Source organism: Mytilus trossulus, chromosome 9 (genome assembly GCF_036588685.1).
Source record: "Mytilus trossulus isolate FHL-02 chromosome 9, PNRI_Mtr1.1.1.hap1, whole genome shotgun sequence".
Lineage (NCBI taxonomy): Eukaryota > Metazoa > Mollusca > Bivalvia > Mytilida > Mytilidae > Mytilus > Mytilus trossulus.
In genome coordinates this window covers 37,169,232-37,313,410 of record NC_086381.1, presented here as the reverse complement: position 1 = coordinate 37,313,410, position 144,179 = coordinate 37,169,232, and the positions used below count along the sequence as shown (strand labels likewise).

General features: G+C 32.5%; 5 protein-coding genes across 6 annotated transcripts in view; 3 read left to right on the top strand and 2 right to left on the bottom strand.

Moving 5' to 3' along the window:
* Window positions 1-1,492, top strand: part of LOC134684591 (uncharacterized) — an 11,756-nt gene extending 10,264 nt beyond the window's left edge. Inside the window, exons 5-6 of the mRNA XM_063543888.1 lie at window positions 504-601; window positions 1,402-1,492. Of these exons, the coding sequence (XP_063399958.1) occupies window positions 504-601; window positions 1,402-1,472 (169 nt within the window). The 3' untranslated portion in view covers window positions 1,473-1,492. The remainder of the gene's footprint in view (window positions 1-503; window positions 602-1,401) is intronic.
* Window positions 1,493-24,196: 22,704 nt separating this feature from the next.
* On the top strand, window positions 24,197-72,410 carry LOC134685667 (uncharacterized). Of its 2 annotated transcripts, none has more exons than XM_063545627.1 (7): window positions 24,197-24,367; window positions 48,799-48,896; window positions 61,383-61,472; window positions 62,939-63,103; window positions 67,968-68,057; window positions 68,892-69,110; window positions 71,149-72,410. In XM_063545627.1, the coding sequence occupies exons 2-6, from the start codon at window positions 48,802-48,804 to the stop codon at window positions 69,085-69,087; spliced, it is 636 nt and encodes a 211-aa protein (XP_063401697.1). In that variant the 5' UTR covers window positions 24,197-24,367; window positions 48,799-48,801; the 3' UTR covers window positions 69,088-69,110; window positions 71,149-72,410. The 2 variants fall into 2 exon arrangements, with proteins under 2 accessions (XP_063401697.1, XP_063401696.1); XM_063545626.1 differs by lacking the exon at window positions 24,197-24,367 and adding an exon at window positions 42,478-42,596.
* Window positions 72,411-76,461: 4,051 nt separating this feature from the next.
* Window positions 76,462-92,294, bottom strand: LOC134685666 (atrial natriuretic peptide receptor 1-like). Its single transcript, XM_063545625.1, has 7 exons — window positions 92,153-92,294; window positions 90,447-90,570; window positions 82,643-82,711; window positions 80,524-80,698; window positions 78,571-78,669; window positions 77,828-77,913; window positions 76,462-77,296 (listed from the first exon to the last, which is right to left on the bottom strand). The coding sequence occupies exons 1-7, from the start codon at window positions 92,257-92,259 to the stop codon at window positions 77,204-77,206; spliced, it is 753 nt and encodes a 250-aa protein (XP_063401695.1). The 5' UTR covers window positions 92,260-92,294; the 3' UTR covers window positions 76,462-77,203.
* A 4,521-nt stretch (window positions 92,295-96,815) lies between these two features.
* LOC134684590 (atrial natriuretic peptide receptor 1-like) lies at window positions 96,816-128,451 on the bottom strand. The gene is made up of 14 exons (XM_063543887.1): window positions 128,322-128,451; window positions 114,593-114,712; window positions 112,216-112,506; window positions 109,744-110,048; window positions 109,111-109,252; window positions 108,179-108,270; window positions 106,437-106,581; window positions 104,304-104,382; window positions 102,171-102,273; window positions 101,533-101,598; window positions 99,110-99,187; window positions 98,460-98,564; window positions 97,315-97,386; window positions 96,816-96,989 (listed from the first exon to the last, which is right to left on the bottom strand). The coding sequence occupies exons 1-14, from the start codon at window positions 128,449-128,451 to the stop codon at window positions 96,816-96,818; spliced, it is 1,902 nt and encodes a 633-aa protein (XP_063399957.1).
* An 11,379-nt stretch (window positions 128,452-139,830) lies between these two features.
* LOC134683862 (proto-oncogene Mas-like) lies at window positions 139,831-141,191 on the top strand. Its single transcript, XM_063543170.1, has one exon. The coding sequence runs from the start codon at window positions 139,873-139,875 to the stop codon at window positions 140,986-140,988; it is 1,116 nt and encodes a 371-aa protein (XP_063399240.1). The 5' UTR covers window positions 139,831-139,872; the 3' UTR covers window positions 140,989-141,191.
* Window positions 141,192-144,179: the final 2,988 nt, after the last annotated feature.

Here is a 144,179-nt window from a genome sequence, read left to right as displayed (position 1 = left end):
GATCGATGGCACTTCATACATGGTCATGAACCATGAACTACCATTTAGTGTGTCGGTAGTTGACATTGTGATGTCGCTAGCACTTTACTATAAAAAAAAAAAAAAAAAAAGATGTGGTATGATTGTCAATGAGACAACTATTCACAAAAGACCAAAATGACACAGAAAATAACAACAAACCCCCTGCCCCTCTATATCTAGACATATGGAACGAACAAACACATAGCAATTCGTACAGTAATTGCTCAGTTTGAACTAATTTCGAGTCCGATGTTACAATAGGTAACAGACGAAACGTTTTCCGTCAGTTCCAATAATTTAAAGATCCTCCTACATGTCCTATGTAATCTTATCTGTATATCTTCGTTAAAATTTTGTAGTTGGATAGTTGTCTAATTAGCGACCATTCAACATTTTACAACAATTTGCGTCATTAATTTAATCTATGTATAGTATTACGACCATGTATAAAATAAATGTAAGCAGTATGAATTTTCTTTTAGTTTAAGCAATAGAAACAGGCGCAATCCAACGATAGGCCCTGATTTGGGATATGGTAATCGATGGCATGCTGGATACACTGTAGCCCATTTACAACAATGTAAGTGTTATAATGTAGATAAGATGCGTGCGCAGAAAAGAACACAGGTACATGGAAACAAAATGAAAGCTAGACTCAAAATATTGATATTGAATCTAGAGCGCATTACAATTTGATATATATGCTGTACTTCGGATGAGGTTTCAAATACTTTTATAAGCGCTGCTTCAAAATATAAAAGAATGTATCATTATGACTATCATAAGAAACCACGTTGTTTTAGGGTCAGGGATTTAATCTTTAAACAGAACCAAATAAAGCAAACTAGTCATGTTGTTTTGGAAATCGAGAATGCTTGGAGCATAAAATATTTCCCATAATGGGTAGAGAACTTTATTGTTGTAGTGTTTTGGTTATAACCAATGTCGTGACGTCGATTGAAATGTACACCAAAGACGGTTGTTGTCATGTCATTTCAAAGATCGGAAATTAAAATCGTTTTGTTGTTTTGGAATACATTTGTAAATTTACCTAAAGTTAATTATTATAGAGCATGATTTCTCTTATTTTTTTCAATAACCATTAAATTAATATTATTTTTGGTTCATTGCGTAAATAATAACCATAATTACCCTTTACTTTCTGAATGAGTTTGTATTAGGGTTTCTTTGATTCTATGACACGCCTTTCTAATAAAAATAGTTATAGATGCGTATGCACGACAATTTTTCTACGTGTATATCCCGTTCAATTATGTAGTTCTAAAACACAAATGTACATCTAAAGAGTGTATTTTAGCTCCTTGTTGAGTGCTGTGATAAATATGTCTATGTCTTTTCATTATTGACACTTTTTTTCAGTAAAACATCAATTAACAGGACCTAATTCTCCAGGCAAAAGATCTATGGCAATTTACGGATGGAAAGAATAGACAGATGTCCTCATTAAACGAATTAACATTTTTATGTTTTTGAGTTTCATTCATTGCAAAACAAAGGTTTTAATGTCCGTGCTATTGGTTTCATCACAACATCAATAGATTTAATAAAAATTGAAATGCAACTTTTTTCGAAGGTATATATGACAGCTATTCTGAAAGGGAACAAAGTTCAAAAGGAAAGTGCACATTTTTTCTAACGTTATAGTTATTTCAATTTTGACATTAGAATTGATTTCACTAGTATCAGAATAAGTCATATTTTTGAAAAAGGCATTTTCATCGGAAGAAGGAACGGATAAGTATGACCATGTGTGAAACAAGAGACTCTCGGTATGATAAAAAAAATATCCTCTAGGAATATAAGCTATGATAGACAAGCAGAATTTGCGTTGCTCTGTTATTCCGGTTCTTGAAGTTGTAAAGGGCAAATAATTTTCACAACCGGTACATTTATTAATAATATATTTTATGATTAATGATTAGCCAGGTATATTTAAGGAATTTTGGTAATTCTATGAGAGATGCACAAATAAAGGCAACAGTAGTATACCGCTGTTAGAAAAGTATAAATCGATTGAGAAAAAAACAAATCTATATTGTCAAATACAGTATATTGTATAAAATAAACAAGTAACTTACGAATGATACCTATGTAAAAATGAGCGCGTACGTGTGCGCAGCCAGTAAGAAAGGTACAATGGGTGTGATTTTACTAGATTAATTCTGATAATATCACAATAGACTTACTGTCTTGTTTGTGTTCAGTAGCGAATTAAAAAAACTTTCCCCTTTTGTTCCAGTATATATGGCAAATATCATGCTTTGTCATTGGAATCTCTATAGCTACTAAATGTGTTCAGTAAAATTTAAAAATAATTACAGGATGTACTTCATATTGTAAGTAAAAAAATGTATTTGAATGTATCGTTTCATTGCATTAATTTCTACAGGAAATATAGCGGATATAAGATGAAAATCTGCATTTGTTCACATTGCAAGATCAATCTTTTCTTGTTATAACCGCTAAAAATCTTTTTTGAGACAAAAGTGTGGCATTGCTATTGGTTATTTTCAAACAAAACATTTCGCCCATTGTAGCATTTGACAAAATAGAGCAAATAGTTAGGCCAACGGACACAACATTCACTCAATCAGCTTCATCAGGAAAATGAACAAAACCAGATTCATACATATCATATAATAAAAAAGGGTCATTGCACACTATAAGCATATTCGAAATGGAAACAAAAATAAATTTAAATGATAAACGGATGCATGAATCAATACGGCTATGTAACTTAAATCAGATAAGTATGTACATAAAATTGTGTTCTAACAAAAGAACAATATGTAATTTGGCATAGCTGTCAAATATCATAGACACTAAAAGTTAACCATCCAAAGTCAGTAACTACCGAGGTTAGATTTTTTAGACACACCCAGTTTTTGACCTTCAATTAATAAAAGCAATGACGGCAATAACGATTAAAACATACCTAGAGGCCAATTATAAGCTATAAGAATCTTATAAATAAAAGGATTAATATATATTGTATATCTATAAAATTTTTAAGCTTTGCTGAATGTTCATCGTTTTTTAAAACCACACCACCAAGACATTTTTACTTTACAATATGTTGCTGATGAAGTAAGCAATCATATGGTAATAATTAGAAGATTATTTCAACTAAACTAAAGTTAATGTAGATTGAGGTTAAATGGTATGGATGCCAATTAAACAATTAGCCACCATAGAAAAAATGACTTGACTGTAAATAAGTACAAGCTACCTAACGTTTTTTATCAAACTTATAAAATGTATAAAACTTCAAATATTGTACTTGATAATATTATATTCCAATTTCTTGAAAAATTATTTTGCACATAATATCAATACGTCCTTTTTTCCATGTGAAGTCAAAGGTAGAAGAACCGAACTTCAAGGAAAATTAAATCGGAGATAAGTCTAATTAAATTGCAAAATCAAAAGCTCAAACAAATCAAACGAATGGAAAACATGAGTGTGATATTCAGCATAGCAACAATTTAATAGAACAGTTCATCATAGATTGTGAAATAATAAAACACCACTGAAAATTTACGTTAAAGATCAGGGAAAACATATTTTAGGTCACGTACTATCCTAATCATAAAAAATAGATTATGCAACTACTTATGCAACTGCTTTTGAGTCCAATACCGTATCCTTATAATAAATGTTTGATGTTAATGCTACTTTGTGATTGTTTGTGACAGGAAGCGGAAATAAACATAATTATTACTATAATGACCCGATGTCCTTGACATTAAAAATCAATATCCAAGGATGTCGTAAATTATATTATCAGGAATTAATATTGTATGAACCAAGTCAATGATGGTCATAAACGAAGAAGTTGTAATAAGTGGTCAGAATCTCGTAACAGAATATCATACATTACATGGCATACATTACAATAATAAAATAAAGTTCTTACAATTTATCAATCGAATACCAAGTGTGGGAAAAGAACAGCAATTATAATCATGTATAACCCCGCCACATACACCATACTTCATTTAAGAGCCATCAGTGGCTGTCGTAGGTGCCTGTGCCATAATTTTTCGTTAATTGTATTGTAATAAATCATGATCTTCTTATTCGTTTGCCTTGCTTCACATGTTGTCATGCAATTGGTTTCTATAGCTAGTACTAGCTATAGTTAAGAGTATAGAGTATTGGTTAATGCTCATTGTTGAAGGCTGGACGGTGAAATAAGTTGCTCAAATGTACATCATTTTGACTTCCACGTCGCCTTATTTTATTTATATAAAATTGTATAAGCATTGTAATTATTAATAATTTGTGACGTGTAGTATGTTTGTTTATGCATGGACAGGTTAGTAAATTCAGATGTCAGTAATTCACGGATGTTTAAAACTCGGAAACATAGTAGTAATACGCACACGTAATAAAAAAAAACTGGGGTAGTTGTATAAACTACTTTTAACAAGTGTGAGAATGGTAACATTGACGGGAAAAGCATGTCCTGCCGGAAGGATTAAAGAGGGTATTGAAAACATCATCTTCTTAGCAAAATTTATGAATGTTTCTGCAATAAAGTTTATCGGCAGGTTGTTTTTATTTATATGGGCAACAATTGAACAGCAATCACAGTAAAGATTCGTCTTACTTACATTTGATTAATAAATTTTAAAAGCAATAACTTTTGCCTTAATATCATTTTTGCTCTAAAAATCTAATATTTTACTGCGGAAATTTACTCAAATGAAATGACCTGAAATAGATCTAACACAGCAAACACTTCCTTTTTTAGATTTGTATATGTCAATGTCACACTGAAAGCTATTTATACAAATTTATAACAAATAAAAGCAACAGTAGTATATACCGTTGTTCAATAGGCACACATAAATTAAGCGAAAATAAGTGACAAGAGGGACGAAAGATACCAAAGGGACAGTCAAACTCGTAAATCTAAAACAAACTGACAACGCCATGGCTAAAAATGAAAAAGACAAACAGAAAAAACAATAGTACACATGACACAACATAGAAAACTAAAGAATAAACAACACGAACCCCACCAAAAATTAGGGGTGATCTCAGGTGCTCCGGAAGGGTAAGCAGATCCTGCTCCACATGCGGCACCAAAGAGACGGATTTTCGAGCCTGATTATTAATTTTCCCCATTTTGGACCTTTGAGATATGCTTATTCCACGAATTAATATTCGCCCACGTTCATTGGATCGAAATAGTCCATAATTTGTTATAATAATCTCCATACTACAAATACTTGTTAACATGGTTAAAAATATAACGGATATTTTACAAACTTATAAACGAATATCGTTACACTTATTAATGTAAAATAACAAAAATATCGAAGTCGAAGAAATACATGAATCGGAAGTCGCCAAAAGCTCAAACACATCAAACGAATTAAAAACAACTGTCATATTCCTTACTTGGTACTTGCATTACTTTACTGGAGTTAATTTATTTTCATGGGTACCAAATTTCGTGAACAGAGGAAAACTAACATGTTCGTGAATATTTAATTTTGTGTTTCAAAGACAAAGGAGTAGGGGCTATAATAGCCTAAAATAACCCCAGATTTACAAGATTATAAAAATTCTGACAGAGCAGATTTTTCTACATAAATTATTAGAATATGAGTTAACGATTTAAAAAAAATCTTTTTATCTAACAAAAAAAGGTTCGATGACGTCACAATGGTAGCATATGACGTCATAATTTGGAAAATAGGCAAAAATACAGAAATGTGCATGTTTTTTTCCAAATTTTGACCAGCGCAACATGCTTGCAGCAACTAACTTTGTTGGGTTGATGTTTAGACGAGTTGTATATACAACTCGTCTAAACATCAACCCAACAATGTTAGATCTGTAAATTTGCTTTCGCAACTTGTTTGTTCTTCCCTCGCCGGGATTCGAACACATGCTACTGAGATATCGTGACACCAAATCACCTGCACTGCAGCCCTCCCGCTAGACCACACGACCACCTAGGCTTCACAAAATAAAGCTTCGGTGGCCATGTGTTACCCTTCCTCGTCAGTTTTTATCTAGCGACGTGCTACAGTACATGATATATAAGGCATGGAGATGTTTCTGTTACAGATCAGCTAAATTATCTATAGTAATGGATCCTACAAATTTATGCACGATACAGTCACAGAAAATAATTTAATTTATAAGTACGTCTGAGTCAGTGAAAACTCTACAACAGATTCATCCATCGGATCACCAGCAATGATGGTGATGCATATATATATATATATATATATATGTAAATGACAAAGTATTGCCAATCACCCAAAATTATCCAAAATCTTTCCCGATCCTCCTGTCGTAGCTTTTCGGAGACCAGCAAGTCTAAAATACTTATTTGTAAAAGTTGCCGTCTCCTCTAATAAAAGCTGTTCAACTACAGGATGGTGCAAGTCGTGTGGTAACAAACGATGTCTGACTTGCCAACAAATAGTGAATACTCAAACATTTACTTGCCACTCCACTGGGTCTGTGTACACAATATTTTGTAATGTAACTTGCAAAACCCAGAATGTTGTATACATTCTTCAGTGTCGATGTGGCATGCAGTATGTTGGCGAGACAGAACAGCCATTCAACAAACGCATGAATGGTCATCGTAGCGACTACACATGCAAGCCCGACCTCCCCGTAAGTCGTCATTTAAGATCACATGGGCACGCCCAAGCTGATCTTAAAAAACTTACCATCACTATCATAGATCACAACGAGGATTGGTCAAAGGCCGACAGACTTGCTCGGGAAAGTTTTTGGATAAGAAAGCTGAGTACAGTTTCCCCAGAGGGCATTAATGAAAAAACATAGAAGAGTCACTCATTTTTCCTACCATCACTAATTTCCTGTCATCACTTGTGGCCAGTTACTACGGCTTCCGTACTGGACCCTTACACTTTTCAGGAATTTTTGAATTATATAAGTTTTGATTACAATTGGCAAGGATGTGTAAGTACGCAGCCACGTTCTATTACTTAACCTTAGTAAACATTTATTACTCAATTTTCTTATCATCTAATTACTATATTTTTTAGATGTTTAAATACGCAGTCTCTTATGCAACTGCCCTACCGTTGTCATATTTTAAATATCATACCAGTTTAGATCGGTCAGGACTGTTTATTGGGACTGTATTTCCACGCAGTTGTTTAACATCTCAACTGTCAACACCTTTGGGAATTTAGAGTTGTGCCAGTTCACATCGTAAATAACTTTTTTTATTTTTGGCATATTTTTGTAGTCTTTGCGGTGTGTTTGAAAATTTGAAAATTGTTCCAGCGTTCGCTTAAATTGTATAAATCAAGATTTTGATAGAGTCTTAATTTGAATTGACATGATTCATTTTTCATCGTGCAATTACCGAAGAAGGATATCTGTTATCCGAAATATCTAACATATTGTTCGTTTTATTGTGTTTTTGGTGATGTTGTATTCTTTTAGACTTGTTATATATATATATGTATATATATATAAACGAGACTAAATTGAAAACTACGTTCAAACCTAAGATTGCGTTGGATAAAAACCGCAATTTTTATACGTGTGCATGTCAAACAAATTTCGTTGTAGAAGGGTATAAAAGCAGCACAAACAACATTTTCCAAAAGACCAAAAAAGTGAAAAAGTATATTTAAACAAAACGCATTTGACTAACAGGTCGAACAACTGATGTTCTTTAACCCTGCTGACTGCCATTGACGATTGCCAAATAAAATTGATCACAAGATGTAGCAAAATGGATCTGAATATAAATTTAATACGTCACAGAAAACAAAAATTGTTAACTTGTGGCTACGATGTTGTGCCACAAACATTAGGTGTCAATATGTCTGTAGTACACCAGATCTAGATTTCGACAATATATGTCTCTTCAGTGATGTTAGGGATCGAAACGGTATTTGGAAGGCCATATAATTTACTCTCAATTTAAGATTGACTCTTGAATTTTAAGAGACAATATAGGATGAACGGATCATATAAACCGGAGGGAAAATATGATACATGCCCAAACAAAAAATATAAACGAGTCTAAATTGAAAACTACGTTCAAACCTAAGATTGCGTTGGATAAAAACCGCAATTTTTATACGTGTGCATGTCAAACAAATTTCGTTGTAGAAGGGTCTAAAAACAGCACAAACAACATTTTCCAAAAGACCAAAAAAGTGAAAAAGTATATTTAAACAAAACGCATTTGACTTACAGGTCGAACAACTGATGTTATATAATGACTGAATAAATAGTCAACGATCAATCTTACAGGGCGAAGGATCGTGTAATATGATTCTGTACACTACAAAATATAATATATAACAAGGCAAAAAGGGTACAACATCACCATTAAATAGCTATAAAATGAACAAATATTAGATATTTCGGAAAACAGATATCCTTCTTAAATAATAGCACGATGTCAAATGAATCATGTCAATACATTCAAACTGAGAAACATTTTCTAAATCTTGAATTTATACAATTTAAGCGAATACCACAGACGCTGATACAATTTTAAAATTTCCATATACGGCGCAAAGATTACAAAGATATGCCAATAGTTATTTTCGATGTGAACTGGCACAACTCTTAATTTCAAAAGGTTGTGACAGTTTAGATGTTACAACTGCATTGAGGGCAGTCCTCAAACAAAAAAATCAAAAATGTCCTAACCGATCCAAGTTGGTATAATGTTTCAAATTTGACAACGGTAGGGCAAATGCAACAGAAACCACATATTTAAGCCCTTCAAACGAATAGCAATCTTTCAACATTGCTTTTCCCCATAACATTTCCTTTGGAATTTGTTTTTTAATTATGCAATATTTAAATAGTGTACAAGTGTAAAGTTCACTACATGCTAAACAGGTTTAATTTCAAATATAGATATATTAAAGCTGTATAATAATTATATTTGATGAGTTTAACTCCGCCATTATTTTGGTTGCTAGGCAACAGAATAAATGAGCTACACACAACATTCAATTATTTGTAGAAGGTCTATAATATAGACTTACAATATGACAATTTAAATGAAAGGGGTGGGTCTATATTTATACGTAATATTACAAATATTTCCAACTTTGTATTGTTGCTGAGCAGTTACGATTCCTTCATTAGTATAGATACCAGATTGGTGTGGTTGTTAGTTTGTATTAAGTTTAAGTTTGTTCAGTTTTCAATGTATTTCAATCTTAATTGTCATATATATTTCAACTTATATTATGTGTGATTAAAACAAAAAAAACATAGCATAATAGAACTGACACGCATATATAATTATGACAAACAAATTAATTAATGCATTTAATAGTTATTAATGTAAATATGAGCCTACAACCCTTGGCATTATTGACTGCTCTATAAAGGATAGATTCCTTTATAATGCAGTCATTAGAACAACGGGTACTAAAGGTAATTTTAACTTGTTTTAATGTTGATGGGCAGAGTATAAATTTCATTTGAACATCGTCATTTGGGTAATTAAAATTGTCAATACAATTCACCTCACTCTTTTGTTAATAAAGCTAGTCTTATGGTGGTGTTTTCATTACAATAACAAAGAAAATGTTTTTCATCCTTAAATTTATAGGACTGATATTGACCTTTTTTATGGGAATTTTGAATGTTTCTCCCCTTTTTTAATCAGTATATTATGATCACTTAATCTTAACATGGTGATATTATTTGTATTTCAGAAATACATTACAATTTAAATATGGTTTTGTTTTATCATTTTATTTTAAAGATTTATATAAAAACAGTTTGATACTGTTGTCCTATTTTGTCAAATTCCTGCTTTTATAAATTTTTCAGAATAATTAATTAGTTTTCCTTTTATTTCAGTTTTTAGAGGTTTTTTTCTGTTAATATTTTTCAAATTTCTAGAAAAAGAATATCATTGAAATACATATGAAAGAATATCGTCTAAGAAATAGCCAATGGTTCAGATGAATTATTTTTATGACTGGAAAAGTTTGTTACTTTATGAAAACATTTTTTTTTTAAGTAAAATTCATCAAAATGTTCTCACTCTGTATTTAGATAGTAATTTTATGATCTAATTCTTGTCATGTTGGCAGAAAGACAAATTGTTTTTCCTAAAGAGCAAAATTATAAAACAATCTTTTTAATCTATATTCAAAACCAAAATGATTAATATGAAGCAGAGAAAATGAAGGATGTTGTTTAATTGACTGATAGTTTGCTTGTGTTCAGTGGCAAACATTCCATGCATTATAAGGTCGATATACTTTATAATTGTTTTTTTTTAGGTTAATCTGATTTTTTGTAAATCTATCTAAAAATAGTATTCATGATGGTTTTTGTATAATTTAAAAATATAATATCAGATAATACATTATCATTCAATTCTGTTTAAATATCATGTTTCAGTGTGGGCAATCCTTTTGGTTTTAATTTGTATTTTATGAATGTCAATGGAATTATTTTGATAGACATTGATTTAATGTCAGACTGGCATTTTTCAATCTTTTACTCCAAAGGCCCTGTTAATTTTCGCAATGTGTAGCATACGTCATTAAGACAATCCAACGGCACAAAAGTAAATGCCAAATACAGGTCAACTTGTGGGCTTCAACATTAAGCAAGACTCTGTATATAAGTCAACCTTAATCGTTAGGAGTCTAGAAAAACATCATACACAAAAGACTATCGATCCACAATGAACATAATCTCTTCTTCTACATGTGAGGATGGTCCAACTTGCCTACCGTTATAGTGTTCACAATTTATTACTTGAACGAATATTCTCTGGGAGAGGTTCTTATAACATTTACGTTTACAACACATACCCTACTCCCAGACTATCAGATAATTTACTTTTATACTATTTATCGAAAAATATAATAATTTAATGCGTTTCTCTCGGTTTTAGTTTGTTATCCCGATTTTGGTTTTTTTGTCCATGGAATTATGAGTTTTGAACAGCGGTATACTACTGTTGTCTTTATTTATAATCATCTCATTTAAAATTAATAATTTTATAAGACTGTATTTAACATTCTAGCTTCTTCAAATGTTCTACATCTGATAAAACTTAACACTAATACTTTATTGATCCTGTGAATAATGGTTAATTTGGTTATTCTTCCATTTTGTTGGGGATTTATGTTCTTGTTTTTGTTTGGCATTACATATTTTTACATATATATAATGGCTACCTTCCTGTAGACGCCTATTTTAGCCCTGTTTTCTGAATTCTGTACCTACTTTTTTCCATCTTCGTGTAAGTTGTAAGCATGTTGGTGCATGTAGCTGGGTTTGTTTTGGTTTTTTTGTTTGTTTTATGAACTAGATAGACAAATGCGTGTTAATCTCAAATCCGTACCTTTACACAAAACTTCAAATATACAAGGTTTATGTCTGTGCACGTCAGATCCGCGTTTCGATAACACTAGTAATCCAATTTTGATCTGAAACAGACATATTGATCTAAACAACTCTCTGAACAATATATCATTAATTCATATTTTAGATTTTCTTTAATCAAGCATTTTCTACATAAGAAAATGTCTGTTCCAATTCTGGAATATGACTGTTGTTATTCATTTGTATGAGGTGTTTAAGCTTTTTATTTTTCCATTTGATTACGGACTCTCCGTTTTGTATTTTGGTTTTTTTTTATTTTACTTTTTGACCCATCTATCAAAAAAATATTTATTACAAACGTTATCTACCAATCAGAAGAGCACATGACTGCAGTGTTAAACAAAAGGCTATCCCCAAAATAAGCGGTGATGAGGTATATTAATTAACTGAATTTACCCATATAAAGTTCAAGTGATAAGTCAGTATGCAATAGCAGATTGGTGTTTTACTCTTTAGAATTCGATTAATCTGACTACACACAATAAGGAAAGAAAAATAACTTAATTTTAAAACTCCACTTTTGTATTCATTATGCACGACATTGCTATATTTAAGGGATGACTGGATTATTTTATCTGTCTATGAAGAAATAACATAAAAATTTTGGTGCACACTGTAGCGGGTTATTTTACAGTGTGCACCACATTTTGTTATGTTATTTCGAATAGACAGAAAAAATATTACAGTCATTTCTTATAATTTAATTCTAAATTCCATTTTAAACTGTAGAAAACCATGAAAAAACGTTACAAGATAACAAGACTAGAATATGTCTGTGGGCTGATAGAAAATTACGTCAGGCAATCAGAAGACGCGTTACATCCAAAATTAAATGATTGTTTAATATACAACGAAATATTGTCTTTCTGACTCCATACTATCGCTCTTATTTTTCTTGTAACTGTGTAAATCATCAGTCATGTTTTTAAAATTTAAAAACAAGTGTTGTTTCGGTTAAATTGATCTATGTGAATTATTTACTAAATGTGAGTACTGAAATCGTCCAACTGCCCCCTAGGAATATGTTACCTATGCAGTAACAATAAGCTCATTAACCTAGCTATGGACGGACTGTATGAATATCTGCATCATTGTTCTCATTAAAATCTCAATTAATAAATATCAAATCTAGCAGTTCCAAGTAACCCAATCCAGTAGTCTCCCTTTTTTGCTACGTATGGGTGTTGCGATAAGAAAATTACTTTTACTGTGGCATATGTTTCGGTGACGCGACCTAAGAAACATTATCAGTCTGATCAAAATGTTTATCATATAATAAGAGAAACAATTTCACTGCAGCAATTACGCATTTCTAAAAACTGAGATGAAGAAAATTGGGATGAATCATTTCTTAAAACTCGCCACCAGTAACCAAATGACAGAGAAGTTCACAGCTGTAGGTCACTGTACAGTCTTCAAGTTTATTAACGGCGGCTTCTTTGGGGCATATTCATATCAAATCTTTAAAGGGGAAAATAGTATTTATAAAATTGAGAATGGAAATATGGGGAATATTTCAAGAGGATAACAACTCAACTAAAGAGCAGACAACAGCCGAAAGTCACCAATGGGTCTTCAACGCGGCGATTAAATCCCTTACTCGGAATTGGTCATCAGCTTACTCCTAAATACAATTGTGGACTAGTTCAATGAAAATAGGTGTCACACTAAACTCCAAAACATATATATGAAATAAAGAAAAACAAATGTATAAGACTAACAAAGACCACAGGCTCCTGACACTTGGTAGAGGCGCAAAAATTCGGAGGATGCAAACATGTTTTGTGAGTGCTAAATCCTCCACCTATATCTCTAGCCAATATAGAATAAAAAAACACACAGCAATACGAACAGTAAAACTCAGTTTGTTTTAAATTTAATATTTCTTCTACTAGTATTAATTGTTATTGCTAAATAAAAATATACAGTAGTCACTATATAGCACTAGTAAGACATCACGAGATTTTATTCAAACTATAGAGTTGTAGTTCTTATACCAGTGTTACACTTTTAATGCAATCAACTAAAGAAGAAGATGAAATAAATCAAATAAATCAAAAGAATTTCAACACACAGTATTAATAAGCATCGTTTACAATCGTTCTGGAATTATTTACTAGATATACCTTAAGTAAGAATAGAATTGACATAACCTGAAATATACTCAGACAAATACGGCATGTGCCTGGGCTTTAAATCGCTAACGGCATGTTTTGGCAATCTTAACTCTTAAAGGGCCAGAATGGTCTAGGCGTACGGTGACCTATAGTTGTTAATGTCTGTGTCATTTTGTTCTTTTGTGGATAGTTGTCTCATTGGCAATCATACCACATCTTCTTTTTTATATTTACTAAATTATATTTTTACCAATTGTGTTCTATTCCTGATTTATATGTAGACGAAACGCGCGTCTGGCGTACTAAATTATAATCCTGGTAAATGTACCTTTGATATCTTTTAACACCACTGGGTCGATGCAACTGCTGGTGAACGTTTCGTCCCCGAGGGTATCACAAGCCCAGCAGTCAACACTTCGGTGGTGACATGAATATCTATAAAGTGGTCATTTTTATAAATTTCCTGTTTACAAAATTTTGATTTAAAAAAACTAAGGATTTTCTTATCCCAGGCATAGATTACCTTAGTAGTATTTGGCATAACCTTTTTGGAATTTTGGATCCTCAATGCTCAACTTTGTACTTGTTTGGCTTTATAAATATTTTGATATGAGCGTCACTAATAAGTCTTATGTAGACGAAACGCGCGTCTGGCGTACTAAATTATAATCCTGGTACTTTTGATAACTTTATACATATTGACTGTGATTGTAATCGAATGTCTTTTTAAAATATCTAACTAAATCTTTCACTTCCATGGCCGTATAATGTTGGAATATTTAATTTTTATTTAGTGGCGGATAAAAATAGTGTATTTACAGGCAACTTTTTGTTGTACATATCGTTGATTTTTAAACTGATGATTTACAAAATATTACTGCATATGTTTCCCCATTTGTTAATTAAGGTTTGCCATATCAGTAATTTAGAAAATAAGTGAGAGATATTAAAGAGACATTCAAAGTCGAGAATGAACTGACAACGCTACAGCATAAAAAAGAAAAAGACAAACAGATAAATAACAGTACACAAAATATGGTTTGGGTTGGTAAAGCTGTCAGAGTATAAGAATATAGGAAGACAATATAAAAATAAAAATTGGAATTGAATAATTTACAGACATCAATCTTTTTTCCACGACTAGTTACCTAGTACGCTGTTATAGAAAATAAATAGAATTTTCGTATATATATATATGTGTGTGTATGCAGGATGGTGCAAGTCATGTGATAACAGACGTTGTCTGACTTGTCAACAATACTAAATGCTCAAACATTTCCTTGCCACTCGACTGGGTCAGTGTACACAATAATTTGCAATGTAACTGGCAAAACCCAGAATGTTGTATACCTCCTTCAGTGTCGATGTGGCATGCAGTATGTTGGCGAGACAGAGCAGCCATTCAACAAACGCATGCATGGTCATCGAAGTGACCACACTTGCAAGCCCGACCTACCCGTAATTCGTCATTTGAGATCACCTGGGCACACACAAGCTGATCTCAAAAAGCTTACCATCACAATCATAGATCACAACGAGGATTGGTCGAAGGTCGACAGAGTCGCTCGGGAAAGATTTTGGATAAGAAAGTTACGGACAGTTTCCCCAGAGGGCATAAATGAAAAAAACATAGAATGAGTTTCTCATTTTGCTGTCATCACTTGTTTCCAGTAACTCCGGCCATAGTACTGGCTTTACAGTTCGATTAATTTTTTTTAAATACCAGTTTAAATTACAAAGCTCCATTCATTCCGGATGGATGTATAAGTACGTAGCCACGTTTAATTATTTTACCTCATTAGATAAAACTTATCTAAAACTAATCATAATTAGACTACTATTCGTTTGGGAGGCTTAAATATGTAGTTTCTATTGCAATTGCCCTACCGTTGTCAAATTTTAAATATTATACCAACTTGGATCGTTTGGTTTTTTTTAGGACTGCCCTCAATGCAGATATAACATCTAAACTGTCACAACCTTTGGAAATTTAGAGCTGTGCCAGTTCACATCGAAAATAACTATTTTCATTTGGCATATCTTTGTTATCTTTGCGCCGTGTTTGTAAATTTTAAAATTGTATCAGCGTCTGTGGTGTTTGCTTAAATTGTATAAATTTTCAAGATTTAGAAAAAGTTTCTCAGTTTGAATATATTTACATGATTTATTTGACATCGTGCTATTATTGAAGAAGGATATCTGTTATTCGAAATATCTAATATTTGTTCATTTTATAGTTATTCGATGGTGATGTTCCCTTTTTGACTTGTTAAATATTATATGTATATATATAACGATATAAAAGCTATACATGTATATGTTCAATACATGATTGAATTCAAAGAAAACATTATTAGTGTTATTGACAAGATTTTATAGGTAACACTGGTATTAATTAATTAAAATGAAGTTCTAATTACAATTGTATATGCCACTGCAAAAGATATTATGCTGTGTAGTACTGGTACAAGTATTATACTTTACAACTGGCCATATACAGACCTCTCAAAGAGTTGTTACAACAAGACAACGGCCAAACAACATAAAAAAAAACCTAGAAAAATGATACGTTTTCCTTGCATTCTGATTTCAAAAATGGAAAAATAGGGGAATCGAGTAGCTATATTCTTAAAATGCATTCCATAATATTTTTCTTTAACATAGAATGTATTACTTTATATAATTAAATTAAGCCTATGTTTGCCATTAAAAAGGTAAACTATATCAAAGGGCAATCTTTACATTTTATATTTGGAAAATTATTATGTGCAAATGTAACTCTGACGTGAGAAATATAGCTAGCGGTCCTGACCTATGTAATGCTGAATATTAATATAAAACCCATGATATATTTTTATAATTTCCCTGATTATATACGTTCACATCATTTTTACAAGAAATAAAGCAGCAAAACATCAAATTCAATTAAGTAATTCACTGAAGTGAAAATAGCAGCTCTCTATTAACATTAAAGAGATTTAAAATGATAAGCCTTGATGAAGAAAATGGAATGTAAATGAGTATATTAAATTTTGAAGGAAGATGTGCAGCTTATTATACGGAAATCATTATCTGTGCACTCATCCATGATAATACTCTTAATTGGTCCATAAATTATTGGGATGATACTGGCAAAAAGCGATGGTTCGTTCAAGATGTTTATTTGATAAACATTTTTTCAGTGATTGTGATAAACAGTTTCTTAGAACTTATAACTTTGTATATTTTTGATTTTTTTTTTGTTAGGTGCACGAGAGTGCGCTAAGGCAAACTGTTGAAAGAGAAACGTCACATTCAATGAAAACATGATAAAGAATAACAGTCTAGTGTTTTATAAAATTTGCTGTAAATACATGAAATAAATTCATTGAATATTTCCCAAATTATTGTCTATTTTCAAGAAGGAACCTTTGGTTCTTATAGGTTAAAGAGAAGATGTGTATTATGTAAATAGGACGGCAACCAAACAACAGAAAAAAAACTCCCACGAACTTATATTTGTACTGTAAGGTGAACACAATCAAAATAAAACTTTCGTATTCACATTCATGTAAAACATATTTAATTGTTTATGTCTCCGTATAAGTTGTACCAAGGGTGCAACATATGAAGCAGGAACTTCTTACTTCAGGAGCAACTGAGTTCACCTGGCCTAATTTTAGAAAGCTGGTTCTCGTCTGACTACTACACTTTGTTCAAACACGTTGTATGAATGAAACGTACGAATACAAGCGAATTCCAGTTAAGTATTTTTGTTAGGTTCATGTTTATGATTCCTTTAGGTTACTTTTTAGCATAAATATTCGTTTTTGTGGCGTTTCTAATTTTCGGTTATGATCTTTTTTATCTTGTCTGTTTTAATGGACTTCTAATTTGATTACCCCCTTGGAATCTTCACTTTTATGAAATATTATTACATACAGTTTCTATTACAGTAAAACCATGATTAAGAGGCTTGTTAGTACGGATTAAAATGATGCATAAAATACGCAGCAATGTCTTGTCTGAATTTGGACTTAAATCCAATTACTTGTTTAAGGAGTTATCTACATATTAAGAAAACATTGAACATTGAAACAATTCTTTGGGTGAACCGTAGTCGACCTCTGTCTAGGGTGAACTGTCTCTCTCCATCCAACGTAACCTCTTTTTCAAGTAGTAATCTAATTTACCCGTCCTTGATATCGCTCAACCCTTATAACAGGAATTGTTTGTTTTATTGCTTTGTTTAATCTTTTCTTGTACTTGATATGAGTTAAACATTTGCTATGGAACTAAGGCAAACACAATTAATCAATCGATCAGTTCATCTCAATTATAAATTCTTTAGGTTTTTTGGTGAGATAGCAGATAACCAAAGCATTTATTTACATTTTATGTTTTTATTATTTTCCAGAAGAAAACTCCTCAATCATTAGAAATGTATTATTGACGACTGATATACCTACTAATGGTATGAAAAAAGGTAAATTTAAATAATGCATGTGACTTTACTTTGCAAACGAATTTGTAGTGACTTTATTGTTATGAAGAAGCTGATGTGACCTTTCAGTACAGACGAAAATATTTTGGCGTTATGATAGAGACAAAAATGGCTTTATGGTATAAACAAACTTTTGTGGCTTGACGGAACAGACGGAGTTGTTGAATTTTTATGGACCAAACATATCTACATGGCTTTATTGTACAGAAGAAGTTGTTTTGGCTTTATTGTACAGATGATGCTGCATTGGCTTTAAGTGGCAGTCAAAGTTGTTGTGCATTTATGATCAAGACGAAGGGATAAAATTTTCCTTTTAGGAGTAATGTTAATAACATCCCAATTTTTCGGAATAGTTAATAACAAAAGTATTAGGATGAGCTTTTATTGTGAAACGTGCAGAGAGTCAATGATGTAAATGTACTGCTGCATCTTTATGACCAAACAAGATTAAAAGGAACAGTCAAAATCATCTTAGCCGAAGTTTTCCTGCGGGAGCTTTAACTCTTTTTTTCTTGAATATTTTAAAAACTTATCATAGGAAAATTTAAGAAAATGTGTGTATTAAATCGTTTCAGTTGTGCACTACTGGTTACTGGACTAAATAAATGATTACTCTCGAGAACTCATAGTCCACAGTCGGTATCGGTTCAGTGCTAGAAGTACAAATAATTCACGAAATATAAATCTGTTGTTGTTTTTTTTCTTCGAAAGTTGATTTCATCAAGCACGCTTAATTACAAAACTTTCAAATGTCACTAAGATTGCCCTGGATTTTGGCGTCAATTCCGGAATGTTGATAGAATTTAAAATAAGGTTTCAAATGTTGATAAGACTAGCCAAATTTTGTAGATTTTATCCTAGATTTCTATGAAACAATAATTTAAACCTCATAAACTCAATTGCTTTATACGTAGCTAAGTGATCTATATTAGGATGAAATTGATTATCCCACTTTTGTCCCACATGATAAGTTCTGATTGTCCCACATTATTTTATAGAGATTGTTCGTTTAATAAACAAGGTAGTTATTGTTTGTTTGGCTTAACAATAGATATAAGAAGATGTGGTATGAGTGCCAAGGAGACAAGTGACAACTCTCTCATCAAAGTCAGAATTTGTAAATTTTAGTCAGGAATCTGATGTACAGTAGTTGTCGTTTTTTTATAGAATTTATACGTGTTTCTCGTATCTCATTTTTGTTTTTATATAGATTAGACCGTTGGTTTTCCCGTTTAAATGGTTTTACACTAGTAATTTTGGTGCACTTTATAGCTTGTTGTTCGGTGTGAGCCAAGGCTCTGTGTTGAAGGCCGTACATTGACCTAAAAGTATACTGGTTTACTTTATTTAAATTGTTATTTGGATGGAGAGTTGACTCATTGGCACTCACACCACATCTTCCTATTTCTATACACTGAACGAATAAATGTGAGCTATGACACATTGCAAATACAAATTCAATAAAATAAAATACGGGCTTTTATGTTAAACATATTCAGAAAAACTAAGTTTAACAAAATGCCGCCAAATAGATTAATCTACACAGGTACATTTTTTAAATGAAAATAATTTTATTGCAAGGTATACAGTATAATAGAGAACGGAAATATTTTTTTACAAAAAGCAACATGTTATGTTCATAGTTCATAAAACAGATGTGAACATTAATAGTCATACCAAACACTTATTAAAGCTGGTATATATTTAAAATAAAGAAGCGAAGTACGTTAAAACGGATGTGGAAGGTGCCTAAAGGACAATCAAATCATTAGACAGCAACAATGAATATTTTAAAGGATTTTAGGCTTTTAGGCTTTTCATTAATATAACTATTTTATTCTACCTCAGGAAGAGATTACCTTAGCTGTTTTTGGCAAAACTTTTAGGAATTTTTAGTCTTCAATGTTGTACTCTATTTGACCTTTTAAACATTTTTTGATTCGGGCGACACTGATGAGTCTTTTTTGGACGAAACGCGTGTCTGGCGTAAACGTAAAATTTTGATCCTTGTATCCATGACGAGCTTATTTAAAGTCACTGTAACTAGTGCGTCAATACTTTGATAAACAAAACATATTGATTAGAAAGGTCAAGGATTTCTTTTTATTTCATAGAGTTTTGTATTTGCTAATTTCTGTTTAACAGTTTTTGATTAATTTTCACTTCTCTGCACCCCAAGTGTCAAGGACTTGCCACTATTCATTAACTATATAACTACTGTCTGTCTCCATGGTAGTTTCTGTATCTTTTGTTAACAAATGAAATTTTCTGTAGGTAACCTCAGTCAATGCAAACAATTTTTAATCAAAGAAATAATTAAAAAACAAAGAATTTCTTTCAAGTCAACTAGTGTACATGTGTTATTGACCGGTTTACTGATCTAACTAATCTGTTAATGACTGGTCTTCTAATCAACCGCTTAAATATATATGTCTGGTTTGCTGATTAAACTTATGTATTTATAAAATTAAGAATGGAATGGCTGGTTTGTTAAATTGATATAATTGTTTATGAATGACTTAACACATCTGTTCATGACTGGTTTATAGATCTAATATAGTTCTTAATAACTGGTTTGCTGATGTAGCACATGTATCAATGATTGCTTTGCTGAGCTAGCACCTGTGTTTATGACTGGTTTGCTGTTATAACATATGTTATGTATTACTGATTGGTTTGCTGATCTAACACATGTGTTTATGACTGGTTTGCTGTTATAACATATGTGTTTATGACTGGTTTGCTGATATAGCACCTGTGTTTATGACTGGTTTGCTGTTATAACATATGTTATGTATTAATGATTGGTTTGCTGATCTAACACATGTGTTTATGACTGGTTTGCTGATCTAACACATGTGTTTATGACTGGTTTGCTGATATAGCACCTGTGTTTATGACTGGTTTGCTGTTATAACATATGTTATGTATTAATGATTGGTTTGCTGATCTAACACATGTGTTTATGACTGGTTTGCTGATATAGCACATGTGTTTATGACTGGTTTGCTGTTATAACATATGTTATGTATTAATGATTGGTTTGCTGATATAACACAGGTGTTTATGACTGGCTTGCTGATATAACACATGTGTTTATGACTGGTTTGCTGATATAACACATGTGTTTATGACTGGTTTGCTGATATAACACATGTGTTTATGACTGGTTTGCTGATATAACACATGTGTTTATGACTGGCTTGCTGATATAACACATGTGTTTATGACTGGTTTGCTGATCTGATACATGTGTTTATAACTGGTTTGCTGATATAACACATGTGTTTATGACTGGTTTGCTGATATTACACATTTGTTTATGATTGGTTTGCTGATATAACACACGTGTTTATACTGGTTTGCTGATATAACACACGTGTTTATGACTGGTTTGCTGATCTGATACATGTGTTTATGACTGGTTTGCTGATATAACACACGTGTTTATGACTGGTTTGCTGATATAACACATGTGTTTATGACTGGTTTGCTGATATAACACATGTGTTTATGACTGGCTTGCTGATATAACACACGTGTTTATGACTGGTTTGCTGATCTGATACATGTGTTTATAACTGGTTTGCTGATATTACACATGTGTTTATGAATGGTTTGCTGATCTGATACATGTGTTTATGACTGGTTTGCTGATCTAACACATGTGTTTATGACTGGTTTGCTGATCTAACACATGTGTTTATGACTGGTTTGCTGATATAGCACCTGTGTTTATGACTGGTTTGCTGTTATAACATATGTTATGTATTAATGATTGGTTTGCTGATCTAACACATGTGTTTATGACTGGTTTGCTGATATAGCACATGTGTTAATAGATATAGGAAGATGTGGTTTGAGTGCCAATGAGACAACTCTCCATCCAAATAACAATTTAAAAATTAAACCCTGTTATAACATATGTTATGTATTAATGATTGGTTTGCTGATATAACACAGGTGTTTATGACTGGCTTGCTGATATAACACATGTGTTTATGACTGGTTTGCTGATATAACACATGTGTTTATGACTGGTTTGCTGATATAACACATGTGTTTATGACTGGTTTGCTGATATAACACATGTGTTTATGACTGGCTTGCTGATATAACACATGTGTTTATGACTGGTTTGCTGATCTGATACATGTGTTTATAACTGGTTTGCTGATATAACATATGTGTTTATGACTGGTTTGCTGATATTACACATTTGTTTATGATTGGTTTGCTGATATAACACACGTGTTTATACTGGTTTGCTGATATAACACACGTGTTTATGACTGGTTTGCTGATCTGATACATGTGTTTATGACTGGTTTGCTGATATAACACACGTGTTTGTGACTGGTTTGCTGATATAACACATGTGTTTATGACTGGTTTGCTGATATAACACATGTGTTTATGACTGGCTTGCTGATATAACACACGTGTTTATGACTGGTTTGCTGATCTGATACATGTGTTTATAACTGGTTTGCTGATATTTCACATGTGTTTATGAATGGTTTGCTGATCTGATACATGTGTTTATGACTGGTTTGCTGATATTACACATTTGTTTATGATTGGTTTGCTGATATAACACACGTGTTTATACTGGTTTGCTGATATAACACACGTGTTTATGACTGGTTTGCTGATCTGATACATGTGTTTATGACTGGTTTGCTGATATAACACACGTGTTTATGACTGGTTTGCTGATATAACACATGTGTTTATGACTGGCTTGCTGATATAACACACGTGTTTATGACTGGTTTGCTGATCTGATACATGTGTTTATGACTGGTTTGCTGATATAACACATGTGTTTATGACTGGCTTGCTGATATAACACATGTGTTTATGACTGGTTTGCTGATCTGATACATGTGTTTATGACTGGTTTGCTGATATAACACACGTGTTTATGACTGGTTTGCTGATATTACACATTTGTTTATGATTGGTTTGCTGATATAACACACGTGTTTATACTGGTTTGCTGATATAACACACGTGTTTATGACTGGTTTGCTGATCTGATACATGTGTTTATGACTGGTTTGCTGATATAACACACGTGTTTGTGACTGGTTTGCTGATATAACACATGTGTTTATGACTGGTTTGCTGATATAACACATGTGTTTATGACTGGCTTGCTGATATAACACACGTGTTTATGACTGGTTTGCTGATCTGATACATGTGTTTATAACTGGTTTGCTGATATTTCACATGTGTTTATGAATGGTTTGCTGATCTGATACATGTGTTTATGACTGGTTTGCTGATATTACACATTTGTTTATGATTGGTTTGCTGATATAACACACGTGTTTATACTGGTTTGCTGATATAACACACGTGTTTATGACTGGTTTGCTGATCTGATACATGTGTTTATGACTGGTTTGCTGATATAACACACGTGTTTATGACTGGTTTGCTGATATAACACATGTGTTTATGACTGGCTTGCTGATATAACACACGTGTTTATGACTGGTTTGCTGATCTGATACATGTGTTTATGACTGGTTTGCTGATATAACACATGTGTTTATGACTGGTTTGCTGATAAAACACATGTGTTTATGACTGTGTATCTCATCTAACACAAGTGTTTGTTACTGGTTTTTTTTTATATAACATGTTTTATGGCTGTTTCTTTATTTATCACAATATGGTGTCAAGTTATAGCCTCTCTGTTCATTTTTTCCTTGCATTTTAAGCTTACATTTATATTAACATATAAATTTATAAATTTATATAAACATACATTTATATTAACATATAAATGGATGGAGAGATGGCTCATTGGCACTCATACCACATCTTCCTATATCTATATATTTTCATTCATTTAATAAAGAGTCTGTAACATCCTCCCACCCTAATGGAGGTAACAGAGATGTTAAGTCAACAATGAAACAATTTCCTCAATAGCCTGAAATGCGTCATATTTCCAAAACGCGCAATCGTCGCATACCTTAATAAAATATGGATTTGAATTTTTATCACGTAAATTAAGGATCAGTAACGCCTTATCTGATTGTAGAATCACTGTATAGGACGTAAAACAATTATTTCTAATTACGTTATTTGAACATGAATGTACAAGTATACTTAACAACTTTCCTATCTTCTAATGTGTCGCTCTGCACACATGCGTAGAACAGAGGTGTATGTTTACCGACTACTTAATTATATTGTCTCCGCACTTTTGCTGTGATATAAAGTAAGCCGACATAAAATAATTTTCTGTGACACGTTTTATTTTCCTGTTATTAGCGATTGATCTCCAAAGGCTGATAGACAAACCTCACAGGTAAGTTCACTACTATTTTCTCTTCAAACTTCTTCCAATAGTTTTCAAGATTATTTTAAGTTAAACTTAAAATTGAAAAAAAATCCATTATTTCAGTTATGGAAATAATATGATTTTACGTTTAACAAATTTTAACAAATCTAACAAGTTTCCTTCTAGATACACACTTTCAGTTTTTTTTTAGTGTAGCAGAATATCTATTTTGTTATTTCAGTAATTTTCAGGAAACGGAATAACAAAATTCATAACATCGTCTTTCTATTTTTATTTAATTTTTTTTATTATTTATTTGTACATTGATTCCAATCCTTTGTATGTCCTTTTATTAAAAATCAGAAACACTTTAGTCGTGGTCAGATTCATATCTTTGTTTTGCTAAACATGCTAAATTGAAAACACTGTTAGAGTTGTTTATCGGGACTTTATATCTTAAGGATTTATTTTTCATGTTAAAGTGTAATTTTTCTTTCTATATGTCCTAATTAAAAGAGCAAATACGAGCAATAAATTGCTCGATGAGTACCAATTCTTCTTGAGTGATCAAAATGATCCAAACTCTAAAAAAATATATTTCTTTCTTTTTACTAATAGAAAAAGATGTTAGATTTGTGCAATTAATCATATGTTGTTTTTGATTTTGTGCTTATTACTATCTATCTAATATCATCAGATATAAGTAGATCCCACAGATTCTGCCTAGAATGATATATGTTCCGGTGATTAAATGATTAACTTCCTTCTTTAATAATAAAGCACACTTTACTTATATTTCGCACGTGTGATTCATGTAAACAATTTAAATCTGCCGCTATCATTAAGGTGGAACCCAAGACATTAACTAAAATTGAATTGGCTCTTTTAATTTTCATAACATTTTGACAAAGTATTTACTTTCACCCTTTGACAAAAATATAAAAATTTCAAAAAATTTGAACCAACCGTTTTATCAGAAAAATTACACTGGTTATGAAGCAGTTTGACAAACACTTATTTTGATCACCGAGACGCTTAATATGCCCTTAAAAACATCTGACGTAATTAAAACTTTTAGCTGATTTTACAGAGTTATCTCCTTGTAGTGTTAGGTACAACCTACTGACGCTTTGTTAAAAATCGTGTTAATCAAACGTAAAAGACGTTTAACAACAAAGCAACCAACACAATAATGAGACAGCATCCCAGTCAATGTGAAGAACACTGAAATGTTCAGCCTTCAATTATGAACAATCGTTCATATTGTACTGATAACCCGAAATTAGTCCAATTCTATAGTTTTGAATTTATTCTATTATCGGATAGAGTAGAACAGGGAAATTAAAGGAGTAGGTCCGGTAAGGACCGATTTTGGCCTCAAAATTTCAGGTTCATCTGACGAAAGATTTTGACCACTTTTTAAACACTTAAGTGGCTATTTAATTTGAATCAATTAGTTTATGTGAAAGATTTTAACTGATTTAGTCATTAAAAACGACCCGATTCAAGCTCAAATATGATAAATACCAAAGTATGCCGAAAAATATCGCTTTTCAGATGGTTTTTTGTCAAAAAATGAAAGTGGCCGCATCCGTGTTCATCCTCAACCTTTATATATTTTATGTCTTATCATAAAATACAACTCACATTTCAATATTAAGGATGAACACGAATGCGGTCACTTTTGTTTCACACGAAAACCGTCTAAAATTTAACTAAAATGCTAGAATTGTGAAGATTTCAGTAATTTAGCATGACTTAATGGTTCTTGTACCCGATATGTGCGCATTGTATTGTCAAAAACAGCCCAAATGTATGTACAACAAATGTAGCAGAAGGTCCGAGAACACAATTAATTCGTAATGCATTTCTTTTAGAACATAAATGAAAATTAAAAAAAAAACCACCTGCGCTTTCTCAATGAAACTTTTACAGTGTGTTGTACTACTTTTGGGACAACTTATATCAAAATTATAGAAAACCTCATCGCCTCTAACTAAAAATATGGACAATTTTGTGTTTAGGGTGTCTTGAAGTCTTTTGACAGCTTCCGAAGTGCTAATTTTTAACCTTTTTCAGCTGGACCAAATCACTACTTTCTTGTAAAATTCTGGACCCAAATTTTTTTACAGTGTAATTTCACCCCCCCCCCCCCCCCCCCTACTTACAATTTGAGGCATTAAACATGGAGAAATAAATTTGGAATGGGTATAAAAATTATTGGCAAGTAACCCACTGTTAACACTAGGGACTATATTCGTGAACAACGAAAATCGAACAACGAAAATCGAACAACGAAAATCAAGGGATGACAATTGTGGTCTCGGACCAGAAGCATTCTATTGTCCAATAAATAACTAAAAGTTTACATTTTAACAATTTTGTAAAACTGCTATATTTTGGGGCCAAAAAGGGGTCTTACTGGACCTACTCTTTTGCAAATCGTTAAAAACTACGAATGAAAAATTCTACGGTCCTTACTAAGGACATGTTCTATAATATCTCGCGATCCTTAATTAGAATAATAAAAAGGTAGAAGATACATGTACCATGCGGTAATCCAACAATATAATCAAAGCATGACAAAAACCAAAGCTCATAGATAAAGACAAAAGGCAAGGAAAACAAGCTATTCCTATTCCGCTAGAGGAGTGTTATACGACAAGGAAAAATCCGGTGTTTCGCGTTTGTGATAAAATATTAACGAGAAACAGATCAGGGGATTGAGAAAAAGACAACAGAAACACATCTGTGATCATTGGAGCACAACTATTTCGTCATGGTCAGCTAGAGTATCTTTATTCTCACTAACATATAAACTCGTTCAGTTGGATAGGAAATAATTAAAGCCTATATAGTGGAAGATATACATATTTATCATTTTGTCGTCTTAATTGTGTAAATGTATCCCTTTCTCATTTAATATCATCAACATCTATGTTTATTTATACAGGGAAAACACACAATAATATTTTTAGATAACAAACCTTGGATTCTAGTGTTTTCAAGAGACTTCCACTTGATTCAAATATCTGTCTGTAGTACGATAGTACTTTGGTCTATTATCAACAAAACGAATAGTACTTCTTGCTGTACTATCAAATTAGATAAAGACATATCATTAAAGATTAAGTTGAATATGTCCGAAAGGCCAGTCACTCAGACTCTGTATTTAAAAATTTAGATATTCTCATCTTGTAAGTAATTAGCACTTCATAATATATGAAACAGGTTTACGTGAATTCTGTATACATTCGTATGCATGGCAAAGGAGAATAATGCGTTAATAATAATATACAGATACAATTAAAAAAAAAAATTTAACCAATTAAAACAAATAATGGTACTGACTATACTTTGTTAAATTATGACTGTTGATTGTTATAAATGTTTTGCAATGATTTTGTTCACAATAGTGGTTTTCACTATCCTTAATGTTTTATAATTATTCATTTAAAGAATTCCATATACATATCAAACATTTGGTTGAAAGTCTTTTACGCATTGATTAGACTTGGGTATATCTTTTACATTGTTAACAACGCTCAATAGCAAAATTCGATCTCGTATCAACATAACGGACGTTGCCTCCTTACATCCTTCGCTTGTTGTTCTGATTTTTCATTGATGTTTTCATCACAGATCCTTCGCTTGTGTAAAAACTCTTCAAACATTCATAGAACCTGCATTTGATGCCATTATTCCTTCCTTTCTCTTCCTGGATATTTTTTTTTACAGTATACTAAAAACGTTTAAGTTTTTAGACCCGGATATATCTGTCGTGTGTCTTCCTTATAGAAATTGTTCAATACAATTTGTACATGTAAATAAATTAGTTATTTGTCTAGTATTTGATTGCAAGTATCAATAAAACTTTTCAATATTTCCTACACACGTTGAGTCAATAACGATACAAATGACAAAATTCAGTCAAGACACAGGGAAACATTGAGTCTTTTTTTAAATCTTGCTCGAGCCAGTGTCTGAATGAGAAGGAAACAAATCCATGTCATGACCAATTTATGAAAACGATTTACACTGTAAGTGTAGTAGTTATTGTTTTAAATGGCTTTAGGATATCGTTTTTCTACAGATGACAATCGTTTTAATTATAATATCTTTATATTGGAAGGTTAAACCATCGTCTTGTATTAAATTTACAGATTTATCAGAGAGCTCACTAGATCAAGGTTTTCAAACAACGTGTGACATGATTAGAACATCTTATTTTAGCAAATTTTCAAAATTTTAAAGTTTTCAGGCTATTTTTTCAATGGTCATCAGATGATTTCGACATCCGGGGTTGATTAAATCTGTCATATCGTTATTGACAGTTAATTCAGCGCAAATGTCCATAGTATTTGAGGCGCAAATGTCCTATCGTTTTACAGGTAAAAAGCGCAAACGTCCTGTGCCGGTGTCCTATAGCCATTCTTCCCCCATGCCAAAATTTCCGGGGGGAAATACTGGATCGATCCAAAATTTCCCCCCGGAAAAATTGGCATGATCCCACTTTTCCCCCTCAGCGTTATAAGGGGAAAACTAGGATCAGGCCAATTTTTCCCCCGTAAGTAGCATGATAAGCTAAATTTTCCGCCTTGGAATATAACGTCGGCGACGTCACGATAAGATTTTTTAAATGATAGTTACTTTTTTTTCAGCTTATAGTTACCAAAGCTTCATCGTGTGAATATACATTTGATATGTATTTATATGTGTTTTTCTATGTTGTGATGTTATGCTATTGTTTCAGAAAAAGGAAGAAGGTTTTGTACCATTAAAACGGTTAACCCCGCTGCTAATGTTTGCACCTGTCCTAAGTCAGAAATCTTATGAACAGTAGTTGTCGTTTGTTTATGTAATTTATACGTGTTTCTCGTTTCTCATATTTTTTATATAACTTAGACAGTTGGTTTTCCCGTTTGAATGGTTTTACACTAGTAATTTTGGGGCCCTTTATAGCTTGTTGTTCGGTGTGAGCCAAGACTCCGTGTTGGAGGCCTTTTATGGTTTACTTTTATAAATTGGTTTTTGGATGGAGAGTTGTCTCATTGTCACTCATATCACATCTTCCTATATCTATATACATGTTATATATTTATTCACACGAAGCACATTCTGATCACATCCATTCTCTTTCGTGGACCCTTGGTATCATTCAAATAAACACACTTACTTTAACCACTTCTGGTCAGTCAGTAGTTTTTTCCTTGCATGCGGACATATAGACAGTCATTTAAAAATGTAAACAGACTAGGGACACATAGAAAAACTGTTGAACAGAAAGATAGACTTGTTGACTCATAGACAGACTAATAAACCTGTAGACAGATTTGTGTAAATGTAAATGAACAACAAATTTGTATATTTATAAATGAATCTAATTCTAACACTGTTCGGTTTAATTTCCAGACTCTATATAAACATAGTGAAATCTATGATGGGGGAAAGATTGGCATGGGGGAAAAGTTACAATATGTATACGTATTGTCAACTTTCCACAGGGGAAGAATAACAATGATCCAAAATTTCCCCGGGGGAAAGATTGGCTCATGCCAGTCTTTCCCCCGGGGGAAAAACTAGCATGGGGGAAGAATGACTATATATCACCGGTATAAATAATATGACATGTGGCAATGAGATGTCTGCTTTTAGATTTTTGGAATTATCCACTGTAACCATGGAAACAGCAAAAATGTCAAAAGTTTCGAAAAATATTTAAACGATTCCAAACTGAAATGGTAACTTGCACGTGATTTTTTTTTCAATTTGATTTTAGATGTTCAAAATGGCCAGGTTTATGATTGTCCCTAGGGGAATATTAATAACTTTTTGATTAAAAGTATTACTGTAAGTAAAAAAAAAACCATATGGTTTATCATTAAATGATATGAGCAAATAAGCCCTTATACGGATAAATAAGCTTGTCCAATACTGAAAACGTTCCACTGCTGATATAAATTAAGATTTAATATTATTCTTCGAACAGGGCCGATGCGGAAAAAAACAGGGACAATACAGTAAAAAGCGCGGGGAGGGGGGGGGGGGGTGTACGGGACGTTCACTTCGGTTTTTAAATTTCTGATTATCATTTATAAATAAAAGTGTTATGAACTGGCTGTTTATACATAACACTATACTATTGTTCATACTTCCTTTATACATAAAAATAAATAGTTAATCAGTACAATTTTTACATTTCCAAAAAATTTCCAATAAAATTATTAGAGTGTTTTATGCTGATGTACCCAAATACAGGGTGTCGAACATGGAATTTCATTCAACATCCGAAACATAAGATAACAAATGACACTTTCATGTTACATCAACACGATAACGTTTCTGTAGGCATTTGTGAATTTTTGATATCGTCGTCTGTCTTTTAGCGATCATTGTCCTTTCTGTAATTTATGCGTCTCTTTAAAACAAGGAAGATGCATTTTATTTTTGTTTACTTCTCTAAATTGTTGTTTCATTGATGTTTATAATCCACATCTACTTTTATTCATGTTTATACGTAATTGCTTAAGTGCTGTGGTCTTTATAAGTACATACTTGACGCGTTTAAGGATTATTAAATTGACAACTGGTATTTTTTTATGACTTTCAACTGAACGTTCTGTGAAAGAATTGTAAGTCGTATTCAAATATGTTCTCGTAAAGTATTAAAGTACTTTTGCAGTGTCACCGAATTTTTCACTAACTAACCTGTGTTTCATAAAAAAAAAATGTTTTAACTCACAGACATCTAGTTCAAAAACACACGGATGCACACAATATAAAATGAAATAACAGAAGGAGGATATACCTGCGGCACAGCGGGAGGAAACGAAAACAAAAGTGACGAAGGGGAAGAAACTTGTGCTTGCCCGGATATAACGATAACCAAGAGGAAGAAAATGCCATCTAGTTCACATGAACTTTTTCTTTTAAATGAAAATTAAAACTCTAATACTAGTAACTAAATTGTATTCCTGTACAGAAATACGCTAACTGTCTGGAGCTCCTAGACCTGTTCTGTTAATATACTGTCCATGATTGCAAAATACTTCCTTTATTGCTGTGATTGTATTAATAGAAACCAAAAAAGTATCGTAACCCGGATAACTCAGTCGTAATGTTCCGCTGATCTAAGGATGGCTACATTAACATCGCGTGGAAGGAAATCGTACACGGAGAGGGATTGAATTATTCGAGTTACGTAAATTGGTACATGGTGAACTCTTTGATCTCAATTTGTAATCTGGAGATTATTTGTCACAAAACGTAACGTGTTTTATTTAAAACTGTGTTAGTCTTACACGTTGAATCCGGTTTTTTTTACAGTCTAGAACCACTTAAGACCAGTGTTAATTGCGTTGTATGATATTATTTTCACCTTGACACCATGTAAGACTCATTTTCATTTACATTACATAGAAATAAGTGTACGTGCTCTACCTTAATATAACAACAAGGAAGGCTTTTGTTTTGTTTCCGCGTTCAACTTATTTTCAGAAACAACTAAACGTTTCAACCTTGCGTTTATATTAGTATGAATAAAACAAAATATTGTGTTTACGTCAAAAAAACAACATCACATAACTCAATAAAAAGCTTAAATTTAATATTCAAGGTTTAATAAAAAAAAATCCGTTGTATTATTATTATTATTTAACTCATGATAGGAATTATCCTACTTGCTCCACATGAATTTAACTAGTATGTTATCAGGGAAAGATTCGTTTCCGCGTTCAACTTTGTTTCAGGAACACACTAAATGTTTTAATCTTGCGTAACATAAATTATAGTACTATGAATAAACAAAATGGTGTTTCTGTCAATGAGACAACATTACAGAAACTCAATAAAAGACAAAATTATTTGTCATGCCTTCATTTTTTGTATTTTGTGTAAAAATGTAAATACCAAGATTAAAAGGGCACAGGACTTTTGCGCTTTTTAACCTGTAAAACGATAGGACATTTGCGCTTCAAATACTATGGACATTTGCGCTTTTAATTTTGATTCACCTGTATTGAATTGATCGGACATTTGCGCTTTTTACCTATAGTCGACTACCTGTAATCTTAATGGTAAGTTATCACTACGTGAATAAATTTAACTTATATTTGTCATTAGTTAGTTTACATTTACACAGTCTTGATCATGGATTTTAAAGTTATAGAGACTAGACCTGGTTATGGTTGTTGTTAGAAATTTATTTCCAGCAGCTCTCTTGAAGTGCTGCCGTTTCAATCTGTCCCAAGCCTGATGGAGAAAAAATCAAGCATTAGGACTCTCCAAAGAATACAAGGAAGTGGGAAGGAGAAACTCGATCATTTTTTTAAGATGTGGTCTAAGTACCAATCAGGACAGGTAACAAGAGCAAAATGTGTTCACTCATTGGGCTTCAAATATTAAGCCAAAAACTGACCTGTTATTGTGATGACAGTGCTTGATTTTATTTCTTTTAAAAATGTTTACTTTAAGCTGTACATAAACTTTTAAACACATATCAACAATGTGCTATGGAATGAATTTTAAACTTTTAAAGCCCGGATAAAAGAGGAGGGAAGTCATAGATATATATATATAAAAAAAGCGCAAATGTCCTATGTAAAAAGCGCAAATGTCCATTTTTAAAAAGCGCAAATGTCCTATGTTTTGAAGCGCAAGTGTCCACAAAAAAAAGCGCAAATGTCTTATGAAAAAGCGCAAACGTCCCGTGCCGGACTTTGGTGAAATACTCTTAAAGAAAATGCTGATTTTATGCATTTTCCCATAGGGTCAAAGTAAAACTTTCCCCATCAGTTTCTGTAAATATTGCCTACACATCTTTGCAAAGTCCAAAGTCAAATGTCATATCTGCATATGCCAGTCACTATTTGTGTCGTTTCATTAACTTTAGAGCATTTTGAATTTTTGGACAACCCTTTCTTCATAAAGAAACTTTTATATACAAAATTTATCATTGCTTTGACTACGTCATTGTAACTCTGGTTTAACTGTAACTGGTTGTGGCAATCGTACCGATTCTCCTTATTTTAAATAAATGTACATGGTGATCAAAATATACTTTGAAATTCTCAAATCCTTTTGAAGAGAGACCACGAACACTAAATGTGAACGATTTCATTGACTAAACAGAAATATCCAAAATCACTTCAATCTCTGTATACAATCAACTGAACAGTTGCAAATCAAATTCATTCTGCTATTTTTGATCATTTTTTAATCGTACAATTAATTGTTGTGCACTGTCTTATTCTTAAAGGTACTTAAATGTTTTATGTTCAAGATCTGATTAGCCAAATCAAAGGTTTGATCCATTTAATGTTATTTATTTTATTTATTGTAACCTTTGGGATGGCTTAAAAGACTTGGTAGCAACAGGGTAAATGGAGGTGTTTCCGGAGGCTCTAACAATGCTGTCAGATAAAATATGTGTAGATCTACATCTATTTCATGTGGACATGCCACAGTGTCAATCTCTCAATCATTTCACATGTAAGCTTAGCAAACATAAAATGTTCTAGTATATAAAAGTTTCAAGCAATCAATGAGCATGAGTTTTAAAAGCCTTACTTGTCTGAATAGTGGGATCAAATGTGTCGAAATTGGTGTAGATTTGTATAAAAAAAAACTTCATCGAAGGATAGGCTTATGTAAAGATAATCAATTTGTATCTGAAAGACAAATGATATATTTACTTCTACGATATTGTATTGATTAATCAGTTTTAAAATAAATATTTGAACTCGCCAAAATTTTGGGCAATGTTACCTCAAACTTAATTTGATCATAAGGTCGAAAATACTAAAAAGGTGTATAGAAAATGACAGTACAGAGAAAATAGTTATTCAATCTGTCTTGTTAAGAGATTCATGATATTCATAATTATCAAATCAATGGCTATGATCAACTCAATTATTGATACATGTATTATAGTGGATGAATACTAGTACTCATTTTGACTTTTTCTTTCTATATCACTATAAGTACATAATTTGAGATTTTCTTTACACTAGACAAATGCGCTCTTTTAAAATTTCATGAATCACATCTTCTGGGTAACTTAGGCCGTGTTCACACCAAACGCCGTGTACAGTAAACATGTTTACATTTGGTTTAATGAACTGTACACTAGTTTCACATAAGATTTGTCCACATCTATACACCTTGTTTAGTTACCTGTACATAAGATTTGTTCACACTTGTAAACTATATGTCATTTAAATGTTCATTACGTAGAAACCGAATTCAAACTTTCAAACAACTTTTCTAGCAGTAAAGGAACGACCATTTGACTTTAAAAAAAAAGGGGGGATGGATTTTTCCACAATTTGATTAAAAAAATCGAGTCAAACAGATGATTAGAATGAAAAAAAATTCTGAATCCAAAGTTTCCCCATACATTTTAGTGTTAAATATTGAATTGCCATCCTCGAAATAAATATTAACTTTCGCGCGAGAGAAAAATTCGGACTCAGACCCCCCCCCCCCCCCCCCCCCCCTTTGTTTTTAAAGTAAAGTGGTTGCTCCTTTAAGAAAGTAATTTTGGATGATTTGCAGTAGTTTAAAGATGTCTCGACTTCGCATTAAAAAAGGCTGCATCAGCTTGCTTATAGACAGAGAAAAAGAATAGCGATTTTAAGGATCAGTACATTTCTATCTTTTCTGTTTGTTTGAAATGATATTTTTTCTACAAGTTTTTCTTTGGCAAAAGAAGAGGGTGATATTTTTTTTTTATTTCTAATTGTATTTTAACGGATCTGAGATTCTACACAAACAAGCAAGTAACCTCACCCTTTTTCAGTAATGCATTAATGAGTGAATCGTTGTTTGAATATACCAGTGGCAAATATTTCTGTCAAGTGTGTACGTCAAGTCGATATGGGAAGACCTTTTCTAATAAATTATGTGTTCGGCAAAGATGATGGATGAGTCTTGATAAGGGGCTAATAAGGCTACGTAAAGTGTTTTATAACAAATAAATATATCAAGTTTAGACAAATATTTCTGTAAAGAACTTTATTAATAAGTGTTATAAGTATCAATTTTATATAAAAATCGTTTCTTTTTTACGTATAAATGGAAAAATTACAGTTCGGAATGCCTAGTTTTGTGTACACTGAACCTACACAAGGCCTACATCGACTATCGACTGCATGTAGGCAAAACATGATTTAAACTACATGTAAACATTGAGTTTTATCAATGGGAACGTAATTTTGTTTAGTTTATGTGTGAGTTACACTAACATAACACCGAGTTTAGGTCAATGTGAACACGGCCTCAGATTCCATGATTAGAACAAAAAGCAAAGTTAATAGATTTTATAATATATCATCCGTTCGGTTTGTTTTGTAGTCGGGTTGATGTATTAAAATCTATGCATTTGCATCAATCATTTTGAAAACATGTTGTATTCATATGATAACGACCTAACTGTACAAATGTGTCTTAAACTAACCTTCATTATCACATATTTGTTATGAATACCTTAAGTTTGGCATAATGCAATAACCTCAAAACTGCCCGGGGCAAAAAAGAGTATATTGATAGTGTGCCCGATTCCAAATGACGTGACGTCATTGAGTCCTTATCGACTTTTTAATTGCTTTTGTGATTTGAAAAAAATAAAGATTTACCTGTTATGTTTCATTCAATTGTTATTATTGAACTTTTTTTTCTCTTTTCTGCAAAACTTAAATATGTGATAAAAAGATTATAGCATGTCTTTTCCATATTGGCTCTGGTTTCATCCCTCGACCCGTATGGGCCTTCGGCTAAAGCCTCGAGGCCGATATGGCAGTCTCGGGATGATACAAGGGCCAATGAAAAAAGACATGTTATAATCTATACTTAGATAAACTCTAACCTAAATATCATCGATATTTTTAATGATTCAACTTTATTGATGATGGCGCTTGTTTTCGAGGATGAAAATATCGGGAAATGCGGAAAGGTCTTAAGGGCTGGTTTTATTTTGCGATAAAATTTGTAAACCAAGATGGTCCAAATGTAAAAGAGATATCAATAGTTTTAATTATTTTACCAGAAGTGTAAATAAAATGCATTTTTATCAGTAACAAAAAAAATAGAAAAGAAAAAGGTTTCAACCCCCTCACCTCACCCAGTTGCTAAAATTGATGGTTTTGTAGTTCATTCAAACCAATTTCAAACCTCGGGGAATATTTTAACATTATACGCAACTTTCCGAAACAGAATTTGAAAAATGAGAAAATAGGGGTGCGTGGGTGGGCAAAAACAGGCCTTATCGTACCTTGTCATTTAAGGCATTGCTACACTAAAGTTACACAATATACAGAGAGTGTTCAAAACGTTAACAGCTACTTCTATGTTTTCCAATACAGCATATAACATATAATCATTATTATAGACGAAAAATAATGATATGTAGAAATTATATAATGCCAAAAAAAATGTTTACCTAAAGGTTAACAACTACATCTGTGTGCACTTACATACAAGATCTAACAAGGCAAACAATTGAAATAAAGAATATAAGGTCACGATAAAACTAATTTGTCCTTTATTACTTTAGTTTTCTGTTGTATTGTTTGCACTGGTTGTAATTACATAAGCTGCATTAGTAAGGCTTTTAAACAAATTGCATGCATTTAGTAAGTTCTCGTAGAAGAATATCTCGGTCAATATTTTTATTTACTACGACCTGTTTATCATCGTATGAATGAACACGTTAAAATTCGAAATTAACTTTTAATATGTAATTGCTACAGCTTTAAACATTTATGAGCCCCAATCGATTATTATCTCTTAGTATTACACAAGGTCAGGCAATCTTCGGAATATGTACTGGTTATTTCTTTTTTTCGAGGAAACATGACTACTGTATTAGTTTATTATTTGTTTCGTACTTACTTTAAATATGTGCAAGTACTCTTACATGTTCATGTATATTGAATGCATTTTAAAAAAATATCTTCATTTCTTAATACTAATCTTGATTTGAAACTATTATAATAGGCAAGAAATTAAGAAATTCATATTGTTGTCATCTTTCTGTGGGACTTTTGTACTGCCGTTAACGTCTTTTCGTCACGTCACATACAAGTTATTTTGCCGGGTCTTACAGTGCTATTCCTCATTCATAAAATAATATTAAAAAATAACGATCCAACAAGGAAGTCTCACTCATTATATGGTAACTATACTGAAAACACGCGAGAAATACTAATCAATGATTTCCGAAACAGTTTTCAATGTGGAGGTTACACAAGTTGCAACACGTGCCATTTTTCTTTGCAACCCATGCGCCTTGTTTTTTAAAAGCTTATTCAGCAAATATATCGTGATGTCCAGTGTTTCTGCATGTTATCGCATGGACATGGTTGCATTCCCTTGTCATTTTCAGTCACTCTTGTCGGTCGTAAGTTGTTATACAGGCTCTCATTTTAGATATATGCATATTACGCAACAGCAGATTTATTTTACGCTTGACAATAAAGTTTGATATGTGTTCTCATCTTTTTCAAATAATAATGTGTACTACTCTTTTGGCAGAATTTTTTTAGACAAAAGTTTTTAGCTTATTTTGTGTTCAAGGTGAAAATGAAAGTAGGATACGAAGCTCATGAAGATTGTGTGTTGGCGATGGTTTAACAGCACAATGTTCTTCCCCTTTATTAATGTTCCTTGTACAAATGTAGTCCGCTATTTTTATTTATTCTTGTTTACCAGTACTGTGATGCTCTCTAATGCAAAAACTATGACCGATATTATTGAATTTTATAACCTTAGAAATGGTCTTACCAAACTATGTCATTACTTGCACATGAGGCACAAGTTTACGCAATGCATTCAAATAAACAGTATAAAACTAAATGTTGTAACTTGTATTTTGAACAATTAAGATTCATGACCTGAAATTTGCGAACATAACCAGTTGTAAAATGTTCTATTTGAATTTTAAACACATTCAAATCTAGTGAAATGGAAAAGGTCTCATTTATTGAGAGAAATAATTAAAGAAAATAACAAATAGAAAATGGTTTTCTTCCTGTGACGTTTTTCTATGTAATTTTCAGAACGTAAGAGACATAATTAGTTGTATGTTGAACAAGCACATAACTGAAAATGTATTGGTTAATATATATTAAATTGGATAATATGTCAATTAAAACTCGATTGTGTAAAACTCGGTTGTAAAAGTCATTCAAAACATTATTTGTAAAACATTATTATTCCAAAATTGTATTATTTGGCTTGCGTTGTCATCAAACTTCCTGGAATGTTTTCTTCATGAATATAATTTTCCTGGTGCGATCCCAAGTCTTTGTGTTGAAGACCTTATACTTTGAACTATTTTGGATTACGTTTATAAATTAAGAATTGGATAGAGAGTTGTCTCATTGGCACTCATACCTCATCTGCGTATATCTATATACACATTAGTAAGGCATATGATGGGTTGAAATGAATATCTGTAAATACTGAAGCAGAACTGTTGAATATAGCTGACCTTCGAACACAAACCATAAACGTATATAGACTCAAGAATGGGGGGATATGTCATGAGGAGACAACAACCCGACCAATGAACAGACAGCCTAAGGCTGCCAATGAATTTAACGCAGCGAGAAAATACATGTACCGCACCCGTCGGTGTTTTGAAACTGAATGTCAAACAAGAGTTCGTAATAACTGTTACCTGTAACTGATATCAAACCAGTCGATTGTTGGATATTTTTCACAAGATAAAAAAATAATTAAAATGAACATGACATTTTTTAACCCAATTGAGTTACTAGATATTTATATAGAAGAGAGAAGGGAACTTTATTTTGTAGTATTAAGAAATAGGTGGCAGTGAAGAGATTGGAAAAAGGGTAGGAATTGTGATGAAAGAAAGCGTTTTGAGTGTGTATTCTTCTTTCCAAATTGATCTAGTGATGATCTTCCAGATCTTATAATTGATCTTCAGCTTTCACTTTTTTTAACTGAAAAATAGGGTCACATCCAAACTATCGAAACCACTTCTCAGTTTTTATCTTGTTGAATTGTATATAAAAACGAGAAAATGCATAACGCAATGAACGACTACTGTATCCGGTATATTGGGCTATATCGCTTCTTTAACGATTGGGACCTTATCACATTATTAAAAATGCGAGACCGCCTTTGAAGAAATTACTCAAAATAACGTAGTCCTTGAAAACAAAAAGTACCCGATTTTTGATAAAAGATTGCATGACATAAGTTTGGTTTTTTTTCGTGAAAGATGTTACGCAATCAGAAACGTATTCCCCAATCAAATTTGAAGCAAACGGAAAGCGAAACTTAAACCTAAAAAGGTATATAAGTTGGAAATGAAATGCTTAATGATAACATCGTGCCGAAAAGAATTAATCTAAAAGAATCATTTTCGTGTCCTGAGCGAACAAGAAAGGTTAGATCGTTATCCGTATTGCATGCAAGTTCTAGTTAACAAAAAAGGGACACTTTAAAAGATAACACCAGTCTCTTTATTAATTTAAACATTTTCTATTTTGAGATAGAAAATCAAATGTAAAATGTTTACGGTGCATTTTATATTCAATAGATCAATGACTATTATAGTATACTAATACAATCTACTATGGAAGATTCACTTTATATTTTAAATTGAAAGACGCCATTTTTGGATAACTGTTTTGTTGTGTATTTAACTTGGTCAACTGTTATTAACTCAGCTATTAACCTTAATGCGCATGGCTTAAAAAATAATAGATCATGTTATTAGTACTGAAAATCTGCTGTAGCTAATGGAGGAATGTGACATGTATTACCTTTGACTAATTAAGATTTACTTTGAAACAATTCCGATAACACTACAAATTAAAAACATCAATTTTGGCGCCTTTACGATACCATCAGCAGCAATTAGAAATGTTTCTATGTTTTGTTCATGATCAACACAATTTTTAGTTGATCTATATCAATGGTGTGAAAAATCACACGGTTTCATACTCAGGCTAACGTGTATTAAAATACTTCACTATGCATCATGATTTAACATTTTTAATGGGTGCTTTACGCTTAAACAATCATTTACCAGTGGCGGATCCAGGAATTTTCATAAGGGGACCACCGACTGCTTAAAAGTTGGCCCACTCCAATCATGTATCAGTGAATCCCAAAATATTGAACCAAATATCTCCCTTAAAACTGCCCCTGTTCACGGCCTTTTAATAAACAAAAACATCAGTTTAATTTAATTATTCTTCAATTGATTACTTCGTTATTGGAAGTGTTTTAAAATTTCATGACTTTTCTCTCTCGTGAAACTTCATAACCCGATTTACCTCATTTTTTAAAAATCTAAGCCTTCCATTGCATTTATTTTTACAACAAGAGCGAAATATATACACAATTTGGAGGTACACTGGGATTTAGATTAATTTAGCATGGAATGAACACTTGCTTATTTTCAGCAATACATAAATTGGATTGAGGGTCTGTGTATTCACACTATTTGTAAAACTCTCCTTATTCCTGTGAAGCGTGTGCTTTACATCGAGGCTTGCTATGCTTAACATCGACGCCACAGTACTTCGACCAATCAGGGAATGTTTATTTGGGGCATTCGACCTATTTTAACTCAGATTTTGGCACATTTTAATCGTAACTATAGAAAAATGAAATATTATTAGTACATATAAAATAGAAAGTGATGAATACTTTTAGCTAAAGATGAATTGGATGGGGGGTTCTGTGTATTCACACTATTTGTACAACTCTCCTTACTGATACATATTTTGGAATTTCCGTGGCCTAAATGGTTCGCAAAAATTAATATTTTTAGATACAGTAATTAGAACTCAAAAACTGCATATGAATATCCTACATATTATATGCAGACAGCGTTTATACCTTCAGAGAAACATTAAAAGTTTTTTCGATAAAATATATCTGTAAATTTATATATGGTACATTATATAAGGGTCGCAAAGTGCATTATTTTAAATTCGATTCCTCTCGATTCCGTTCATAAAATTATGAACCTTTCCCTGTTATCAAAAACGTTCAACGCTTGATTTGTATTATAAAAAAATAATGAGATCATGATGTGAGATTGCCAATGACACAACTGTCCAGCAAAGTTCAAATAAAGTAAATGTTAGTAATTTTAGCTAACCTTCAACAATGAGAAAAACCCTTTCCATATTGTCGGCTACGAAACACGGTTTATGACAGGTAAATACACTTTTAATGAAGAAAGGACTGCCCTTTAAGTATCCAAACATCAAGCGTCCGTTTATCACTTCGATGAGCGTCAAATAGAATAAAATGTTTATCGTTAAAGTTATTTTTCCTCTATGTTTTACCGTCAATATGATGTGTTTACGTCATTTATGGCAATGCATTAATAAACTTTTGATTGACACCGTGGGTCTGTGCATCTTTAAAATAATAAGGCCATTGTGTCTGTTATAAACACAACAAACAGTCCGGCCGCTCGGTGAAAATTGCTCAAATAATGAGGAAAGCACCAATTTTTGTATGATGGTAAATCAAAGGGTATATAACCAAGAACTACTATGCAAAGTTTTATGCTTTCCTCATCAAGTGAGAAATTCTACTCTATAACTGCACCAATCGGCCGGACTAATAGAAATTATATTCAACCTGTACTCAACACACTGATACACATTGTGTGGTCAAGAAAGCATTAGCGTCGTATAAAACAAAATACTTTGACCGGGAAATAACGATTGGAATAAGCGTCGTTTATATGGGACACGGTAGAGATCGTAATTTCATAATGTCAAGAACTGTAAATGATAAGTGTTACACATATACGAATGCAACATTTATACGTGTAGGTTTATTATTTAATTTGTCATAAACGGAACAAAATGTGGGTAGTTCCATATCATTCTTTAAGTACTTTCTAGTCGATAAATCTCTAAATGTACCTATATGTTCCACCATTTCTTTGGTTATCTTGTACGTTAGTTATTGGTCGCTATAGTTTCTTGTGAAAGTTGTAAAGTAAAATGACCACTCTCACGATAATTTTGGAAGATAACAAGGCTAATAAGCTATAATGGTCAAAACTTAATCAAATTGTGTTTCCAATAAAACTTTAGAAATAAACAAAATTATTTACTTTCCATGATTATCTGACTGGGATTGTTTATTGTATCCTTCATAAATTTCATAACTTGACATTTATTTGTGTAGATATTTTTGTTATATATTTCTCAATGGTCGAACTGAGATCAAAATGATATTAACAGCTATTATGGTAAGAAAAAACTAATTTAATGTTGTGTATAATGATAATGATAATTAAAATGCAATCACAACCGATTGAAATATTTTCCTTATTTTGATCAATATTACTTATTTTGCAGTGTCCAATTTTAAATTGTATTGTAAACATGACTTTGCCAAAATATCAGTTTTAAGTTTTGCTATGTCATTTCAACAAACAAATAGAAAAAGAGTTACTTTCTTTAAAGAAATGAGTTTCATGCATATGTGTACCTTAGTTGGTGAATGTAATGCGACTTTCATAGCAAGATATTTCCAGGAAAATTATTTCAGACCTAGTTAGATAGCCTTTTAAAGCTGTATGTTACTAATTTAGAAAATATCCATCTAAAAGTTATGTAAAATGCAGCCTATCATCAACATCGGTTTGAAAAGTGCAAGCAAAAAGTTATTACAAGCATCGTTAAACTAGTTTGTACGCAAGCACATCTAGTTCTATTTTTATAATGTCAATCATATTCAATGAATGATAAAAAATGGAAAAGCATAATTTTCAATCCATAAAATTGGTATCATTTTTATTCGAGAGCCATAAAGAGTCTTATTATAGCAAACAGGAATAAGAAATTGTCTAATTAAATGAATATTACTTTACGAATCTCTTGTGTTGGTTTGTTCGCGCTATAACCGATATTACAATTAAATATCTCGGAAAATTTGATATTAATTTCGATAATGTCTTGGTTTGAGGAAATTGCGTCGATTGCTATCTCGAGCACCGGAAGTGGTTTCCACCCCAGTCCCTTGAGCAATCTTAATACAGGTTTAGTTTTTGTTTGTTTATAATTTGTATTGATATCGTTTACAAAGTCAAATACACACTCTAGTCAAATTACATAGAGCTACAAGCAAGAACATAAAAACATGCGTTTTTGCATGAATGTCAAGTTCAGTTCAGTTCAGTTTCTTGTATATTCCTCCATTAAACGTGGAGCACTACCCAAAGGGTATAGTTTGAGCAACTATGTACACCTTAAAACCTCAAGACACTATCGATTGTTTCCTTGAAATAGTTATGACGTCACCTCATTTATGAAAAAGGTATACAATGTATCAAAAGTATGTAGCCTGATAACCAATCAACCAGCTTAAAGATTTATTTTGATATGCATAATTGCATCAGCGTTATATTTTATATGTAAAAACAATCGGTGCATAAGAACTAACTCAATGATAAAGACAACAACTTACAAGAGGGACGACACAAAAATGAATAGCAATAGCTTTCTTTAAAATTCTTTATTAGTTTTTCGTTCCTCACATTATTTTTTCCGTTATCATTGCATGTATTTTAATAAGCTGTCACCAAATCCGGAATTACGAAGCTCGATTAGATATTTTTTAAAGCTGATGAAATCACAGTAGGTTTTTTTTCTGATTTCGCTACTTTGAAGTCAGCAGTAAAGTATTAGAGATAAATGAATAATATGTATAATATAACAGTTCGAAGTCGTACATGATTAATTAACCCTTCCATGACACCTGATATTTCGAAATCATTTATGAATCAATAAAGTTTTGGGGTGGTCTGTTTATTAGGGCCCCGCCTTTAGGCGGGTCGCCCTATAGGGATCAGTCAGTCCGTCCGTCCGTCCGTAACACTTTCCTGTCCGCTCCATATCTAGAGAACTATTATGATTTCATACTTAATACTTAACATGATTATTAACCAACACCAGAGGGTGTGTCATGTTGTATGTACAACTTCCTAGGTCAAAGCTCAAGGTCAAAAACTTTGGTTTCAGTTGACAACCCTGTGTCCTGTGGTGTAGATCGTGTCCGCTCCATATCTAGATAACCATTACGATTTCAAAGTTTATACTTGACATCCATTTTAACAACCACCAGAGGGCGTGTCATGATGTATGTAAAACTTCCTAGGTCAAAGGTCAAGGTCAAAAACTTTGGTTTCCAGTTGACAATCCCGTGTCCTGTGGTGAAGATCGTGTCCGCTCCATATCTAGATAACCGTTATGATTTCAAAGTTTATACTTGACATCAATTTTAACCACCACCATAGGGCGTGTCATGATGTATGTAAAACTTCCTAGGTCAAAAACTTTGGTTTCGAGTTGACAACCCCGTGTCCTGTGTTGAAGATCGTGTCCGCTCCATATCTAGATAACCTTTATGATTTCAAAGTTTATACTTGACATTCATTTTAACCACCACCAGAGGGCGTGTCATAATGTATGTACAACTTCCTAGGTCAAAGGTCAACGTCAAAAAAACTTTGGTTTCAGTTGACAACCCTGTGTCCTGTGGTGAAGATTGTGTCCGCTCTATATCTTGAGAACCGTTATGATTTCAAATATAATACTTGACATCCGTTTTAGCCAACACCTGAGGGCGTGTCATGATATATGTACAACTTCCTAGGTCAAAGGTATGTCTGTCTGTTGGTCTGTCCATCGCTTACAAATTTGATCCACACTATATTTTGAGAGGACAGCTGTTATTATTTCATACTTTATACCTGACAAACATTTTCAACTTAACATATATATAACCAACACCAGAGAATGTGTCATAATGTATGCATCCTAGGTCTAAGGTCAGTCTGTCGGTCTGTCCATCCGTTCGTTGTTCTTAACAAATTGTGTCCGCTATACCTCTCGAAAACCGTTAATATTTCATACTTTATACTTGGTGGGTCATAATATATTGAAGGCATGATTCTAAAAATATGTGACAAATATTAATTGGGCAGTACCTTTAAACATATTGTTCAAACATCAATCCATATATCCAGGAGTCACCTTAGAGTAGTCAACAATGAGTTCACATCACACATGAGACTATGTAATAACTTCAAATAATGCTTCATATCAGATTATCCATACAACTTATTTACCCCACATTATTGACAGCGGGGCCCACAGAGATGGCTCCCATCTCAATGATTTCTAGTTAAAATATATGTGTCTTTATCTATTTTTTTATGTTGGGCTTTATATATCTATCGTTGCATCAGTTATGTTTTGCTTCAATCATGTTCGACTTATTCTCCCTTCTTAACAAACTCGCTGCTTTCACACTCAATCTTCTAACCTTTATATAAAAGCGATATTTCCGTCATAGCTTATTACTATGCGGTATGGGTTTTGTTCATTGCTAAAAATTGTACAGTGACCCATTGCTGTTAACTGCTATGTCATTTGGTATCAGGTTGAGAATTGTCTCACTTAAAATCACACCACATCTTCTAATTTTTAAATGTATATCTATAAAGTAACTTTAAGTTACACGTCCAGTGAAACACACATGGACTCAAAGCACCCATCTCATTGTATACAATGTCAATGACAGATCTTTGATAGATTTTTTAAAATACATTCACAACTTATTTTACTCTGGGCGGTTTAGATCAGAGCTTGACATAATGGCTGTATAAAAACATGTCTTGTAATTCTAAAGACTGTAAATTGACCTCAGACGTCTTTTATATTTTTTTTATCGTTTTGTTGCATTAAATGTTTTTGAATAGATATCTATTGAGAAGCAGTTAAGACAGAAACTGGATATTCTGAAAAGCTTACACAAACATCACCTAGATGTTAAGACAGCTACAAATAATTACTGTCAATAACGGATAGCGACCGCCATTGACAGTAAAACCTCATCTGACCCACTGAACAAGCTCCTGTGATTGTGTTAAATAATAGGCAAGCGGTCAAAAAGTCACACTGAATTTGTTCTTGAAATATCTTCTTTATATTACAGATTTTAATTGTAAAGTTTATGTAATTGTTCCTAAAGTTTTTTAAAGCACAATGAAGCCATTTCCGTACCAAGTCACTTTGACAACTTCTCTCCTTTACAATATTGTTTCAAAAGTCTAAAACTGAAAGTTCAAGAAAAATACAAAACATTTTTTTTTAAAGTGTGTTTTTTTTAATCAAAGAAAAAATAATCTCCAGGAACTGAATTATGTCTATATCAACAAAGAACTGTACATGTTAATCTGTTTTCGAATTTCTATGAATATGAAAAGTTTCTGGGAAATCCTAAATTCCTTCCATTAGTTGGATTAGAATTCGATGTCTGATCAAACATAACAAAAAACTATAACTGTTTTACAAAATATTTCTTAATGGCTCTAACATCATGACAACTATCAAAATACAAACAGCTAAGTAATTTGTAAAATGATAACACCATTAACAATGGAACTTATATTGATTAAGAAAATACGTCTTCTATACAACGTCTTGATTTACACGTTTTAATAAAATTACAATTTGTTTTCACACATCAGACTAAAATATCCCAGTATAAATCTTACTATGTGGAAGTTAATTCTTATTTATTTCGCGTTTGAAAGTGCACAATTAAATCGCTTACTGTTTCAAAAACATAGACCGATATAACAAGTAACACTTGTATGCACACGTTATAAAATTACATGCAATTACATGTAAATAAAAAGTTACTTTTCTAATGGGCTATTAATATTTAAATCTATTGTCACATTAGGTCATTATATTTCAAATAATACTGATGTCGCAACATCCTTGTATAAAGGCAAGTTAAATAATTCTACAATTTCTGCTAGCAGTTTTAAATCCAACCCTATGCATTTGAAACACAGGCACTTGTTTCTGTCAATATGGGGTTTACTATCAATACCAGTATAAAAAAAACACAAGGTAGCTAACGGGAAGTTAATATAACACAGCAATCTGATTGGTCGAATTCATCTGGTTACCTGTTTATTTATATTAGTTACCAGAAACCAGAAAAATGTGACCAATCAGATTGCACAGTTTTATTAACTTCCTAAGTAAACCGGAAGTTTAGTCCTTCCAAATTCAATGGTCTGGAAAAAGGTCAATAATTCTCATCTCAAGTGTGTTATTCTGTTTGAGGGGTATTCTCAAGGTAGGGGAGAGTTGTTTTATTGTAAAGATAAATCAATTACCGAAAGACTGGTGTACTTTTATTCGTGAAAGGGACAAGGGAAAGTAATAAAATATTGGTTGAAGCGAACACATTGAAAATTCCCGTTAGCTACCTTGTGTTTTTTTTATACTGGTATTGATAGTAAACCCCATATTGACAGAAACAAGTGCCTGTGATTTGAAAGCCACATAATAAACAATATGTAGAAACGTTAGCTCTATAGGACATAAGGCAGCAACCATTTGATTTTCGGGGTGTATGTGGGGAGGGGGGGGGGGGGGGGGAGGCTATGGATTTTTTTGGGGAAAAAAGTTTGTATCCAGATTTGAAGAAAAACATAATTTGTTTTTGACCCTGAGAAAAAAAAAATGTTTGTTTCACCCTCATCTTCCACTTTATGTAATGCTAAAATTGAAAGAAAGAATTGTGTGGTCGTCTTTTTGCGAGAAAAAAAAAACACCCTACCCCCCCCCCCCCCCCAACACCTGCCCAGAAAATTAAATGGTTGCTGCCTAAGTCAAATACATCTAGCTTATCTTTCCTCGGGTATGATTAACTGTGGATTGATTAATTTTTGTGGGTACCAATTTTCGTGGTTTAAGTAAAACTTTCATATAAGCAGATATTTGATTTCGTGGTTTTGGCAAAGTCTGCTTACATTCCTTTGGAAAAATTGTTATTCGTTGAACATTTATATTCATGGTTTTCCTGTACCCACGTAATCAACGAAAATTGGTATCCAACGAATATAAATGACTTCACAGTATACGATAATCAAAGTACATGTAGATGTCGTACAATTATCAATATGTTTAAGCCATTATTTAATATACTAGTAGATATTTTTTTTACTAGCCATTGAATATAGTTGAATTGTTTTACATTGTCTGAATGGGGCCTTTAATAGCTGACTATGCGGTATGGACTTTGCTCATTGTTGAAGGACGTACGGTGACCTATAGTTGTTAATGTTTGTGTCATTTTGGTCTTTTGTGGATAGTTGTCTCATTGGCAATCATACCACATCTTCTTTTTTATAAGTTCCAAGTATTAAGCCAGCTTTTGTTGTCTTCTTGAGCCTACATGTAAGTGTTGACCAGACATTCATCAAGGCTACATGCAGCAGTCTCGACAGTAAAATTTTGGGAAGATTAGATTTGTCATGCGATTCAGTTGACCATACATTAAACAAGTACATCTGTACCGGTTCTCTTCAATATTCTCAGTCTTGAAATATGTCGTATTAATTTATTTATTTTTTTCATTTTCAGGAAATGCATCAATGTTTATGGAGGTGTATATATTTAATTATAGTTCTACAATTAATTGAACATTTACGTGCCGACCAGAGGGAAGAGGATGCTCGAAGGTAAACAAATGTTGGATTATTATAATACAATGAGCCTGTCAATTACTTTAAAAGTGCGCAATTACATCGATTACTGTCTCAAAACATAGACAGATGTAACAAGTAATACGTGTATGTACAAGTTATAAAATTACATAGAATAACATGTACATAAAAAGTTACTTTTCTAATGTGCTATTAATATGTAAATCCATTAGGTCATTAGATTAAACATTTACTAAGCTAAAACAAATCTTTCGCCACTCTCTTATAGAAAAAGTTGCCAGGCAAATTTTTACATTTTTTATTTAGGTTTCCAATACAGACTCTTAAGTTATAATTTTGACTATTAAAAAGCTTACCAAATAGCATTCTTGGATTTGAGTTTTGATTGTTTGAATGTAACACACCTACATTTGCAGCTAAAACGGTATGAAATAAGATACTGTCTACAAAGCATTTAAAACTTTCTAAATAAAAAAAAAAAGGTAAATAGAATAGATACATAAATATTATCTTTAAGTGTGATGGGGAAAAAGTAAAATAACCTAAATACCGGATTCCGAGGAAAATTAAAAGCGAGAAGTCCGTGTTCAAATGAAAAAAATGAAAAGCCCAAACACATCAAATGAATGGATTACAATTGTCATATTCCTAACTAGCTGCAGGCATTAATCTTTGTTAAGGTGGGGTGGGCGTATGACATTTGCGCCGATTTTGAAAATTTACGCATTCACGATTTTAACTGCCGTCCTTGACAGCACTATTCCCGATTAAAAATTTGTCAAAAGTCTGATCAAGATCCTGTGAATCGTGGATGGAAATTCAAACTTTAAATAAAATTTGTAAAACTATTAATTTAATCACGATAACAATCGGATATTGTTCAGGAAGCGTCGATATTCAACCGTTTCCAAGCGAATTTATCCGAATAATCCCGTTCTCAATCCGGCGCCCAGTGTTCGTCATCTATTCGTTTGCTATGTTTCAACTTTTATTTTGCCTTTTGCTTAAAGGGCTTTTCCGTTTATAATTTTCCTCGGAGTTCGGTATTTTTGTTCTTTTCTTTTTTTCACAATATCTTACAATTTAAGATCGATCCACAATTACTGTTAGATTCAATTAGAACAGGATGCATATAGTTATTTGCCCTATTGTTCAATCAGATGAAATTCAACATAAAAGGATGAAAATCTCTTTCATTAAACATTTATTGTTCTAGTCTAGTCGTTTCTTGTACTAGTTTATATATTTCAAAAATTAGATACAGTATACGTAGAAGTAATGGTTCCTTTGCAATCAAATCAAACAAAAAATTGCTCATTTAAACTCAGCATTCTTAATAATCTGATGAAATGTAACATCAAATATTTTATATACATCATTTATTCAAATGGAGTTTAAATGATTAAAATGTAATCTTTCTTAACTTAATATTTAGGGCTTTTGCATATACATCATTGCGTTTTTGGCGTACGACTGCTAACTTCATTTAGCATTTATTGCATGGGGATACTATTGCCTTCATGCTATCACAATTAAATTAGTGTCTATAATATTTCATATAAATAGTCCGATTCCAGGACGAAAACGCTTTCCGCATTGTATGAAATTTTACACTTTATTTCCAACTTCCGGTGCTAATCAGCAGATACAGACATCTTAATCGACGTCAAAACGGATAATATTTAATTCCAATTATTCACACATTTTGAACGTGATTATCGATCTAATCATCGTCGAATAATTTCATTGTTTCATGACAAATTCTCACAAACCCATTAGGATTCAAGGAAAGGGCGAACATTCCAGGAAGAATTTATAATACGCGCTTAACTGGAATTGCATGCTTATTTGAGAACGCATGTCTCTGATATGTCTTGACTAAAATTATATATTTATTTGAGAAAGGAGTCTTTATAATTTTGTGAATGTAGACAAATACTCCCTTATGTTTTTATGTCGAATATTATATATAATTACGGTATTTTAAAACGCGATTAAATTTTTCTGCGACAGCATGTAAAACGTTGCATTTTTTTTATATCAATTGTTAAAATTATTAAAAGATTTTTGTAAATTCGGTACATTTATACTGTAACACAAACGAAGAGAAATAAACAGCATTGTAATTGATGCAGCATGAAATACGCTAACATAAGGCTCTATACTTGACGAAATTATATTCAATGCTCAATTCCAATATCCATTTCGATCTGTTTGTTCGTATGTTCGTCCGTCGGTTCGTCGGTTCGTAGCTCCATCTTTATTTAGCTCCGCGTTCGTATTAAGAAAGGAGTTCATATTCAGTCTGAACTTTATAATGTTCAGTTGTATCATGTTAACGATTTTAAATGTCAAATTTATTAAATATTAACCATGAGGATTCTATTAAGTACGACGGGTCTAACGTCAATGAAACTGGAAACATGTAGGTTAATGACCTGATGACACGGATCATCCATCATGTTTGTGACAATCTTAATTTGTTTTGTTTTAATCTTTTTGAATTCAGGCCACTACTTAACTAAAAATTGTATATCTATGGTGCACAGCTATGATTCAATGTTGAAAGTTGAATAAATGTTTGGTCAAAACTTTTATGGAAAAAAACACTTTAAGATTCAAACATTTTTTTCAAATTATTTGTTATGTATCTTTGAAATTTCTTAATTCAATTATAGACAGGAATATTTGCTTTTCATGCAATGTGTTAACACTGTACTAAGGTTGGATTCAAATATTTAATTATGCATTTGATGTATCTTCTATTTCAAGTTCGATGTTATAAATGCGTTCAATATAGAGTAACCAAACTGCTATCATTTAGTAAGGATAGCAGTTGTATAGAGAAACCAAAACCTAAGGGCCATAGTTAGAACTTTTCTTTGATCCTAGGAAGCCTGAAATAAACAAAGAAACAAATCGGCAAGAAGAAAAGCTCAGTTGTTTCCCATAGGAGTTCCAATTGTCTACTGAAAAACTCGTCCCCTCACTAGAAAAAATGTTGTTAATGAACAATATGTAATTTCATAATACCTTTGAATCCCGGTTGTGCTTGACGATAAAATATATTATTTGGAAATAGGTTTATTTTGAGAATTCGGAGGCTCAGAAATATGATGTTGTTAGGAAGGACGCTATGTTATTTGGGTATCCATCACAGAAGATTTAGTTTTCATCTTCGGTAGAAATCACAAAGGAACATAGAACAGATCTATTGTTTTCATGATTTTCAATATGCTATGTGTCGTCCGAGTGCATTTTGGGTTTCCAAGTGAATTCTAAAATAAATATTTTATATCTTTATCAATCAACATTTTATGATGAATGTAGTTACAAACAAACAAAAAACGAGATTGTATGCGGATTTTCTTGCTAGAACACCAACACTATTTTTCATGCGGGAAGAATACATATATGTTGAGATTTAAAAAGAAGCAAAAAATACTAAACGCGATGGAAAATGCTAAACGGAAGATCCTTTTTAACATCAAAGCTTAAACATGTAAACGAATGGAAAACAACTATCAGTACACACTTTACTGATGTAATCTCATTGCAATTTATACCATAAATCTCACTATAATACATAATATTAATACAATAACCAAATATATATTTGCCGACTGCCCAACGTAATCTAGAGGACACCGAATTTATTACAAATAAATAAACATGACATGTGAAATATAACAGCATGTGTGATATAACCATACAGCATAACATACTGAGTTGTAATTAATAATTATAAATCATCAAAATTTCTCCATCCTTAACGATCCCGCCGGCCAGGAAAAACCAACTATGTCGATAGACGGCGTTGGAAACCTGTGTCCAAACCCTAACTTAGTCGAAAGTTAATATGCTCGAAAGACCGTTTCCGGAGTCATACTTGGACAGTATACTTAAAGATATGACATAAAACAAAACAAAAAATGATATAAAGTGAAACATGAAACAATAATACATTGCACAAACATAATAAAAACCCAATTAAGATCTAGATATGAAATATTAATGAGAAACGATATATACAAATATCGTTAAGAAACTTGACTGTATCAGTGTTGGGTAGAGAGTGATTACTCCACGGGATTATTTCCCGCTCATTTATTACATGTACATGTAAACATGTGATAATCACATGATTAATCAGACGGAACGTTAGTACAATAATTTTCCTCTATACTGCGAAACGCGGAAAATTATAAGTACACACTTTACTGATGTAATCTCATTGCAATTTATACCATAAATCTCACTATAATACATAATATTAATACAATAACCAAATATATATTTGCCGACTGCCCAACGTAATCTAGAGATCACAAAGAAAGGGATGAAAAGAGCCCAAATTATAAACCAAGTTTTCTAGATACTGATAATCTCATATCTAAGGAATCAGCAATGTAACCATCTTTGCTAATATCTGATTTCCACCTTCCATGACGTTTAATACATCTCTCATTTACTTCTGACCTGGCTGCTGCAGAAGCACCACCAGAACGTAAAGAATGCAAACCTAGGTTCAAGTCAGGAGCTACAGTCTTTAATCTACGTACAATATTCTCTTTTGTGGCTGTATAGCTTAACTTTTTATTCTTATATATCAACTTAGCTAACCCCTTAGACCTAAAAATCGGTCGAAATATAAAATAATCCGAATTAACATCCAAACTAGCAAGTGAAATGTATCGCTTATACATAACAACTGGACATGCCAAAGTGTTACCCCTAGAAATAAGTATCTCGTTACCTTGTCTGTATTGATCGGTCTTGGACCGGGGCAGAAAAATAGAAATATGATCATCAAAAATCTTAACATCCCTACATGTAATAGAACTTAATTCGTCAAAGCGCAAAAATCCAGCATAGCCTATCAAAATCATAGTCAAATCTCTAACAATAAGCAAGTCATTTTCAAATTCATTAATTTTACAGAGTTCAAGTATTATATCCGAGGTAACAGGGTCTTTCTTTACGACTGGTTTTCCATTTAATCTTTTACATGATTGAGCTAACGAATGAATGTTAGCGTTATTTGTAGGATCAACGTAACCATAAAGCTCATGTACCCACTTTAAAGCATAAATTATCGAATCTAAAGTACAAGGTGATGACTTCTTGTCAATCAATAAAGTTAAAAACAATGAAACATGAATCGGATCTGCTGGTAATTCTTTAAAACCATATCCTTGAGCAAAAGATCTCCAACGATTATAACTAGCAAAGTACTTTTTTGTAGTATTGTCACTTTTAGACTGGATAAGATAAACCGACATCTTTTCTGCTAATTTTCCAAGTTCAACCGAACATCCTACAGTACTCTTCTCTACAATCTCCACAACATGTTGCCTCAGTCCTAAGCCTGAAAATCGCAAATATGGATCATTAGAACATAATATTTAAAGCTATCAACCTAAATTTAAGTGGCCATTTCCCGAAAATGCCGTTTTTACCGGCACCCTTCACTATAACTTTGTCATTTGTAAGATAAATAGCGTCTGAAACAAAACTCTTAAAAATTTCTTGTGCACAAAGTAAAGGCCAAAATGCCGCCGATTTCCATTCTGGTATAACCAAAATACCATTAGCACGCTCATTGCACATTTTGTTTACTGTTTTTGCAATCAAAGAAGGTGGGGGTACCAACCAATTGTTGTCATTTCCCCAATATTGACTAAAACTGTCAACTGCTTCAGTTCCTGGGCACCATATAACTGAATTGAAACGCGAACAATGTGTATTGTAATGAGTGGCAAATCGGTCTATGCTACACGGACCCCAAATATAGTTTAAGAAACTGAATGTTTCATCGTTTAAAGACCAGTCATCGTGATCTGTATAACGACTAAGTTGATCTGCATACACATTCTGAGCCCGAGGGACCCAGCGAGTCTGAATATTAATGTTTTTCTGTTCACAAGATTCTAAAATATTAATCGCAGTTTTTTGTAGTGACAAATTTCTGCTCCCCACCGTCAAAATACGTGCGACATTTTGATTGTCACTGTTGACTCGAACTAATTTGTTCTCCAACAACGAATCTTGAGTATACAAAACTCTCTTGACGCATTCAAGTTCACGCCAAGTTGAACTCTCAAAAGGTTCATTACCTACCCAGTTACCGAATACTTCGGTACAATCATAAGTGGAACAAAAACCACCAAAGCCTACATCTGAGGCATCACAAAACAAATCGACATCAAAATTGTCGTGAAAATTAACTGTGCTTATATTCACACCTTTACTATTCCTTGCTCTGCAAGAAACTCTCCAAAATTCTAACTCATCAATAGCTTCTGGTGTAATTTTTACAGATGCCTCCCAGCTTGCTCTACCGTTAACACAAGCATATAAAAATCTTGTTCTCAATCTCACGAGATCACCAAATACTATTTGCATTGATATGAGTTGACCGACTATGCCCGCTAAAATTCGAGCCTTTAACAAAACTTTACCTCTCCCAATCTCGGAAAGTATATAGTTTACAGTTTTCTCTGCTTTATCTATTCTCTCAGGACTGACGAATATTCTACCAGTTTCAGTATTCCAAATGAAACCTAACCATTTCAATTTTTGGCATGGATCCCAAACACATTTTTCATGTGCAATTAGAAAACCTAGCTTTTGAAGGTGAAATTTTACAAACTGACTACTTTTTTGACAAGATTCAAAATCTTTACCACCTCCCAAACCATCATCTAAAAACATAATAATTTGTTCGCCTTTAGATCTGAAATACTTTACAACTTCCCTGAGAACTTTGGTAAATATGTAACCAGCAGTAGCCAATCCAAATGGCAAGACATTAAAAACGAAATATCTGTTTGCACCATTTATCTCCCATGCAAAACCTAAATATTCTCTGTGCAATTCAACAATCTCAATATGGTGATAAGCACTTTTTAAATCATAGCCATATAGAAAATCATGTTGGTGAAAAATTTCCCTTGCTAACTTTGTGTCTTCATATTTAAATCTAAATTTAAATAAATGAGGATTGATGTGTCTACAATCCAATACCAACCTGGGTTTGCTCGATTTATTAAAAGCAACGGTCAAAGGATTAACTACACAAGGTATATCATTCACTTCTGATATACAACCTTTTGACAGCAAAGTTTCAATTTCTGACTTAACAAAACTTGCGTTATCAAGAGATGATCTGTTATTTCTAATAATTTTATGATCTGGTTCTGTTTTGAAAGGTATCTTATACCCGTTTTGTATAACATCAATTATATGTGTATTACCTGTGATTAATCTCCATTCATCGATAGCATTTTTCAATCTACCTACTGGACTAACCGGTTTTTCCACATAAGTAACAAGATCAACCTTTTGTAAACAATCAATTGTTATTGAAACCTTCTCATTGGCGTTTCTAATTTTGGAATTATTGCAATAAAAATTATCATCTGAGCTACAAAATAAGCTTGAACTATCTAAGTTTGATAAATATAAAGAATTACTTATCTTTTGTTTTCTATCAGGACAATTATCTGCCCAGTGCCCCCTTTTTCCACAATTGAAACACTTTCCAGGCTTGAAAGAATCATCTTTATCTGCATTCCTGGCATAAGGAACTTGTCTGGGTTTGATGCTTTTCTTGGTTTTCTCTGCTTTACTCTTGCGCTCTGCTCTAGACTGAGCTCTTAACATTTTTCTCTCATCTTCGGAGTCTTCTGCTATTGGGTTGGCAACATACTCATTAACCACTTTCCAACCGAGTTGAGAAGAATCTGCAAGTTTAATTAACTTTTGTCTCTCTTGCACAATGTCAATACCTTCTGAAATCCTGGATTTAGCGTTCTGTACGGTCGCTCTGGTCAAATCATGAACTTCTAAGCTTGACTTCGCCTCTTTCAGCTTTGTTAGAACCTTCACAACATACTTGAATTGGTTTTCGTTGCCCTTCCTCTGAAAATTATAGTTATCGGTCAGAGTTTCCTCCATCTTGGCCATTTGAGTCTGCGAAATTTCTTGTTGACTTTCTTGTAAGGTGGTCTGCAAGCTTGTCAGTTTACTGTCCATTATACCGTTTATACTGTTCAATAAATCCTGTTGAGATGTTGATATGGCATTGGAAACTTCTCTCGAAATGGCATTTCTTAAAGGGCTGCTCAACATATCGGTGTCCATCTTGACTGTATCAGTGTTGGGTAGAGAGTGATTACTCCACGGGATTATTTCCCGCTCATTTATTACATGTACATGTAAACATGTGATAATCACATGATTAATCAGACGGAACGTTAGTACAATAATTTTCCTCTATACTGCGAAACGCGGAAAATTATAATTTTCCTGTTATGGTACAGACATTTTTATGTAGAAAATGTATATCAACCCTGGTTGTATATATTTAGATAAACCTCTCACTGGTATGACAGTCGATACTATCACTTGACATGTCTTTATCATCTGATTTTGAAACAATTATGATTTTAAACCTGTAATTAAAATCTTCATTCTTTTTTTTAAACTGATAATAATTATTGTGATAAAGGTTCTACAGGACTGTTATATAGTGTGATAGTTAATGTTTTCGTGCACTTGTACATATCTAAATAAAAGACGGATACTAAAACACAAAGAAACCTGTATTATGAACTTGACCAACTGAATAGAAAAAAAGGATATCTTAGAAACTTGTGGTTATTACATTATTTCAATTCCTTTTTGATGAGAATTCACCGGCCTATATTTTTTATCGGGTAATTACAATTTCGGAAATTGCCATTTATTGTTCCGTTTCTTAAAGAATTTTTAGAACTTCTTTTATATTTGACGTTTATTTTAATCTGTATAAATTATCGCTTCTCAAAAAGAACCTGTTTTTATGTTGTTGTTTTGCCTTTGTTTGTCGCTCAAAGACTATATGTTTTTTTTATCCTATTAATATTTCTCGTAGGGGTAATTATTAAAGATAATTGTGTATAAATTTAAATTGAAGAATGGACATCTGGATCCCATTAAAGACTCATATGTGGTTGTTAAAAGATTTGTTTTAATCGACTAGTATGTAGCTACATTGATTTAACAAATGGAAATACAGTGAAAAACAATAGCTTATTATAATTCCTTTTGATCTTTAGGAAAACATTTAAGTAAGTGCTGTTTGTAGTCAATATCACAGTAGAAGGCAACAATATTTTCTACCCGTTTCCTACGTTCCCAGTTCTTCTACCTTGGACCTTATACAACTATTGCATTGAAACTGTGTTAAAAGGGTTGCAAGTGTAAACATAATTTGCTTTAATCAGAAAGAAAACTACCATTTCGACCGCCAAATCCACAAATTGACCGTGACAATTGTTCAATAACACAGTTAAGTTCCAGTATTTTTCGGATATGGAAGACGGTGACCATGGCAAGTATACGTTCTAAAATTCGGTCATGGTCCTGCTGTTACATCTAGCCGTTATTACGGCAATATCCAAACATCTCGTGAACTATATCGAATTTTAGATGATCAAATAGATATAAGAAAATGTGGTATGAGTGCCAATGAGACAACTCTACATCCAAGTCACAATTTATAAAAGTAAACCATTATACCAAAGTACGGTCTTTAACATGGTAGCTACAAAGGGCCCCCAAAAAGTAATGTTTACTATGTACATGTACTTGATTTCAGGAAAAATATGTGAAAATAAAACTAAATAACAATTACAGTAATGTTGATTTTTTACAGTAAAAATCGTTTTACCTTGTCTGTTGACATGCGTTCACATTGAAAACGAGTGTTTACCAGGTAGTATGACATAAAATGCTTTAATGGTTTTCGTGCAAGCGGATATTTGGCTTTCAACTGCACTGTGTTGATGAAAGAAGTTTTTATCTCCTTTTTGTAATAAAACGTGTTTGCACAATCCTGTTTGTAAATGTCTATTTGATAAATGAACATGCAGATCTGATGGATTAATAATAAATCTATTAACAAAAAATGATCAGCAATTAACGTTATTAATAATATTAAAACAGTTTGATAGCAAAGGATCGTTGACAACATTTTAATTTGATAGAGATAAAATATCTGTATTACGCCATCTTGGGTTGCAAATGATCGGTACATATTTACATTGAAATTATCAAGAAAAAAATGATACACTGAATGCAATTCATTTGTCACGTTCGGCTGTTCGTTTAAATTGTATGGTAATTACAGAAAAAGAATGAACTTTACATTTCTCGATCTCGTTAATAGCAAGCAATAGCAACAACAACAAAAACGAACACGATGACTTTATTTTGCCATTGTCCTTTCAACGTGTGTTATCAGAGTCATATTCATGTTCTTTATTTAAAAAGTTTGTTTTATCTTTATTCACATAGACGTGCTTTTCTTTGTATTACATTGTATGTTTTCTTAAACAATTGAAACTTTTTACAACTTGAAGTTTGAAACTTTTGACGAACGCAATTTACTAATAGTTATCAAAGGTACCAGGATTATCAATTAATACGCCAGACGCGCGTTTCGTCTACATAAGACTCATCAGTGACGGTTATATCAAAATAGTTATAAACCAAACAAATACAAAGTTGAAGAGCATTGGGGATCCAAAATTCCAAAAAATTGTGCCTAATACGGCTAAGGTAATCTACTCCTGGGATAAGAAAATCCTTAGTTTTTCGAAATGTATACCTCTAGCCAATGTAGAAAAGTAAAAGAATAACAATACGCACATTAAAATTCAGTTCAAGAGAAGTTCGAGTCCGATGTCAAAAGATTTAACAAAAGAAAATCATAAATAACAACAGACTACTAGCAGTTAACTGACATGCCAGCTCCAGACCTCACTTAAACTTATTGAAAGATTATGTCTTCATCATATGAATATAATCCTGGTACCTTTGATGTCCATTTTTGGTCATATAGCTCCTTACATTGCTACGTTTTTGTACTATCTGGATTTTAAATGTTAAAGTTTGCGCCGTCAAAAGATAAATCTAGAAAACCTCTTTAAAACAGATTAAATGTAATGAACACAGTGAGTTAATATGAGCTAAATAATGAACACAGTGAGTACATATGAGCTAAATCAATTTACAACCCTTTTCAACTGAGCATACTCTTCTTACAAACTACTTAATACCAGTCAAAGTGAACATATAAAGGTTATTGGCTGTGTAGCCGATGTATTTTTAAGTATTCTCAGTCTAATTAAACAGCGTGAAAACAAGAATTTCCTATTTTCCCCAACAGGAATAATCATCACTCAATAGAATTATCGCTCTATGTGAGATATTTCATATTATATTTCAAAAATCATATAATTTATGACGAAAACATTAAATGGAGAAGTCAGATATTTATCTAAAGTATGTATACACATGAATCGAATAAATATATTTTGAATATTTCAATCTGATATATACAGGTTGACAGGTTGAATTTAAATATTTGTTCATCTGTTAGCATTGGTTGAAGACTTGACGCGATTAAACTATAAGCCTGGTACCTTTGATTACTATTCACATCACATTATTAAGGGGAGATAATAATTATAAGGGTCCATTTCAAAGTTATGCTAAAAGACCTACCGCCGTCCAATATAAAAGATTGATTATAATTACAATAACGATCATTAATGTCAAAAAAATTGTTGTTACAGTAAAGTTTAGATACCATTAAATTCAAAGGAAGGTTTGCCCATTTATTTTTTTGGAAGTGTGTTTGGCAATACCGAGTTTACATGATCACGATTACAAAGTTCATACGTGTCTTTGAGGCCGGAAAGATTCATTCCGTACTTGTTTTAATGGCTATTGCTTTTTCGTTTTATTTTTATAATGCATCACGTATTTAAATGGATTACATCGGATGTGTGATAAGTCATTGATAAAAAAAGTTCACATAAGTAAATTGAAAATCTAGACAATTGAGATGAACTAAATATATTTACGTAACTCCCACCTTTATATAACGTGATGAGCTGTCTATGTGCTTAAATGTTAAAGACTTTGTTCTCTTAAATTAACACTTAACTAATATAATTACAGGTATAACATTGGCTTTGACACAGGATCAAAGGCAAAATACTGTAAAAACAATTATGAAATGTATCGACTTAAATAGATGCACTAGTACATTTTAATCCGATAAAGGGATTTCATGTACTTTTGGTCTTCATGGGAAATAGTATAATTGGTTTGAAAACGCACGTATTAGAGACTATCAAAGCGCTGGACTGGGATGGAAAACGGAAACACAATGTGTCATTTCATGTAGGAATCTTACTACTTGTATTTAGGATTTCTATTTGCCGCATGTGTAAACACCAATTCCTAAGTTTATACAGCAATGGTCACACACGTGTTCAATCATTACACGTTTTGAAAGTTTTTGCTTAAGGTCGTTTCGGCTGAACGCATGACGTGTCAAAATATTATGAAGTCATTCTTTCTAATTTTGGTTCATATACTTCCATTTTTAGCTTTTTTCATGAACATATTATGCTAAAGTAATTGAAATCATTGTCTTTTATTCAGGTTGATGGAATCACTAAACCAAGCACAAACCGATATTTCTTCTATGATGTCAACAGTTGACGGTCTAGATAATTATTTGACCACACAAAAGTAAGAATATTTAGTATGCTGCAATATGTATAAAAATTCCTGTTTTTTTTGTTTAGCACCACTGTGAAGTTCCGTTGATAATCTGCTGTAACTCACGTTCTCTTTTTTCTCAGAGGCAATTCTTATCTACCCCTTTTGCAACTATACCTACTTCTTTAAACCAATTATCAGTCCTTAAAGAGGTTTTAATATATTGTTTTTATTTGGTTAATGTTGTTAGAATTTAAGGATCGCAAGAAATTAACGCATCAGATTATTTATTTCAGATGATTTTATAGAAACCTCATTATTTTTAGTATTTGTTCAATTTCATATGGAATCAGTTCACATTTTCTCTCTATCTAACACTATATATAGTCAGTGACACTGCATTTTAATAAACTTTTGAACTGCAATATTCCCTTATTTTAAAAGGTCTATGTTAGAAAAAATGTTTAGTAAAAGCATTGGTTTATGTCTTTTTTTTAAATAAAATCCTCCAACATCTATAACAAAAGAATCTCAATTTGTTTCATTAAAGATTTTTTTTGATTTTTTCCCGTCTTTCTTTTGTTATCCTTGGAATTAGCAGAACATAAAGAGGACCGACAGCCTTCAAACGATTCCCACGACAATTGTTATATATCTAACGTCAAAAATCAGTAATTAATCTAAAATAGATAATTTTTCTATTCATATATTTTATTGCATATTAAGTAATAATAAAATCAGATAATACTTCGGCTGACTTGTAAGAACATAGCATTGATGTCCAATGATGTTAGGAGGCTAACGCTATAAAACTCAAACTTAGTCTCAAATGAGATTGATAAGTTTGATGTTGTGGAAGACATTTGTAATTATTTTATTAGTTCTTATGTGAATGCTAATATTTTTAGATAAATTCAATTATTATAGCTACTGATATCCTTATTATTAAATTGCAGTAAAGATATGATTATTTGTCCTTTGCAACAATTATTTCGACATTTTGTGCTTGACATAAAACTGCAGTACTGAAATAACAGGTTTTCAATTAATAATAGATTTTCCCGCTATAAATGATTGAAATCCACTTAAATATATTGAAATCTGTTCGAATGACCGATCAACATTGTGTAAATCTACACTGTCCGGTGCAATTATTTTTACACTTCTAAAACAACCCCCTTATGGCCTTACTCAAGTTTGTATTGCAATAAAATCATATTAATTTGATAGTAATGATTTTATCTGTCACTAATTTTAGATTTTTTATTTTTCTCTAAATCTATTTACATCATTTATCATTTATGGTTTATTTCAACTATATCTTGGAATTATTTATCTTATCTTCTTCTAAGATTGAAGTATTAACGTCAAACTATACCAATAAAACAACAAGAGTTGCCTGAAATAAAGAAAAAACACCCATATGAATTTATGCACTAACTCTTAAAAAAAATAATAAACTTGATGTTCAAATTTAGATCTTTATTCTTCTTCAGAAAACGGGCGTGCAATCTCGGATTAAATAGTCACCATTGTGCCTTGGCAGACTTGGACAATCAACTCCAGTCACGAGAATGGTTATCAAATGGACATAGTCCTGGTAAACGGACCACATTAAAAGAGGAACACAAAGAAAAACTATCGGAGGTTGAAATTAAAAGGTAACCACTGAGCTTTTTAACTAATTTTGATTTATCTTCTTATAAAGATATAACTTAAATCACTATGAATTGAAGTTGGATGCAAATTTTGATTCAAATTTCAATTTTCTTCTAATGTCCTGTACTAAGTCAGAAATATGGCAGTTGTTATTTAATAGTTTGTTTTTATTGATGTTGCATTGTCGTTTGATTTTGTTGCAGTTCAGTGGTTCGTGGTTTTCTTCTTACAGTTGCTGTGATTTCGTCAGTTTTAGTTTGTTACTCGGATTTGCTCTCTCGCAATCGATTGATGATTTTTGTACAGTGGTATTCTACTGTTGCCTTTTTTACCTTTTTTGAATTTTTGAATCGAAGACTTTTCTTATTTACAACGATGAAATAAATTGTTTCTTAAAAGTCAAATCATTCAACTTTGCTTCCGATAATTTTTGGTTAAACTTGTCTTATTTTGTGTACTTTTTTAGTGAATACTTGAATTTAACTATAAAAATTGCAGGTTCGAGGGGTCTTCAAGAAATCAATATTTGATTAATCTTAGTTATTCAAACCTATCAAGTATCATCGCAATTTGCTTTTCATATCAGTTCATATTAAGTTATGAAGACGATATTAGTCTGTCTTTATAAATTTTTCTGGAAGCACTGGTTCAGTCATATTTAAACCATATGTTTCTGAACAGTTGAATACTCTGGCTTATATTGTCATTATTATTGGGGAAAAGATTTCTAGTTTAATATAGGAGATCACATTGTATGTGTTGAAATATACACATGGCATAAAGTATTACAACACTTTGATTTTTTTTATAACAAATGAAGTGTTTTTTTGTCCAAAAAAATGCATTTTACAACTTTTACTGTAGTCGAACTTTACAATGTCAGACATTTCAAAATTAATCTTTATATGATTGTTCGCATCATGGTTGATTCTTATACACCAAAGAATTAGTACTTTGTGCGCAGCTTCAATTCAAACGGATAACCGCATCTTAACGTCTTCTGATTCCTGCCATAAGTCGACTTATTTATTGCTAAGGTAGCATCAACCAATCCTGACGAAGGGTATTGTTTATTTCATGAAGTGTTTGAACTGGATTGTCATGTCGGTCACTTTACGCTTAAAAGTGTCCCATATATGCTCGATATGGTACAAATTCGGGCTAAGATCGGGTCCAGGAAGATAAACAGAATTCCATTGGAACAATGGATCTTCCTCCACGATGCTAGTTTCCAAATTTGTCGAGCTCTGCCCTATATTGGATACGGTAAACTGTGTGTCTGTTCGTAAGCAAAGGTCACCGAAATGGTCTTATCGCATAATAAACAGTAGCGATGAGCCGATCTCGAACTGTTCTTGTTTAAAGGGTCCTGTATGGCCATTGCTATCTTTTTAGGATTGTATTGTTTGCAATCTGATTCCTTCTAACCAACCTTTATTATGGTAGATTTTCCCTAGCAGATATTATAGGGGTTCTATCTGATCTCGGAAGGTCTTTAACCTCGTTTTTTGCCTGATTTTTATTCTCAAAACGACTTGTAGTGGAATGGTGATGACCGGCAACAATACTTGCAATTGTCACAGTGACGTACCTGCTTCTCTCATGTTGATTATCTGCCATCGTGCTGCAGTTATGAGTTGTTGATGACCAATTACAAGGTGACAATCACAGAAATTTATAAACTTGGTTATCAAAGTGTTGAAAACAATGAGGATAAAAACGTCTGTTTTATTGTTTACAAGTACAGTAGCTACATGTGCAGATAAAAACTTATCGAGTCGATATTTATGGAATGAACTCAGGTGATATTTAAGTAATGTTTAACTAGTTCTACTTCAACAAACTAAATCATTAAAAAATAAAGAGTGTTTTTTTAATTTTAATTTTAATTTGGTGTTGCAATACTTTTTCCATGTGTATATTAAAAGTCAAGATTAAAACAGAAAAAAAAGGATTTCACAAAGTCGGAATCTCATGACCTAGAAATGAAGTAATGATATTAAATACTTGCTCTGCATACATATTTTTTCTGGATATTAAAATTAAAGTAATGTGCATAGGTCTTCTCCAGGAATACATACAAAAAAGAAGTTATATTAGGACGACAAACATATACATATAATCTATGGAAAGATAGTAAGTATATAGAAAATTGAGATACATGATACCCCGATGTCATAGATGACAATTTATATCAATGTTGTTTATTGTGCAATAAAAAAATCAGGGACATCTTTTTTTTAACTCGAAAACCTTAAACGCTTACGGTGTTTATATATCTAAACTTGTACGATTCGCTCGTGTATGTAACAATGTTTTAGATTTTAACAGAGAAATTCATGTATTACTGAAAAATTATTACACTAGGGTTTTCGATATCACAAACTAGTCAAAACATTTACTAAATTTTATCATCGGTATAAAGACATCATTCGTAAATATAGCTCAACATGCAGACTTCTTATACGTTCGGGTATTTCACATCCAATTTTTTATGGAAATATCCTTTATAAAGCACAAATGTGTCAGTATTCACCTCAGAAACTTACAAAACCTTTGAATAGACTTATTAAGAAGGGATATAATTACGATACTGTTGTCAAGTCATTAAAGATTGCATATTTTGGCGTTAATATTGAGTCACTGATAAGGTCTTTGCGTCGGTACTAAACACATTTTTTCTAAAAACAGTTGTTGGCATGACACGGGTTATGTTCTTCTCATATATGTTATGATGGTATGATACTAAACCCCTAACGGGAAGGATTGTGCCTGATGTTCATATGATGAAATCATAATCTTTCAGTCAGTTTAATTGGAGTCTGGAGCTGGCATGTCAGTTAACTGCTAGTAGTCTGTTGTTATTTATGTATTATTGTCATTTTGTTTATTTTCTTTGGTTACATCTTCTGACATCAGACTCGGACTTCTCTTGAACTGAATTTTAATGTGCGTATTGTTATGCGTTTACTTTTCTACATTGGTTAGAGGTATAGGGGAGGATTGAGATCTCACAAACATGTTTAACCCGGCCGCATTTTTGCGCCTGTCCCAAGTCAGGAGCCTCTGGCCTTTGTTAGTCTTGTCTTATTTTAATTTTAGTTTCTTGTGTACAATTTGGAAATTAGTATTTGTTTAGGGGCCAGCTGAAGGACGCCTCCGGGTGCGGGAATTTCTCGCTACATTGAGGACCTATTGGTGACCTTCTGCTGTTGTTTTTTTTATTTGGTCGGGTTGTTGTCTCTTTGACACATTCCCCATTTCCATTCTCAATTTTAAATATGAATAAAATATTAATTGAAGATTTGCTTAACATTCCCTTAAAAATAACCAATTAGTCTTTCCGATTTTCTAACATAACATTGTGAATCATTACGTTTGCGAACGGAAGTCATTTTTCCAGACTTATATTTACTCCGCCATTGATGCAATATTATTTTTATAGATTGTCTGAGTTTATTATCGGATTTTTGTATCTTGAACACACGCTCTTAAATCACAAACCGACTGATACATGCATTGGAAGAGATTAATCCAATAAATGTCCTGTCTTCTGCAACTATTTTAAAGCACTCCACCCCAAACCAAAATTCTAAACGTACCTCAACCTAAGCAATTTGATATCCCCTCTGTATTTGTACCGTTTTTATTTTGCGATTGAAAAGAGTAACCTACTGATCTGCAACTATTTCCCTATAATAGCTTCTCCTAAATGTTCATTACGATCCAATAAAGAGTCTCTTGAGACTAATTAGTAGCATTTACAGTAAGATAGACATCTAATGAACAAGATCCATTGCCATTTATGTTGATTTAATTTGTGTAAATTGTTTTATGAGTTCCCAAATATTTGCTTGTGATAAGTCGATAACTCTCGATCACTGAATGCAAACAAGTAATTTCCTTGTGACACAGAACATGACAAATGGGCCCCTTATATCATCTCCCATACAAAGACAATGATGCTTAATCAAATAAATCCTTATGTCAAATCAAATAAACTAAAATGTTTTCGCAAAAATATAATTTGCAGATAATTAGTAATATGTATTTGGGTAATAATGAAGGGAAATTATTTCTGCGGTAATGACAGCGCTATATATCTTATGGATGAACACTTTTAGATAGTGAACACAGTATTAAATCATTATTAAAAGCATTTTGATTGAATTGTTTGTTGTATTTTTTATAAATCTTTTAACTTGGTAATTTACTGACACTTACAGCCGATATTTGAAATGAGTTTCAGTAGCTTATTTAATAGTTAAAGTGGTTAATAATATAACTGCTCTGTATTAAATTATTTACAATACAATTTATGTTGTCACACATACTGACAGTGAAATGGGTACATATTTTGCTATTATTCAATTGACCGATATTGGCATCGGAAGACAATATATTCGGTTTTTCTTATAATTTCTTTTACGTATTAAACGTCTGAAAAGTGTATGCATAATTTATCTTCAACTTATCATTAGATATTCTTAACTTGCATCAACAATCCATGAGAAATATTAGCATTTAAGAAGTTTCTACCTTTGATATGTATTTTTCTGACAAATAGTTTTATTTAATATGATTTTCAATCGACTATAAGAATCGAAGACTATTTAAAATAAATATCCGACAGATGGTTCATTTCTCAAATGTTTTTTTTCTTCTGTTTCGGGGTCTTCTGTGAGAGGACTAAATACTCAGCTCCTCATCCGGATTATTTTGAGGTCTGAACTGAACATTTTATCGAAACTATCAATAATCGAAAATTTATCACAGTAAAAATACATTACATTTTGACCATATTTATTGTATTAAAACAAGCGAAGTAGTCTGGTAAATCTAAATATCATATATTTCCTTCTGCAGGTTAATAGAAGATATAGTGAGAAAGCGCCTTGACCTTAAGAACATTCGCACATTGTTAGAAGATGCAAATGGTAGCATTATCGAAAACAGGTAAATATATACAATTTCTTAAGTAAACAGAAACATTTCCGTGCATTGTCACATTCCCAATTCTACATAAATCGTTTTTATACCATAAAAACCATGGTCATAGTTTAGTTTATTACTGGAAAAAATCTTCCTGACATATGGTCTTCCAACCTATTATTAATTCTATAACAAACAACAAAAGAAAACTGAAGGATCACTTTCATAAAACCCGATCATTTGAATGTCATTCAGGCCAATTTATTTATAATTTCTATTCCTATAAAATATAATCAACATTATATTTATAAGATTCGAAATAAAGAGAGGCGATGTCCACTGATTATGGTTTATATAAACATTCAGACTCATGAAATAACATTATAAAACTGCAGCTCTATAGTTATTAACTTTAAAGAAGAATTGACTTCAAAAAAGAGGGACGAAAGATACCAAAGGGACAGTCAAACTCATAAATCTAAAACAAACTGACAACGCCATGGCTTAAAATGAAAAAAGACAAACAGACAAACAATAGTACACATGACACAACATTGAAAACCAAAGAATAAACAACACGAACCCCACAAAAAACTAGGGGTGATCTCAGGTGCTCCGGAAGGGTAAGCAACTGTTTTCAAACATTCAGCTAAAATGTATTCACTCGGTGCACATAAAACAAATTAATACGTTGTATAAACATAAAAACAGAATTCAAAGATCTTTTAATTTTAAACAGGCAAATATTTGCATGTGTATCATATCTCGGGATCTTACATATTTGTTCACCTATCTTTTTCTATGAGAACATATACATTTTTTTCATTTTAAACTGATAATGTATTCTCATATTTGTAGTAAACGCACATGTACAGTGGAGTTAGGAGGTGCTTGCCGAACGGAATGGGCATCATCCATTGCAGACCAATATTATTACTTGATGTCTCCGCATAGTCCTGGTAGAAAACGACGATCATTCCGAAAGAGAATGTCACCCTTGCGGCTATTTCACAAAAGACTTCAGCTAATCAAGAAGAGACATTCAAATAATTGATCGCATTTTTTTCTATTCTGATGGTAAGTCTCGTTGTCAGTACTTCAACTATACTGGTTATATTTGAAAAAAAAAGAATTCCAAAATACTCCATGAAAATTCAAAACGGAAAGTCCCTAATCAAATGACAAAATCAAAAGCTCTAACACAGCAGACGAATAGATAACAACTGTCATATTGGTACAGGCATTTTCTTATATAGAGAATAGTGTGGAGAAAACCTGGTTTTATATCTAGCTAAACCTTTCACTTGTATGACAGTCGCATTAAATTCCAATATTTTGACAACGAAATGTGAAAAAAACCAATCAGATATAATATTTAAAAATGTCAAAAAATGTTGAAAACATGCCCTTGCGATTAGGGGCGATTAACAATTTTTCCTATTGTTTATACACTTGTCTATTACTTAAACTGTAGGTAACATGTAGATGGTGTTGAGTAATTTGTGTTAGGATGTTGACTTTCAACTTCTTCCTTCATCTCACTTTATTCATACAAAATCGATGAAATGTAACAATCATTAATCCTAAGTTAATTAAATATAAGGAAAAATATAAATATAAACTAAATTCTACCTCATACCAACAACAACAAAATACAAAAAAGATGATCCTTGTGGAATGTCATGTTCCTGGTAAGAGGCAGTGCCTTTTGAATTCCTCGTTTCGGAATCTACTACATCATGGGTAAATAGTTATCAGAAGTACCAGGATTACAATTTTATACGCCAGACGCGCGTTTCGTCTACCTAAGACTCATCAGTGACGCTCATATCAAAATAGTTAAAAAGCCAAATAAATACAAAGTTGAAGAGCATTGAGGACCCAAAATTCCAAAAAGTTGTGCCAAATACGGCTAAGGTAATCTACTCCTGGGGTAAGAAAATCCTTAGTTTTTCGAAAAATTCTAAGTTTTGTAAACAGAAAATTTATAAAAATGACCATATAATTGATATTCATGCCAACACCGAAGTGCTGACTACTGGGCTGGTGGTAACATTTTAAAAATCGTTCATGAAAACGTGTTTTGTAACAAAATGTCTTAGATTATCAAAATCCATCAAATAATGTGACGTTATTTTCATTTTAAAGTACATGTACGAATAATGTAATTACCCATAATCCTTTGAATTCAGAAAGAACGAATTGGTAGGAATTTTTTGTTGTCAATATTTATGTTTATATCTTGAAGTGGTTCGAACAGAAATATGGCATGTAGATTTCGATTAAAATTACCACAAACAAATATTAAGAGGTTTATGATATATCATTTAAAACAAAAATAGACATTGAACCTCTTCATTGTATGCATGCAAAATTAACAGGTTTTAAGTAAAAAAATATTTTATTAAAACATTGGTTTATGTGTGTTATATACATAAAGGCAAAAGTAGTATACCGCTGTTCAAAACTCATTAATCCATGGACACAAAACAAAATCGGAGTAACAAACTAAAACCCAGGGAAACGCATTAGATATAAGAGGAGAACAACGACAAAACACTCAAATGTAACACACACAGAAACGGACCAAACATCAGACAAAATCCCGCGAAAATAACAAATATAACATCAAAACCAAATTCATGAATTTGGGATAGACAAGTACCGTGACACGTCTTATCGCAATGTGAATTTACACTAAAAAAATAAGAGAAAACAAACGACACAACGTTAAAATGTAACACACACAGAAACGAACAATATATAACAATAGTCATATTCCTGACTTGGTACATATATACATACCTTTTTCACTGTAGTGAGCAATGCATTTCAACTTTCTTATAGAAATTGAAACGTAGGGTTATGTTCTAAGAACCACCGATGAAAAAACGACGAATTAGATTATTCAGAAGTCATATTGACAGAATAAGCTTGTGAACATATTAAGTTAAGGTACTGCATGCTAGCTTTTTTTGCCTTGAATCAATTATGATGTTTTTGATCAAATTGTTTGTTTGTGCTTTTGATTTTGCCATTTGATTAGAGATTTTCTGTTTTGAATTTTCAACGGAGTTCGGTATTTTTTGGATTTTACTTTTTTTTTTTTTTTCAGGATGAAAGAAGATTACCTGGCTTTGTATGTGTCTATCTCTTGCCAACCACTATTTATATGAAGCGATGAAGAGTATGGTGGATTTGGTTTCGTTCTATTGATAAAAAAAATGATCGAATAACAAGGACAACAAATAGTTTCATAAAGCACTTATACAATTCAAAGAAGTCTGTGCCTCCGAGATTAAACCTTTTAAACTCTTCAGATATAAATGTATTGTCAAAAGAATTTCAGTACATTGTGTATATCTTTCTTAGATGATGTGATAACAAAATAAATGCTTGTGTCGATTTCTAATAAGCGTCTATGGATGTTAATGATTTTCCTTAATTTTTATTGTATTGAAGTTTTTCTGTTGTATTTTCGTCACAATTTTTCTCCTTCTCCTTAGGCTATTTTATTATTATTTTTTCGAATGTGTTTGTTCAAAACCATAGCTTTTTAATATTTTCAAAAATCAAAATATAATAGACAAACAGTGTAGAACGGATCAGATTAAGGAATGATAACACCATAAATATAGTAACATTTTTAGAGAAACGTATGCTAAATTGAACATTTTTTTAACCATTTTTAAAACTCACCTGCCAAGATGACAAACTCCAGGAAGCCAAAAAGTACCTTATACTTTGTTATTGCTAATGATTGGACTATTCTTAGAAATATTCCCACCTGTTTATCAAGTTGCCAGGTATCTTACAGCTGACATAGTTTCATATTATGGAATATTTATGAATCCCTACCAGTACCATTAGTTTATACGCAAAACCTAGACAAATTTATTGAACAATATGGTTTAATTCTTGCTATTTAGAAACGTTAAGAGATACCATTGCATTTGTTGTTGTATTGTGTTAAATGACATTGCATTCAACGGATATACATATTACTGTTTTTATTAGTTCATTATTAAATCTTCTCTTTTCCGTTTTAATCATTTTTGCCAAATAAAAATTAGATAAACAAATAAATAACGTTAAAAAAAAATTACTTTTGATTCAGAGAGCTGCGAGTGCTTTAAAAATATCGCGCCTTTTAAAAAACAGTATCGTGAAAAGTTTGTATGTTACATATAGCAATGTATTTTTGTATTTCCTAAGTTCAGTTCTCATTGATTAGGTCAAGACGAAGAATAATTGCGTACATACTTTTTTTTCATATTTCATTATGCTATGATACAAAGGATTAGAATCTCTGTGCCATACCATTTATTCTATGTACACTATTTATTGCACGAATCTGAAATAAATCTGAAAAATGTATTCTCTTTTTTCTTTTGTTGACAAAATGCCTTTCCAGGATGTCACGGATGAACCTGAATGACTTTTCATACTATATTGTGTTTTCAAATTTTTTTCTTGGGGAAGAACATCCTTAGTTTTTCTACCAAATCATTTTTTTTGTAAACAGTTAAATTACAAATATGACAAAATCCATTAGAAATCTATGGAATGTTGTTTACAAGACTGGTGATATATTACTAAAATTATATTTTGGTCAATTCTTGTTAAAGCTGAAAGATTTATCAAACGCAGTGAAACACAAAACGTTTGACAGGACCTGGACAACTAAACACTTAATTTAAACAACAAAATATGTGAATTATACATAAGACAATACTATACCAAAACATTCAAATCATAATGCGCATACTTATAGCAAAGACTGGACCGAAACCACCAAAACGTACAGAGAACAAAATTGATCAAAACAACCAAAACAGTCGAAACTTATGTAGACATTTGTGTAAATTAGGTCGTTAGTTTTCTATATTGAATTGTTTCATATTTTTCATGTCGAAGCCTTATAGTTGACCATACAGTATGGTTTGATTTTATTATTGAACTGATTGATTGATTGATCTATGGTGTTCTAACGAAACTTTAACGCCACAATTTTGGGCTATTTCGTGGTGGTCAGTTTAATGGGTGAAGGAATCTAAAATGCCAGTAGAAAACCACCGACCTCCGTAAGAAAATTTACAATCCTAGCCAAATAATATTGGATTCGAGTTTACCTTTTTCCCATTTGCAGCCCCACCACATCTCCTCATTTTTATAAATAAAGACTGGAAAACAAACGTTAGGGCTTAAATAAAAACCCAAAACCGCCCAAAATATAGAGACATTCCTAGACCGAAACAAAGGAACATAGAAACATAACTAAACCGAAACCACTAAAACGTATAGAGCGTAATAAAGACGAGATCGAAATTTCTATAAATATGAAATATTACAACCAAATAACAAAAATAAATAAAACCAAACAAAAAAACTAGACCGAAACAATAAAATCGAATAGACCCAATTTAAAACTAGACCACAACTACCACAAAAGAGTGAAAACGTATTTAAGTAAAAAATTCTAGTTTCAAAATGAAAACAAATTTGTATAACATACAATGCTAGAACGAATGCTAGAACGAAACAATCAAAACGTATGGTTACTCTCTACTGGGTGGGTTCTTCATGTAAAATATTGTCCTAATAGTCAGAAAATGCGAAAATATTTAGTTTGAAAATGTCTATTAAGTAGCTAAATGTATTATTGTCAAGTGCTGTTTCTATTGGTCTTCAAGTTAAGCCTTTGATTGAGGTTGATAGCAGATATTGAACAAACAAACTGGTATAAGCGGGGTACAGTACGTTGCGAATTACTTTTACTTTATCTACGTGTGAACACGTTTGTACTCTTTGGCTTAGATATTTTTTATCTTTTAATAATTCAAATACTTGGACCTCAGTCATCACTGAAAAGATATTGATTGTCGAAATGCGCATCAGGTTCAGCAAAATTGCTTTGCTGTTATCACTACTACTGGGTCGATGTCTATGCTGGTGTACTAAAACTCACCGAAGATATCACCAGACCAGTACCCATTGCATGAACATCTGGATCTTTTGTTATTTAGATTTCCTGTTTCAAAATTTAGGAAAATATCTAAAAAGAAGGAATGTATCCGCCTCAAGAAAGCTATGGCTATATATTTTGTCCTTTTTGTTTATATATCTTCATATTTTATTAGGTTTTTGATTTTCAAATCTTGAGACCTCAAACATCAATCAATTGACATTGATCGTCGTCAAAATGTGCATTGGGAAAGAAAATTTTTACCATTTATTTTATTACTTCCACTGAGTCGATGTCTCTTTCGGTCCTGGCATGAAAATACGGCTTATGTGTTAACAAAATTTGCTGTTATACAAGTTGTAAATTACTTAAAATGTATGAATGAATCTGCCTCACTCAAAGTTCTGATTATTTGCCCGGCTTTGGCTATACTTTTTTGTCCCTTTTTGTTTTAGCTCTTCATTTATTAAAAATAGGCTTTTGAATTTCAAATATCACTGAAGAGACATTGATTGTCGAAATACGCAACGGTGACGAAAATTTTCCTCTGAAATAGTTTGACGGAATATAAATTTGTCAAAAACTTTTTTCTTTTTAACTAATATGAAGTTATATTAGTTCAATCACAGTCACAAAGCTTATTAAGGTATAATTTCATTCGTTTTCATGTATAAGTATCCAGAGCATGCTGGTATGCAATGCCATTTTGTGAGGGTTAAATATCCCTAATAGCATAGCCAATTGTAAAAACATATCACCGTATGTTTTTTTAACATTCAAGCATTGGATATGCTTTAACAATTTATATTAGCAATCCATAGTCAACATGTTTCAGTTTTTGTCAAAGGACATTTTGGATAACTGGAAAGTTAATACGATGAAACAAAAACGTGACTAAAGGTGAAAACCTTTGATATTTCAGCTTCGTTATCAAGTGCATTTTATAAATATTCATTGAAACATTCTGTTCAAAAACAAATTTGTTTACTGGAAGATCTCAATTTACAAAATTAATTAATTTTCTAATCTTTAAGATGGCCAAAATATTGATTTAGCGAGGTCCAGTGATACCTACGTTGACTAGGATGTCCTTGTGATCTTCGATTTGGTTTCGTTTACAAACAAAGTTCATAATTTTCTAGGATAAGGTTTCAGAAAAAAAAACAAATTGTCACCAATCTTGTAAACAATAACATGGAGTGAAATAGGAAAGTTTTAATTCTTAAAAAATCATTAATGAGCAAATGGATGGCACAATTTGTTATTATTCTGTTTGTAATAAATGTTTGTTTTGTTATATATTTCCTTTCTAGACAGTTTTCACATGTCCGTTCTATATCATTGGAAAAGGTGCAAATGATCCCATGTGTGTTCGCACATAACATGTGCAGATTTTCAAACATACTGAAACTTGCTAGCGTGTTTATGAATCTTTTATAAAAATCTTGTGGTAAAGACTTCATTCCGTTACTCGTTATTTTTTTTTAGTGATCAATTTTTAAACTGTTTGATCAATCACGCACTTGTTATCCTTCGTGTAATGCTATCTGGACCCCTTATGGGTTTTGTATTTCAGTTTATTGATAAATTGGTTACCTAAGAGAGTCGGTTTATCTTATTGTGTGGTTGTAAACAATGGTCATGCATATTCCTTTTGATTTATGTATATATTTCGACTGTAGACGTAATTTAAACTGCATTTGTTTCATAACTCTCAAAGATGGGTATCATGAGGGTGTATAAGTAACTGAAAACGTGAAGTGTTGTATCACCAAAAGGGGCATAATTAATGGAATATCAGGGAACGAAATAACCATTTTGCTAACATATGTTTCAAGTGATATAAAGTGTGTTTTTTGAAACCGTGATTCATGTTTGCTACATATAGATTAGGCATTAGTGGGCTTAATATCCATATTTCAATTGCGGGTAGTCAGTGGTTAGTTTCAAAAGAAAAAATGTCCACTCATTTTCCATTGCGGCAATACTAGAATAATATAAATGGTGCAGAACTTTGGTCAATTTGAAATTTCAGAAACTTGTAATTATATAAGAGCTTGTTAATCAGAAAATCATATTACTACCATTTTGTCGTTACTGCTGCAGGTCAGTATCAATGTTTATCATCCAGTTGATTTACCACGGTTATGTCAAAGAACATATCGTCCTTTTAATAAAAAAAAATTGTTGATAAATTTTTCTTATAAACTTCACAAATAATGCTTTATGGTATTAAAGTATAAAGCTAGTTACCGACACTATTTATCATCTAAATTACGTGTAATCGTGCTCTTGTGTTTGTCTTTTTATGCTGTTTTTAATACATTATTATCGACTTATTTTCAATTAGAGAACCACATACGAAATTTACGTGGAATACTGTAGAAAAAACATATGAAAGAAAAAAGTGTTATAAACAAAACGATCTTTATTCAAATAAGAATAAGTAACAATATTAAAAAAAACATTTCGCACAATAAGGAGTGTTAAAGATTACGTATAATAATTTGAAAATCATCAAAAAATCAACAGTCTGATATTTCAATATTTTTTTCTATTAGTATAACATCCGTTCAAAATTGTATACCTTTAAAAACGAAAACATTCACCCTTACCTGAAACAGTGGTATAACATAACACCATAAACAGACACACAATATAATATGAATTGAAATGACTAAACGCGATCAGAAAGACAATACACAAAAACAATAAATTTGATATATAAAACAATATCAATAAAAAAAAAGTTTCAATGTCAAAAAGACAACTTTAACTTGTTAAAAACGGCGTCAAATAAAGTAACGTACACAGGTCAATTCAATATAATAAACTGTTTTTATAAAATAAATTTGTTCTTCATAGTAGCAGTATAAAAGTGAAAATGTTTTCGTCATACAAAATACTTCAAGGATGGTACATATTAAAAAAGTAACACGATATAACACAAAATAAGTTAACATTGAATAATAGAAATACATTCCAAATTGTGTCTTCAGGACAAGGTAACACGAATGTTCGATTTGAGAGTATTCACAGTTACTGAAAGCTAGTTAAAAGCAAAAACCAATTAATAATATAAAATCAGGCACCAAAGACTAACATAATTAAAACACATCCCAGGCTAGAAGATATGACTTGCGAAATGCCGATATAAAAGTAACGACATGCAGTATGATAGGCAAGATTTAAACTAATAAAGATATTATACATCCATGTGTATCGTACTAATTGATGCTAATTCTGTCGTTGTTTTCTTTTCCGATAGCAACCAGTAAGTGGTCATTACTCCTTTCCCCTACAATGTATCCTGCACATTTAAACATAGGATATAAAGAGAAATGTTAAAACATCCTTTTTTGGGGCCCTTGATAGCTGATTGTTCGGTGTGAGCCAAGGCTCCGTGTTGAAGGCCGTACATTGACCTATAATGCTTTACTTTTTTTTTGTTAAATTGTTATTTGGATTGAGAGTTGTCTCATTGGCACTCACACCACATCTAATATATCCTATATCTAATTATAAAATTATGGATGATACAACAAAAAGAAAGCAAATTCAATAATCATATGTATTTTTTAAATCTTAACCGTTGAGTTTTTTGTATATTTGAAGATAGAATTTAGTTAGATACAGTGAATTCTGAAGAAATTCATTTGGTTTCAGTTTTGTTATTACCTATTAATTTCCATTGGTATATTTCATACTTTTCGTCTGGTGCATATACAAAATTTAAATCCTGGTATACGTTTCTATGATAAGTTTATTCGGCAGTGTCTACATGAACTACCTTATTTCAAAAGTTTGATTAATTATCATAAAAGGCTACCTTAATATTAAGCTGTCCTCTTTCTTCCAAATCAAAGCTACCGTCTAGAATTTCTTTAGTGGTATTACTTATATGTATTTTACACGCTGAAAAACGTTAAAAAATCATTGAAGAAGTTTTGTAAAAAGACAACATCATACATTGTATTTGCATAAAAAAGACAAGGCGACTCATATATATGTTGTGATCTTACAATCATCTTATCGTGGGCTTATATGTTTCAATTACTCCATTTTTGATAGCTTTACACACCAACGAACAAATTACGAAAAAAGTAATTAACCGTTGTAATAAGTAGAAAAGGTAAATTAGTTAGAGTGGAGCCATACAAAATATCAATCATAATATATACAGCTTCAAACTATACTTTTAATCCACCATTTTCTACATTTGAAAATGCCTGTACCAAGTCAGGAATATGACAGTTATTGTCCATTCGTTTTTGATGCGTTTTGTTTTTTGATTTTGCCATGTGGTTATGGACTTTCCAAATTAATTTTCCTCTGAGTTCAGTATTTTTGTGATTTTACTTTTTTCTGCGCTTTAATAAGTACTACATGTACATGTAGGATAAAGAAAACTAATTAGCTGAACACACACATGTTATATTGTTTGCAATATGATGTCACTCTGTTTGGAGTTTAAACAATTCTATATTTGTTTACTCCATCTAGAACTATTTATACCTTGACATGTGATATTTTATAAAATATCCAAAGGGTTACTGAATACAAAACACATACCTTCACCATTCGATTCCATCCTAGATGCAACATTTACAGTATCACCAAACAAACAGTAACGAGGCATCTTCAACCCAACAACTCCAGCAACACATGGACCTATAATAAAATACTTTATATTTTATATTCTAACATGACGTCCTTCAAACGCTTTGAGTACACACCCGTGGTAAAATATGAATATATTGTTTGGGCTGTTCCGATCGTACTCCCACGTCAATTGCTTTTTTATGAATGAGTTACCCGACATCATAGAACGTTGACGTTAGAAGGTAGGCATTTTACGGGAAAATACATGATTGTGAACCCGAAAATCATCACAACAAGGAAACGTAAACCAAAGATGCTAAAATGTGTTATAAGCTATTTTTTAATCTACATTTAAGACATTTAAGTAAATTTTCATTTAAATTCATCCAAAACTATCCAAATACGTTATTGTAAATAGTTTAAGCATGTAACTAATTCAGTTTACTCAGTTCTTTTACGCCAATTTAATAGTGCGTTTATTTATGGGAACGGCAAATATTTGCCTCCACCTAGAACGCTTCGATCCAAAAGTTTTGAAGTATTTGTCCTATTAGAATCGAAATAATTCATGAGGGCTTGAATATATCTAGATTTTACCACGGGTTGTCCCTTTATGCCGATATTTTACCCCTCGCCATCATTCAGGGTAAAATACTGTCATAAAGGGCCAATCCGTGGTAAAATCACGATATATTCAAGCACCCATGAATTATTTCTTAAACATAAGTATTAATACGGGAAAGAAATCCATGGTAGTACATTGTACAGAATTTGCAGGAGGATAATAATTTTATAATAAGAAACTTACTGCAATGAAATTAACAATTTCTCACTGAAAACTTTATATATATAGGCTATGGTATTAGCATAGTGTGTCTTTTTTTTTATTTTGCCATGTGATTATGGACTTTCCAAATTGATTTTCCTCTGAGTTCAGTATTTTTGTGATTTTACTTTTTTTTGTTACCAATTGTGCTGTTTTGACATACTATGGATTCGATTGATGATACATGTATGCAGAGAAGAATACACTTACCTTGTCGATACATCATTGCATCCTATTCCTTTTGAAGTTCATGTGATTTCTTTAAGGAACTTTTGGTGTTTTCGCCATATTGATTTGTATTAGATTTGCGAGATTTCAACATAGGTAAACTACTGTTGACTTTTATCAACTAGTGCAAATCCAATTCTTTACAGAATTTACCTGTGTGTATTTCAATTCTCCTTTTAAGGTGGTTCGGGGCCTATTCAAAGTTTCTATCAGAAGTGCCGTAATTTTTGTTATTCTATTCTTTACAGAAATCAAATCGAATTGGTCGGAAAAAAATAGGGGGCCACGGACCATTTAAGCTTCAAATTTTACTTTTAAAAAGGTATGTAAAAGGGACCATTTTTTCAATGAAATGATAGGTAAAATAGGGTTGACATATTTTATCGGATTATCAAAAAAACTTTCTATGACACTTGGTCCAAAACTGTAATATAAAAACCGAAATATAGCTTCAAAGAATGAGCAAATAAAAAATTGGTCACCGATAAGGAAAAAAATCTATTTTGACTTTAAACCCAAAATTTGGCGGGAAAATGGTGAAAATGGGTGGAATGTCATTTTGACCCTTTAACAAATACGCATTTTAACGAAAATATTTCATTATTCACATAACTTCAATGATTTAACATTTCTAATCAATCAAAATATTTAAAAAAAAATTATATCGAATTTACGACAAATATTTTTGTAATTCATGCGTGAAATTATGCGCAGTCGAATAGTCTCGAGCCACCTTAAGTTGGTACCTGAATGAATTCAAATTCTTCCCCAGGCTCATGGTTTCTTTTTCAAGAATCAACGCTTATCCATTGTATCTACATCATATATTTATACCTGTGTAAATTCCAATCATCCTATTAAAATTTTACCTGTGTGAATTCCAATTCTCAACCTCAGTTTTTGACCAGGACGGTGTCGTATTTCGAAATTTTGGATTTGCCGGCGTAATTCTAAGGACAGTCTGCATATTGCCGCTGCATGATCACTTCCATTTCTGATAGGGAGTCCTGAAACTACCATATATGCATCTCCAATTGTTTCAACCTTTAATATAAATAATATGAATATCATTTTGTTAAAGTCAAGTGATAACTTCTGATTTATTGAAAGCAATAACATACCTCAACCAGCGTTGGCGTCATACAGGTTACTGTGGATTCATTATTATTCGTTGGGTACTAATTTTCGTGGATTTCGTTGGACCACACGAACCACGAAATTAAATGTTCAACAAATACCAAATTTTATATAGGCTTGTATGCAGATTTCTCCAAAACCACGAAATTAAATATCCACGAACATATAACTTTTCCTCAATCCACGATAATTGGTATCCACGAAAATAAATGAATCCACAGTATGTGGGTTTTTTTTATATATGGTATGAAACTTAACCCCTAAAGGAATGTATTTTCATATTAAGAAGACACAATATTTCAATCAGTTTAATTGAGGTATGTTACTGGCATATCAGTGACTGCAAGTTGTCCTTTGTTAATTCGTTCATCATTGTCATTTTGCCCAGTTTCTTCTGTTACTTATTCTGACAGACTAGTTTTACTTGCGTATTGATGCTTGTTTGTTTATTCTACATTTGTAAGAGGTATAGGGGAGGGTTGAAATCTAAAGAAAAACATGTTTAAGACCGCCGTATTTTGCACCTAATCCAAGTTAGTCTTGTATTTATTGTACATTTTGGTTCATTTATATGTTTCGGAGTTTAGTGTGACGCTCATTAGCTGAACAAGTTCTCATTTATGTTAATGGTACAGCTGAAGCCGGCCTCCGCGTACGTGATTTGCACACTGTATTGAAGACCCATTAATGTCTTGGGCTGCTTTTCGCTCTATGGTCAGGTTGTATTCCCTGTTTCCATTCTCATCTTCGTTAAAGAACACCAGTAGGTATAGCTATGACCTTCTACAAATGAGACTGACAGATATATCATGTATACCTCATTTTGTTTATGGTTGAAATTGTCTCATTGCTCATAGAACATCTCCTTTTTTTTTTTTACAGTAAATAACATTTAGACCGTAGGCAATATTCTTCGGCAGGTTTCAACTTGATTTACAACAAGTTTATGTAAAGATAGTATGATATTATTTAACAAATGCAAGGTAATTTTTAAACAAATCTTTGTGAAAGCAAAGGAGCAACTGCACATGCCTTTTTCCGTTATGACGTTGTGTTTTTTTTTCATTCGTTCAGTTGGTTGATAAGGTCTCAAGCTTGAAATTTAAAATTTTCATGGACGACTTCCTTTTCCAATATATCTTAAAGATTGGGATTTTTGTTATACTTTTTTAGCTTTTAAAATTAATTGAACCAAGGCTTCTTATAATAATGTTGAAGTCATCCATGTGACAGACAGGTGTTGTCTGTTGCTGTACCCCTTGTTACAACTTTACAAATAACTTCTACTGTGAAAGAACTTTATCCGTGGGGTACCAATTTTCGTGGTTTTCGTGATTGACTTTATTCACGAATTTAAGTGTCCAAACAAGGATGGGATGGAAAGAAATAAAGGATTTACCTAGCAGAAAAAGTAAAATTGAAAATGGAAATTGGGAATATATGTTTCATATACATGAAAGTGTTGCCTACAACAGATTCCCTCCGGAACCCTCATTGGACTATTTGTAACATTCCGTAACGGCAGAGAGTGTGCAACTTAACCTACACAGGGGGAATCAAACAGTTTTTACACAAGTTGAATAATTATAAACAGACTGACACGAGGGAATCAAATGACCGCATATGTATGCAATACAAACATCACTGGTTACCAAATACTATTGGACAAAAATACATTGTTTAAAGCTATGTTACTTTCTCTTTCTCTGAAATAATGCTTAAAGGTTTAGTTAAAAATGATACAAGAAATGATAAAAGAACAGCAAAAGTGATAACACTGTTTATATTATATTAGATCTGCCATTTCAATTTCTTTTTAAAACTATGGTTTATTCTGATTCAGTTTCTTACCTTGTATACGTCCATTGTTTCTATAATGCTGTCAAAATTTGAATATAAGTCATTGAGTAGAGATATAACCTACAAGAGTAATAAAGAAGTATGATATAAGAAAGAATTTTTTACAATCTTTCAGAACATAAAACATTTTGCATATTACAAGACCATGAAGTATATAGAAGTGTATGTTGTGTTAAAAATGATATAACATCCCTAGAATTACATAAACAACATATTATGTTCACTCTTCATTTTTTTTTTTGCCATTTGGTCTTCAGATATCAGACTAAAATTTGTTTGTATCTTATGAAAAGTGACTGTTTTCGTCTCCATTGCTTGAAGGATACGCCTAAATGGATTTATTAACAAACGTGTTTTTATAGATAGTTAATGTCAATAACGAACAAGATACATAACTAGGTAGATTGTATAATAAAACTAGAGGCTCTAAAGAGCCTGTGTCGCTCACCTTGGTCTATGTGCATATTAAACAAAAGAGGGACGAAAGACACCAAAGGGACAGTCAAACTCGTAAATCTAAAACAAACTGACAACGCCATGGCTAAAAATGAAAAAGACAAACAGAAAAACAATAGTACACATGACACAACATAGAAAACTAAAGAATAAACAACACGAAACCCACCAAAAACTAGGGGTGATCTCAAGTGCTCCGGAAGGGTAAGCAGATCCTGCTCCACATGCGGCACCCGTCGTGTTGCTTATGTGATTACAAATCCGGTAAATAGTCTAATTCGGTAGGTCAAATTCATGAAAGGGAAGGGGATTGTAGTTACGACGTAAGGAACATATCCGATATCATTTGTGAAACGGTTATTCCATAACGGTCAACCAACTCGTGATGGCGTCCGTAAAATTTACGAAGGGATGATTTCAACTTCACCATTTGGAACTCTTGGTTTAATAGCTTCCTTGTGAGCAGTAACCCTCTATCAAGAAAATCATGATAGGAAATGCAAGCACGGGAATATCGTATCAATTGGGAGATATATACCCCGTATGCAGGTGCTGCTGGAATGTTGCTACTTAGAAATGGAAAGTTCACAATTGGAAAGCTGAAATCATCTCTTTTGTCGTAAAGTTTTGTCTTCAACCGACCCTCATTGTCAATTTCTAGATGTAAGTCAAGATATGAAGCCGACTTAACTGTATCTGTAGTATCCTTTATCTCCAATTCGATGGGATAGATGCGATCCACATAGTCACCAAATTTTGAATTGTTTAGTGAAAGAACGTCATCTATATAGCGGAAAGTAGAGTTAAAGGATATTGCTAACTTCTTATCTTTCTTCCTAAGAAGTTCCTGCATGAAGTCAGCCTCATAATAATAAAGAAACAAGTCAGCAAGTAGAGGGGCACAGTTTGTTCCCATTGGGATGCCGACAGTCTGTTGAAAAACACGTCCTCCGAACGTAACAAATATGTTGTCAATCAAGAAATCAAGCATCTTGATAATATCGGTTTCAGAGAATTTTTTGTTTGAATCAGAATGGTTCTTTACAAAGTATGATTTATCCCTCCCTAAGACAAGATACTTGTATCTACGTTGGCCATTCTTTTTTATGAAGCAAAGTAATACCAACTCTTTTAGTTTGTCTTTTAGTTTGGAATGTGGAATACTTGTGTAAAGAGTAGAAAAGTCAAATGTTTTAATACTGTTACAAGATGAAAGAGAGTTAGATTGTATGTACTCTAAAAGATCTTTGGAATTTTTAAGTATCCACATCTGATTCACGCCACCTCTAGAATAGGCAGTTTCACAACAACTTTGAAGCCCGTCTTTGATTGCTGATAAAATGGATGTTAATAATTTAGAAAGGGGTTTCGTGGAGCACTTGGAAGACCCAGCAATATACCGTTGTTTGTAAGGACACTTATGTAGTTTAGGTATCCAATACAGTGATGGAAGATCCAGTTCTTCATCTTTGGTTGAAATACCAAAGGAACAAAGAACAGACCTATGATTATCCAAGATTTCCTCTTTGGTAAGTGTCGTGAGGGTATATGTTGGGTTTCCAAGTGAATTGTCTATACCTAATTCGTTTATCAAGCAATTAATGTAATGACTTTTACAGATAAAAACGATATTATTTGGGGCTTTGTCTGCGGGGACAACAACATATTCATCATGGAGGTCAGATAGGTGTTTAGCAACATTTGGATCTTTGAAGATTGACGTAGCATGGGCATTGATGGACCCATTCAGTTTCTTAATTCTGATTTGTATTAACGACCTCACTGCCTTAATCCATTCGGAAAGAGTGTCTACGTCTTCCTTCTCGCGCTTAGCCCATTGCCTGGCATAATCCTCGACTGAATCCATCAAAATTTTAAAGTTGTGTTTCCAATTGATGGATTTAGGCTCACGATATTTCGGACCTTTCGATAACACGTTTCGTAGAGAAGTGTTATTAACAATGTTAAGGTCACCGGTAATAACGTGGCCAGCAGGATTATATGTGAATTGGGAACTAGCACAAGTGCAATCGGGAGGTTTAGACTTGAAGTCGTCAATATCGAGATCCTGCAAAACGCGTTTGTAATTGAAAATTTTAGTTGCAATAGGTTTGGTATAGGTATAAGAAATTATTAAACAAAGGACACAAATGGATTCATGACAAAATTGTATTTTGGTGATGGTGATGTGTTTGAAGTTCCTACTTTACTGAACGATTTTGTTTCTTACAATTATATCTATCATGAACTTTGCCCATTAGTAACAGAGAACTATATTTGGTAAAAATTTACATAAATTTACCAAATTAATGAAAATTGTTAAAAATTGACTATAAAGGGCAATAACTCCTTAAGGGGTCAATTGACCATTTAGGTCATGTTGACTTATTTGTAGATCTTACTTTGCTGAACATTATTGCTGTTTACAGTTTATCGCTATCTATAATAGTATTCAAGATAACCAAAAACGGCAAAATTTCTTTAAAAATTACCAATTGGAGGGCAGCAACCCAACAACCAGTTGTCCAATTCATCTGAAAAATTCAGGGCAGATAGATATTGACTTGATTAACAATTTAACTTCTTGTCAGATTTGCTCTAGATGCTTTGGTTTCATAGTTATAAGCAAAAAACTGCATTTTACCCCTATGTTCTATTTTTAGCCTTGGCGGCCATCTTGGTTGAATGGCCAGGTCATCGGACACATTTTTCAAACTAGATACCCCAAAGATGATTGTGGCCTAGTAGTTTCAGTGGAGATTTTGTAAAAGATTACTTAGATTTATGAAAAATGGTTAAAGATTGACTATAAAGGGCAATAACTCCTAAAGGGGTCAACTCACCATTTTGGTCATGTTGACTTATTTGTAGATCTTACTTTGCTGAACATTATTGCTGTTTACAATTTATCTTTATCTATAATAATATTCAAGATAATAACCAAAAACAGCAAAATCTCCTCAAAATTACCAATTCAGGGGCAGCAACCCAACAACCGATTGACCGATTCATCTGAAAATTTCAGGGCAGATAGTTCTTGACCTGATAAACATTTTTATCTCGTCAGATTTTCTCAAAATGCTTTGGTTTTTGAGTTATAAGCCAAAAACTGCATTTTACCCCTATGTTCTATTTTTAGCGGTGGCGGCCATCTTGGTTGGTTGACCAGGTCACGCCACACATTTTTTAAACTAGATACCCCAAAGATGATTGTGGCCAAGTTTGGATTAATTTGGCCCAGTAGTTTCAGAGGAGAATATTTTTGTAAAAGATTACTTTAATTAACGAAAAATGGTTAAAAATTGACTATAAAGGGCAATAACTCCTAAACGGGTCAACTGACCATTTTGGTCATGTTGACTTATTTGTAGATCTTACTTTGCTGAACATTATTGCTGTTTACAGTTTATCTCTAACTATAATAATATTCAAGATAATAACAAAAAACAGCAAAATTTCTTCAAAATTACCAATTCAGGGGCAGCAACCCAACAACCGATTGACCGATTCATCTGAAAATTTCAGGGCAGATAGATCTTGACCTGATAAACATTTTTATCCCATGTCAGATTTGCTCTAAATGCTTTGGTTTTTGAGTTATAAGCCAAAAACTGCATTTTACCCCTATGTTCTATTTTTAGCTGTGGCGGCCGGGTCACGCCACACATTTTTTAAACTAGATACCCCAATGATGATTGTGGCCAAGTTTGGTTTGATTTGGCCCAGTAGTTTCAGAGGAGAAGATTTTTGTAAAAGTTAACGACGACGGACGACGACGACGACGACGGACGACGACGACGACGACGGACGACGGACGCCAAGTGATGAGAAAAGCTCACTTGGCCCTTCGGGCCAGGTGAACTAAAAAACGAGGCAGCAGACACGTAAGGGACAATCAATATTCAAAATTAATGAAAAACAGAAATACAACCATGGCCAAAAATGTGATTGCAACAATTGTTGCTTATCAGATGTTTAACCTGTTATGCAACTCAAGTCAACTGTAAATTTTAATTCTAAAGATAGTCTTAATTCGAATTCGTCATTCGATTTGACTGCTTAACATCTACGGAAATTAGTTCATGTATTAAAGTCATACCTTTACAGATTTGTTAACAATTCGAATATTGCTTAATTAGATGTGAAAATATCTCTCTTTTTTATAAGATAATTCACTTTCATAAATAAACTGGTGTAAATTTTCTCTTCAACAACTATTGAAGTATTTCATTTCAAAAGATGGCAACAAATTAATTGTTAGTTTGTAAAATTATTGATATTCTAGACAGTATAATGTATGTATCATTTTCCATATTCCATCATAGACATGTAAGTTGACAACCAAGGTTGCGATTAGTTTAAATGTTCGATTGAAGCTGTAAACTATCAAAATAATTAATGTTTTATTTGATCAAACACTCTTTTTAGTCAGATGGAAAGGTCGGTTCAATAAGCCATTTGATTGGACTAATGAAGTGTACTACATGATTTACATACGTTAATAAAATGAAGGAGATGTGGTATGATTTCCCAAGCGACAACTATCCAACAACGTTCAAACGAAGTTGATGTAAACTAACTAAAAGCAACAGTAGTATTCCGCTGTTCAAAAGTCCTAAATCCATTAAGATGAAACATATTCTGGTTATAAAGATGGAACATATTCCAAACACCGAACACCAACAAAAAATGCTATATACATAAATATGGACTTTTTGATAGCAATTGCTGTATTCCAAGACAAACATTTGCACGGTTCATCGTGAGTTTAACCTGGTTCATGACTAGCCAAACATCACGCTTATATTGTAATGTTAAAAGAAATCACTTAAATGACCACATTTTGTAACAAAATACAGTACAAACAAAAGAACATTCATCACAGAGAAATACATAAATGAATAATATAACAGTATATTACAAAAAAAAAAAAAAACGCAGAATAACAACAGACATCTCCCATGAATAAAAAAAAGCAATTATAAGTATACATATGACCTTCAGCAATAAGAAAAATCCATACCGTATGATCGGTTTTGCAAGGCCCGAACATGAAAAATATGAAACAATTTAATAAAGAAATCTTACGTTCAAATGTATAACAAAACAATTATAAAAATTAAATATGACAGACAGACCCAACGCCAACCACTGCACTAAAGGCTCTGGACTAGGGACACGTGCATAATCAATGTTGCGGGGATGAACTCACCCCTAGACTGGGCAGTGGTAATGAAGTACAACATAAGCACAATTAAAAAAGGATTGACTTATCAGATAAAAATAGAAATACGTCTAACATAAATATGGAGTGGACGGGTACATGTACATTCCAACAACAAAAAGACACTAATTACAGATTATATGAAATTACTAGTAGTTATTGAGAGCTCGTGCAAAGCCAATCAATAACAACTCATAACAAAATCATGAATCTAAGACTGAAATATCGATCAGCACACATTCAACATCCAATAGATTTGGTGTAAAGACGTAATTAACAGTCAGAGAAATACACGACTTTGTGCAATGCCAAACTATAGATATCGACATATTGTAATACCGTGAAAGTACAGCTGTTAAATTAAGTATTTTTAAAACTGATAGCAAAATCAATAATTTTATCACTAAAAAAAATATTCAAATATTTGATAACAGTGTTAAATAGGTAACCTTTTAGATTAAGTTTATTTGAAGAAATAATTTATTCGGTATCCTATCTAGATTTCCGGGCTGGGTTAACAGCATCACCTTAAAAAAATTAGGATGTGCTATTCCGTTTAAAATAAGTTATCTACATGTTTAGCCAAACGTGCAGACCAAAACTGTGTCTATTGAAGAATTCAGTTAACTTTAGGTTAGGGTAATTAGTGATGATAAAATATCTGACTATCTGACGAGCATTATGATAGCGAACGAGCTCGGATAAATGAACACCATAAGACGGTCCCAAAGAACGTCACCATCAAAACAGGAATCAATTACCAATTAGAAAATGGTTAATTCCTTTTGTCGTAAATATTTGTGAAGAGGTTTTGGTATAATACTGAAATATTTTATTGTAAGAAAAGACAAGTTTTGCTGATAATATTTCATTTATATAACATAAGTTCCTTTGAGTAAATGTCAGGAGTATATTTAATGAATTCTTGATTATTTAACGAAATTATCAAGATAACGGTAAGTATTGTTTAATTTATCAATTAAATGTTGAATAGACGATTATTAATTAAATTTAATCATAACAGTAAAGAAACGATGTAAACACCTATGGGTTATACGACGTGTGTTTCGGATCGCACATGGAACGAAAGAGGGACAAGAGCAGATGAAGAGATACCAGAGTTACAGTCAAACTCATAAATCAAATATAAACTGAAAACGCCATGACTAAAAATGAAAAAAAGACAAACAGAAAAACAATTATAGTACACATGACACAACATAGAAAACAAAAGAATAAGCAAACGAACCCCACCAAAAACTAGGGATGTTGTTTCCTATAGGTACCATGCATAGTCGCATTTGTCATCCATTTGATTATTCCTTTTGTGTTAATTTGGGAGAAAAACGATAATAAAGGCATCCAGATTTTGTTTCCGTCATCGTTTAAAGACTAAACTTCCGTTTAAGACGGATTAAAATTACGCATAATTTTCAAGAGGGTCGTAATGGGGTACCTTCCTGACGAATAACGATAAAAGTTCTTGTCAAATGACGTTAACCGTAACTTTTAGTGAATGACGATACAATGTACGCTGTCGTTTAGACGATAAAACATCGAATAATTTTGACGAATCACGTCAATTCCTATTTCAAAAAAGACGGTAACGATAATTATTTGAGACTTCTGACGAATAGCAATAAGGATATTTTGACGAATCAAGGTAAATTTTTAACGATAACGGTAACCGAACTGATTGTTTAACGCCTGACGTAAAAGGGCATTATTACCCTCTTTCATAGGTGCTTGGGGAACAGGGCATATTTTGTTTTGCTTTATCTGTATACTATGAACATACATATACCATAAATAAAGTGTACATTATATTTGTTATTCACTATTAATTCAAAGTTTACCATCAGCGGCGGCGGTCAAATATTACATGCTTAACTTTTACTTTTTTATTGGCTTAAATAAAAAAAAAAGGCGGAGGTCTAAAACTAATTGCTTTGCCACCAAGTACCTTCGACTTTTGAAATTCTCCAGTCATATTTTTTTTTTTACAAAATTCACTTTACAACAGTTTTATATACTTTCAATCAAGCTCTAAATGTCTGCGATTCAGCGGGTGTTCTAGTCTTCTGTTTACATTTCAAACACTTTTTTTTTAAATACCTCCATTGGCGAACTACTGCCTGACAATTCTGTAAATCCCACTATATCACTAAAATATATCGTCACACTGTCAAACCATTCTGGTGTTACAAATTTTCCTAGCCTTAGCTCATTAGCAACAGATCTGAAATATAAATATTCAATCGATGTGTTTTCTAAGATCAGTGAAAAGTAACTGTCTTCGAATATTGTAACAAAAAACGACAGGAATAACAAGACATTATTTATACCAATAAAAACAATATTTAAAGATATTTAATTACAGTGTTGAAATCGTAACATTTGAGATTACGTTTTAAATGAATGATAAGTTTACCCGGATCGTATACGTACCAATTTAACAACTCCGACAGGAACATTACAGTTAGATTTACAATGTGCTATTCCGTTTAAATGAGTTTTCGACAGGTACTGTCAAACTTGCAAACCAACTGTATGTATCCATATAGGATCTTAGTAAAGGCTTTTAGTCATTTGTGTTAAGAAAGTCCCTGACTGAATAATTTACTTGAAAAACATAGATTAAGCTCATTGAAACGTACAGTGCTTATAGAACATCCATGTTCAAAAAGGAAAATTAGCAATAGGGAAAGAAAATAACATGATGAACAAGTGTAAATGCTCTTTTGTTCCGACCTTGGAAATTTCCGGGCGGAAAGAACTAACTAGCTGAAAAGTTTTGGAAAAACTTATTAACTTGTTATTTTGTTTTCCTCTGGTTTAAAAGTTCTACCGGAACAAAGTGACTAGTTGAAAAGTTCCAACGGAACATATCAACTAGTTAGAAAGTTTTTGTTTTTGCCAAATTAGTCAAAACCGGAACTAACAAACTAGCCCAAAAATTCCAATGGAACTTATCAACCAGGCAGAAAGTTCCATTTTGAGAATTAATGAAAAATAAAAGCGCAACATATTATATTTGAACCTTTCAAAGGGAAACCAAGATATTGATTACAAAAGTCAAAAGGAACTAATCAACTAGCCATAAAGTTCCTCTTTGGCAAATAAGTCAAAACCGGAACTATGAAACTAGCAAAAAGGTAACAACGGAACTTAACAACCAGACACATAGTTTCATTTGGAGAATTGATGGAAAGACCCACATGAGGAGGGAGTGTTCTTCCCTCTCTTGATGGTACTTTGAATACTTAATTTGCATGATAATTCAACTTATTCCGTTTAATGTGAGCTATGAAATATAACTTTAAATTTTGCTTCCCTCTCAGTACATCAAAACTTAAATACATTTTCATTATTTCCGCAGAAATAAAGTTCCATGCCACTTTTTTCATATTTGTCCCCAAAGAAACCCCTGTCTGTGCGTTGGGTATTCTTGTAAATTATTGATTTGCTTTTATATATACTTATACTCATTCTTCCCCCTCTTTCTACAATAAGGACGAAATATGGTATATTCGGAATGATGAAACTAGTTGTTCTGTTCCGCCATAACTATTAAACTAGCTACATTGTTCCGGCACTGTTCAACTAGCTACTTTTTACCAGAACTGTTCGACTGCACTCGGAATAAAATAACTATAAAAAAGAAGATGTGGTATTATTGCCAATGAGACAACTATCCACAAATAGTCGGAAAGTTCCATCGGAACGAATTAACTAGTTGAATAGTTTTGCCGGAACAACGTAACTGACGAAAAAAGTGGCTGTTACAGAAGCATGCAGATATATTTTATAAATGAACTCACTGTGGTAATATTTGGTATAATAACTCATCGGAACGTTTTTTCTCTGCAGCGAGCTGACCTGTTCTTTCCTCTACAATTTCCTCTAAGTTTAACGTATATCTTTCCATTCTCCGTAATAAAGAGTCGACTAGATCATCTTCTTTACCACTGAAATTTTCAAAATATTACTGAGATAACATTATTGTTTTACAAAAAGGAACAATAAGTATGTTGATTAAAGTCATATGAAACTTCAAATTAAATTATAAGTTGAATGTGTTTGAGATACTAGAATGGCTAAGTTTAACTATAAAAAAAAAGTGTACGTGCATTTTCTTGTAAAGTAAAATCGTTTGTATTATCAAGATCGTCATAAAGGTACAGCTATTGAGTAACGATCTACCGTACGATATGATCATTCGACGATATTTTCTAGAATATAGAGCTCTCAACTCGTATATAGTGATCTTTTTACGACACTTCGGCCACCATTCAGCGCGAGTACGAAGGGGGATGAAATAATATAAACAGACGAGCACTGGAAGGTTAATAGTAATAATTGATTTTTAAAGATAAAATGTAGTACAATAAATCATTTAAAATCTGTAAAGAACAGTTAAATTAACAAATTGGAAGACATGAATAATAAAAAATATATTTATCATGGCTTCATCCAGTCATATAATTGTAACATGCTCTACGTGCTCTGTGTTGAATGTTTATCAATGTCACATTCCGGTAAAATTGGGAGTTTATTATCTAACCATCAACAATCACTGAATGAAATAAAATTTGTCGATAATTATAGATTATCGTTGATTATCTCAACGAGATTGATTTTCTCGCTTGAGCTGGTAAAGTGAGAAAAGTAATCGAGTTGAGATGACCAATGATAATCTGTTTATCGCTATTTTACCTATGACGACGTTGTCAATTTCAATGTCAATTTCATTAGCAACGCCACGTGGTCTCCTTAGTTTCTAGCGATAGTTTTTCCATCTCAAGCGAAAAGCATGATATGAAAATTATCACAAAAAAAGATCGAAGGAAAAATGCACAAAATAGCGATAATACGTTATAATTAGTAATTAAAATAGGGGAAACGTGCATACAGGACTTTATTTAGTATATACTAGAACACACTCGCGACATCGTGGTTCCATCACTGAATTGAGGTATCTAATTATATCCAAGTCTTATTTTAAGACTTGATTTCTAGAACTCTCATTGTCATCTGATAAAGCATAATTGATGCAAAGTATTTCAAGTAACATATATTAAATATACATTGCATACCCAGTCTCTTTTCGTATCAGTTTCAAAACAGCTTGAAATTCCGGCCTGTCATCCGGATCGTCTGTCCAACACATCGCCGTCAGTTTATGTAAACTGGGAGGACAATCATCAGTCGCAAAGTTAGGCCTATAAGGTGGTTTCTCTTTTGACGCAACTCGTGCAATTATCTCTAAAACATTTATATTTTCGGTATAAGAATTAAACAACGTATGTCTAATATTAAAAATTATGATAGAATCATTCTTAATAGACTTACTATGTACGTTAAGTTATAATAACTATACTATTTTTTAGATTTTGAGAAATATTCAGTCGTTTTATTAACCAATATAAAATATGTCAGGAACCTAATGTTTTGTTGTTTTCGTTTGTTGATGTGGTTCTCAAATGTTTCTCGTTTCACGTATTTTATATAGATTACACCGTTTGTGTTCCTCCCGTTTGAATTGTTGTACACAATTTGGGGGTCCTTTATAGCTTGCTGGTTGGTGTGAACCAAGGCTCCGTGTTGAAGGCCTTACTTTGACCTTTAATGGTTTGCTCTTACGAATTGTGACTTGGATTGAGAGTTGTCTCATTGGCACTCAAACCACATCATCATATATCAATGCATAATTAATTTTGTCAAAAAATAAATATGTGTTATCCATAAAGAGGTAAATGTAAACTTTAAGCATACCATCTGTCTCTATGACTTCAGTACAACAATCGAACGGTGGTGATCGTGTTATCACCTCTTGCATTATTATCCCGAAACTGTAAACATCCCCTTTTCTACTACCACCATTTAAAGACGGATTCCGTAGGTGTTCTGGTGCTATCCAAAGTTCTGAATATAAAAATGTGACCCCTATCATGTAACTGTATGCTTAGTGTGAGATAGATTCAGCTAACAAAACTAAAAATCTCTTGGATTCTGGTTCGTTCTTGGTGGTTTTACATGGAATCCAACTCTTGTTAAGCATTTTGAATACTAATTGAGCAATAATACAAGTATCGGGTATTTTCTGTTATCTCTGAATATCTTTTAATTTCATCCCGAGAAAAATACCTAGCGGGTGAATTATGTAGAAGCACTACGGGAGCAGTATTGCCAACAACCGAATCAACTTAAAATTAAAAAAAAAAATTGTCCTCGTTCCATTGGAAAGTACACAGCTACTATTGCACGTGTACTTTTTATAATCTTATGCATTTGAAATACTTAAAACGTACTTAATTAATGTAGGGCCATTTGATTCGTCATTCCAAGTTGACAGTAATAGTTGTATACCTTTCATGTGATGTACATTTTAGGTTCAAAAAGTTTGTTGTACCAGTCTATTGCTTTTAAATTATTATACCTTCAATATGTAGTACCATCAATTAATAAAAAATATGGTGCTAAAATTGCACAAAAGTTGTATAGTACTTTATCACTTCTTTATTATTTAGATACATACACCAGTACTGTAAAAGTATCCTCATATAAATGTTTGTAGTATTTAAGCCCTAAAAGATCACGGAATTTTAAAATGTGAAACAATTCAAAACGAAAATTAACGACTATTGATGTTACAACAATACACAAAAATGTATTAAAACAGACATCAACTCGCATCAAACACTAGATCCCTCACTATTAACGGGTACAAACCAATTGGAAGGGCTTTACATGTTCGTGGGCGCTCAAAGCTCCTCCTAACCAACACTGAACAGCGGCATCTTGGGCATATTTGCAGAAATCGTATCAGAAAACGTTAATTTGTTCCTCTTAATATAAGATTATCAAGAATTTATATAATTATTATCATTTCTACCTAAGGTAGACGGAGTCAAATTGTAATCCATAGAATTTCATAAGAATTTGGCAAAATTTTCTTTTTTTCACCTTCAGCTTATGCAAAATTAGATTTTTCATATGTTATGCATGGAAAACCTAGTTCAGTGCGATAAAAAGAAAACTGCACCAAATAATTTTATGGTAAAAAGTGAAAAGATAGCTCTGGTAATATGTTGTGAAATAAGAAAAAGAACAAAAGTGGTGAGTCAACGGACTCTTTTTTTTTTTGCTACATTACAAAATAGCAAAATTAACAACAAGTATAAAAAAATATTTATGTGGTATAGATGAAAAAAGTTAATCCAAAAAGCCATACAATATGATAAAACACATAACTTTCTATATAAACACATGAATTACATTGATTGATTGATTGTTGGGTGCTTAACGTCCAGTGGCAAATATTTCATGCATATTCAGGACGAGATCAAGTTCACAATAAAAACAATAGGTAGGTTAATACAATAGAGGCCATCTGGGATGATGGTCGGATAAATTTGGACTGCCACCGGAAAGGAGGGTACATTGGATAGGGACAGAAATGCGGCCTTGCAACAGGCCACCTACGGACCCCTCAAAGAGTTGTTGGAAGGGTTCTTAACGTGCAAAGAGCGTGGCGCTCTCTTTACACGAGGCGTCGGATTTAACGTCCCCCTTCTGACCGGACGTGACTGCGAACTTGATACATCCCGCACAGCCAAACGGACGCCCCACTTCGACAAGCGTTTTACTGCTGGTCGGGAGAAGACCAAGTGACCATATTTCTATACCCCAGTTACTCTCCTAATTTACAATACCATTATTGATCTAGATCCATTGTTATCTGCTATTTAAAAATCAAATATGAAATGTAGACACCCGTGACACCCATGCCACCTTAAGGATCATGTGGACCACATGGCTTAAATGGCTGCATTTTCACCTAAAAATTTACTCTGAGTGCAGACAAACCTGTGCATCTGGAAAAGTTTTAAGGCATAGCATGCCCTAGATAAATAGAATTCAAATGCATTGTATGATTTGTAAAACTCAAAACTTAACTTGATTTTGCAGTACACTTTTTTTCGTCCCTGCGGAAGTCGATGAAATTAACAAACAGTGGAGCTTTTCTTGATATGGTCAACTCAGGTACACAATTTAAATCACCAATTATTGTCAGGTATCTATTGTCCATTTCAATTATTACAGCTCACTTCAACTATTACCTGCGGGGAAGTTTTCAAACCTCTTTCCCAACTTAGATTATTTTTGGCACCTTCTGGAGGAATGAAAAAAGTGCACTGCAAAATCCAGTTGAGTTTTAATTTTTTCTGAAACATAAAACATATTTGAAATATATAAATCTCGAGCATGCTAGGCTTTAAAACTTTTCCAAATGCACAGGTTTGTCTGTACTCAGAGTAAATTTTGAGAAAAAATACGAACATTTTAGCCAAAGGGTTCACATGAACCTTAACCAATCACGTGAAAGTTTTTAAAAACATGTATACAAAGAACCTGATTGAAGTGTCTCTTGTTTATCATTGTATCAATATTATTTTCCTAATTGACTTAAATTTTAACAAACTACGTACTATGATATATTTTTCGGGATTTTTCGCTTTCCATAACAATATCATCACTAAACGATGGGAGTCCAAAGTCCGATATCTTTACTACAAATCTTCCATCAACAACACAATTAGAAGACCGTAAAGATCCGTGATATTTCAATGCTGAACTGTGTAAGTACTTCATTCCCTTAAAGAAAAATTGTTTTAATATACTCATGCTAAACTACTTATATACTTCTTTAAAAGTCGAAGCGAAATAATACATGATATTCTTTGTTGCTTTTTACTTTAGAAAATCTATAGCTCAACAATGTTGAATAAAAGTTTTCATACAAAAATCTCCCATTTGAATGATTTTTCTTGCATGATTCTTATAACAGATTCATTAACCAGGTTAACTCTTTTGAATTTTGCTTTTTTTTGTGGTGAATTTATTTTTATATGTTTTTTATAAAAAATGGAAAAAGAGGAATAATTCAAATCTAAAAACTGATTATTTTTAAATCTCTTACCTTTGCAATATCTTTCAGCAATGATAACCTGAATGTCCAATCTAATGTAATAGTATCGTTATAAAGTAAATCCTAAAAAATGAAAGAAGTCAAGAGACTTTTATTATTCCCTAAAGTTTGTTTTTACGTGTTGCTGTGAATGACATATAATAATTTGATATTAAACTCTATTGCAACAGGTAAAGACTCAAACATTTTGAGTGGTTTTGAATTTCTCAATCCTGTCACTTTCCTATTTCATACATTTATTGTTTGTCAAATATCATGTTGATGGACTATTGTTTTTGCTGAGGTTTGTTCAACTAGAGGGATGTTCTACGTCCATTTTATATTTTTACGATTATGTTATCGCAGGGTCCCCGATATGCTATATTCAATTCAATTGTGTGTCTCCATGTAACTAGCAAATAATTTTATCTGATGTCTATAAACTTCCCACACATGCAAATTTGTAATAAAAAAAAATAAGTAATACAAATTTTTGAAATTCTTTCTCCTCTGTATTATATATTTAATAAACAAGTGGTCGGTTTATTAAATATACATTAATTGTTTGTCATATATTATGCTTTTATTGTAATAAAGTTTTATCTGTAGTCATGAGTCGTCTGTTGGTATTTGTTTATCGTTTCTCTTTTTTTCGCCTAATCTTTGTCTTATGATGTATATTTTTATTAGAACTGTGTGTTTTTTTTTTCTCTGCTGTGTATCACTTTAATCTTTTTGATGTTTAATACGACATCCTTTTTTTAAATTATTGTTAATGATTCCGTTTAAACGAAACTTCTTTAATTTTCTATGGTAATGCAGGCCCTAAAAAGAGAGATCAAAGATACCAAAAGAACATTCAATCTCATCAGTCCAAAATAAATGGAGAATATCATTGCAAACACGTCAGGAATATGACAGTTGTTTTTACTTTTTCCTATTTGTGACATTTTTACCTAGTATTATTTCTGTTTATTTTGTTCACACATCTTTGTCAATACAATGTACCTCCGTTTTGAGTTTTTCTTGAAGTTAAGTATTTTTGTAATTTAATTTTTTGACAACGCTTCATTTAGTCACTTTTATAAGTTCCCCTTTTTTAATTTGTCTTGGAGTTTGGTATGTTTGTTATACTTTTAGATACATAAATAAAATACCTCCAATGTTCCCTTCCGATAATATTCGTACAGGATTAAAATATGAGACGGCTCAACACATGCACCAACAAATCTTGACAGATTTTCATGATGAAAACTTCTAACCTGCGCAATAAAATATATAAAATGATTTAAACAATATAATTTACTAAACATTACTTGATTGATAAATGAATATTACATTCAAATCTGCAGGTTAAGTAAGGAACTTTATTAAATTTATATTTATATTATTAGATTTGTATTTCCGGAAAATGAAAAACAGTTTTCATGACTGCGTGGATTTTAAATTGCATGTCATTTTATCATTAAGATAAGAACTCAGAATTTCTACTATTTGTTTGTGTGTTTCAACATAACCCGACTAATCCAGTCATTATAGTCCGACTCCCTATCGATCGTTCGAGAAGACATCGAAAGAGGGCGTTGAATTTTTTTAGTAAGCTTCAACGCAAACAGTCGAAAGAAAAATACCTTAACAAAAACATTCTCTCCAATAGGGAAAATTCAATGGCCATTTATTATGAATCAATAAAATTAAGAATTACAAAAATTGATAAATAAAAAACCCTTGTATTGTGTATATTAAGTACTATTAGAGTGCATATTATAAAAACTCTAACAAATCTTTAAAAAAAAATAAAACTTACCTGTTGTACTTCAATGAGAACTTTTCTTGTAATACTAATCTTCTGCTTCTTTACCTCTCTCACATACAAAACTTTACCCTGATACAAAGCAAATCATAAGCTTTGATACATTTGGTAGCTCTGTTTGTGTAGGGACCTCTTTCAAATTCTTTAAAATAATCATTTACAGATTTCTCGAGTGGTAAATGCATTTTTACCATTTTTGGTAAAATAACAAAATTTTATTATTTCAATCGAAACATTTTTTTAAATTGCATTAAGTCAAAAATAAATGTAGAGGGTCCGATTCTAAATCAAGTTTTACTTGGTAGTTCTCAATTATGCTTAATGGTTTGAACTTCAAAGCAAAATTAAACTTTGGCAAACTATGCACACGCTAAAACTGCGTCTACTGTTTGTCGTTCATCGTTTGTAAGAACAAACGCTACATTTCTTTCTAACTTTACCCTGATTAAACGATGTATTTATTTCCATTGTTTGAAAAAAGTCTGTTTACCAACAACATGTGCATACATTATTGAAAGTTCAAAGAGGGACAGTAAACACTGATTAAACGATGTATTTTTTTCTACTTTTGTAGCGTTTAGAAAACAACAAACGCCACACAACGTTTACAAAATTTTGGTTAGAAAGAAATGCACTCTAAGTTATCTTTCCTCCTACATAGAAATTGTTTATAAAATCCAGAATCCGTTTTCCGATGTTTAGATCACGTATACATGTAATGGCACGATAGGTATCTATAATTTTCTAGTAGAGACATTTGAAGATCGATCTAAGTAATTCTCTTCTTGCGTATATTCGACAAATAACATGTATTAAAACAATTCATCTGTAATGGGCGATGAAACAAATCTCCCTTTTGAGATGTTGGTTTTTTTAATTGAAATGTGCTAACCAACGGGGGATAATCCAATGTGTTTGTTCAACCATTACCTATAAGAGTCGTCGTGCTGATCTTTTTTTTTTCATTTAAAGTTTTTCTCCATCAATTACAGTTTCAATACAACAGGCGAAATGAAATAAAATATTTGTAAAATTTATCATTAAAGGTCAATAACTCCTATACGGAAGCGTTCGACATGTTTCTGTGAAGATAGAAAGTAGTAAACCTTTACATTTTGAACATTTTCGTGCACTTAACTGGCCACAGTGTTTTTAAACTACATTACCTGCTCAAGTGAGATTCTTTCTTCTCTTATCCTTTACAGAGATATTTTAATTCGTAATTTAAAAGGAGCCGAGACAGGCTGTGTTGTGCATTTTCATCAACATTCACTTTCCAACATTGCAGACTTAAATATAGTTCGAACGTTAAATATCTTTTTTGATGATCTTATTTGTAGTTTGGCATAAATGGAATATATATATGCATAAGGAGTCGATTGACAATTTCAGCTATGGTGAACTTTCTATAGAGCATGTATGTCTGTTTATTTTTGCATTGAAATTTGGTCTTTATTTGTTATAGTTTTGAAAATGATACACAAATTATAACAATTATCTTTTTAGAGTATAAACTCATATTTGGGGTATACTGACGATTTTTCCGTTTGACGTTTTTGAAGATATTGTCTTGCTTAGTTTTTGTGTGTCAATTGTAGTTTGCCAGTCAAATAAAAAAAACATGATCATAAAATAGTAGTCCCGTGTTGTATAAAAAAATCAAAATCAAACTGTGTTATACCCCCAAATGTTCTATTTTAACTTTTTGTGGCCATTCAGGATGGAAGGCGTCTTCATCGGCCAATTTTTAAACTAGATACACTGCGGATGATTACAGTACGTTTGGGACTAATTAGCCCGGATTCCATTCAAATGAGGAGATTTTATGTAGAAGTAAGCGGACGACATGTGCAAAGAGATGAACATAGATAATATGGCACCTTTGGGCAGGTTCAGATAAAAACAAGAATATGTATTGTTTTCTTTTGTCCGCCTTGGATCATTGTAACCATTGATGTTATGTTAATTTACGCGTTTATAATTGATTCGGTTACATCATCGTCTAATAAAATAATAAAATAGGAGTGGTGTAGTGGTTTGTGCATTGGACTACTAACACAAAAGTTCCTGGTTCGATTCCCGTCTATTTGAAAATATCAGGTACTAAATTTTCGGCTCTTCCTTGACATCATTTGCGAGTATGGTCTTGAGAAAACGATGTTCGTCTGTCGAAAGGGGACGATAAATGGCTGAACTGTGTTAAGAGAGAGCCATATCTCTTGCACGTTAAAAAAAAAACCTTGAAGATTTCGAAAAAGAGCAGGCTAATGCCGCTACAAGGCAGCACTCGCACCCGCACAGTTGAAAGGAACTCAATATAAGTTGTAAAACTTGTTTCCCACACCACTATAAATAAATATGTTTAAACTAATAAAATAGGAGCAATACAGTAATGCAACATTGAAAGAAGTTCTTACCATGTAGTTAGCAACATTTTTTGAAGCAGTGCCTGTTTGGTGATGTTTTGACGACTTTTCAGAAACCTGTTAATTATAAAATAAAATAGGAAAAGATTGCAGTTCCAGTTGGTATCCAGCACTATATAACATTGCAAGTCTTTACTTGGTTGTCATGTGTTAAATTCACTTCCTTATTTGTGTTTTCTTTTGTAGAAAGGTACTCAAAAAAGAAAAAAGGAACACATTGGTAGGATGTGAAGATGAAAGGAACAGTTTTCATTCCATATTACTTCGCGAGAATGTAATCCTAATGAATAAATATCTTTTCAACTGATTGTATTGTTGTTTTATTGTTGTTTATATACAACATGTGTTATAATTGCCAATGAAACAACCCTCCACAAGAGACCAAATGACACAAAATTTACCAAATATAGACACTGTCCGTCCTTCATCAATGAGCAAAACCCACACCGCATAGTCAGCTTTTAAATGTCCCGAAATGACCTGTTGTGTCCAACATCGTGTACAGATGAAGTATTGGAGAAGCCACATGGTTAACAAACTATTTTTTGTCTGTACTCTAATGTGATCATTGCAATTTTTCGGACTCGACCCTCCTTTGGGGTAAAACTAGTAATCCTATTTAAACTTACCATTGAATAACAACTGGCTGTGACATTGTTGTAATTAAACTCTAGATCATCATACTTGACACGCCATGAATCGTTTAATATATCCTGCTCATGTTTCTTATGTCTATAATGTATAAACAATAACAACAACGCATAAAATTGTATCACAGATTTCATTCATGACCGATCTAACATTTTAATGGAAGGTATGAGTGTCTAGAATAGTAATATTTACATCAAGTGATGGCTGTCTTTTAGGTTTTGATTCAAGCCAGACGAGATTTGGTACAAAGAAATTAAATTAGCTATCCTTCGTTCATATAGCACCTAGCTTGATGCAATATATAACAGTACTTATAATATACCAAAGTCTATATCTTATAAATTAACATATAGTCAAACAAAAATTTAGAGAACCACACGGACTCCAAAAGGAACTAGATTGGGTGAGTCGGCAGAGTACGTCTTTCCTTCTAATAGAATATGAATGCTTATGTTGATTCACACAATTGTCAAAATTACAAATCATACAACATTTCATGTAGCTAAAGATTTAAGATCTCAAAAACCATGTCGCTTTAAGTTGAAACAGACAATTTTAACCATTAATCGCAGTGCCGCTTATAATCATTCGACACCATAACCCTGTTGCAACAGTCTTTGTACAATAAGCACACCCCTTTAAATAAAGTATGTATAGTATGGAAATACACGATTTTAACGTAGTAATTGATATGTGGCATTGGCTATGTGTCTGTTGATAAATGGGAAGTTAGCAATTGGAAAGATGAAATCATCAGGATTGTACAAAATAACTGAGGGAAACGTTTGATAATTTTGCTTAAGCATTAACAATATGATACTGTCAAACATAAAAGGAGAAGTTCCAGTAAGACCCCTTTTTGGCCCCTATGTATAGCAGTTTTACAAAATTGTTAAAATGTTATTTTTTATTTATTTATTAGATAGTTAAATGCTTCTGCTACATAGATATGGGCTGTTTTAACAATACAATGCACATATATCGTGTACAAGCACTATTAAGTCATGCTAAATTACTGAAATCTTCACAATTTTAGCATTTTAATTAAATTTTAGACGGTTTCCGTGTGAAACAAAAGTGGCCGCATTCGTGTTCATCTTTAATATTGAAACTTAAGTTGTATTTGATAATAATACATAACATATATAAAGGTTGGGGATGAACACGGATGCGGCCACTCTCATTTGTGACAAAAACCATCTGAAAAGAGACATTTTTCCGTCATATTTGGTAGATTTTTCGTCAGATGAACCTACAATTTGAGGCCAAAATCGGTCCTTACCGGACCTACTCCTTTATTTTATCCTAGCCAAGAGGTTCTCATTTTACTTGCTCAGTCTTGTTTAAAGTATGTAAAAATGGTGTAGCCTCTTTCACATTGGTCTTAACTTTGGGTTACATCTGTGTATGAAGTAAATTTGATTACTAACAGATTGCTACTAAAGAAAAGATTAATAACAGGTTCTGTTGGTGCTAGAAAGGACAAGATGTATTCCAGCCATTGTAGTTGTATACAATAAGGGAATAATAAAATCATATAATAAAAAAGCAAAATGAGGATGGTAAATTTGATATATCACTTTGTGTGCTTCTTTGTTATATTTGTTTGCTTTTGGTTATTAAGTTAGTAATTAATGTTGACTGCTGTATCCCTATTTTTGACATATTGTGTCTGTTTGTTTTGGTCACGCATCGTTGTCAATATAATGAAATGTGATGCGAAAGTCATTCAAGTGAGAGGTTTAGTTAGGTATAAAACCAGTTCAATCCACCATTTTCTACATAAAAAAGCCTGTACCAAGTCAGATTTGTGACAGTTGTTATCCGTTCATTTAATGTGTCTGAAATTTTGAGTTTTCCATTTGATTAGGCACTTTTCTTTATGAATTTTCCTCCGAGTTCAGTATTTTTGTGATTGTACGTTTTGTGCGATGCAATTTCATTATTATCATTATCATAAACCAATATTGAATAATCTTTTGAATTAGTAATCTCTCTTATCTTATAAATCTTCCTAAATTGAATGTCGATTGTTTGAAAATGCACATTTTGCATGCGTATTCATGTTCATTTTATTTCAAGTATACTAGTACAGAAATACAGTATGTTACCTGTAGAACAACACACTAAACGCCACAACCAACAACACACCCATAGAACTAAATATTAAGGCATACATGTCAACTTTCTCTGTAAAAAAGTTTTAGATTTAAATACTTTTAAATAGTAAATGCATTGCTTGATTACTCGGTATATAATTCATATCATCATTAACGTGAACTGTAATTCATATTTGGTTTCAAAAGTATTGCTTCTCTCTATTTTTAATCATTAAAGCAACGTAAATGAAATATTGAATCGACATGGATTGATTGCAAAAATTTAAATTAAACCTTCTGAAAATTCACTTAAGAACTCGATTTACCTTGATCTTTTTAAAGTTTATTTAAATACAAAGTTTTATATTTTTCTACATTCACTTTACAAGAATTTCTGTAATTGAAAACATTAGCGTTGATGGAACAAGATGGTGAGATTTTTCTTGAATCATTATATAATTTTAACGCATTTATCTCGTGCTTGGTTTAATATAAAAATATTAAATATGATATCGTTATGAAGTATAACCACCAACTCAACGTAACTTTATATTGTATACATTTAAGAACATCATGTTGTTTTAACTACACTTTAGTTGAAGTAACTATTGATCCTTAATTAATTTTCTTTTGAAGTTCATATACTGAATAATTATTGACGATTGTTTGTTTTATTATTACAAAACTATCTTACATTAAAGAAAATTATCATGATAGCAACTTTGCCACTTGACAAAAGAAAATGCCTGTACAAAGTCAGGAACATGACAGTTGTTATCCATCCGTTTGCTGTATTTAAACTTTTAATTTTGCCATTGATTTTGGACTATCAGTTTTGAATTTTCCACAGAGTTCAGTATTTTTTTTATTTACATTTAGAGTTTGATTATATTTTCATAAACAAAATCAACCCTTTATAAATTTCTTGCGTCTAAGTGTGTATCTTGATTTCACTACGTCAGGAACGTTCATATCTTATCTTTTGAATGCAAGGGGTGTTTAAATACCCTGAACATATGGAGGGATACGCTGCAATGTCATATTATTATGCATTTACAAATGGGGCTGACAAATTAGGCGCACATGTAAATCGACTCAAATGTTAACGATTTCGTATTTTGTTTCTGTGATAAATTTATAGGTTTACTATCTTGCAGTTTACTAGGTTGATTTCAAACATAAAAAGTGATTGTCAAATGAAATTACCGTAAACAATACCTACTGGTATTCTGAAACATAATAACGTTTTCTTGAACAATCAAATACCAAGGCAGTTAAATAAATTGAAAGAGATTATCTTCTTTGTATTATTTCATGTACTTCAAACTCTTGGGAATTGATTAGATTAATCTTTAAAAATTACAGGTTACAACTTTACACGTGTACGCGACATGATACATACAACTTAAAAGAGGACATCATAAGTACTTTTTCCTTATAAGTTTCCTTTTGTCCGGGGGTTACATTTATAATTGAATTATTTTGTAGTCTATCGATTTCGTTCTCAATTTGTCATTGGATGTAGCTATAAACTTGGAATAGGAATACAATTTATAAATTCCGTTACAACATTGTTTTCTTCGTTATTCATTTTATATTAAACAATGAAATAATTTCGATAAGTAACAGATGCATAAATATCAGAACCAAAACAACTGGATTTCAGCGTTATGAATGTTTTCTAATAAAGACCGACATACATGATGTATGACTGAAAGAGCTACGTACAAATGGAGAGAAAATTAACAAGTTATAGTATTTCTCCCGTTTGATATAATTATTGTTCAATTTACCATGCTTTTCACATTTCTTATGCTTTAAAATTTGGTCAATGGTTTCAGGAGGAGAAAAACATTGGCAGTATTTTGACAATGACGACATACTACTCCACCTTCATTTGAACTGTGGTAGATAGTTCTCTCAATGGCAGTCTAGGACACCTCCTTATTTTTATTTTTAGAAATGGTGATAATAGCACACAGTCATGCCTTTTTATCGCTACGGCTGTTAGAGTAAAGATTTAAAATAATGATACTCGCGTTCGTGAATTAATGTGTCGTTCGGGGGTCACTCGTTGACTATTTTTCTCTATCTGAAATATTTTATTACTTAATTCGTTATTCTATAATTACTAAATTATATTACCACTGATATGACATTCTGGATTGTCACCTTCATACCAACAGACTGGTTTGTTAAGTGGTGGTGCTGTTCTTCCTCCAGCCCAATGAACAGATTTACCAGGAACAGGATTGTAATATTGTCGATCACCAAAAAAATCGGCGACAACCTTTAAATATATATTAAACAACACATTACCTATAATAATTATGAATAAAACGTGTGGGCTAAACTCAGTCAAACATCAACCTTTCAACACAGTAAGCAACATAACATACTTCTAAAGTGCATTTGATAATCAAGCATGTTTCTATGTAATGCATTTAAAATATCTATTAAAAGCCCATATTCTATCTGAGTTTGACATCAGTGATTCAGTGGTTGTTGTTGTTGTTACACTCTGTCATATTCTTTTCCATTGGTTTTGAATCTGATGGAAAGTGTTCTCACCGACCAAATCTCCTTGAATTATACCATAGACATGTTCTGGATTGATTTAATTGAGTTTATAACATAGGAAATCTACTGGTTCTCCTATTTGTGATTTGTCAGTTTTTCATATATACGTATCTTCATAAACCCGTGCTGAGGAGGCGTTCGTTTGGCTGAGCAGGGAATATAAATACTCAAGCTCGTCTTGTCCGAATCAAGCATAACATCCTATGACACTTGTTGGTTAGTGTTATGCTCTAAGCCTCCTGCTATTAGTAGCTCTCTTAAAAGGTCAATGAAATTTTACTAATTTCTTCTCTTTTTCTATTAGTTGTATAAATTTCGCATCCTTAAAGTAATATTTAACCAAATTGCAGAATTTATATAACTGATTCGTTGCTAAAGTTGCTTTTTTACAAACGTGTGTTAAACACTTGCTAGTAGACACTTAGTTTGATATAATTAATTAATTTTAGTAATTATGCCAGCTTGGCTTAGAAATGGGACTGTAGAATTTTTATGGTGGTATTTCTGTCCAATAAAACATATTATTATCAAAACACCTAATACCCTCGTCCCAAGTAAAACCGTGAAGGAAAAAGAAATTCCGTATTTTAAGGATTCGTGCAGCTGATGTTTACACAAAATCCATGTGTTACTTATTGAAATGAACTACACAATTAATGAACTCTTTTGAAAGTGTGTTTTTGTACATCACATATTCAAAAGTTAAAGGCCGCATGTTATACAAGATAGATTATCAATTAGAGAGCTATCATTTGATTTTTAAAGGACTAGGATGAAATTTAAAAAAAAAAATAAGCAGGACAGAAGTTTTGAGTACAAAAAAGGTCAGGATGACAACTTATGTCAAACAAGTCAGTGTACACTTATAAAAACGGCAGGACCAAAGACAGTGACAAATATCAAAGCAGGACAGAAAGTACAAGTTAAACAACGCAGGACAAACATTTTCAACCTAGCCCTCCCCCTTATAATCAAATAGTAGCTCCATTATAATATTGAATATCAAATATTCCACACCTTGAAAATCTATCTCCGAAGAGAAAATTATATCTCATTATTTGTCTCATGATTGCGTCTCTCGCAGGATTGATATTGACTTAATTACATTAAATATTGATATTGGAATTTCACAATTGAGTAAAACAAAATACCAAATTGCAGTATTTCTTAAATAAAATATAAGTTTACGTTCATCAGTACCTGTAACGAAAGAGCTCATTTGTACAGATAATAGAACTGTGTGGTTGTTTAACGTTTGTGACAGATCATCTACACTTAATGACATTTATTAATGTGGTAAAACCCACCTGAAACTTGCCAGTAACCGGGTCCATATCAAGGATGGAATAACTGGTGTCTCTGTCGCCATTATCATCAATAATAACTTGTCCTGTAATGCCTAAAATGTTTCAAATTGCAATAAAGTATCGATCATGAAGCTGAAAAGGAAAGTTATGAACCCGTTTTTGTCTTTTGGGTTTAGGTATTTAAAGAAATTTTGTGATTGGCTACTGAAATACATTGAATTGTTCTGATTGGCTAAAGCTAAAAATAAAAGTAGGGGGCAATAAAAATATAAAAGAAGGCGATCCAATTTTGAAATACACCGGGAACATAATAAATACAGTAAAGCATATATTGATATGGACAAAAGGTAATGAATAATATTGTTATATAGAATGATAATCTATTAAACGTGTGTCCTCTATACTACAGCGTCACACAGTACTTGGTTGACAACCAATATTGGCATATTTATTTTGGTAACATACCAGTGCTTAGGAAAACATAATTGTACTTTATGTTTCTCTGTCCTATATGTTCTCCCATTTAATTGTAGTGCAGTCCTGTCTTGTAATAATGTAATTTCAATGTTATATTTAACATTGCCATAAAAGCGGGAGGTTCGGCTAGCCACAAAACCCGGTTCAACCCACGATTTTTTCTTAAATTTCAAGTACCAAGTCGGGAAATGGCCATTGTTATATTAAAGTTATGTGTGTGTTACATTTTAGTGTTGTGTTTCTGTTGTGTCGTAGTTTTCCTCTTATATTTGAGTGTTTCCCTCAGTTTTAGTTTGTAAGCCGGATTTTTTTTGTTTTTTTCTCAATCGATTTATGAATTTCGAACTGCGGTATACTACTGTTGCCTTTATGTTCGACTTTTTTTTCAGTATCCTGCAATTGTAACTGACTATGTGTTTATGGATTGATTTATGATTTTTAAAATATAAAATTACCATTGAATATTCTGTTCCACATATTTCGTGTAAAATTATAGCCGTCAATATTTCCTGTTAAACTTCCCGCTTCTAGGGATTCATTCAATGCCATTCCAAATAATATAACAGAATCGTGAAAGGCACCAATGAAAAAGTTAACCTGAAACATATAGATATAAATGAACCACGGTTAAAGTGAAGACCAATTAAGTTAAAACTTGCATTACATGATTTATAACTTTTGAACAGCGGTATTCTTCTGTGGGTTTTACTTGCATTTTATATGTTCCGCGGTGTCTTTTCTTTCGAGTTACATATTGAACGTCATAAACATGCTGTTTGTTCAATCATTCGAATGTTACTTGGTTTATGAAAAAAAATCATTTTAGTAAAAGCCTCATCACTTTTACATATATCAATATTTGGTTGACATTTTATTGAATAAAGATGAGGATGTTGAAAATAATTGCATATAGAAATTAATGCTTATATCCCTATTCTTTTTTACCAGAAACCTAAGATTTTTAAAGGCTTTAACATACTAGTAATCTACTCATCTTAATCCCATTGGACAGTAGGAGTACAGAATCAGAATCATTTGAGTAGGATATCTCTTATTTTTAACATTGTAATTTCATCTGTCCTACTCACCTCTTCATTAGTAAAGTTGAACCCGTATTTTGACAGTGCAAGTAATTTAACATCATTGGTAAAGTTTGTCCATTCTACTGATGTTGGCACCTGTAAGCTTATTCGAAATAACGATTCATACGCAAGCTTTGCCTCTTGATCACGTAAGTCGTTTCTTAGCCAATCATGATTCCCCCAATATTGTCCCGGAAACGGAAATAGCCAAACATCCATAAAAACATATTCACCAGATTGTATAAAACCAAGATCAAATGCATCCAGCATGAATTCTCGGAGAGAGTCACCAGGTACGATGAGTAAGATAACTGTAAATGTTAAATATGTTATTTCAACTAAAAAAAAACAAATATCATAGCGCTTTTTTTTACTCTTCATACGCATTATACCCTTATTTAATTGAGAGAACAAACTTATGATTAACGCGATATACAGATGGGTGCAGTCCTAATTAAATAACCTGTACAGCAAGTTAACTTGATAACCAGTCATTTGGACTGGTCAAAGTTAACCTGTGACCGGATTTAGGACTGATCTGACCAGTCCTAGGACCAAAATCTAGTTAACTCGAAAAGCGGACTTGGTCCTAGAACTGTTTTTATGTCTGCCAAAAAGTTAACTTGGAGACAGGTCCGCTTTTTGTTTGTTTTAATTCCAAAATGTTACTAGTGAAGAAACATTGTGTGTGTATCTTTCACAAGAGAACATATGATGTATTAACATCTGTATTCACCCTTTGCTTACGAACTTTACAACTAATTGGAAACATTATTGTACATATTATCCGCTAAGTTTATTCTATGTTGTGATGTTAGACAATTGTTTCAGATAGGGATGAAGGTTTGGTACCATTAAAACGTTAAAACCCGCTGTAATTGTTAGCATTTAACCTTAGTCAGGAATCTGATGTTCAGTAGTTGTCGTTTTGTGGTTCAAAAATGTTTCTCTTTCTTGTTTTTTATATAAATTAGACCGTTGTTTTTCCCGTTTGAATGGTTTTAAACTAGTATATTTGGGGCCCTTTATAGCTTGCTGTTCGGTGTTAGCCACGGCTTCGTGTTGAAGACCGTAATTTGACCTATAATGGTTATCTTTGACTTGGATGAAGAGTGGTATCATTGGCACTCATACCACATCTTCTAATAGAATCATATTCAAAACAGTGTGGTCCTGGCCATTGATTGACGACCTAAATTATCCCATTGACTGGGACAGATTAGGTGAACGTTTGTCTGTATCGACCATTGCTCACTTCTTACTTATTGTAGAATTTAAACTGTGGGGTCACCAAAGGTTCTTCACGCCTTTAATAATAAAATAATTCGAAAAATTATTCAGGAATAACCTTTTTGATTTATATTATTAATATAAATCAACACATCGTATTATTCCGGATTCGTTTTTCGAATTGCTTTATTTAGGTGTTGAGAATCTTTGGTGACCCCACAGATTCAGTGTCTTTAACAAGTACATAGTGAGCAGTGATTGTTACCGACAAACGTTCACCTAATCTGTCCCAGTCAATGGGATAATTTAGGTCGTCAATCAATGGCCAGGACCACACTGTTTTGAATATGATTCTATCTTTGGTAATCATTCTATATTCATATCTCTTTTCACATCACGAGTCCGAGATGATGTTTTGTCAAGTTTGGCATGGTAACAAACTTCTATATAATATACAGAAATTTATTGGCATTTTTTCAATGAAGTATGTGGTAAACCTAATCCCAATTCAAATGAGTAGGGGTTTTTTTATGAAAATACTTGAACTGTCCTGTCTTTTAAGTTATTCCGAAATGGTTATATGCATCAGCGTTCCGACACATCCACCTTAATCTCCCGTTCTGGTGTTAATATCTAAAGGTGATCCTTATTTTAAGTGCGATTCTAAAAACTAAGAATATTGTGTTTCAAATTATAGCAATTAAATACTACACATTAGTATCATCTTAGTGATGTTTATCTACGTCGGAGATTTTATATCCGTGCCTTAAGTGCGCTCCATTTGATACCTCGACTACATGTTCAGTGTTTTATTATGTGGCATGGTACGGGGCGGAAAGGAACTCTCCGACGGAAATTGCAGTGATACATGATCCTATTTAGCCTCTAGTCAATCATTGATTCGGTTTTCTTTTAAGATGCAAATAGAACATGTTCATCAAAGGGTAAAAAAAAATATCAGCTAAAAGCAATTTATTTTATTAATCAGAATAATTTATTTCAATTTTGTTCTTCCATTATCCTTAGAATGAAAATGTAGTTGACATATATATTTTTTTAAGAAATATCTTCAAAGAAATTTTAATCCTATGAAAAGGGTGATATATATCATTACGCAAACAAAAAAGGTATCTAGAGGTCAAAATGTGATCTTTAGTTAGAAGACAGTGTCTGTTTTTTAATCTTCGAGTGTTGAAAAGTTATAATTTTTTTGTCATTGAAATGTATTGTGAAAAATAAATAACTTACCCCTAGAAACTTTTTTAACTTGTAATAAAATGTCTTTGTAGCTCGTGTTTTGATTCCCATAGTATCTAAACATTTTTGGGAAAATCTGTTGTTTTTGGAGACCTGTCTGCAAAGTTGTGCCCAGTACTCTTGAATGAAGGTCATTGATGTCATATATAATTGCAATGTTTGTCCATTTGAACTCTATAAATATACTGCCGAATACCTTTCGTAATCGACATTGACAATAGGCTAGTCTTGTAAGTGTGGGGTATTCAGTTTTGTTCTTGAATAATCCACCGTCTCCAAAACCTAAGTAAAAATTCAAATATATCTTCAAAATTTATAAACTCGTCTAGAGTATGCCTTTATAACAAAAAAATGTAATGACCATGTATAGCACATTGACTGGTTGATAATATTGTATAAGAGACTACCAAAAGGCATGTTTGTTCTAAATTGGAAAAAAATCATAAATTTGCGCCAGAGATTTCATTCACCACTAGTATTATAATCAATAGATATGGACAATTTGTAAATAAAAAGTCTTAGAGCAATTATACTTCCTGAATAATATGTTGAGATATGTTGTTTGTTTGTTTGTTTTTGTTTTTGTTTTGTAATATTCCGTACGTACGTACATTACTTAGCAGATTAAAGGTGTTGTATAATGAATATGGAAGTGAAAATTGATGTACGGAGAAAAGACTACAAGTCGATTTTTTTTACGAAATTATCTTTATTACATTACATCCTTAAAACTATTGTGAAAATACAATAGTTCTAGGGTGAACAGTTTTTACATAAATAAGGCCGTTAGTTTTTCGCTTGAATTGTTTTACATTGTCTTACCGGGGCCTTTTAAAGCTGACTATGCGGTATGGGCTTTGCTCATTGTTGAAGGCCGTACGGTGACCTATAGTTGTTAATGTTTGTGTCATTTTGGTCTTTTGTGGATAGTTGTCTCATTGGCGATCATACCACATCTTCTTTTTTATATTATTAAAAATAATGCTTTTATCTGTCACAGGTGAATGTACATGTATGTATCCAGCGTCAGGAACCAGGTTTGTCAGTGGTTTTTCTTTTAACCTAACTACTAGGAATAAATAAAGTATATACACGGACCGGCAACAGAATGGACAATTGTCTAAATATTGTTTAACGCACGAAATTCGGCATAACGTCCAAATATTTCTTTATTAAATCCTGATTAAGATCATTCTGTAACATTGAATATGATAAATTCAAATTAACTTTATGGCATGGTAGATCTAAATGATTATTCAGTTTTAATAGCTTGGTTTTTTTTTTTTTGTTTTTTTTTTAGGATGAGAGAATTAAAAGATTGTTAATAGAATCTATATCCCAATGAGGAACTCTATTTGTTCTTTTGATTAAAGTATAGCTTATTTTCAAGTAATGCAAATGAAATCACTTCAAGAATAACTTCAATAAAGATAAACTTTAGATCTAGATTACAATTAAATACTGTCATAAGAAAAGCAATTATAACAGTTGAATCGATTTCAAATTGATGATTTGGTATCAGCAATTTTAAAATGAGGGTCAACATTGAGAAGTCATTATTTCTGTGTTCTTCAATTTGAACTATTTCAACTATTCGTCAATGAAATATTGCCCATTATTCTCATTGTACTTTAAGCACTAGTCTTATTCTATTTATTTTTTTCAATTTTTCTGTATTCTTCTGTTTTTGTCTTTTCCTTTCTTTTTACTTTGAACCCCATATAGATCCCTAAAATGTGAAATAATAACTGTCACTTGTTTTAATGATAGTAGTGATTCCCAATAAATGCAAAAACTCTCATGAATATAAAACGATATGGGGGAGGCAGACAACAATCTAAAGCCGCAATTAAACATAAAAACCTCTGTTTTCCTCTTCAATAGTTATCAAAGGTACCAGGATTATAATTTAGTACGCCAGACGCGTGTTTCGTCTACATAAGACTCATCAGTGACGCTCAAATCAAAAATAATCATAAACCCAAACAAGTACAAAGTTGAAGAGCACTGAGGATCCAAAATTCCAAAAATTGTGCCAAATACGGCTAAGGTAATCTATGCCTGGGATAAGAAAATCCTTAGTTTTTCAAAAAGTTCAAAGTTTTGTATACAGGAAATTTATAAAAATGACCACATTATTGATATTCATGTCAATGGGCTGGTGATACCCTCGGGGACGAAACGTCTACCAGCGTCAACTTCGTACTTTATTTGGCCTTTTAATTTATTTTTTCATTAGAGCGTCACGGATGAGTCTTTCGTAGACGAAACGTGCGTATGGCGCAAATACAAAATTTCAATCCTGGTATCCATGAAAAGTTTATTCAAGGGGGATGGGGGAGTACGTGTAATTATCTGTGTTTGATACCTGTTACAATTGGAATGTTCCAGTAGTTTGCCAACTTTGCTGTTGGATCCAATGCATAAGCACATGCAGGTCCAATCAAACCTATAATGGCATGGTCTTTTACAAGATCTGCAACAATGCCTGCAAGATAAAGAGAGTTCAACTTGTCATAAAAACTGAGTTACAGCATAAAGTTAAACATTACTCCATGATGAGTTTATTAATAAGACAATGTATGCTTATTTAGTAACACTGCTGATTATATTCATAATTTATTCATAATAAATAGCCTGCTGACATTACCAAAATGACATATAGTAATAACGGTGCCTTCTTATTATATTTTAAAATAAATTTCGGTTGAAAATTTAACTGAAAGATAAGTTTGTCTATTTCAAACTATAGTCTCGTATCCTTTCCATTTACAAATATTAGGTTATTTTCTATCTATGAAATGTGATTTATTCTTTGTACATCATTTGTCGGCTTCACGTCACGTAAACAGTATCCTTGATTAAAGCATAAAAGTTCAACAATAATTTTCTGCATTTGAAAAATTTCTAATGCACTTGAACCACTTCATGATTACATTTTGTTGAACAACATTTCAATAAATAACTAAAACATGGAAAATCGGTGGTAAAGCAGTCTTATATACTTTAAGGCATCACATCTCCAATTACCAATGTATAGGTTTTCTTCAATAAATTACATATTGTCGATATATCAACTTGTATATGCTGTTGATGTTAATTTCTACAGATGAGAATGTTACAGTTTCTTTGTAAAATATATCTCGCTTATAAAAGAGAAGATGTGGTATGATTGCCAATGAGACAACTATCCACAAAAGACCAAAATGACACAAACATTAACAATTATAGGTCACCGTACGGTTAGTCATGAAACTAATTCATACTCGTTTACAAATTTTGAATCTGATTTCACATCTGATAACAGGAATGTAATATACCAATTTGATATATTTTTCCTTTCAGACACAGCTTCCTTTTGGTTAATTTGACCACAAATTTTTCCTACTAAAATGACATATAACTATTACGACTTCAATTTCACATCGATATGTCTAAATGGAAAAAAAGTCCTTAATGAACCCAAAAGCTATTAATTTTGATATTGCATACTTTGTTTGGATTGTGTTGCAAGAAAAGAAAAAAATTGAAGAGTTCGATAATCTCTGAGAACTTAAATCAATCCCAAATTTAATGCAGTAATTATTTTATATGAAATAAAATAATCGTGATATCAAAGTTGTCTTTGTCTTTTCAAAATTTGTTTCATTGGAATGCTTAACTTGCATGCAGCCAACCTTAAATTATTCTCTAAATCTTTAGAAAGTCATAATTTCATATTTTATTTTTAAAGTTAAATCTTAAATAATTATCTTAAATAATACTCCATCGATGAATTTGAACCTTATATTGAAAATTTCTCCAGTATTTACCAGTCGACAAAAGAAACGATACAAGTGAATGTAAATTTGGTCAATATATTTGTATTTTTCAATTAAAAGTTTCTGTAAAGGTTTATTTATGTATTTAGCGCCAAAAAGCATCTGTTAAACCGGGGTTTTTTTTTCAGAAGATATTCCATATCCAATACGACGAAAATCCTGAACGGTACCTTCCGTCTGAAAATCGAGTTCGCCGTTAATCAATGAAGCATTTGAATTGTTTGATGTGAATAATAGTGGTTTTTTTTAAGACATTTCATGTTATTCTAGTCTAATGATTTCTAAACAGATAGTTACCGGGGTAATTTTAAACGTTGCTAAAAGGTTTCTTAACATCTGTCTTTTATAAACTGCAATTAAAAATACCACCATTTGACCTCTTTTTAGCTCACCTGGCCCGAAGGGCCAAGTGAGCTTTTCTCATCACTTGGCGTCCGGCGTCCGGCGTCGTCCGTCGTCGTCCGTCGTCGTCCGTCGTCGTCCGTCGTCGTCCGTCGTCGTCGTCGTCCGTCGTCGTTAACTTTTACAAAAATCTTCTCCTCTGAAACTACTGGGCCAAATCAAACCAAACTTGGCCACAATCATCATTGGGGTATCTAGTTTAAAAAATGTGTGGCGTGACCCGGTCAACCAACCAAGATGGCCGCCACGGCTAAAAATAGAACATAGGGGTAAAATGCAGTTTTTGGCTTATAACTCAAAAACCAAAGCATTTAGAGCAAATCTGACATGGGGTAAAAATGTTTATCAGGTCAAGATCTATCTGCCCTGAAATTTTCAGATGAATCGGTCAATCGGTTGTTGGGTTGCTGCCCCTGAATTGGTAATTTTGAAGAAATTTTGCTGTTTTTGGTTATTATCTTGAATATTATTATAGTTAGAGATAAACTGTAAACAGCAATAATGTTCAGCAAAGTAAGATCTACAAATAAGTCAACATGACCAAAATGGTCAGTTGACCCGTTTAGGAGTTATTGCCCTTTATAGTCAATTTTTAACCATTTTTCGTTAATTAAAGTAATCTTTTACAAAAATCTTCTCCTCTGAAACTACTTGGCCAAATTAATCCAAACTTGGCCACAATCATCTTTGGGGTATCTAGTTTAAAAAATGTGTGGCGTGACCTGGTCAACCAACCAAGATGGCCGCCACGGCTAAAAATAGAACAAAGGGGTAAAATGCAGTTTTTGGCTTATAACTCAAAAACCAAAGCATTTTGAGGAAATCTGACATTGGATAAAAATGTTTATCAGGTCAAGATCTATCTGCTCTAAAATTTTCAGATGAATCGGTCAATCGGTTGTTGGGTTGCTGCCCCTGAATTGGTAATTTTGAGGAAATTTTGCTGTTTTTGGTTATTATCTTGAATATTATTATAGATAGAGATAAACTGTAAACAGCAATAATGTTCAGCAAAGTAAGATCTACAAATAAGTCAACATGACCAAAATGGTCAGTTGACCCGTTTAGGAGTTATTGCCCTTTATAGTCAATTTTTAACCATTTTTCGTAAATTTAAGTAATCTTTTACAAAAATCTTCTCCTCTGAAACTACTTGGCCAAATTAATCCAAACTTGGCCACAATCATCTTTGGGGTATCTAGTTTAAAAAATGTGTGGCGTGACCTGGTCAACCAACCAAGATGGCCGCCACCGCTAAAAATAGAACATAGGGGTAAAATGCAGTTTTTGGCTTATAACTCAAAAACCAAAGCATTTTGAGGAAATCTGACAGGGATAAAAATGTTTATCAGGTCAAGAACTATCTGCCCTAAAATTTTCAGATGAATCGGTCAATCGGTTGTTGGGTTGCTGCCCCTGAATTGGTAATTTTGAAGAAATTTTGCTGTTTTTGGTTATTATCTTGAATATTATTATAGATACAGATAAATTGTAAACAGCAATAATGTTCAGCAAAGTAAGATCTACAAATAAGTCAACATGACCAAAATGGTCAGTTGACCCCTTTAGGAGTTATTGCCCTTTATAGTCAATCTTGAACCATTTTTTATAAATCTAAGTAATCTTTTACAAAATCTCCACTGAAACTACTAGTTCACAATCATCTTTGGGGTATCTAGTTTGAAAAATGTGTCCGATGACCTGGCCATTCAACCAAGATGGCCGCCACGGCTAAAAATAGAACATAGGGGTAAAATGCAGTTTTTTGCTTATAACTATGAAACCAAAGCATCTAGAGCAAATCTGACAAGAAGTTAAATTGTTAATCAAGTCAATATCTATCTGCCCTGAATTTTTCAGATGAATTGGACAACTGGTTGTTGGGTTGCTGCCCTCCAATTGGTAATTTTTAAAGAAATTTTGCCATTTTTGGTTATCTTGAATACTATTATAGATAGCAATAAACTATAAACAGCAATAATGTTCAGCAAAGTAAGATCTACAAATAAGTCGACATGACCTAAATGGTCAATTGACCCCTTAAGGAGTTATTGCCCTTTATAGTCAATTTTTAACAATTTTCATTAATTTGGTAAATTTATGTAAATGTTTACCAAATATAGTTCTCTGTTACTAATGGGCAAAGTTACATCACCATCACCAAAATACAATTTTGTCATGAATCCATTTGTGTCCTTTGTTTAATATGCACATAGACCAAGGTGAGCGACACAGGCTCTTTAGAGCCTCTAGTTTATGTTGTGATAAAAGGTTACACGAATGTGTGTTACCCTGAAATTGTTTAATCAATTCCTGCTGGTAAATTGGCGTTATTAACACTATGTTTATGTAACACAGTCATACGATATTGCAGTTTGAATAATGATGTCAGACTAGAATAATACATGGATACAAAATACAATCGTTAAACTATACCATTTTGAAATAGGAAGTTACGGTCTTCGCTGTATATTTATACCACTGCAGGAAGCGACCGATTTCATTGAGACGCAACTCCCCTTAAATAAAGGCAACAGTAGTATACCGCTGTTCCAAACTCACAAATCCATAGACCCTTAAAACATACAAATTCGTTTTGAAATATCAAACTTCACGATAAGCACTATTTACAGACTTCACGATAAGGGAGCTGCCATTCGATTTTTATGTCAAGGTATGATTGAAATATTTGTCCTGCATTTATTTGAGTTGTAATCTCTGTCCTGTTCTGCCTTTTTTGTGTTTTATTCTGTTCGGTTCTGTCTTATTTGATTATTATTTTTTCTGATTTTTATGCCGCATCTACGATAGTAGAGGGGCATTATGTTTTCTGATCTGTATCTCCATTCGTCCGTTCATCTGTCCGTCCGTGCGTCCGTTCGCTAAAGGTTCAAGTTTTTGATCAAGGTAGTTTTTGAAGAAGTTGAAGTCCTATCAACTTAAAACTTAGTACATGTACACATGTTCCCCATGATATGATCTTTTTAATTATAATGCCAAATATAGTTTTGACCCCAATTTCATGGTCCACTGAACATAGAATATGATATTGCAAAGTTCAGGTTAAATTTTTTGGTAAAGATAGTTTTTGAAGTTTAAGTTACATCAACTTGAAACTTAGGAGACTACACGTGTTCCTTATGATATGATCTTCTAACTTTAATTTCAAATTAAAGTTTTGACTCCAATTTCACGATCCACTGAACATAGAAAATGATAGTGCGAGCGGGGCATCCGTGTACTATGGACAATATTCTTGTTTTTACATTAAATTATTAAATAGTGTGATTAATTTTACTGGATTTTAATAAACTTTCTACAAATAAAGTGGAATTGTCATACAAATATTTTAAGTTTTGGTTTAATATGTTTCCGTTCTTATAGACAAAAGTAAAAATTTGCACTAAAATTTTCATTGTTTCAACCAAACTGATTATAATAAAAAGTATATAACTGACTGTACAGTGTGTATTTATTTACTTATTTCGATCTATGTAAAATTGAGAATGGAAATGGGAAATGTGCCAAAGAGAAAACAACCCGACCATATAGTAGACAACAGCAGAAGGTCACCAACAGGTCTTCAATGCAACGAGAAACTCCCGCACCAGGAGGCGTCCTTCAGCTGGCCCCTAAACAAATACATATTAGTTCAGTGATAATGATAATGAACGCCATACTCAACTCCAAATAGTACACAAGAAATAAAAGTTAAAATAATACAAGACTAACAAAGGCCAGATGCTGCTGACTTCGGACAGACGCAAAAATGCGGCGGGGTTAAACATGTTTGTGAGATCTCAACCCTCCACCTATACTTCTACCCAATGCAGAAAAGTAAACGCATAACAATACGTACATTAAAATTCAGTTCAATAAAGCCCGAGTCTGATGTCAGAAGATTTAACCAAAAAATATAAACAAAATGACAATAATACATAAATAACATCCGACTACTAGCTGTTAAATGACATGCAAGCTCCAGACTTCAATGAAACTGATTGAAAAAGTATGTCCTCATCATACGAATATCAAGCACAATCCTCCTCGTGTAAACCTTTATAACATATATGGGAAGAACATAACCCGTGTCAGGCCAACTGGATTTTAAAAAAAATCTGTTTAGTTCCGATGCAAAGACCCTATAAGTGAATCAATATTAACGCCAAAATATGCAATCTTTAATGACCTGACAACAGTATCGTAACTATATCCCTTCTTAATAAGTCTATTTAAAGGTTTTGTTAGTTTCCGAAGTGAATATTGACATTTTTATGCTTTATAAAGAATATTTCCATAAAATATTGGATGTGAAAAACCTGAAGGTATGAGAAGTCTGCAATTAGAGCTATATTTACGAATGATATCCTTATACCGATGATAAAATTTAGTAAATGTTTTGACTAGTTTAAGATATCGAAAACCCTGGTGTAACAATTTTTCAGTAATACATAAATTTCTCTCGTTAATATCTAAAACATTTGTTCTATACACGACGAATCGTACAAGTTGAGATATATAAACACCGTAAGATGGTGACAAGGACACGCACCATCTAAATATGAATAATTAACGATAGAAAATGAAAAGTCATCTCTTTTATCATAAATTTTAGTATTAAGCTTTCCGTTAATGTTATAGATATTAAGATCAAGGAAAGGGCAGTAGTCATGGTTAGTATTAGCTTTATTTAAAGTAAGTCTAACAGGATAAATTTCTTTATTAAACATACTGAAGTCGTCATTATTGAGAGTCATAATATCATCCAAATATCTAAAAGTATTATTAAATTTGTGTATCCGATATTGTTTTGACGGGTCTTTGCTGATTTTCGTCATACACTGTAACTCATAGCAATACAAAAACAGATCCGCAATAAGTGGGGGACAGTTAGTCCCCATTGGAATTCCGATAACCTGACGATATACGGAATCTCCAAAGTGTAGAAAAATGTTATCTAGTAAATATTCAAGGGCAGATATAGTATCAAAGCATGTCCAATTGACTTAGTTTTCTTTTTGTTTATTGCTACTAAAATAAGACCTACTTTTAAATGCCCATTTAATTAGGTGTGTGATTTTTTTCTTAATGAGATTGTGGGGCAATGTGGTATATAGGGTGGAAAAAACCAAAACTTTGAACAGATTCAAAATCACCAATATAAGCATGCAATTTATCAAGTACTTCCAACGAGTTTTTCACACTCCAAAAGTAATTAATTCCAATACTTTCGAAGGCCTTATTTGAACAATTATTCATGTTTTGATTGTACCTAGTGAACTGGTAAGAAGATTATAGATAATATTAAAGTAGTGGAACAATGGCTTGAAGACGAAATAAATCTATATTTGTAAGGTGTTTTGTGTAGCTTCGGAAGCCAATTCATAGTAGGGACTTTTATTGTTTTTGGTTCTGTTTGTAAAGCGGTAGCTAAAAGTCTAGTATGTTTGTTTCAGATGTCGTTTTCTGAAAATGGAGTCAGTTGGAATGTTGGTGAATTGATAATTTCTTTTTGTAGAACCTCAATATAATTAGCAGCTTTTCAGCCGGGACAAAAACAAATTCCTTGGCTAGTTCTCCAAGTTTATGTTTAATACGAGAAATAGGTTTATTGTGGTTATTGTTAAGAGTAAAAGGTTCTTTAAAATGTTGAATACGTATATCAACTATGTTCATTGCTTAATTAAAAAAATAGTTCAAAGATTTTTTTGTCAGATTTTTCCCGTTTTATCCATTTCAAACAGTAACTACGGAGTGAGTCGTGGGTGATATTACGGCACTTCTTCCAATTAATAATTGACGGGGGCGATATTTATGTCCTTTACTAAGGAATGATTTGAACTCTCAGTCTTGAACGATGTTAAGATCTCCTCTTATAACATGGGAAATGGGTCCATAAATGTTTGCGGAATTATTGCAATTACATGAAGTAGATGTATTTGCACTGATATTAACATCTTTACACAATTGGTAGTCCATCAGCTGGTAGGGCAAAAATTCAGTTCTGTGTTACACCCCAGGGTACCGCAATTTTTTTGTATAAATTTAAAGAGTAATATCTGAAGAATATTTTAAGAGGTGTTAGACTTTTGAAAAAGTGTCCAAAAGGGGTTAAATTTAAAGGTAAGAAATAAAAACATATAATCAACAACAAACACAAACATAAGCAACCAGAAATGCACGATTCTGTCACAAATTTATACATCGCATTCATGAAATAACTCACATATTAAAACACACAAAACTGTCAGGGTCTCTAGATTTCTTTCTTTTTGTTTTAAATTTAACAACCGCATCACCACATTTTAAGGTCACCCAGAAGGTCAATCCATAAAATCATCATCAGTTTGATCACCGGCATCTACCGAATTATCATTATCATCTTTTCCATCATCTGTGTCGTCATCGTTAGCAATATCAACGATTTGATAATGCTTATATCTACAAGCTTTCGAGCATTAACATACAGCTATCTGATCAGGATAAACCTTGTTGAACACATGAACATATATTTTGGCACAACCAGCTTTACATGAACAGCACATCAGAATTACCAAAGCATCTGACGCTGGTGGTTGGTCTAGAAAATTGATACTGATCAAAGCGCTCTAAACAATCCAACCATAGTTGTTAGCTGGCAACAGACCAGTGTTGTGTTTAAGAGCAGATTTCCAAATCTTCGTCTGAAATCTGGCTTATTTAATGTGCTTTAACATTGCATCTTTTGCATTTCAAAACGTTCTGATCTTTATTTATCGATATTCTTAATTTCGTAGCCATGTATAGAACACGAAAACCTCTCGAGTGCTTTGACAACTACTCGCCAACCTCTGCCAAGGTTTCACCAAGATGGAATAGACCTTCTGAACACCACATAACGTGTCGAAAAGCCGAATGCTTTGCTTTTTTTTCTTTACCAGACAACACACTTACTGAATCACAACCTGTATTGGCGCAAAATCCTGGTAGTTTTCGACAAATATTCTCACCAAATGTGCTCACAATCTGCATTTGGGGGATGTATTGGTCAGACTTAAAATGTTAGAATTGATATGCAACTGTGAAAATAGTAAGTCAATACTTTCAGAACAGTGTCAGAAGGTTTTTTACAATGGAGTCGTAACCTTTGTCAGCTGCATGTTTTTGCATTTTATTAAGAAACATTTTTTTATCGGCTTCTTCATGTTTTTTTATAAACTAAAACCATTCTACGCTATTTCATTTTCAACATATAATTTGTGGCACATACTTCCATGTGATACAAATAATTCCATACATTCAAGTGTAAATCTGTAGGATTGTTTACTCTTTTCAAAACAAAAGAATTCAACAAAAGCAACTAACAAACATTTCTTCCATTCCCAAGAACACAATTGTGATGGTTTAGAACTTATCGTAATGATTTGCCCTCCCAAGGACCTACCGTTCTAATTTCGTTATGAATATTGTGCGATACTATTCAGTGACAATATCAATGCGTGACTACTTTTCGAAACTAAAAGGATGGTTTTTAAAATAACAATTTTTGCCAAATCGAAAAAAGGGCTTGGTATCCTAGTAATGTTTTGAATAACTGCCTTGTCATCAAATATCCACACGATTTCCTTAGGAATGAGCCTTATCTAAAAGACCACTCAGGACAGGAATTTTCATTACATGTCTACCATCAAAGTTTGCAAGAGACATTGGAAAAGGACCTTATTTAAACTGGAGAACCTATCGCATAACCAACTATCTTGTCTTGGCTATGACAAGCAGGCGACGTTTGTTTAGCATCTGCTCTCAATGTTTTGTTGTTCTTATCAGCCATTAACTGCTTGCCTTTTATTTCCTTTTTTAAAAATGTAAGTAATGATTTTCTTTTTTGAAGATATCGGTTGACTTTTGAATAAGCCGTTCCGTAATGAAAATTTCTGAAGCAAATTTTCCCTTTGTATACGCGTTAAGAAGGTCACCTAGTAAATCCGAAGATGCAACAGAACCCGAGAACGAAGCCATATAACTGCTCCGATGTTATAATGGAATTTGCCAGCTTTGCAGTGTCTGAAACAATTTCAAAACATCAGAAACTGACTCGCTTCATTCGAGTTTTTCTGAGTTATTTTGGGGGGCGGATGTTTCAGGGTTAACAATTCCTACCAAGTTTCGACATTTTAATGATATTGAAGCTCTTTCATGTGCATTTAGCAACCAACGTTTATTAGAATCTTTATTTAAACTGAAACCAACAAAGCCATTTTTGTTTGTATCTCTAAGAAACCTAAAAAGTAAAAAGTATTGTCAAACCCAACAACTGACTATTTGACGTTCGTTCAAAGCGATGTTTGACGATTGAATGACTTAACAATCTTAAGTCAATCACTTCATAGCTAAAACACAAAATGTTATCAAGCACACCCTTTATTGAGTTCAATAGAGTGCACCTTTTCTAAACGCAAAAACATCACCTTAATTTGTAATTTGTTCATCATTATTTCGTTACACTTTCACTTTATAAAATAATTTGTCTCACAAAAACATCTTAAATCGACAATTAAATGTTTATTTTCAGTTGCAAATTGATAATGCTTATGTGTGAATACATTGTACATGTTGTATACTGAATCAAAGTCGGTAATTTGATGATTTCCGGTATTTTACGAGTATTTGCAAGTACATATATTCTATTAAATAATTCATATTTTAGACGATATATAAATACTGCAAATGATTTAAACAGTGCATAATGATTAATTCTCAAGTTTAATTAACTAAAACGGGTAATTGTATAACGAATTTCTTTATGAAAGGAGAAAATATGCCTTAATTTGAACCCAAAAAATCGGATTGTTTGTAATGTAAAAAACATTTTTTTTAAACAAAAAATCTTCAGAGTTATATTTAATATGATAAGTTTTGTATCTATTTTAGTTGTTTAAACCTATACTTTATTTTTTTTTAATCTCTTGATATTGAAAAAATTAATTAAAAATTACTTAGTCGTGATTGCTTAATGAGGGGACCATCGGAAGGGACGTTTTTAATCCTCTTTTGGACACTTTTTTTTAGTCTAACACATTGTATTTTATCAATAAGATTATGAAGTTGAATTCTATCCAAAAAAATCGCGGTACCCTGGGGTGTAACACGAACTCCTTAACTAGAGCGCTTTTGAGAACTAGCTGATGGACTATGGCTATAATAATTGAAAACAAATTCCCGGGTAGATTCCATGTAAATAACAAATAAGAGGGAGCTCACGGCAGTATTATCAAAGTATCCAGGAATTTGTTCTTTTACAGGATGGTCGTTGAAAATACCAGCAATGTTTACAAAATCACAACCTTTATTGACATACTTTATTTTAATAAAATGTTTTTATGATCTTCAGGACGATCAATTTTAGGAAACAGTTTAGAATAACAATATGCCAATATAATTTGAACGATTTCATACTTAGGACTGCTATAAGAAATTGTGTGTTGCAATCCTCTGAAATTTTATTTAACTTATCAATCGGTAATGAATAGAGCTTTGTTAACAGATAATGTCTGCTGTTGTTTTTTTGAAATAGACATTAGGTCCGAAATATTGGTATGATTGGACCGAAACTTTCTTTGATTGCGATTTTTTCTACGACCATGAGAACGGTATTTTCGAACAGTTTTAGAAATAATATCCAAAATGTTAACAGAATCGGTTCTTGATATTTTGCCAATTCCCATGATATTAAGATATTATGTGTTTGGTTTGAGGTTGTTTCGACGTTTTTTAAATTTATGAACTAAGTTTAATAAGTACCGGCGTAGTTTACAATGACTCTTATTACTACTTCTGATAGTAAGATATTCTGGTTTCATTTCAACATATTATGTGTTTCATAATGACATTTCTCATTAATTTTACATGTATATATATACATGAAAAGTGTGGTATGAGTGCCAATGAGACAAATCTCCACAAAGTAACAATCTGTAAAATTAAACCATTAAAGGTCAAATTACAGTCTTCAACACAGAGCCTTGGCTCACACTGAATAGCAAGCTATAAAGGGCCCCCAAAATGACTACTATAAAACCATTCATTCGGGAAAACCAACGGGTATGATCTATATTTAAAAAAAAAAGAGAAACGAGAAACACTTATAAACCACATCACCAAACGACAACTACTTTTTGTCTCATTGTCAATCATACCGCATCTTTTTTTCTAATATTCACTACAGGGAATTTAAATCGGCGCTGGACATTTGCGTTATTTGATAGCTTATTTGCGCTTCTTTAGGAGGACATTTCAATGTTGCGCCTAAATTTGATTTAGATATTAGCGCTTTATCAACATTAAAAAATTGAGAATGGAAATGGGGAATGTGTCAAAGAGACAACAGCCCGACCATAGCAAAAACAATAGCAAAAGGTCACCAACAGGTCTTCAATGTAACGAGAAATTCCCGCACCCGGAGGCGTCCTTCAGCTGGCCCCTAAACAAATATATGTATCTCATTTATTGACATTACAGCGCTGTTATGAAAAATGTTACATGTACTATTGTTATATTTCTGTATAACAACAGAAGGTGTTCAATATATATATGTACTGATCTCATTTTAATAGACAAACTATTGGACTCCGCCAGGTGTTTCCAATATGTATGAAAAAACCAAGACAATAGAATTGATTGCTCCGATCGCCTAATCACTGTACTGTTTTTACACATTGTTCATTGCAAACAGTTATGTTGTTTATAACTCAAAAATTTTATTTCACAAGATTATTCATATCAATTTTATTGTAAATATCAATAACTGATAAAAACATATACAATAAAATTATCATTCCATGATAGTTAATGAAATTTGATAAATATTTTACGAGATTTCTATTTTCTACTTTAGCATCGACTTCGTCATAATTCAAATTTCAAATGAATGACATATTATAATTGATTTCAAGGGAAAATTTAACTATTTTCATCTCAGTAGACATTTTCTGGCAAAGTATTTTTTTCTAAAGTTTTACACTCAGATATAAAATTCAACAATGAATATTTACAGATTCAAATCGAAGATTTTATCTATAAATATTGAATGCTCTGTGTTTTTTGTTAATTTATTTATACAAAATGAAATCAAATGACGATCACTGTTCTATCAAGAAACGCCAAAAAATCAGCGTTTAATTCTACTACTAAATAACAAGGTAGCAAGACTCATATTACTCTTAAAATAAAATAAGCATAAATGTTCAAGAAAATAATGACTCCTTTTGAGTTTATTTAAAGCTAGTCTTCGCTAGTGGCGATTTTAAAACTCCGATTCAGTGCTTCCGGGTGTTTGTCGGGTTTTTATGCCCCATTTATGGGTATACGTTTTCTGGTCTGTTGTCCGTTCGTTCCGCTTCAGGTCAAAGTGTTTGATCGAAGTAGTTTATGATGAAGTTTAAGTCCAATCATTTTGAAACTTAGTACACATGTTCTCTATAATATGATCTTTCTAATTTTAATGACAGATAGAGGTTTTCCCCCATTAAACATAGAAAATGATAGTATGGATGGGGCATCCGTGTACTGGGGACACATTCTTGTTTTTGTTAGTGTTGAGGTAATGTTTATTTGGTCTGAAAAGCTGTGATGTCTCATTTTTTAATAGCACTTAAATTCCCATAAATGACATATATACTAAGAATCTCAATAAGTACGCGGAGTTTATAAATATTTTATAGATCATACGATAATTTCTAAATTTACTTATATAAATGACTTCGATTTCCCATCTATAGGAGATTGTACGAGATTGATATATATTAACAGATTACACGATTATTTCTTCAAATTAAATATTATTTTCTGTAAGATAAATAAATTAGTATGTAAAATTTAAATAAATATAATTGATACCTGGTGCAGTAGATCCACTACAGAATTTGCCGTACGGCTTCTCAATGGTGACTAACTGGTAACTTCCATTCAAGATATCTCTATTCACTCTCTCAATGGCAATGTCTATTGCTGGACCAATACGCTCCATGTCATATGGTGTTCCAGCAGACGATATTAGAGGCACCCCTAACTTAAATGTTTGGACACTGTACACTATTGTGGATTTAATTGATAGAATGGTAATAAACAGATATAGTCCAAATTGTGTCATAGTCCTCTTAATGAAAGTCTTCTCTGTTCTTCAATGTTAATTCCGTTCTGTTTTCTTGCAAAATAAAAATCGTTGTACAAATTGAAATTAAATCTTGAAAATGCAGTTTTTCTATGTTTTACAGAATCTCATTTTATTTCCCATTAATCCTTTTTCCTGGTTATATGATTGTAAATAAAAGCCATTATCTTAGTATTAAACAAATTGTCGCCTAAGCAATCAAGAATTACGTGGTGTAACTAAATATCAAAATTGACAATTGATTATAGAAAATTCTACCGCATCTATCAGAATGCAACGGATTACTAGAATCTATTGAACATCAAAGCGTTTAATGAGGACAGGTTTCAATATTGTGTTGAATTATTGACAAATTGAACCGAATAATTGCCAATAATTATTCCAAATGCCGGACGTAGAGTATAGATAAAACAATTCCGATTGTCGGTCACATATCTATTTTTCCTTCTTTTTTTTTATCATTTTGTACTTTAGCCAGCAACAAGAAAGAACAGAACTACCATATCAATATAATATCGTTGTTTACTTTTTCGTGATATGAATATTCATTCCACACCTTTTTTTGTGGTTATAATGCAATGCAACCTACAAAAACAGATAGTATCTTTAAAATATTACAAAGAACCTTTTAGACTATGGATGACACTTCCGGTTCACCTGCATATAATGTTAGCATCTCCCACATTTATTTTTTCACTGTTGGTTTTTTTTTTACATTATAGTTAAACGCAGGGACATATATCATGGTAAACAATAGCCATAGGCGATTCATAAATATCCTACCTCAAATTTATATCAGCTTACCAAAATGTGCACAGACACAATACGCTTACTGGCAGATGGCTTTCTTTTTTTTTAACTGAAATAAATACCAGATCTTATATTACTAAATGCATAGAGATGAAAGTGGGTGACGCGTTTTCTTCTTTCACATTAAATCCACGAATATTGTCAAAAAGGGGTAATGACCAGCGTAGTTAATTATGTGTTTATTTCAAGATCTTTTGGAGGGTATTTGAGGGTAAAAATCGGAAAGAAAAAAAGCAGTTCGGATCGACCGTCCTTCACGATGTTTGGCCCTGAAATTAACGTACCGTCATCATTCTAGTCATTGCACGTCTGCCCGGCAAAATTAAATTTTTATTTCGTAGCAGAAAAGGTTAACATTGACCCAACACTGAAACGCTTTATGATACACTGTCCCTTGACGCTCTCAGATTTTTACACGTGAAGAGCTTTTCTTCCCAGGGAAACGCAGCATTCAACAAGAAAAGGATGGAGGGATTACTTCAGTTTTCGGTTAAAAATGGATACAGAAGTGCGACTGGAAAATGACCCCCCACCCCCCCCCCCCCACCCCTGCATTCATATTAATAAAAGAAGGATTTGAAGGGGGAACACAAAAATATTGTTCCACTGAGAGGAGCGTGGTGCGAAAGCCTTTAGGATAAAAATGACAAAACTAAACCAGGGTTCTAATAGAATGGAGCAAACGAGATATTTAGAGAACAACAAAAAATGTGATCAAGATTCGTGAATTTGCAACAAATGATTTAAGATTTCAGTTTTAAACAATGTAAACGAGATAATTTGCCTATCGGAGGGAGGTTGGAAAAAATTGTGAATACATTTATATATCCGATGTCATTTTAAATAACATTGGTTCGAGTAGTGAACGAGACAAGCTCTCATTCAGTTATCTATGGCATGGTATTCTCCTATTTAAGAAAATATAACTGTATGAAGATTGACAATGATTTCCTTAAAAGGGAAGAAAGCAAGTAAACCAAGAGTTACAAAAGGTGAGGTTAAAATCATCCCTTCGGTAATTTTACGGTCGCCATCGCAATTTGGTTGACCGTTATGGAATAACCGTTTTACAGATGATATCGGATATGTTTCCTATGTCGTTACTACAATACCTTTCCCTTTTCATGAATATGACCTAACGAATTAGACCATTTACTGGATTTGTAATAACATAAGCAACACAAGACGACGGGTGCCACATGTGGAGCAGGATGTGCTTACCCTTCCGGAGCACCTCAGATCACCCTAGTGTGGGCTTCCTGTTGCTTAGTCTTGAGTTTACTATTTTGTGTCTTCTGTACTATTATTTGTTTTTTTGTCTTTTTATTGTTTAGCCATGGCGTTGTCCGTTTATTTTTATTTTTATTCTACGAGTTTGACTATGCCTCTGGTATCTTTCGTCCCTTCGGGTAAAATGTCAACCTACCCTATCTTTTTTTATATTTTGTACCAGAAAAGCTCAACAGGTACAATCATTTTTCATCATCTTCTGCAATTTGGCCCCTCTGTTCAATAACACTTATCTTTTAATTTTCCCATTTGGTCAGATATTTTTAATCATTTGCATTTGCTATACAAATGAATGTTTTTCATTGGATAATTAAGCAATATTTCCTATTTGATATATGTAAATGTCCAATTGGACTTTAAACTTGTGCATCATTTCTGTTGTAGACTAGTACATGTCTCATTTGGCAATTATACCTCATCTTCTTTTTTTTATGTCTGGTCTAGAACTGTGCCGTAAGTCATTTCCGAGGAGTATCGAAGATCATTCTTGGTATTAAAAAAATTGCGTTAAGTTGGAAATTTGAACCCTTATGATGACCAGACGGGCCGGATTCCATGACGATATTTGAGTGGGCAATAGTTTCGTTCAATACCTAGTTAGAACCTATGGTTCAGAAGTTTGCCGTAGGAAATTTCCACAGAATATCGATAAAGTGTATTGTTGACATTAAAAAAACGTAAATCATACAATCAAACAAAACTTACTTGTTAGTATCCTTTTTTTCAGATCTGCATGTGTGCCAGTCAATTGCAAACTGTCGTACGTCAACTTCCATCTCATTTGATAAAACAGTAACGTGGTCACTGTCTAAATAGTCATTCAAGCTGTCAATCATATACTCATTATTTATATCACATAGCATGATATACCACGTGTTTTACTCATTTACATAATAAAAAAGAAGCTTAATTACAAATTTGTTTTTCATTAATTTTTTATACATGAATTAGGCCATTAGTTTTCTCGTGTGAGTTGTTTTACATAGGCTTTGCTCATTGTTGAAGGCTGTACAGTGAACTTAAGTTGTTAATTTCTGTGTCATTTGGTCTCTTGTGGAGAGTTGTCTCATTCTTTTTTATATCGACTTTTGGATTCGTTTGGCCATGGTATATGTATATAGTACTTGTCGTTCTGCTGTCAAAAGAACCATTCTATAATAAGCAAAGATTTTGAGATTTTTGGAACGTTATACGTTTTTTTGTTTTATAAGTTAAACTTATAATTGAAATTTGATGTTTGCTTTGTAGGCTAATAAAGTGGAAGCCAGCTTGAATCAGGTATCTTACAATGCTTGACATATTATTGTAACTTCATAATGTAGCCGTGTTGTTTGGCATGAAATTTTGAAATCGTTGACCTTTGTTTAATACTCAGAAAAGTGTGTCTTTTAATTAAAACAAGGTTGACGTCATTTGTTGTTATGATATGTCTTTGTCTGATTGAATGTAATCAAACACAGAAACCATTATTTCAGGTAATTGCTGTCAAACAGAAAATTAATATTTGTAAGTATATGCTATTCTGTCTTATTCTGTTATAATACAATCATGTATACCAGCTATGGTCGACAAGCGGCCATTTTGAATGAAAACAAATGAGTAGATGCATTAACACGTAAACTTAAATTCGTCTGTCGTTACTTAGAATCACACAAGTTACGACAAAATTGTGCATTACAGTCTTGAATGAAGGGCTAATATTTTTTACAAATTTTCTTACACTACTTTCATGTTAAATTCCTGGATGTTTGCACCTGTCCTAAGTCAGGAATCTGATGTACAGTAGTTGTCGTTTGTTTATGTAATATATACGTGTTTCTCGTTTCTCGTTTTGTTTATATAGATTAGACCGTTGGTTTTCCCGTTTGAATGGTTTTACACTAGTAATTTTGGGGCCCTTTATAGCTTGTTGTTCGGTGTGAGCCTAGGCTCCGTGTTGAAGACCGTACTTTAACCTATAATGGTTTAATTTTTAAATTGTTATTTGGATGGAGAGTTGTCTCATTGGCACTCACACCACATCTTCCTATATCTATATGATTCCTTGCAAGGAAAATAATTGTTCTTATAAAAAAAATATCATTTTTCTCTTTTATAGGGTTTTACAATTTACATTGGGGAAAATAGCACAAACAAGTGAAAACCAAGACAATAAATTTTATAAGTTTTGATAAAATTGAGAATGGAAATGGTTAATGTGTCCAAGAGACATTAACCCGACCAAACGGAACAGAAAACAGCCGATGGCCACCGATTGGTCTTCACCAATAAGAGGAAATCCAATACACAGAGGCAACAAGCCGACCAAAGAACTAAATACAGTCGAGTTATTTTTTATTATGGAAATGATATGAACCTTGTGTCAATCTATTGTTGACTTACTTCCTTATGTCTTAATACTTTCTATAATCAATAAGTTACATTTTGATTGTCCAATATTCAAAGAACTGCTTACATAACCCAATCACAATGTCATGAAATCTGTTATTATTCTATCAAATGGGGAAAACAGATTCTATCTCATCAAGTATATTGATTTTCTTATTTCATTACTGACTTTTATTTAAATCGAGATTAAAGTTCATTGTTTCATGATGTGGTCGTCCTAACTGGGATGGTCAAACTCTACACGATTCAAACAAGATCGTACATTTTATTATGTTGTGATTGATGACATCCGGGCAACCGGACGAACTTTTGAGAAAAGAAGTATATATAATGCACAACAATGTAGTTGTCTTAGCTGTATTTGGCAAAACTTTAAGGATTTTTGGTCCTCAATGCTTTTCAACTTCTTTTGATTAGAGCGTCACTGATGAGTCTTTTGAAGACGAAACGCGCGTCTGGCGTATATACTAAATTTAGTCCTGATGTATATGATGAGTTTATTTATGTTTGTATTAGCAGTAAGATAAACAATAGCAAAACTGTTCATTCGAGCGTCTCTATTGAGTACACTGTAGACGAAACGTGTCTGACGTACCAAATTATAGGTTTGGTATCTTTGATAGCTTTTACCAATGCTAAATATTTCAAGATGCGGAATGCATGTTTTATACACTTTTAAAATCTTTATCGGTACTATCTGAATTTGTATTACTAGTGTTCTGCTAAAAGGCATTGCATAACGACCTTCATAACTTTTTTGGATTAGAGCGTCACTGATGAGTCTTTTGAAGACGAAACGCGCGTCTGGCGTATATACTAAATTTAGTCCTGATGTATATGATGAGTTTATTTATGTTTGTATTAGCAGTAAGATAAACAATAGCAAAACTGTTCATTCGAGCGTCTCTATTGAGTACACTGTAGACGAAACGTGTCTGACGTACCAAATTATAGGTTTGGTATCTTTGATAGCTTTTACCAATGCTAAATATTTCAAGATGCGGAATGCATGTTTTATACACTTTTAAAATCTTTATCGGTACTATCTGAATTTGTATTACTAGTGTTCTGCTAAAAGGCATTGCATAACGACCTTCATAACTTTTTTGGATTAGAGCGTCACTGATGAGTCTTTTGAAGACGAAACGCGCGTCTAGCGTATATACTAAATTTAGTCCTGATGTATATGATGAGTTTATTTATGTTTGTATTAGCAGTAAGATAAACAATAGCAAAACTGTTCATTCGAGCGTCTCTATTGAGTACACTGTAGACGAAACGTGTCTGACGTACCAAATTATAGGCTTGGTATCTTTGATAGCTTTTACCAATGCTAAACATTTCAAGATGCGGAATGCATGTGTTATACACTTTAAAAATCTTTATCGGTACTATCTGAATTTGTATAGCTAGTGTTCTGCTAAAAGGCATTGCATAACGACCTTCACAACTTTTTTGGATTAGAGCGTCACTGATGAGTCTTTTGAAGACGAAACGCGCGTCTGGCGTATATACTAAATTTAGTCCTGATGTGTATGATGAGTTTATTTATGTTTGTATTAGCAGTAAGATAAACAATAGCAAAACTGTTCATTCGAGCGTCTCTATTGAGTACACTGTAGACGAAATGTGTCTGACGTACCAAATTATAGGCTTGGTATCTTTGATAGCTATTACCAGTGCTAAATATTTCAAGATGCGGAATGCATGCATGTTTTATACACTTTTAAAATCTTTATCGGTACTATCTGAATTTGTATTACTAGTGTTCTGTTAAAAGGTTTTGCATAACGACCTTCACAACTTTTTTGGATTAGAGCGTCACTGATGAGTCTTTTGAAGACGAAACGCGCGTCTGGTGTATATACTTAATTTAGTCCTGATGTATATGATGAGTTTATTTATGTTTGTATTAGCAGTAAGATAAACAATAGCAAAACTGTTCATTCGAGCGTCTCTATTGAGTACACTGTAGACGAAACGTGTCTGACGTACCAAATTATAGGCTTGGTATCTTTGATAGCTTTTACCAATGCTAAATATTTCAAGATGCGGAATGCATGTTTTATACTCTTTTAAAATCTTTATCGGTACTATCTGAATTTGTATTACTAGTGTTCTGCTAAAAGGCATTGCATAACGACCTTTACTGCTCATTTAAATGAAATTTCATAGACATGCATTGTATATCAATATTAAAACTTAATACTTAGATACTATTCAGTATTCAATCAGTTTAATTGTGTAGTTTATGTGATTTCTTAACATATAGATGATAAATTGTTGTTTGCTAAACGTCCCGCGGTAAAAAAAAAATGCGTTTATGAGAGCAATCACCAGTGCTGCAAACATAATAACATGACTAAAGAGTTCTAGGTTTGCAGATGGATATGCTGACTAAACGGTATTCTTTGTTTATTGTTGAAGGCTTTTTTGTTGACTTTAATTTTTAATTTCCATTTCATTCGTACTGAAGTGGATAGTTGTCTTAATGGCAATCGTACCACATGTGGTATGGCGATCCTTCTAAAACTTCACTGTAAGCAGACATTTTATACAATCATTTTGTTAATTTGGAATTTCGTGTGTTAAACGCTACTTTCAACACCCTGAAAAGAGGGACGAAAGATAGCAGAGGGACAGTCAAACTCATAAATCGAAAATAAACTGACAACGCCATGGCTAAAAATGAAAAAGACAAACAATAGTACACATGACATAACATAGAAAAGTAAAGAGGGGAATTAACAACACGAACCAACTGTTTCCTACATCTGTAGCTGCTATTTTTACTGGATGAGGAAGTCAGAGAACCTAGAGTATCAGCAGAGGACCATCGTTCTTCAATAGGAAAATTGACAATCCTATTTGAAAGTTGTAATTTAAACGATTCAAAAAAAACAGATCGCTTGACGAAAAAAAACATTTCCTCATGCTTTATTCCATTATATGAGAAGTGTCTTAATAAATATAATTCAATCTTCTTTGATTTATTTTTTGTTGAAAAAAAACCGCTGATAACGTCAAAAGTCTGACCAGTGATGGCATCAACCCAGCAGCGTCTGCATTATAATTTTTTTGGAACTGTATCGTAGGTTTTAACTAGGGTGGGATGGTGCAAATAGGCATGTTTGATCGGATCTTATAATCAAAAAATCTAAAATGAAAAAATCTATATGTTTAAATCGCCTGTGTGAGAAACTAGGCAAACGTGAAGAAATTTTAACATGATAGAGTGGGTGGCGCATATTCCTTATGATTCCCTCATGGACACATTTTCACCGTTTACTAGATTTTCTGTAAAATGTGTGTGCCTATACACAGTACTAGCCTAAATAGACGGTAAAGGCTGTTTGTAATGTTCGAACGGTTGATATTCCTCTTTACCTCATGTCAAAGGTTATTCTCACATATAACTCAATATGCAGGTGTTTTTAAACATGTTTTGGCTACGGTGTAAGATTTATATGGCAATCATGCGCAGTCTTAAAGTAAATATTTGTGAGAAAATCGTATAGGAATAATCTCTCAAGCTTATTCATGTTATTACAAACATTCGATTTTATATTTTACAAGGATAATGAGGATGGTCATATCATGCATTGTGGCGAAAATGTGTTCCCCATGGTACACGAACAACTTATTTACCTCTTGAGTTTGCGTTCATTTTTAGTACAATTAACCAATGTTTTGAAGACATTTCTTCGTATGGTAAAACTTCTGCAACCTACAAAAAAATGTTCTAAATATTTGAATGTAGATCGGATGTCAGTTGAAATGAACGAATTATGCGGCGAATACGGGTCACTAACTCTACGACTTTTTACCTCCATGTTGAAACAACAACTATCTCGGAAGTCTCCTATATTGCTATGTAATTATATGCTACAGTATTTTTCCAAGTTCATACCAAGGTCAAGATACATAATACTGATATATGTGCACAAAATACGTGTTACTAACCTGTTAAAACGGAAATATTGTAAGATAGATCTTTCTTGATATGGTAAATAGATAATACAGGCCATGTCCAACGTAAGATGCGGAAACTTATATTCTGGTTGGTTAATAACCAATTTGTTTAAATGCAACCGTAGATCTTCGGATGCGATAATATGGCATTTTTCAAATCAGATGTATTATCAGCCAGAGGTTTAATATCAGCCCAATTATTCTAAAAACTTTGAAAAATGCATTTCTTGTATCATCTGTTTTTTGAATTTTACATTAATTACTATCCTGTTTGTAATGTTTTTTACTGAGACCGAACAATTGAGGTGTATTTTCTGGAATTTGCGATGACGTTACTGAAAGTCATGTGACAATAGCTGAAGCATGTGATAAATATTTGATGTCTATAACAATGCTGTAAACTCACAAGTTATTTATTCTTAGTGATGAAATTGGGGTTACGACAGACAGCTACAATGTAGATACCATAAAAGTGTACTGCGTATACACAGGCTTGAGTCTCAACTTGTTTTGTTATAATTTAAAAACTAAATTGACGAAAAAATGTCATTTATTCAAAATTATTAAATGCAAAAAATACATTGTGCATTAAACGTTTAACATAAAAACTCATTTCATATGAAATTATACATGTACAAATGTATTACACAATAGAACTATTTACACCACTGGGTCGATGCCACTGATGGTGGACGTTTCGTCCCCGAGGGTATCACCAGCTCAGTAGTCAGCACTTCGGTGTTGACATGAATATCAATTATGTGGTCATTTTTATAAATTTCCTATTTTTCTTATCATTTTTGGATCCTCAATACTCTTCAACTTATATTTATTTTGATCTGAGCGTCACAGCTGAGTCGTTCGTCTGGCGTATTAGATTATAATCCTGATACCTTTGATAACAATTATACGAAGTTACGAAGTTACATCAGCTAAATTCATATCAATTGAATGAATGACAAAGAATAGCAAAGGTTGGGACAAAAATTTGTCATAAATCCATTCCGACGTTGAAAGAAGATGCGCTGAGTCCAATGCAGACCTATCTAGAGCGATAAATTAAGTATTGTTTAGACATGTCTTCGACGGTGATTTTCTGCTCTGACATCGGTTTATAAAAGGGTTGTTGAACTCAGAAATGTTCTAATGTTTTACACGGATATAGAATATTAATTAAAGATTTAATGAAATCTGAAAAAAACACCTTTAATACCAAATGATTGTGAACTTTTTCACCCTTGTTTGCGTCAGTCGTTATTTAAGTAATGATCATTGAGTTGGAGTAAAATTAGATAGTAATGAAATGACAAAACATTTGGAGGTTTTGTAATGCATTGAAACGAGACACTGGTAGAGTTAAAATGATATGTTTGCACTCTGATTGATGACTTTTAGATGATTAGCGGTTATATTATGATCTTCATTTTGTTTGGCAAAGTTTACATGGTGTTAGAAATTGCTGTTTTAATTTCAATATTTGCATTAAATTATCAAATAACACAACGGCTGATATTGCTCTATGTCGACAACTATTATCTTGGTTTTTTTTCGATAATAAATATCTGTTGAATTACTTTTTCACATGTTACATAAATTTACATAAAATCAAACACGTTTTCTGTTGGTATGACTATATGACATCGACAATTTTCACTATAATGACTATCATTTCTAATGAATCCTCTTAAAAATGTCAATACAATTATATAGCAACATGGGAAATAAATGGACCTATTAATTTATTTAACTTGCTATAAACAGACAATAGATAAAATATCGCCGTCGTTGATATGTATTTGAATTCTTTGTCTGAAACATGTGAATTGACTTTGCCTAAAGGTGCCTAAAGTACTAGGATGCGTCAACTTTCGCAATCCGATTTGTTCATCAGTGTGCAGTAATAAAAAAAAACTTTTTATACTGATACAAGATTAGGGGACGGTTGGGATCCCGCTAAAATGTTAAAGCCTGCCACATTATCGTTCATTTTTTTGTACTTAAATAAGGCGGTTAGTTTTCTCGTTTGAATTGTTTTAGTTTACATTGTCATTTCGGGGATTTTTATAGCGCTGATAATGCGGTATGGGCTTTGCTCATTGTTGAAGCTCGTACGGTTACCTATAGTTGTTAATTTCTGTGTCATTTTGATATCTTGTGGGGAGTTGTCTCATTGGCAATCATACCACATCTTCTTTTTTTATACAGTATGATCTGATACTATAGGATTTGCGAATGTGATATTTATTAATAGTACGATATATTCAGTGTTATATATCTTGATATATTTTTTTTCTGATTTTGTCAATTGATCCAAATGTGGCGTCCTCATTAAAGTCTCGTTCATCACGAGGCTGACCGTCTGCTTTCGTACTACACTTATTTGTGCATGGTTCTCAAATAATTCGAATAATTAACTCCATAGTATATAGAAATGTACATTAAGAAAAGTGCTTTAGACTTTGGACGCAACATATAATCTAAAAACAAAGTACTTTTTTTTCTTTTTGTTTGTTTGGTTTATCTTTTTATCTTTGCATGAACTTAACAGTTGTAATTGTAGTTGAATGATCCAATTTATAAAATTATCAAAGTATTAAATGAAGTGATGACAATTTGAATATCACTGTATTTATTTCAAAATAATGATCGAACTAGATTTTAATACCATTTATAAAGCACGATTATAATTAATTGATGCATGACGGCAAGACTAGTGGTACTTGTTTGTGATTGAAAATGAAACATTTTTTTCCTTTATTGTTTTTGGAAGGGAAAGGGTTATTGACCTAGAGAATAAAGAAACGGGATTTGGTAAAAATGTCAGCTGGATTTGTATTTACTGTATATACCGATAGAGATGGTATAATTTCCCGTGTTTGGATTAGTGGCTGTGTGTTGTCTTATATAGCAGTGATCTTTAATATAACAATCTTCATAGTTTTATGCAGGAAAAACCTAGCATCTCCAGCAACTGTGCTTATGCAAGGATTAGCTATAGCCGATGCATCAACAGCTTTCTGTGCTTATGGATTCGAAGTTTTATACCAGCTAAAATATTTGGATAATTCATTCGACGAGTCTAATACAAAACTGACCATGGCGTATCCTTATTGTGCTCTTTATGTCCACGTTTCGTTGTGTGTAGATATATTTGTCATGATTTCAACAATGCTAACACTTTCTTTAGGGATACAAAAATGTCTTGCTCTTAAGTTCCCGCTATGGACACGATCATATTTGACAAAGAGACATTCAATTATATGCTGTGTCGTTTGTTTGTTTGTGTCCTGCGCTATTCATATTCCAAGAAATTTTACAATAGTTGAGGAAGCTAGTCGAGCAGACCCTAATTATTGTATTACAACGTACAGGAACGACCGTCTATTGACATACTCTTCTTTTCATTTCATATTCATTAAAACCATGTTACTATCGGGGTTTACTTTCGCAATGCTGTTCTGTACTATTCATATTGTATACAGAATATGTACGTACAAATTGCGCGACCAACATAAATCTCGAAGGGTTCAGGAACGGAAGTCAGCTGTATTGGTCATTATGATCATGGTTATATTTTTAATTACTGCAATACCTGAAATATATCTTTATATTCTATTTTGTACGGAGATTACACCAGATGATAAATTCTATTCCTTGTGGAATGTGGAAAATCACAAGTTTGCAATGACAACTATTGTATCAAATAAACTAAAATTCCTTCAACAGCTGGAAAGACATACACTAACAAGATGGGAAATTGTTCTTTTTGTAAATGAAGGCCGAAAGATGTTTTCACTAATAGGATGTATGACAAATTCAGTAATTTATTTCATAATGAGTGAAAAACTGCGAAACGAATTTAAGTTGCTGTGTCACAGACAACGATCAAAAAGGAATTTGAACGAGAAAAGACATGATCATTCTGGAAAATAAAAATGTCATATCTAGATATATAACAATTCACTGTTCACTGCTCGCTATTACTTCGTACATTACTTAGTAATAAAACTTGGTTCCTATATAATGATATGTCATTAGTAGGTGTAATATTAGCTATGAGTTAAGGACCGGTGAGTTAAGGGTACAAGTATACAGATTTAAGATGAAGATGGTGGTTGCCTATGATGAATGTTATATTTGACAAATTCAATTAGGTTTTCTGTTTCTAAATATAAACGAAAACTGCCTATTTATCTTGGAATAATTGGGTGTGTTAAGTAACGCAGTGATTATTTCCTTTCTTTTTTTTTAATTATTGTGTTTATATGTCTTCATAAGTCTGAAATTTTTTTCATGTCAATATGAAATTTACATCATGTAGCAGTTTTTGAAAACGGCATTTGATACACGTACTGCAACTGAAAATGGCAAACAATGATAATGTATCATTAGTTTCGAAATGTATGGAAATAAATATGAAAACTTCAGAAGAGACATATACAGGTTAGATTACCTATGCATAAATGAGTCGTGTTTTTAAGACATATTTCCTATTGCCATTCTCAATTTTATTTTAACATTAGGACATTCATAGTTGACCTGTACATGTGTTCCCCATAACAAACAAAATATTATTTGCTGGTGGAGAAGTGTGTTCGACTCTGATCTTGCTCAATAAGGCCATTGCCCAAATAAATCGACAAAAACATTGAAATGACACTTCACATAAAACTAAAGACCGAGTAAATCTAAACCATCCAAAAACGGGGTTAAACTCAAGACGGTAGAAGAATCTATCAGCCATTCCTGGACCACTATAGTTACACCTGTCGTGTTACTTATTGTAAGTGAGCTTTTCCAATCACTTTGCGTCCGTCGTCCGGCGTCGTCGTCGTCGTCGTCCGTCGTCGTTAACTTTTACAAAAAACTTCTCCTCTAAAACTACTGGGCCAAATTAAACCAAACTTGGCCACAATCATCATTGGGGCATTGGGTTAAAAATTGTGTTCGGTGTCCCGGTCAACCAACCAAGATGGCCACCATGGCTAAAAATAGATCATAGGGGTAAAATGCATTTTTTGGCTTTTAACTCAAAAACTAAAGCATTTAGAGCAAATCTGACATGGGGGTTAAATTGTTTACCAGGTCAAGATCTATCTGCCCTGAAAATTTCAGATGAATCTTAGAATAACCCGTTGTTGGATTGTTGCCCCTGAATTGGTAGTTTTAAGGAAATTTTACTGTTTTTGGTAATTATCTTGAATAATATTATAGATAGAGATAAACAGTGAACAGCAATATTGTTTAGCAAAATAAGATTTACATTAAAGAACATGACCGACATGGTCAGTTGACCCCTTTATGAGTTATTGCCCTTTATAGTCAATTTTTAACCATTTTTCGTAAATCTTAGCAATCTTTTACAAAAATCTTCTGCTCTGAAACTACTGGGTACTATTAAACCAAACTTGGCCACAATCATCATTGGGGTATCTAATTTAAAATTGTGTGTCCGGTGACCCGGTCAATCATCAAAGATTGCCGCCATGTATAAAAATAGAACATAGGAGTAAAATGCAGTTTTTGGCCTATAACTGAAAAGCAAAGCATTTAGAGCAAATCTGACATGGGGGTTAATATGTTTACCAGGTCAAGATCTATCTGCCCTGAAAATTTCAGATGAATCTAGCAACCCGTTGTTGGATTGTTGCCCCTGAATTGGTAGTTTTAAGAAAATTTAACTGTTTTGGGTTATTATCTTGAATATCATTATAGATAGAGATCAACAGTGAAAAGCAATAATGTTTAGCAAAATAAGATTTACATAAAAGTCAAATGACCGACATGGTCAGTTGGCCCCTTTAGGAGTTATTGCCCTTTATAGTCAATTTTTAACCATTTTTCGTAAATCTTAGCAATCTTTTACAAAAATCTTCTGCTCTGAAACTACTGGGCCAAATTAAACCAAACTTGGCCAAAATCAGCATTGGGTATCTAGTTTAAAAATTGTGTCTAGAGACCCGGTCAACCAACCAAGATGGCCACCATGGCTAAAAATAGAACATAGGGGTAAAATGCAGTTTTTTGCTTATAACTCAAAACCCAAAGCATTAAGAGCAAATCTGACATGGAGTTAAAATGTTTATCAGGTCAAGATCTATCTGCCTTGTAAATTTCAGATGAAACGAACAACCCGTTGTTGGGTTGCAGCCCCTGAATTGGAAATTTTCAGTAAATTTAGCTGGTTTTTTGTTATTATCTTGAATAATATTATAGATAGAGATAAACAGTGAACAGCAATAATGTTCAGCAAAGTAAGATTTGCAAATGAGTCAACACGACTGAAATGGTCAGTTGACCCCTTTAGGAGTTATTGCCCTTTATAGTAAATTTTTAACCATTTTTCGTAAAATCTTAGTATTCTTTTACAAAAATCTTCTCCTCTGAAACTACTAGGCGAAATTAAACCAAACTTGGCCACAATCATCATCGGGGTATCTAGTTTAAAAATTGTGTGTCCGGTGACCCGGTCAATCAACCAAAATTGCCGCCATGACTAAAATAGATAATAACTAAAAAAATTAAAGCATTAAGTGAAAATCTGATATGGGGTTAAATTGTTTATCAGGTCAAGATCTTTCTGCCCTAAAATTTCAGATGAATCGAACAACCAATTGTTGGGTTGCTGACTCTGAGTTGGTAATTTTAAGGAAGTTTTGCTGCTTTTGGTTATTATCTTGAATATTATTATGGATAGAGATGAACAGTTAACAGCAATAATGTTCATCAAAGTAAGATTTACAAATAAGTCAACACGACCGATATGGTTAGTTGACCCCTTTAGGAGTTATTGCCCTTTATAGTAAATTTTTTACATTTTTCATACATTTTTATAGATTTTTAGAAAATATTTTCCCCTGTAATTACTGGGCAAAGTTTATTATAGATAGAGATAATTGTAGCAACAAGAATGTTCAGTAAAGTAAGATCTATAACACCATCACCAAAACACAATTTTGTTATGAATTTATCTGTGTCCATTGTTTAATATGCACATAGACCAAGGTGAGCGACACAGGCTCTTGAGAGCCTCTAGTTTTTATTACTGTCATAGAAGTACTAATACCTAGTAGAATTAAACAGGTAAATAATTGAACTTAATTTCCATCGAATTCCTAAATGAA

What these genes read in the sequence shown, in the direction of transcription:
- LOC134685667 (XM_063545626.1), top strand. Translation starts at nt 42,576, where the DNA reads ATGATATTAACAGCTATTATG. An exon ending in TGATATTAACAGCTATTATG is followed by an intron (nt 42,597 to 48,798) that starts GTAAGAAAAAAC and finishes TTTCATTTTCAG; the next exon opens with GAAATGCATCAATGTTTATG. An exon ending in GGTAGCATTATCGAAAACAG is followed by an intron (nt 68,058 to 68,891) that starts GTAAATATATAC and finishes TCATATTTGTAG; the next exon opens with TAAACGCACATGTACAGTGG.
- LOC134685666 (XM_063545625.1), bottom strand. Translation starts at nt 92,259, where the DNA reads ATGGAAAGATATACGTTAAACTTAGAGGAAATTGTAGAGGAAAGAACA. An exon ending in TTATACCAAATATTACCACA is followed by an intron (nt 90,571 to 92,152) that starts GTGAGTTCATTT and finishes TTTATATTTCAG; the next exon opens with ATCTGTTGCTAATGAGCTAA. An exon ending in GCAGTAGTTCGCCAATGGAG is followed by an intron (nt 82,712 to 90,446) that starts GTATTTAAAAAA and finishes TTACTCTTGTAG; the next exon opens with GTTATATCTCTACTCAATGA.
- LOC134684590 (XM_063543887.1), bottom strand. Translation starts at nt 128,451, where the DNA reads ATGGAGCGTATTGGTCCAGCAATAGACATTGCCATTGAGAGAGTGAAT. An exon ending in TCAACTTTACTAATGAAGAG is followed by an intron (nt 109,253 to 109,743) that starts GTGAGTAGGACA and finishes TATATGTTTCAG; the next exon opens with GTTAACTTTTTCATTGGTGC. An exon ending in TTCTCATTGAAGTACAACAG is followed by an intron (nt 98,565 to 99,109) that starts GTAAGTTTTATT and finishes TTTATTGCGCAG; the next exon opens with GTTAGAAGTTTTCATCATGA.
- LOC134683862 (XM_063543170.1), top strand. Translation starts at nt 139,873, where the DNA reads ATGTCAGCTGGATTTGTATTTACTGTATATACCGATAGAGATGGTATA.